The following is a 141,853-nucleotide window of genomic DNA, read 5'->3' on the forward strand; positions in this document are numbered from 1 at the left end:
AGATCTTCAGTGCTGCCAAGTGAGCTGGGGTAAAAATCACCCAGCCCAATGCAGACAAGGAAACAGTTACCCAAGAAGAAAGAAAACACAGGGACAACTCACACACCGACCACTGCACTCTACCCACAGTGTGAAGCTCCACCACCTTCAATACACGGCTTTAAAATGTTTCATCAGAATTTCTGGTAATTTCAAGTGAGAGGCATAAGTTTTTAGCTACATGATCAGACATCTCATATGATTAGCAATTAATGGATCTCCAGGAGAATGATTTATCATAAAGAAAGTCACCAAAAATTGTAAGCAGTCTGGATTCATGTTTATTGAAGCCAGTAATTAGACACATCTTTTTTCCCCAAGCACTAGAAAGCAAGGTTCCACATGACTGCATACTGCACCCAGAGTCACACCCCTCGGCTGAAGCTGGCGGGGGAAAACCTGCAGTCCTAATTTTAAGTTAAAAACACCAATAAACTTAGTACATAGATGACAGTGAACGCTCACTTACAGCATCAACATTGTTAAGATGTACAGAGCAGTCACTTTCAACTGTTAAATTAATAAAACACAACATCTTTAGTTTAAATACTGGTTTTAAAAGGCCAATCAAAAAAAAGTGCAAACAAAATAAAACAATCTAGCAGCATACCTGTTGCATTTTTAGAAAAGACCAATTCATAGGTCTTTATCTTGGCCACGTCTTCAAGGTTGGGCTTATTTTTCTTTGATTTTTTTTTCCATATTAAAGACAAATAGCAGATGTAATCACTATAATGTGTATAAATAGTCATAAAATTTTCTTTAACAGTCTACCATACAAGTATATTCTGCAAATAAAATGAATTTTACTTTAAAAAGTAAAGGCTGTCTATTATTTGGCCTTTGGTTCCAATGCTTGAAAACCCCAAAGTAACAAAATCATCTCCCCTCCTCCCACCCCCTAAAAAGAACCCTGCAGCTCCCCAAAGTTGGTAGACTTTGGCAACCACTGCGCATGTGACACTATGTGTCAGTTTCTTCTGAACCAAGGAGCACCCATTTGTGAGAAACGTTTAAGTGGTCTCCAAGAAGCCTTCCTGCCCAAGCCTGGTGTTGCAACCTTTTCATCAGTTGTAGTACATTTTACACTGACACACAAAGTGCTTATCATTTCAAAGGATAAAAAATAAACAGAAATTAAAATTCTGTATTAAAATTTAAAACCATACTGTATTTCTCTTAGGCATGTGCCTTTCCCAGAATGCCTTCCTGTTTCTGAGGTCACTCATTTTTGCCCCAGCTGCTATGGAAGGATTAAGTGACCCCCACCTTTAGCGTGGCCATGAGCTGTTTGGCATCTATTGGTCACTTCACCACTACCATCATTCGACATCATCACCTAGACAACATGGTAATTGGAAGCCACAATATTTTTTAAAAAAGCAATTAAAAAGAAAAAATAGTATATTTCAACAATAAAACTGGCACAAGAAACATGTTTTTGTTTGTCAGAAAGGCAAGTAAATACTCAGCTCTCTCCTTAACAGTGTTCAGACCTTTACAAAAGCAAATCAAGACAGTTTTAAGTCTTGTTATGTAACACAGGCTATTCAGTTATGCCCAGCACTACATCAGTGGTCAGTCAAACTGGGTGTGTAAAAGTAATGACGTTAGGGAAGTTATGCTCAGACACAGTACAACATTCATATAAAAAAAGTAAACTCCACATAAGTGAATTGTGGTTTTCTCCCTTGGTTTGACAACAAAATATTTCATACATTAAATTCATGGTAGTGTTTGCATTCAAATGTTGTATCATACATAAAATTAAAAGTGCCATTTCTAATCCACAGAAAATCCATCACAGAATGGTGGCGTGACATGACAATGTGCATGAATTTGCCCTAAACAGGGAGACACCTAAAAGTATCACTTCCATAAGAAAAAAATGCTACGTTATGAAAAACACAAAAGAAATCAGTAACTTTCATTTTCAGTATAAAACACTCACACTTATTTATCCACCTGATAGCATTGATCAGACCAGGGAGCTAGAACAAGACCGTTTTCCATCCGCGGAACTCCCTGAAGGTTCCTATGGACTGTAAGGCAGGGACTGGTGCAAGCCGATTACCTGGAGTGCGGTCACAAGCGAAACCTCCCCTGACTTTCTGCAGCACACTGTGTTGTGACAAAAGGAGAGGGTGACACCCATTTTCTATCATAGGCCAGCCTGTGGCAGCTTAAAAAAAACAACAGCAACAAAAAACAAAAACGCAAGAGCTATTTAGAAAACTCAAGTTAAAATTAATTCTTAAACTGCTGACTTTGCACACACCCCGCAGTGACTGTCTGCCCCACGAAGCACATGCGTGGAGCCCAGCATCTCCCACGAGGACATGGCCTGGGCCAAGCACGTGGGTCCTGGGCAGCTGCCATCTCCCCCAGCCGTGTCAGCTCCACCTGACTCAGGTGCCCCCATGCTTATCACATCCTTCTTAAGTTAAAGATGCTTCCAGAGCAAGCCTAATTGCCATTTGCTTAGTGTTTAGTTTGGAAATGCTTCTAATTTTTAAGTCTTAAACAATGATTATTTGACTTCTACTGAACACACAGTATCTGCTAACACTGCTCACCTCCTGCTTCCCCCACCTGCCTCACGTTCGGCTTCCCCGTCATCACTTCTCTCCTTCCTCCTTCAGTCATTCTCTCTCTTGCACTTTCTGCTACTTAATCTGCCTCCCAAGAACAAGTGACTTTGCTAACACACAACTGGTCAGACTCCCCACCCTCGGATCAGTGATTGCCTGGGCTCATCTGCCCCACCATGACAGGAAATGGGCCCTCCCTCTCTCGCTCCACGTTCCCTCCATAAGAAACCCAGCTGCGCTCGCTGACCACAAGAGAGCCACGCACCCAAGAGTCCAAGGGTTCTCCCTAACAAAGGGTCTGACATACAACTTTCCTCAATGTGCATTTCACATCTGGACAAGCCAACCAAGTTTTTGTTTGTTTGTTTAGAGTCCATCTCCCCTGCCCCAAAAAACTGATAGCATGTGCCGTATCAGAAAAATCCTGGTCTTAGCAGATCAATATACAGAGTTATTTGGTCATTTGACAGATGCACTTTTTAAGGAGGATCAGGCTTCATTTTCTGTTGAAGAGTTTGTTACCATGGAGTCTGGTTTTCGAGTCATTCTATCCAGTTCTTCCTGAACATTTGACAACACAGTCTTTTGTCCTAAAGAAGAAAAGAAAGAAAAAAAAAAAGCAATGATGTCAGAAAATAATCTTTCAAAAGGGACATTTAAGGACCAGCACAGTGGCATGGTGAGTTAAGCCATGCCCTGCAGTGCCAGCACCCCATATAGGCGCTGATTTGAGTCCCAGCTGCTCTACTTCTAACCCGGCTTCCTACCGATGTGCTTGGGAAAGCAGCGGAAAATGACCCAACTCCTTGGGCCCCTGCACCCACATGGGAGACACGGAAGAAGCTCTGGACTCCTGGCTTCAGCCTAGCCCAGCTGCAGTTGTTGCGGCCATTTGGGAAGTAAACCAGCAGATGGAAGCTCTCTGTCTCTCCCTCTCTCTCTGCAACTCTTTCAAATAAATCAATCTTCTAAAAAAAATAAAAACAAAGGGACATTTAAAACAATGCAGAGTAAAATAAAAAAAACAAAACAAAACAAAAACTCTTTCAAATAAATAAAATAAAACTCTGTCTTTCAAATAAAAAAAAATGCAGAGGGCCGGCGCTGCAGCATGGCAGGTAGAGCTGCCACCTGCAGTGAAGGCCTCCCATATGGGTGCCGGTTCCAGTCCCAGCTGCTCCATTTCCAATCCAGCTCTCTGCTATGGCCTGGGAAAGCGGTGGAAGATGGTCCATGTCCTTAGGACCCTGCACTCATGTGGGAGATCTAGAAGAACCTCCTGGATCTTGGCTTCAGATTAGCCCAGCTCCGACCGTTGCAGCCATTTAGGGAATGAACCAATCTCTGCCTCTCCGTAACTCTGCCTTTCAAATGAATAAATCTTTAAAAATAAATAAATAAAATGATGCAGACTTCAGTAATTATGTGTAGTGACAATGTTGAGGTTCTGATGTGGTTTATCTCCCAAAGGTCCACATGCTGGAGGCTCCTCAGAGCAAGCTGGGAGGAGGCCTAGTGGGAAGTCCGTAGGTCCAATGATGAGTCCCCAGGGAAGGAACTGTGCAAGCTGAATCCCTGGCTTCCAGGCCTGAGACATGATCCTTCCTCCCGCCACACATACCATGTGACCTAAGCTACACCCTGCACCACACTGTCTGGACTTTCAGCCCTCAAAACTATGAGCTACATAAGCCTCTGCCTCATATTTAATAAGCAGTAGCAGAAAATGGACAAATACAGAGAGTAACCTTAGTAAGAATAAGGACAGCTTGTTCACTGGAAAGACTTTGAGACAGAATCTCATTCAGACTTCCTTAATTCTAAATGTCACAGGTCTGTGCTCCCCCAGCTAAATGGGTGGCCCCTGGCAGAGGGCGCTTTGTGCCACACACATAGACCTTTCGAGAAACCCTTTCGCCCTCCAACCCTAAGCCCTGTACACTCTCACCACCTACAGTGGGGTATCTGAGTTTCAGGCTTGCCACCAACTACTTTTTTTGCCCTACAAAAGAACAGGTGTTTAGGTTCTATTTCTAATTCCAATAGTTTAGGCTGATTCCCATGTGTTAGCCTAGAAATATTTGCTTTCTATCAGAAAGAAAGATCAAGGCCAAAGAGTTACACAAAGTTGGTGCTCTCAATTGTCTGCTGTCAAACACTAACTGAGGCCAAGAATAGCAGTCCACGGCCAGGGCCACCAGACCAGACTCTGACTCTCTAAGACCTTGGGAGCTGCTGGAGGCCCAGGCTGCCCTGAGGATGGACTGGGGTCTCCTGAGGACCTCTCTGTCCTAGACAAACCAGTCATGGAAAACACTACAGCAATACCCTTACAGTTAATGGAGAATTAAAAGCGAAGAACCTTTGAAAATATCCTCCAGTTCCTCAGGAAAATGTGCTGTTTCCCAAGGGACTCGGTTTTTTCATTTCAGAGTCCTCCATGGCATCAAACTGTCCTACCAGCTCGCAGGGAGAGACAGGTGGGGGGCCGCCAGAGGGGCATCCGTGTGACAAGGAGGGGGCTTCACGGAGAAGACGAGGACCCTCCAGCAAGACGGTGAGGATTCACAGGCTCCAGCAGACATGAACAGAAAGCTTCATAAAGCATCACAGAAAATGAAACAATAAAATGCTCAAGGTCCACCCCAGATCATGTTAAATAAGACTTTGGGAGACCATGGATTTGGATTGAGCACCAGTTCTGAACTCAACAGACCAAACCATTATAGTTTAATCACACCAACCAAGCGCTAGTTAGTGGCAGGAAGCCCTATAGCCAACAGGGACCAACCAATTGACTGGCTGATAGACCGAACAGGATTCAGCTAGGTTGTTTTCTGTATCTCAGCTGCCCTTTCTATAAATGCTGCAATGATCACATGGTTAGCTGGATTCTCAGAATAAGCTCTGGTTCTGGGAGCTTCCTGAATTGCAAATTGTGTTTGCTTTACTCTGCTGAAATCAATTCTACTAATTTTAATTGCACAAGTTACTTACCCTTTCTATAACCATGACCTCCAATAGGAAGGTTATATATGTAGCAGGGCTACACATATAATTTGCTCACTCACCCAGAAGCTAGTTCCCAAAAATATGAATGTATGTAAACCCCACTCAAAACGCGCCAAGAAAACCCACATGCCTCAAGTGCTCCCACTGCTCAGTGCCAAGTGAGGATCTGTTTCCTTGCTTGCCACTCAGGAGGCCGGGGGTCTGCAGGTCAGGAGAAGGCAGACACTCCACGCTGCTCCCCATCCTTCCAGCCCTGCTCAACTACCAGGCTCCCAGTCTCAGGGGCCCCTGCTGTACCTGACTTCTTGGCTGTGCTCTGTGCCCCACCAGCACCAGGACTTCCAGGGGAACCGGTTTTTTTACTCAAAAGACTGTTGAAGAAGCTGGCCAGCACTCCTTCACTTGCTGCATTATCTAGGGAAATCACAGAAAAAACAACAACACAGCATTACACAAACTGGATGACTTAATTGAACAAAAGCCTAGTTCTCACTGGAATGAGCTGTGGTGCCTATCATCTTCCCAGAACACCGATTTCTCCACTGTGAGTCCTTACCTAGCACTGCTGCTGAGGCTAACGAGGTCAACAGAAGCGTGTTACACCTCCCACCTGTCTGGGGGCCGAACAGATAACCTGTGCTCTGCCTCTTCTGCCTGTCTGCAAGGCAGTGTTTTTTTAAAGGTTTCTGGGCCCTAATGCTCCAAACCTGCTGAAAACAGTACATCTCCTGAATGAATGCCATCAAATATATAAGAATTTAGTAGTAACAGTACAAACATAATGAGAAACACAAGGAAAGAATTCAGGGAGAGCATTGTGGTGCACAGAATTAGGCCTCCATCTGGGATGCTCACAGCCCATATTGGTCCATTCAAGTCCTGCTACTCCATTTCAGATCCAGTTTCTTGCTAATGCATATACTGGGAGGAGCAGATGATGGCTCAGACACTTGTGAACCTGCCCCCCACATGGGGAACCTGGAGGAAGCTGCAAGCTCCTGACTTCGGCCTGGCCCAGCCCTAGCTGTTGCAGACATTTAGGAAGTGAACCTGTGGACAAAGGTCTCTCCCTCTCTCCTCTCTCCGCCTTCTGGAGTAGATGGGGTTAAAAAAAAAAAGCTAAGAATTCAAAATATATATTTTAATGTGATTTCATATTCTGGAATCCTCTATGAGGCAATCTGGGAGCCCTAACTGCAGTTTATTCTTCCCTTTTTTTTCTTTCTTTCTTTTTTTTTTTTTTTTTTTTTTTTTTTTTATGCAAAGCTAAGTACATGGGCCTCCAATACCAACAAAGTGAATAGGCCCTGGTCTCCACCAAGCACGACCCCTCCCCCGGGCAAGGAGAAATGGAAAGCAGCCCTTCCTGGGGAAGCGAATGCCCAGCTTTCGGGGGCTCCTCAGAGCCAGCCTCGAGCCACTGCAGGGCACAGGCCTAGGGCTACAACACTCTCCATGGACACACAGCATACATACTTTTGATGTTTGGGTCTGGCTTCTTCACTGACGTGCCAGGGGAAGCACTTGGCACACTGGCTGGCCCTCCCCGGCCTTGAGTCCTTGGAGAGCCAGAGGGTCCTCTTGCAGGGGATTCCTAAGTCCAAAACCAGCCCAGGTCACATAGAGGCATAAAATGACAGCAGACACCTACTCCAAAAGTGAAAGCCTGATTCCACAGATCCTTCCCAGTCCCAGGTGAGACAAGAGTGACCCAGACAACAACGTCAGTTCCCTCCACTTCCCAACTGAAGTCCCTCATCAGGCTCCTCATGAGACATCATATGATGCTCCTAGCTGTGGGGCTGCAGGGAAACAAAATTCCCTTTAGAAATATGAAAGCCCACACAAATAATGGTACAAAGTCTGAAGCACCCATGACACTGGGCCATGACCCTCTGTGTAGTGTAAGGTACTCACGGAGGCTCTCGTGGGCGTGACTGGCTGCTTGGCAAGGAGTGACTGCAAAGAGAGGGACAAACTGGCCGTTAACCAAGGCCTGCAGAGTGCAATGAAGGTCTGGAGAAAAATATACTCCAATATTCCACTAGAGGGCACCAGTAACAACAACAAAGTCCTAAGTTTTACAATACAAATGCAAAAACACTTAAAAAAATTATTCCAAGTAATCAGTTGTGAAGCTAGGAAAGCAAGCTCTGGCTGCTGCCTCCATCCTCCTGCTAATGGCATCCTGGGAGGCAGCAATGATGGCTCAAGTAGTCGGGTCCACCCCTACACCCAGGTAGGAGACCTGGATTGAATTCTGGCTCCGGCCTAGACCAGCCCTGGGGAGTGAACCAGCAGATAGGAACACACTGTCTCTCAGGTAAATAAATAAATAAAAATTTTTAAAGACCAACTGATCTACCTGTACCACCAGACACACCCTAGACACGTCTAACAACTGTCCAGGTAAAAGGGAAACGTGAGATTGGGTTTATGCTCTAACCTGTCAGCTTGGGGAAACTACTATCATCACTACAGCAATGGGCATCACCGGCCTTTCTGCATGGGGCTGTGCAAGGCTCCATGAAATAACAGAAGTGAGGCGGGTGATTTGGTAGACTGTCCTCACAGGAAGTAAGCCAGAAAACCTTCCCTGTTTCTAGAGAAAGAGCACTTAAAAACAATCTGCAAGGCAAGCAGGTAGGCAGTCCCACCCCTACTAATCCCAGACAGACAGGAGACAGATGGGAAGGAGGAGACCTGGTCTCCTGTAAGCTCTGTGACTCCCGCTGTGTGGACACCCCAAGCCCTGCCCTGGAGATCTGACACCTCATGCACGCGGCAGCCTCTGTTCCACACCTCACTGGTCTTCTTACCTGTTGCTTCATCAGGAACACCTGCTCATCCTCTGCTGCCAACTCTTTGTCATGGACCAGCTGTAAAGTGATACATAGGTTTATGGCCACAGACCAAGAATATTCGTAACTACCATCATGATTCATGCTGCAAGAAGCTTGGGCCTCCACATGGGGCTGAGGGATTCCTGCTCAGACTGCAGAATTAACATTTTTCTGGCCTGGCACAGACCCACTCCCCAAACCACCCACAGTAGGTGGCTCATTACCATCTCTGAGTCTGGCAGGTTCTAAACAACACATCCCAGAAGAGGATCTACAGGATACCCCAGGAGCAGGGAGTTCGGAGCAGCAATCCAGAGGTGGCCACAGCAGTGCCTGGACTTCATGAGCCACCACCCAGCTCCAGTGGGCATACCATCACTCCTGGCCTGCTATCCAGGCCATTTACCCAACACTACACCTCATTAAAGACTAACAAAAAGGACTTTGCATTTTTCCCCCCAAAGTGGCACAGTGTGCGAGATCTCTTTCTTTTCCCATTTGAAACACCTCATCTCTGCAAGTGACTGACTTGAGTACCTTTCTCACAGGGGGTTTCACGATAAAGTCTTCATATGCATCTTCTGGCTTCACAGTCGTGAAGTTTTCATGTAAAATAGCTATTTTCTTTTCATTATCCCAGCCTGCAGGTCTAAAGGCAAAGAGACAGGGATTGACTTGCTTTTCCCCGGACTGCCTGATGGCATCTGTAAAGCACACTTGGCTCAGACTGTTTCCCACAAGATCTGGTGACTGCAGGGGGTGGCTTGCAGCTTCTGAGACAGAAGCCAGAATCCACTGCAGGAATAACAAAGCAGGTAACACTGCACATCCTGCTCCACCCATACCAGCTCAGGGGTGCCAGGCCTAAGAGAGCCAGTGTGGAATGACTAGGCTCACTGTCCCACTGAAGTGTGCAGAGTCACCAACTCCACCTCAAGGAGCCAGGACACATGGGGCCTGTTCTGGCAGAGGACCACGCAGAGAGCAGAGCTCAGGAGGTGACTGCTTCTCATGGACCGTGGCATGGAGGCTACCCTCCTACGCAGTCACTGTGAACTCTTAGCAACATCATCTTCTGAACTCATTCATTCATTTTCTGGCATGGGAAGATATGTCCTGAAGCCACAAAGTGACCAGAGTCTATGTCTAACCTTGGCCCCAAGATGTCCCTGACCCTCCCCCACGGAGGCTGCCCTGCTGCATACCACAGGACAACATGTCACCTAGGTTCCTGCCTGATTCTCTTATAGGTAGCAATTATAAAATGGCTCACACAATACCCATTTGAACTCAGGAAGCTCTGAAAGATGGCAAACGATCCTTCTTCACCCAACTCCTGTTCCACAGCTCCATAACCGAGAGGGTGCTTACCCAGGGCACTCCACCAAGATGGCCTTGCTGACTACACCCATCTCCAGATAAGAAACAGAGCTAAAAGCGCAAAGGAACAAAGCATGCTCCAGACATGCCACGACCTCTGCAGCCTTCAAAAGCTATGAGATGCTTCTCCATTCCCAGCACCCCCAAACCAGTCTCTGTTCCCCTTTCGCCTCAGGATCACATGTGATTTGGCTATGAGCAATTCCAATTCCAAAAACTCACTAAATTTGGGCCTTTGATGCTTGCCCGACTGCTCTGGATGACTAAAACCAGGTATGCCAGGTGAGCATTTGGTACAGCACTTAAGATGCTACGTGGGAAGCTTGCATCCCATATCAGAGTCCCTGGGTTTGCGTCCTGGCTCTGCTGCCAATTCTGCTTCCTGCTAATGTGCATCCCAGGAGGCAGCAAGTGATACCTCAAGTCCTTGGGTCCTTGCCACCCACAGGGGAGACCCAGACTGAGTTCCAGGCTCCTGGCTTTAGCCTGGCCCAGCCCCAGCTATTGCAGACATTTGGGGAGTGAACCAACAGCTGGAAGATTCTCTCTCTGGGCTTTTAAATAAATTAATAAATAAGACAAAATCAGGTATGCTGTCTGTGAGCGGCCTGAGTGAGTGCAGGACGGAACCTACGTAGTTCTCTGAGAGCCCCTTTCACACCTCCAACCTCTCACCGACCGCCCATCCCTCCCTCCGCACTGCCTGTCCTCCAGCAGCCCCTCTGCTTTCCCTGCCACTCTTCTCCACTACTCCAGCACTATTCTTTCCTCTTCAGCTATGCGTGTGACCCCTGCAGTGCCATGTGCAGGGACCAGAGCGCATGCATTTCTGGGTCCCCAGTGGAGAATCCAGGTATCTGGGAGGGGCTGAGTAAGCTTTGCAGAGCAAGCAAATGTAACTGCTAAGTCATGAGAATATCTAAGCCTAAACATCAATCTGATGATGCAAGTCCTCTCGGCACAGGATCACCATTTATTTATGCTTTCAGTAACATCTAGGGTTCTCCAGTAAGCACATAGGCCTCCACGCATCTTCAAGACCAGTTGGGGCCGGTGCTGTGGCACAATGGGTTAATGCCCTGGTCTGAAGTGCTGGCATCCCATATGGGTGCCGGTTCGAGACCTGGTTGCTACACTTCCAATCTGGCTGTCTGCTGTGGCCTGGAAAAGTAGCAAAGATGGCCCAAGACCTTGGGCCCCTGCACCTGCGTGGGAGACCGGGAAGAAGCTCCTGGCTTCAGATCAGTGCAGCTCCAGCTGTTGAGGACAACTGGGGAGCGAACCAGCAAATGGAAGACCTTTCTCTCTCTCTGCCTCTCCTCTGTTTAACTCTGGCTTTCAAATAAATAAAATAAATCTAAAAACAAACAAACAAACAAAAACCTCCAGTCGACTCCAGCGGCTCCCAAACCCGTCTGACTGGGACGCATGCAGAATGCAAGCAGCCATCCCTGCCAATGAGCACGGGACTACTGCTTACTTAGGATCCCCAACGAGAAACTCCCGAGACCTCAACTCGCTCTTCCCACCACAACTGTACCAGACGACAGTAAGTGCCCCACACAGCTGGTGACGTTCTGGCGACTTGCTCTCCCTGAAGAAAGGCTGTACCCTTCAGCGCACCCCACTTCCCCCAGGCAGAGTGCCTTGTAATCTGGAAGGGAGCAGAGAAAGGTGGGTCTCCACCTCCAGGCAGCAGACGGAGGCACCTTACTTGAAACATGTAAAAAGCAAGTGAATGACAGAGACTTTGCAAGCGTTACAGCTAAAGAACTCACATAAACACTGCATCCTTTTCCACAACTAAGGCAGGTGTGGTAAAGTGGAACCCGTATGTTTTATGCACAATGTACTTATACAATAAGTCGAGATTTTTCTCTTCCTTCACTGATGTGTAAATCAAGGCAGCGCCATCTAATCAATCTTCTTAAGGAAAACAGATTCACCAGAGGAGACAAAATCAAACACACTCAAGCATAATCCTCAAAGCAGTACTCACAGCTTCATCAATTTTTGATCAACACAGGAGCAACAGAAAGTTACAACTTAAAAATGAAAAAAGGTAGAGGCCGGTGCTGTCACAGCAGGTTAAGCCTGCAACCCTGGTATTCCATGAGCACCAGTTTCAGTCCTAACTGTTCCACCTCCCATCTGACTCCCTACTAATGAGGCTGGGAAAGCAACCCAAGTGGTTGGGCCCCTGCACTCATGGGAGATCCAGATAACACTCCTGGCTATGGCCTGGTTCAGCACCAGTCCCAGCCACTGTAGCCATTCGAGGAGTGAACCAGCAGATGGAAAATCTCTCTCTCTCTCTAACTCTTTCAAATGAATAAATACATCTTTAAAAAAAAAGAAAAAAAGATGGGCTGGTGTTGTGGTGCAGTGGGTAATCACTGCTTGTTGACACCAGCATCCTATATGGGCACCACTTCCTATATGGGCTGCTCCACTTCCTATCCAGCGCCCTGTTAATGCACCTGGGAAAGCAGCAGAGGATGGCTCAAGTACTTGGGCCCCTGCCCCACATGTGAGATCCAGATGAAACTTCTGGCTCCTGGCTTCAGTCTGGCACAGCCCTGATCATTGTGGCCTTTTAGGGAGTGAACCAGCAGATGGAAGACAACTCTCTCTAATTCTGCCTTTTAAACAAATAAAATAAACCTTTTTATTTTATTTTTTATTATATATTTACTTCTATTTTAATAAATCTTTTCATAGAGAGAGAAAGGTTTTTCAAATGGCCATAACAGCTGAGGCTAGGCCAGGCCAAAGCCCGGAACCAGGAACTTCTTCCAGGTCTTCCATGTGGGTGCAGGGGCCCGAGCACTTAAGCAGGGAGCTGGATTAGAAGTAGAGCAGCCAGGACTTGAACCAGCGCCCATATGGGATGCTGGCATTGCAGACAGCAGCTTAATCCATTACACCACAACACCAGCCTCTAAATATATCTTCTAAAAAAAATGAAAAAAGTAAACAGTAGCATATGAAACAAATCAAAAGCATGAAGCCTATTACCATCAGCAGTCCATGTAGTTCACTGTCTTGACCCCCTCAACATCAAGGTTGCTTCCCAAGAGGTTAAGTTAATGGCTCTATGATGTCCACACTCTCAGAATATCAAGGTACACAGGTCCCGTCCCAAGCAGGAACTCACACATGGTAAAACTTTCTTTAGGTTTGAGTGCCAATGAGCTCAAAGGCAAAGGTAGGAACCCACCCCGAGGTCTGGGACTATGAAAACTACTGACATTACAGAAGTAAGGTTCCAGAGACAGACTGCCAACACAGCACCCCTCATGGATAGCACAAAACCAATTCAAGGGAAGCACCTGTTGCATCTGAAGCACTATGTAGTTCAGTAATCTCTTTTGAATAAAAGCAAACTTTTAAAAGATTTCTAAGACAGAATGATGAAAAATAATGTGGTCAATGATTACACAATCAGCTTCCTTGTAATGAAATCCTATCAAATACACAGCATTAAAAAGTAATCAAAGGGGCTGGTGCTGTGGCATAGTGGGTAAAGCTTACGCCTGCAGTGCCAGCATCCCATATGGGCACCGGTTCAAGTCCCGGCTGCTCCACTTCTGACCCAGCTCTCTGCTATGGCCTGGGAAAGCAGCAGAAGATGGCCCAAGTCCTTGGGCCTCTGCACCCACGTGGGAGACCTGGGAGAAGCTCCTGGCTTTGGATCAGCACAGCTCCAGCCATTGTGGCCATCTGGGGAATGAACTATAGGATGGAAGACCTCTCTCTCTCTCTGCCTCCGCCTCCCTATAACTCTGCCTTTCAAATAAATAAATAAATAAGTCTTTAAAAAAAAAGTGATCAAAGATAGGCCAAAATAAGTAAGCCTCAAATTCCAATGAGGTAAAAGATACAATTTCCCCCAACAGCAGACTATTCTGGGTTCCTAAGGAGCTTCACCCCTCTGGAGGGAAGTCCATGCCCTGGGCCCGACACAGCACCCCAAGGATACACTGGAGGCAGAACCTCCGCAGGTGCGACTGGATGAAGTCCAAGTGCTCGTCCCTGTAATCGTGCTCCTTCTCCAGGACGCTCACTGCATCACACTGCAGGGGAGACAGCAAGACAAACAGTCACCTCCTGCCTCTCTGCCTGCTGAGGCGGGAACAGCGCCTCTGCAAACCAACTACAGGACACCAAGGATAAAGACCACCAAGGATCCAAGCATTAATCAGAGAAGAGCAAGGAATCACCGGGGAGCTGTCCCGCTCATTCTGGGCCTGTTTCTCCATGTACAAATTGGCTATAACAGGCCTGATCAGTTTACAGTTGTTCTAACTTGGAACCAGCTCTCATGAGCCACACTGGGCAAATCTGTGGCCGCTGTCCACAGAGCTCCATGCTCCATAACAGGATAAAACTGGCACACCCCATACTTGGGTAACATGGTGAATAACTGGGAGTAAAGTATTCTGGAATCCAAAAGTTTTTAAGGCAACATTTTTTTCTTATGTAAGAAACATAAGTTTACTTCTGCATAACTGAACTTAATTCCTATCCCCAGCTAATCATTCTCACCATCAGTTTGGGTGAGATGAACCAGTTCACACAGCTTTAGGAAAACTGCTTTTTGGGGCAGGTATTTGGCATAGAGGATAAAAAGCTGCTTGGGACTTTGACATCACGTACAGGAACACCCGGCTCCACTCGATTCCAGCTTCCTGCTCAGGTGCACCCTGGGAAGCAGGAGATGATGGCTCAAGCAGCAGGGTCCCTGGCTTTAGCGTGGACCAGCCACGGCTGCTGCAGGCATTTAAGGAGTGAACCAGCAGACAGATCTCTCTCTGCCTTTCAAATAAATTAAATAAATAAGGCAAACAAGCTAATCTCTTAAAAAAGAAAACTGCTTTTAGTTCTGAGTTTGCCTAAAAAGTCAACAGGGCTTCACAGATTAACCCAGGCCAGAAGCAAACTGAGTGATGCCATGTGTCCAGCAGCAACATTCAATGACAGGGTTTTTTTCCTAGCCTGACATATTCAGTACCTAATGAATCCTGAGCAAGCCGAATGCTCCCTTGTGAACTAACTTTATCCAAAGTTTGCTCTTCTCAAACTCTCCGTCCAGTGGTGATGGTTGCATGCCTACACTCCCCTAGCACACACCTTTGTGCACACCACCAACACAGGGATCCCCAGGTTGTGAGTCAGCACGTTGTCACCCAGGGGCAAGGCAACACTCTCTTCATCCGAGCCTGCAGTCAGAGGGCCTCTTCTCTGCGGGGAACCTTGACAACCTTCCTCAGGCTCGATATAGTCTTGGAAATCTTTCACAACTACAGTGGATGAAAGAAAAAAAATATATACAAAAATAAAAAACACATTAGCTTTAGCAAACTGAAAAAGGCAGCAACCAGCACAGAAAATAAGCAGTCACATGCGACAGAACTTCCTAGCTGCATCTGACTGCAATCCTAGGGATCGGCGATGGTGATGCAAAGCGCCAATCCAGACACATCTGAGTGAGCCTTGTCACTCCAGAGCAGCCAGGACATTCCCCTAAAACTTTGAATTCTGTCTAACTCCTAAACAGACTTTTAAGAAATTCTAAGGCTTCCATACCTTTTACAATGAAAAAAGCCACTTCTGTACATATATTCTATTGTAAATACTAGAAAAGTTGAACTGTGCTATTTTAAGACAGGCAACTATTAGAAACAGCTATATCATACAAAACCCATCAGGGACCTCGCTAGAGATACCCGGTAAAACATCTGAACTCCACAAAGATATGCCATGCTGGCTACAAAGCACTGAGGTCCTTCAGCACTAGGTGACAAGGCCAGACCTGCCCAGCACCATAGCATCCCCACATTACCCTCACCTGGTAGATTTGGTATCATCCTCATCAGAGCCTAAGTCACATGTGCAGGGTTCGTCACTGTTCCTACCTAAAGGGCCAGCAGTACAGCATCACTTCTTACTACACACGTCCACTACTCCGGCTAACGAGGGCCTCCAAGTTGACAGTAGTACACTGGCTCACTTAAGCCAAGAACCACACGGCCCACACACCTGACCCTTGTGTGGACACAGCAAAGCTGTCTTGTTGAGCCATGGCACAAACACGGTGGTTAAAGCTACCATGAGTCAGAGGAGCAAACAGGTGGCTCTACTGTTCTACGCCCAATCAGATTGAGGGACTGATAGGCCTTTTATCTCATCAACAACACACACAGCAAGTAAATGCAAATAGCAGAAATAAAAAGAACCTGAGGGAGAGTGTCTGGCACAGCCTTTAAGACATCACTTGAGGGGCTGGCACTGTGGTGCAGCAGGTTAAAGCCCTGGCCTGAAGCGCCGGCATCCCACATGGGCACTGGTTCTAGTCCCGGCTGCTCCTCTTCCAATCAGGCTCTCTGCTGTGGCCTGGGAAGGCAGTATAAGATGGCCCAAGTCCTTGGGCCCCTGCACCCACGTGGGAGACCCGGAAAAAGCTCCTGGCTCCTGGCTCCTAGCTCCGGATCGGCTCAGCTCCAGCTGTTGCAGCCATCTGGGGAGTGAACAAGCAATGGAAGACCTCTCTCTCTGTCGCTACCTCTTTCAAATAAATAAAAATAAATTTTTATATAAAAAAAAGATGATTCCCACCATAAAGGAATGACTTAATTGCAGCTGTCTAACAGCAGGGGGAAATTCACAGGTTTTTAAATAACTTGCCATTTTACCAAACAGGTTGGAAAGCAGAGCTAATGTGCATAACATACACGTAAGTGAGAAGGGAGGATCATAAAAAGAGCGAGGACTGTGCAATTTGGATGTGGGATGTGCATTTTCCTCAGGTCTACACAATCCACCGTGCTAACAATCTCTCTCTAGCTGGGGATGGCTGGTGTTTCACAGCAGGGAGCCTGAGGCTCCCCTTTCGCATCAGAGGGGAGCAGGTGCACGAACGAGAACACAGGGACAGCGTCCTTCCCGGCTGCTGCTTCCTGTCTTATCCCTCCTACCTCACTGACCACTCGTGGGTTCCACAGTCCTCAAGACCCCACAGCCTTTCGTACTCAAGAGAAGCCCCAGACAGAAAGCAGGAAAGGTAACAATCACAGAGGAACAAGCACCACTTTCTGGTGGCTCTGGGGAACACCTTCCCTCTCAGATGGTTCTCAGTCAGCTGCTACAGACCCAGGGCCACTGTGGAACGTAACCCTGAAACACAGTGGTCCAACCACAGAGCAGCTGCGAAAATCAGCAGACTGGAGATGGGTGCTGGATCAGAAACTATTTGGATAACAGCCTTCACACACTCAGTGTGAAACTTCCTATTAATCTGGGAAGTGGGGTCCTCTGAACACAAGGATGGCCGACTGCTTCATTAATACATAACCTAAAATCAGCCCTATCAAAGGCACTCCTATATGCGGTAAACAGAGCTCCCTACCAGGCCAAACATCTCGGAGGGGCAGGGACAGCAGGGAGGCCCTTGGCAGGTTACCCAGACCCGCGACCCAACAGGAGTCCAGATCACTAGTTCCTCTCCAGTGTCCTCTCCTCCTTCCCTTCAAAACCAGACCCAACCCTGACACTTGGGACACAGAACGGAGACTGAATTTCCAGCCTCCATAACAAGACACCATGTGCCCTTCGGCCCTTCCTTCAACTCCTCCTTCCTGCTGCCGGGACGTGGATGTGAAGGCTGGAGCTCCAGGTGTCAGGAGGGAGAGAACCTCATTTTTATAACAGAGCAACAAGGACAAAGGAATCAACGGTCTTGACCTGTCTTCCCAGGCTGCTTCCAATCCTGAACTGCCTCACTGAACTCACAACTCACTGATAGAAATCCCAGTCTTGCATAAACCACATTATCTCAGGTTTTCCACCACATGTAGCTGAACCAAATCCTCGGTGACACAGCCATCAATAAGTGAGATCACAAAATGAATGCAGGGGCTCATGGAAACCTCAGATCCCCAGGAACAGGCATCTTGCCAGCTGCATCCCAGTAACTGGTACAGGGCAGATACTTTCCCTGCCTGGGAAGGAACAACATCCTTGGCTCAATCCTTCTCCTTTTTTCTGCTCTAACAAATCCTTACAAGGTTATCAACGCAAGAAAACAGGTTCAAAGAACCACAGTCTCCAGGACACTAGCCCCCTCATCTGGGAGGAAAGCTCCAACTGCAGGGACACAGACAGCTCGTCAGCCCCACAGTTATTCTGAGAAGCTGTCTTTATTTCAGGGGAAAAGAGGCTTTATCTAGAAAGGTCAGTGGCTGGAGACAGACAAGCTGAGCTGCATAATAATCACTGCAGCGCACATGTGGGTGCCCCAGAAAACACACATGCATACAAACACACTGAGAGGAAGACGCTGAACTCCCCCGCTTTAGCTAACGTGGGACAGGAACAATATAAGGTGAGGGACAGGAAGACACTCGGCAGGAAATCTGAGTTGAAAAACGCATCAAAATTCCTGACCCTTCTGCTGTTAAGAATGAAGAAAGCATGTGCCATGCCCTAGGAGCCCGCCCTCAGTAATTCACTAGAGGGAGTGATGTCATCCTATGGAAATAGGCCAGGCGAGGCCAAGCCTACCCTGGCTAAGACAGCACTGCCACAGCTCCAGCACCTGCCCCTCCCATCTCCCTGGCAAGTGGACAGAAGCTGATGTAACTGCACAGAAGCAAGGAAAAAGAAAAACAAGCTCCTGAACCACATTAAGGGGGAAAAAACAACTTCCTTTTATTTGCAAGTTCTTTGTTCTCATAAGGACTTGGACATCCTTCGTCTTAAAATAGCCTTTCATCTCAAGGATCCAAAAAATGACCTTTCTGTCTTAACTAAAATCTTATGTACTGGGTTGTAAAATCAATTGGTAGGAGCTGACGGGTTTGTCTTGTTAGGGCTTCCTCCAAACCTGCCCACGATAGGGGCCTTAATGGAATTCTAGGGCAGGAGATTCAAGCTGCAGAGACCACCACAAATCCCTACACCTCTACTGCTAACTTAGCAGGTACTGAGACTCACTGCACTGATCTCATTTCAGTGAGCGAGGGAAGAATTCTCAATTTAAAACAGAACCAATAAAGATAACAAGAAACAGTGACTCATTCTTCAACTGTAACACTTGAGATAAGGATTGAATCCTTCTGACCACTGAGCAACTGAAACGCATGGTGAAAACAAACCAAACACTATGCAAAGGAAGCCTCTTGGCTTTGAAAAGGACGGTGGGTAGAACTTTGCACAGGGGCAGTGCTGTGGTGTAGTGGGTGAAGCCGCCACCTGCAGTGCTGGCATTCCATATGGGCGCCAGTTCGAGTCCTGGCTGCTCTTCTTCTGATCTAGCTCTCTGCTATGGCCTGGGAAAGCAGAAGACAGCCCAGGTCCTTGGGCCCCTGCACCCGTGTGGGAGACCCAGAAGAAACTCCTGGCTCCTGGCTTCACATCGGCATAGCTCTGGCTATTGCAGCCAACTGAGGAGTGAACCAGCAGGTGGAAGACCTTTCTCTCTCTCTCTCTGCCTCTGCCTCTCTGTAACTCAAATAAAATAATCTTAAAAAAAAAAAAAAAAAAAAAAGAACCTTTCAAAGAGACTGTAAATTCTATTATACTTACACTTCCGTTCCAGCTCCCTCATTTCTTCTGGCGGAATTTTCATCTTATCAATGTGCTCACGTAAAACACTAGCCCATTTCTGTAAAGATTCCATCACAGTCCAAGGCCTAGACATGTCTGCAACGAGAATGACCAAGGTCTCCGGCAAGGATTCTGCAGACACTGCAAACTTCAGCAGGCCTTTGTGGTACAGGTCTCCATCGAGGATCCACACGTTGCAGCGTGTGTGATCTGAGAGAAAAACGAACCCGAGTTATTTCCTGACAACCAGCCACATCAAGATCTCGAAGGCGACCATCAAGAATGTCACCCTAACCCACAAGGGCCCCAATACTTAGCAATCCTTAGGTCCTGGTGCCTGATGAGCTGAGTGGACCTTAAACTTAAAAAACTAGCACAACGTTATGAAGAGTCCACACATAAAAAGACTTAATGCTTAAGGAATAGAATAAGGTATTTTACTTTCTTTTTTAAAGATTTATTTATTTTATCTGAAAGGCAGAGAGAGAGAGAGAGAGACAGAGAGAGAAGCATCTATCCACTGGTTCACTCCCCAAATGGCTGCAAGAGCCTGGGCTGGGCCAGGCCAAAGCCAGGAACTCCTCCTCATCTCCCACACAGGTGGCAGAGGCTCGAGTTGTGAGCCATCTTCCACTGCTTTCCCAGGCACAGCAGCAGGGAACTGGATTGGAAGCAAAGCAGCAGGAAACTAAACCAGTGCTCAGATATAGGATGTTGGTGTCAGACGCAGCAGCCTAATCTGCTTTGCCCCAGTGCCAACCCAAAGACATTTAACTTTCAGTAAGAACCAAAAGATACTGACGTTCACTCTGCCACAGTTTAAATAACCCATTGTTGTAAGCAATTTGTGAGGCGGTCACTGTGCCCAAGCGCCTGTGGTTAAACACACCCTTCTTGTGTCGGTCCCAACATGCAATGTATTCATTGACAGCATCTTTGTATTTTAATGCTAAGATAAAATCAATACTGACATAAATTTAGATATGAAACACTGGATGCCTGATAAGAGGACTAGTTACTTCTGTTATGAAAATAATGTGGTTATGCTTTTTTAAAACCCTCATCTTTTAAACCTAGAGGTATTCACAGATGAAATGATATAACGCCTAAAATCTGCTTCAAAATAATCCAGTGTGGACTGAAGGGAGAAAGGGAGATTATAGCTGAAATAAAATTGACCAGAAATTCAAGTCAAGTGATAGGTACACTGTGGTTCATGATACTAGACTCTCTACTTTTATGTGTGTGTGCCTGTACATGTGTATATTTGTAATAAACTGTTGAAAAATACACATACACATTTGCAAATACTGAAATTTAATGAAGCGGTTCCAAAATAATACCTGGATGACCAAACTGTACACCACAATTCTCCAAAACTATAATATATTTTAAAAAATTTTTAGATGTTTTTCACCATTATTTTTTTAAAGATTTATTTATTTATTTGAAAGTCAGAGTTACATAGAAAGAGGAGAGGGAGGGAGGGAGAGAGAGAGAGAGAGAGAGAGAGAGAGAGAGAGAGAGGTCTTCCATCTGATGGTTCACTCCCCAGATGGCCGCAAAGGCCAGAGCTGTGCTGATCTGAAGCCAGGAGCCAGGAGCCAGGAGCTTCTTCCGGGTCTCCCACGTGGGTGCAGGGGTCCAAGCACTGCTTTCCCAGGCCATAGCAGAGAGCCGGAAAGGAAGTGGAACAGCAGGGTCTCAAACTGGCGCCCATGTGGGATGCTGGCACTTCAGGCCAGGGCGTTAATCCGCTGTGCCACAGCGTGAGCCCCTCACCATTATTCTTTATAAAAGAACCTGAGGGGGCTGGCCCCATGGAGTAGCATGTAAAGCCAAAACCTGCAGTACCAGCATCCCATATGGGTGCTGGTTTGAGTTCCAGCCACTCTATTTCTGATCCAGCTTTCTGCTAATGGCCTGGAAAAGCAGTAGAAGATGGCCCAGTTGCTTGGGCCCCTGCACTCACATAGAAACCCAGAAGAAACTCCTGGCTCCTGGCTTAGGATAAGCCCAGCTCTGGCCATTGTAGCCTTTGGGAAGTTAACCAATGGATGGAGACCTTTCTCTCTGTCTCTCTCTCTCTCTGTAACTCTACTTTCAAATAAATAAATACATCTTTAGAAAAAAGAAAGAAGCTGAAAGCAAATTCCTGCCATTAAAACTATCACTTTGAGCCGGCGCCGCGGCTCACTAGGCTAATCCTCTGCCTTGCGGCGCCGGCACACCGGGTTCTAGTCCCGGTCGGGGCACCGGATTCTATCCCGGTTGCCCCTCTTCCAGGCCAGCTCTCTGCTGTGGCCAGGGAGTGCAGTGGAGGATGGCCCAAGTGCTTGCGCCCTGCACCCCATGGGAGACCAGGAGAAGCACCTGGCTCCTGCCATCAGATCAGCGCGGTGCACCGGCCGCGGCGGCCATTGGAGGGTGAACCAACAGCAAAAGGAAGACCTTTCTCTCTGTCTCTCTCTCTCACTGTCCACTCTGTCAAAAAAAACACAAAAAACAAAAAACAAACAAACAAAAAAAACTATCACTTTGGGGCCAGTGCTGTGGCATAGCAGGTAAAACCACTGGCTGCTCCACTTCCAATCCAGCTCTCTGCTGTGGCCTGGGAAAGCAGTGGAAGATGGCCCAAGTGCTTGGTCCCCTGCGCCCACCTGGGAGACCGGGAAGAAGCTCCTGGCTCCTGGCTTTGGATCAGCAAAGCTCTGGCTGTTGCAGCCATTTGGGGAGTGAACCAGCGGATGGAAGACCCCCTCCCCCCCGCCTCTCCTTCTCTCTCTGAGTAATCTTTCAAATAAATAAATAAACCTTAAAAAAAACTATCACTTCATTAACTTTTTTCCAGTAAATTCCAACATACACGTTAAAAACCTATTTTTTGTATAATCATCAAAATGCTATAAAAACTTTATACTCATGAATTTAGTTTAAAAGTATAAAGTATCTAAATCTAGGTATACTTTCAAATCTAACAACTGAGTATTTTACAGAGGTTTTAGTTTGGGCTCTGTGAATGCAGTCTAAAAAGTACTACTCCCGCCGGCGCCACGGCTCACTAGGCTAATCCTCCACCTTGCGGTGCCGGCACACCGGGTTCTAGTCCCGGTTGGGGTGCCGGATTCTGTCCTGGTTGCCCCTCTTCCAGGCCAGCTCTCTGCTGTGGCCAGGGAGTGCAGTGGAGGATGGCCCAAGTGCTTGGGCCCTGCACCCCATGGGAGACCAGGAGAAGCACCTGGCTCCTGCCATCGAATCAGCGTGGTGCGCCGGCCACAGCGCGCAGGCTGCAGCGGCCATTGGAGGGTGAACCAACGGCAAAGGAAGACCTTTCTCTCTGTCTCTCTCTCTCACTGTCCACTCTGCCTGTCAAAAAAAAAAAAAAAAAAATAGTACTACTCCCCATTACCCACTCCTCATAACTTGCACATGCACTTGGATGCACACACATGATGTCCCTAACCCAGCAGGCTACATCTTGTGCCATGTCATATCCCACCACTAAAAAGGTACAAGCCAGAAACCATGTTTCCCTACCTTTGTGACTTCCTGCAAAGTGTGTTATTTATAACTGAGTCACACCACACAATAAAAAGGCTAGGCTGAAAAACGTATAATTAACAACAAATAAGGACAGCTCTACCATCAAGCAGAAACTCACAAGTAGGTGGCCTTAAAAAAAACAAAAAACAAACAAACAAAAAAAACCCTATAAATGCAAAGCCCCAGAAGTTTTTGAGGTAATCTTAAAGCAATCTAAAATAGAAGTTAACATGTACTTCAACTCAAAGGCACGCCATACATATGGTTAACATGAAGCTTTGGCATGCAATATGTTTTCACCATCTGGAAACAGAAGAGGCTAGAACCTCACAGAATATCCACACCATACTTTGTATTTTCCGGAGAAACAGAACAGGGCACCAGAGCTGTCATCAGATTCCAAAGCTCTCCTTTACCCAGGACACACAGCATCTCATTCTACCCACCTGCAAAACAGGCACCACCACAGCATTCTACAAATGAGGAGACCGCAGTGCAAAGTGGTGAAGTCAGCGACCCAAGGATGCACAACTATTAACCACAGGAGTGGCACTCGAACCTGTCCTGCCTGACTCCAAAGCCCAAGCTCTTGTCACAATAACCATGCAGCCCAACAAAAACAGGAAGCCAAAGAGACAAATGTATGAGGTCCTCCAGGCCTGGCTCAGAGGCCCAAGTCTCAGCCCTGTTTGGAGATTTAAATGGGCCTAGATGGACACCCGAATGCCTCTGTCATTTTTATAGAAGACAGAGCCCTTGGCACCTGGTCTACTTCCTGCCTCATGCCTTCCTTGCATGGCCTTCAGGGAACGTTTGGCATGACAAAAGAAGCCCGGGCAGGGGAGTAAATATAAAGTCCCTGGAGTTCTCAGATGACCACTGAATTAACATTAGTACAGTGTAGTTTTCCAAGGTTTAACAAGGGACCCTGACCCATGCCCTCTACTAAAAAGCTCTTGGAGAGGGCAGAATCATAGTGCTGGAAGCAAACCAGGTTCTTCCTTTTAGCAGTAATAAACTGGGGGACCAGAGGATTAGCTCTGACTCACATAACCCCTCTTCAGTCATGGTCCCTGCTGCTTACATCTGTAAAGGAAAATTAAGAGAAATCAATTTTTGGGGCCAGCGCTGTGGCGTAGCGGGTAAGGCCACCGCCTACAATGCCGGCATCCCACATGGACGCCAGTTCAGGTCCTGGCTGCTCCACTTCCGATCCAGCTCCCTGCTATGGCTTGGGAAAGCAGTGGAAGATGGCCCAAGTGCATGGGCCCCTGCACCCGTGTGGGAGACCTGGAAGAAGCTCCTGGCTCCTGGCTTCAGGTCGGCACAACTCTCGCCATTGTGGCCAATTGGGGAGTGAACCAGAGGATGGAAGACCTCTCTCTCTCTCTCTCTCTCTCTCTGCCTCTCCTTCTCTCTGTGTAACTCTGACTTCCAAATAAGTAAAAAAAAAAAAAAAAATCTTTAAAAAAAAAAGCAATTTTTTTTGAAAGTCAGGGTAAAATAGAGAAGAGACAGAGAAAGATCAATCTGCTGGTTCACTCTCCAAATGACTGCGACAGCCAGAGCTGGGCAAGGCCGAAGCCAAGAGCCAGGAGCTTTTTCTGGGTCTCCCACATGGGTGCAGGGGCCCAAGGACTTGGGTCATCTTCCACTGCTTTTCCCAGGCCATTGTCAGGGAGCTGGATTGGAAGTGGAGCAGCTGGGACTCAAACCGGTACCTATGTGGGATGCTGGCATCGCAAGTGGCAGATTAACCTGCTACACCAGAAAAGAAAATTTCTTTCCCAAAAGAAAGCAATTTAACGAATATACTTCCTCTTCAGGTTGTACCAATAACTTTCCTACCAAAAAAACCCACCTAGGTACCAACAATTACTTATTCTAGAATAATTAATAAACTAATATAAAACCTAAAACGTGGGACGGGTGTTGTGGCATAGTGGGTAACACTGCCTCCTGCACCACACCAGCATCACGTTTTAGTGCCAGTTCATGTCCCAGTTGCTCCATTTCCAATCCAGCTCCCTGCTGATGGCCTGGGAACAGCTTGGAGGATGGTCCAAGTGTTTGGTCCCTGCCACCCATGTGACAGATCCAGATGAAGCTCCCAGCTCCTGGCTTCAGCCTGGCCCAGCCCTGGCTGTTATGGCCATTTGGGGAGTGAACCAGCAGATGGATGCTCTCTCTCTGCCTCTGGAACTCTTTCAAATAAATAAATAAATCTCTTAAAAATAATGATTTTTTACTACCTTTCTGCATATGTAAAATTCTATCTTCAGTCTCTCCTCTAAAGCAGGGGCTGGCAAGAGCAGCAGGCACCAGTCCCACTCCCTGTGATTGCTAATACACTCTAGAAAGGAGAGGGAGTGAAGTCCTGTAAAAGACACATACTTCATTCATTATTGCCTTTGATGAATTCTCTCAGACTCAAAGAGAAAATCCAGAGTACCATGGTCTAGGCACCGCAGCCGAGAAGTCGACCTGCCCGCAGCCCGTCCCAGGGAGCACGCTCCACTCACCATCTCGGTCCTCATCATGGACACTGAGGTAGAGATACTCCAGGCCTCTTCCTTTTTTGCCATGTTCAGCTCCTTGTAGTTTAGTCATGAGGGTTGTTTTACCAGAACCATCTTCACCTACAGTTGATGTTTGAAGAAGACAAAGCTGTACTGTTAACTCCAGGCAAGGACAGGGAGTCATGGCGTGCACATGCACATGTGCACACACACGCACACACACATGTGCACACACACGCACACACATGAAACAACTAAGAAGCCTCCTGCAAAGGATGCACCTGCTTCCGGAAACAGGGCCGACTTTGCTATTAAGACTGCTTGGGGATGGGGTGGCAAAGGGGGCCAAGCCCAAATCTAACACGACTTTCCACCAGAGCTACCCTCAGTTCGCCAGGGAGGAAAGAAGCAGGTCCCCAGGGCCTACCCACGGCTGACAGGATGTGCGTTTGGAGAAGCCAAGCTAAAGGTGGGGGCCAGCTTCTCACAAAGCAAACTCTGATCACAAGAAAAACAAGAAATCTTAGAAAAACGTAACCTCAACACCCAAGAACTCTGAACTAAACGAGGTCTGATCCTGCCCCACCATCCTGAAGAAGAGAAGTTGTTATTCACGTCTGATCTCAGCACATCTCCTTCATAACCACTCTGAAGGCTGGGAAACTGGAACTAATTACACACCTAAGCAAACCTCTCCGGTATAATCTTCATAATTACCAATGACTACCTCGTCTCCCTCTGCCCACCTACAGACCCCGGCCCCCACCCTCCCCTAAAAACTCCAAACCAACAATCACCACGAGGCACTCCTGGGAGTTGACACCCCGCACTTTAGAGCTAGGGAACTGAAAGGCAGGCCACAGACCCGAGCCCCTCTTCCCCGCGGCCCCATGCCGCGTGACACCCTCCACCTGCCAGGCGGAGCTCGGTGAGCACTTGGCAGCCTCACTTTGGTACCTGCTCCTTCTGAGCTCCCCGTCTCTCCACACCCAGCCCCTGAGGATCTCCAGGGGTCCTCCCACTGCCCACCACAGTGGTCAGCACCTAGGGAAGACCATATGCCCCTCTCAGAAACAGAAGGAAAACCAACCAGGCTGTGGCTGCCATGCGGCCTGGGGTGGAGATGAGATACGAGGCCTCAGCAGACAGTCTGCGCCTGGCTTACCTTAGCAAGCACCTGCCACAGAAGCTCTAACAGTTTCCACGCTGCGTACCCTCTTGTCACCTCCGGGCCGCTGCAGGCTGACTCTGGTACCTGCTTCCTTAGTCCCCATATCACCCTCTTTCGACAGCTCAAAGTAATGTGATGCTAACACTCTCAGCTGCCCAAGCCCGGCAGGGTGCAGCAGCCACCAAAACGCAGTCGTCACCTGCCGGTCTGAGGTTCTCGCGGGGCGTCCAAGGGCTGTCTGCGCTGTCCCAGGCCCACGAATGGCTCCTTCCATGAATGCCCCCAAACTCCCTCACTTGTACGAGGAAACTGGGGCCAGAGAGGGTAAGGGGCAGGCACCAGGCAGCCCCGCAGTGTGGGCTGCAATAATACAGGGAAGCCCTGAAGCCTCTGACCGCGCACTGCCCAGGATGGAGAAAGGCTGGTGTGGCATCTTCCCACGGCTCCGAGCCAGGGCACCGCCTTTCCCGCCGTCTCCAGCTAGCCACCGCATCGCCTCGCTCCCCTCTCCATGCCCTCACTTTGGTGAACAGGAGGCTGCGGGAGCAGGGTCAGGGACAACCAAGGCGAAGTCGAAGGCCGAGGTTGTGACCAAGTGACTTTAGCAATGTGCCGACAACCCCACGCAGCCACACCGGGCTCTCCCCGCAGAGCGCTGGCTCAGCCAGGGTCCACAGAGCCCTCCCGTGCAGGACACGCCGCGGGCAGGCGGCAGGTGACGCGGGGCTGCTGGCACCTGCGGGAGAGACGCCCGCCTCGCCCACCCAAGCGCCCTGGGCAACGCCCCGCCGCCGGCGCTCACCGAAAACCAGGATGTTCTTGCCAGACGGCAGTTTGGACCTGGCGCGGGTAGACACTTCGCTCAAGATCGAAGACCTGCGGCGACAATGGCGACAGCGGTCAGCCCCGGGGCCAACCTGGCCCTCCCGGCCCGCGCTGGGCCGTCAGGACCGCTCCGACGGGCGGGCCCGGCCCAGGCGGCTCCCGACCGGCCACGCCCTCCCCGGCCCGGCCCGGCCCGGCCCGGCCGCCCGCGGCCTCACCACAGACTCTGGCCCTCTTCCTCCTCGCTAGTCAGGTCGCCGGCGGCCGCCACCGCGGGCCCGTTAGGACCCAACAGCAGCTTCTTTTCCACCCCCACCGGCGCCATCTTGCCAACAGCAGCCACAAAGAGGGCCCTCCCCCGGGCCCGCCGAGGACCCGCGAGGACCCCGGCCCAGCCGCCCGGCGCCCGCCGCTCCGCGAGCAGCGCCCCCGCCGCTCGTCGCCTGCCCCGCAGGGGCCGCGCCGCTCAACGCGCCCTGGAGTGCCGGCGGCGGCGGCAGCCTCCCACGGTTCGCGCGGCTGCGGCAGTGGCGAGTGGCGGTCAGGCGGCCGCCAGGGCAGCCAAGCGCGGGAGGCGGCGGCGGGCACCGCCCGGACCGGGGTTGCGCGGGCGGCCTCTGCCGGCCGAGGGGCGCAGCGCAGCGCCCCGCCCTGAGCCTGGCGCAGCTCGGCGGGGCGGGCCCCCACGCGCACAGCCCGGCCTTTAGGAGGAGGCTCTTGCGTGGCAGCACCGGCTACCCAGCGCGGACTGTGTCAGAGCGCACTTCCCGCTGAATCTTAGCTAACTCCTCGATGCGTGAAGAAGCTGCAGCTCAGGGAGTTTAGGAAACTCGTCCGAGGTCCCAGTATTAGAAGTCAGCATCTCTGGACTTGGATCTTATTCCGCGGTCTTCAGACTGTTCTGTAATGATCTTACCCGGGTTATAAAACCAGCCTTAGACGTGACCCCCTGGTCCTCACAAACCTTTTCACCTCCTCCTCGACAGACGTGAAGGCTGAATTAGCGTTCAACCAGTCCATGAGTTTTAATACACTTACAGAAGACCCACTACAGTGATACAACTTTAGAACATTGCTATCACCCCAAAACGGCTCCGTAGGCCGAGTGAACCCCTTTCCCCACCACCACAGGCAACCAGCCGTCCGCCTCTCCTGGACATCGCCTAGAAAGGAGTTACACACAAGCGACCCGCTGTCCTTCTGCATGCTTTGGAGCTTCGTCCGCGTCATTCCTGGTGCCTTTTGTTCCTTTTTTGATGAATAATACCTCCACGCATGGATTTACCGCGTGTCGGCTGCTTGCTCCCCAGTCCAACATTCCCGTTGTTTCTCCCTTTTTGGCTCTTAGAACACTGCTCCGGACATCTGCACACCAAGTCTTTGTGTGGAAACATGTCTTCTTTCTTAACTTTTTAATGGCAGATAATAAGGCAAAGGCAGGTGTATTGTTAATAGATTTTGACATTGGACACTAAAATCAGCAGCTTTAGTTCCCTTACAGAGGGGTAAAAAGACGGGTGGAGAAAAAGAAAAGGGGAAGTGAAAAGGGAAGGTGAGGCCGGCGCCGCGGCTCACTAGGCTAATCCTTCGCCTGCGGCGCCGGCACCTCGGGTTCTAGTCCCGGTTGGGGCGCTGGATTCTGTCCCAGTTGCTCCTGCGCCGGCCATAGCAGCCATTTGGGGGGTGAACCAACGGAAGTAAGACCTTTCTCTCTGTCTCTCTCACTGTTTAACTCTGCCTGTCAAAAAAAAGGGGGGGGGGTGGAAACAGAAGGAAAAAATACATTCCACTTTAGGTACGGCCTCCATCTGAGGGCTACTGTTACTCTCTGAGGATGGAAGCGCGCTAGCTACAATATTTCTTAAGGATCACAGGAAGTGGAAGAACATCCATCTGAGAGCAGGGTTGTTCGGTATCCCATATGGTCGCCGATTCTAGTCCCGGCTGCTCCTCTTCCAATCCAGCTCTCTGCTGTGGCCTGGGAAAGCAGTAGAAGAAGGCCCAAGTCCTTGGGCCCCTGCGCACATGTAGGAGACCCAGAAGCTCCTGGCTCCGGTTCGGATTGGCACAGCTCCAGCCGTTGCAGCCATTTAGAGAGTAAACCATCAGATGGAAGACCTCTCTCTCTCTCTCTGTGTGTGTGTGTGTGTGTGTGTGTAACTGTGACTTTCAAATAAATAAATAAATAAATTTTTTTAAAAAAAGGAAGAAACTACAGGCCAGTGAGCTTCATCCGCATTTGGTGAAATTCTCTACTGTAATCAGTTGAAAAACATAATACTAGATTTACAATTGCTTCTCGATCAAGTGCACATTTACACAGTATCTTTCTTTTCTGAATGAATACCAGGTATGATACTGCAGACCTAGCAAACACAGATTTTAACAGAGCAGTTGACAATTCAGACATTAACAAAAAGTGAGAGGTACCTTTCACATAGCGGTTAAGACACTGCTTGGAATGCCCATATCCCACAGTGGTTCTAGTCCCGGCTGCACCTCTTCCGATCCAGCTCTCTGCTATGGCCTGGGAAAGCAGTAGAAGATGGCCCAAGTCCTTGGGCCCCTGCACCCACGTGGGAGACCTGGAAGAAGCTCCTGGCTCCTGGCTTCGGATTGGCACAGCTCTGGCCGTTGTGGCCGTCTGGGGAGTGAGCCAGCAGATGGAAGATCTCTCTCTCTCTCTCTCTCTCTCTCTCTGTAACTATGTCTTTCAAATAAAATTAAATAAATCTTAAAAAAAGATTAATTTATTTCTTTGAAAGAGTTACACAGAGAGAGAAGGAGAGGCAGAGAGAGAGAGGTCTTCCATCCACTGGTTCACTCCTCAATTGGCTGCAACGGCCAGAGCTGTGCCAATCCGAAGTGAGGAGCCAGGAGCTTCCTCCGGGTCTCCCACGCGGGTGCAGGGGCCCAAGGACTTGAACCATCTTCCACTGCTTTTCCAGGACAGAGCAGAGAGCTGGATCAGAAGTGGAGCAGCTGGGTCTCGAACTGGTGCCCATATGGGATGCCGGCACTGCAGGCAGCGGCTTAACCCGCTACGCCACAGCGCCAGCCCCCTAACACAAAGTAATTTAACAGAAACTAAAACCCTTCAGTTAAGTAAGAAAAAAAGCATAACAGTACAGGAATTATTTTGAAATAATTAAAATTATAATCTAAGACTCATAATTGTATTAACTATACTCTCAGAGTAGGTCACGTAGAATGCCAAAAAGCATCTTAGGATCCACAAAACCTCACTCAATCCAGCAACGAAGCTGTTTTCCTACTTAGCCAACCAGGCCGCGTTTCTGTTTGGACACGTTTTACAAAGAAATGTCCAGTGGCCATTCTCAGGGGATATGACACTGTTTGGCTGCAGCAAGAAATAGCCAGTGCTCATCACCATGAAGGATAAAAAATGGAGAGAGAAGAGGGGAAAGTAGTAATCACTTTTGTTGACCTAAAGTACATAAACACATGACAAAATAGAGTGAACCAAACCACAGAATGTGGACATATTCAAAGCAACTGCAAAATCAGCCTTTAAAAGAGAAGCATGTTAATTAACAAAATGTCAAACACTGATTTGCTGTGTGGTAACCTCCACTGAACAGCCTGGGAAAATATTCTGTTTTTCTGAATTAGGAGGAGGGTCTTGGGCAGTGGGTAAAATACTAACATCCCAGTGTCTCACACAGTATTCATTGCAAAATTACATCAAATAATGTTTAAAGGCTGATTGTCTTCTTCTCTGAACTATATTCTTTGAGCTTAAGGAAAAACAAAAGCATATTTCCAAACAAATGTTTGACCTTATGAAGGAATTTTATCTTACTGATCTTCACATTGAAAATGTATCTGCCATATATATATATATATATATATATATATTTTTTTTTTTTTTTGACAGGTAGAGTGGACAGTGAGAGAGAGAGACACAGAGGGAAAGGTTTTCCTTGCCGTTGGTTCACCCTCCAATGACCGCCATGGCCGGCGCACTGTGGCCGGCGCACCACGCGGATCCGAAGGCAGGAGCCAGGTGCTTATCCTGGTCTCCCATGGGGTGCAGGGCCCAAGTACTTGGGCCATCCTCCACTGCACTCCCTGGCCACAGCAGAGAGCTGGCCTGGAAGAGGGGCAACTGGGACAGAATCTGGAGCCCTGACCGGAACTAGAACCCGGTGTGCCAGTGCTGCAAGGAGGAGGATTAGCCTAGTGAGCCGTGGCGCCAGCCCTCTGCCTTATACATTGTTATAATAATTTGAAGCATTCCAGCATTACAGACTTTTTAATAACATCAATCTCTGTACATTTTCTGTCTTGTGAAAGTTCTGAAGAATACTTAAATTTTTGTATCTTTCAAGGCATTATATTTTTTTACATTCTATGTTCAGCTTTTATTTTATTTTTAACTTTTATTTAATGAATATAAATTTCCAAAGTACAGCTTATGGATTACAATGGCTTCCCCCCCATAACTTCCCTCCCACCCGCAACCCTCCCCTTTCTCGCTCCTTCTCCCCTTCCATTAACATTGAGATTCATTTTCATTTCTCTTATATACAGAAGATCAGTTCATTATATTTTAAGAGACCAAACTAAATTATGACAATGTCTTCTGCCAATCAAGGAGTTGCACACTTGGGGCCTTTGGTCAGCTTATGATATTTGTGAGCAAGGTCCACAGCTGTTCGACCTTTCTGAAAGGGGAAAGACCACAAAATTAAATTCCAGTGATTTCCCATTTTCTTAACTCCATTGAAAAGGTAATTTATTTCTTCTTCAGTAAAATTTTTACGAATTCTTCTTTTTTCTGCAATTAATGATAATTGTAAAATATATTAGTACTTGTTAAAAAAGAGGTCTTCTTGAGACCAAACTAAGTGCTTAACTTATTTCAAGGATATGAACTATAGAGTGAGAAAATTTTATGTCCACGCTACTCCTCATTTGGAAATCCAATTTTAATAACTTTAGTACTTACTATTAAATTATACCACTGTAACTTCAATAATTTTAACTTAATCTTTTGTAATAATATTCACACCTCTCAAAAAATTTATAAACATTTATTAATTTCACATTCTTGTGAGGACACTTAGCAAACTGGTTACCTATCTTACAGATTAGGATTTTCCCAAAGGGATCTATAACTTTTTTTAAAAGGATTTATTTATTTATTTGAAAGTCACAGTTACACAGAGAGAGGAGAGGCAGAGAGAGAGAGAGAGAGAGAGAGAGAGGTCTTCCATCCGCTGGTTCATTCCCCAGATGGCCATAACTGCTGGAGCTTCGCCGATCGGAAACCAGGAGCCAGAAGCTTCTTCTGGGTCTCCCATGAGGGTGCAAGGGCCCAAGGACTTGGGCCATCTTCTACTGCTTTCTCAAGCCATAACGGAGAGCTGGATCGGAAGAGGAGCAGGGGCCGGCACTGTGGTACAGTGGGTTAACACCCTGGCCTGAAGCGCCGGCATCCCATATGGGTGCTGGTTCAAGACCCGGCTGCTCCACTTCCCATCCAGCTCTCTGCTATGGCCTGGGAAAGCAGTAGAAGATGGCCCAAGTCCTTGGGCCCTTGCACCCACGTGGGAGACCCGGAAGAAGCTCCTGGCTCCCTGTTTTGGACTGGCGCAGCTCCAGCCATTGCAGCCAACTGGGGAGTGAACCAGCAGATGGAAGACCTCTCTCTCTCTCTGCCTCTCCTCTCTCTGTGTAACTCTGACTTTCAACTAACTAAATAAATCTCTAAAAAAAAAAAAAAAAAAGGAAGAGGAGCAGACCGAGGAGCAGACGGGTCTTGAACTGGCACCCCTATGGGATGCCGTCACTTCAGGCCAGGGTGTTAACCCACTGCACCACAGCACCGGCCCCTATAACTTTTTTTTTTTTAATAACTTCTTAAAACAGAAAAGAATATCCACACTTGTTAATTTAAACATTTAATTAATATTTTTAAGAATAAAGATATAGGCCGGCGCCGCGGCTCACTAGGCTAATCCTCCACCTTGTGGTGTCGGCACACCAGGTTCTAGTCCCGGTCGGTGCACTGGATTCTGTCCCGGTTGCCCCTCTTCCAGGCCAGCTCTCTGCTGTGGCCAGGGAGTGCAGTGGAGGATCTTTGGGCCCTGCACCCCATGGGAGACCAGGATAAGTACCTGGCTCCTGCCATCGGATCAGCGCGTTGCGCCGGCCGCAGTGCGCTGGCCGTGGCGGCCATTGGAGGGTGAACCAACGGCAAAGGAAGACCTTTCTCTCTGTCTCTCTCTCTCACTGTCCACTCTGTCAAAAAAAAAAAAAAAAAAAAAAAAAAGGAATAAAGTTATAAAGGTCTTTCGAAGTTTGCTTTTTATTTTTTTTTATTTTTTATTTTTTTTTTTTGACAGGCAGAGTGGACAGTGAGAGAGAGAGACAGAGAGAAAGGTCTTCCTTTGCCGTTGGTTCACCCTCCAATGGCTGCCGCGGCCGGCGCACCGCGCTGATCCGATGGCAGGAGCCAGGAGCCAGGTGCTTTTCCTGGTCTCCCATGGGGTGCAGGGTCCAAGCACCTGGGCCATCCTCCACTGCACTCCCGGGCCACAGCGGAGAGCTGGCCTGGAAGAGGGGCAACCGGGACAGAATCCGGTGCCCCAACCGGGACTAGAACCCAGTGTGCTGGTGCCGCTAGGTGGAGGATTAGCCTAGTGAGCCGCGGCACCGGCCCGAAGTTTGCTTTTAAAAACATGTTCATGGGGCCCATGTTGTGGCATAGCAGGCAACACCTCCACCTGCAATGCTGGCATCCCATATAGGTGCTGGTTCATGTCCTAGCTGTTCCCCTTCTGATCCAGCTCCCTGCTAATGGCCTGGGAAAAGCCTCAGAAGATGGCCCAAGTGCTTGGGCACCTGCTACCCATGTGAAGCTCCGGATGAAGCTCCTGGCTCCTGCCTTTGGCCTGCCTAGGCCTGGCCATTGTAGCCATTTAGGGGGTGAACCAGCAAATGAAGATCCCTTTCTCTGTCTATCCTTCTGTAACTCTGACTTTCAAACATCTTAAAAACAGAAACATATTCATCTTAAAAAAAAAAAAAAACAAAAAAAAATCTTAAAAAACAACATAATCACTACTTATATGAATGCTCAGCTTGAGCAAAACTCAAATAAACTGCCCTATGGGGAAGGAAGATTTTAACTAGTTTTTTTTTTTTTTTTTAGGGCTACCTCTACACAGAAAGAATACATAGTTTGTATCTGTAAGCATATTTTCTGGTGATGTTTAATAGTTTAAGCTTTTCAATGACTGTTAATTCATGTCACTGTTTGTAGATGGTGGTGAGAACTATTCTGTATTGCCACTTGAGGTTGCTAGTGAGATTCGAAGGACCGGATACAGTTGTGCTGAGTCATCCTTAGAAAATCATGCCCTCACAGGCCAAAACCATTAGCTATTTGTCCACTTTTATTTTTTTTAAAGATGTATTTTATTTATTTGAAAGACAGAGTTACAGAGAGAGGTAGAGACAGAGAGAGAGGTCTTCCATCCGCTGGTTCACGCCCCAGATGGATGCAACGGCTGGAGCTGAGCCAATCTGGAGCCAGGAGCCAGGAGCTTTTTCCGTGTCTCCCCCGTGGGTGCAGGGGCCCAAGGACTTGGGCCATTTTCCACTGCTTCCCAGACCATAGCAGAGAGCTGGATCGGAAGAGGAGCAGCTGGGACTAGAACCAGCACCCACATGGGGTGCCAGCACTTCAGGCCAGGGTTTTAACCCGCTGTGCCACAGCGCCAGCCCCTGTCTACTTTTCTGAAGAGCCACAGTGCAGACCTTTTAAAGCAGAAGAGAAACGTTTGAGAAATCAAAGTGATGTTTCTTAATAATATTATTTAGAATACAAGCTCCATGAAGGCAGGGATTTTTGTCTATTTTGTTCACCACTATATCCCCAGTACCTAGAATATCTGACAAATAATAGATAGTTATTGTGGGGAGCAACTCGGACTATACTGTTACTGGAATTAAGACTTATTCTATGCATCTGCTCTCCCACAATATGGCGCTGGGAGAGAAGAAAACAGCTTCTGCACAGCTGCCTCCAGTTCAGCCAATAAACTGTAGGACTTGCTCCTGATTGGAGGAGAGCAGCGTGCTCGGCGTGTGGGCAGCCGAGTTGGGATTGGCAGAGGAGGACTATAAAGGAGGAGAGAGACGGCATGCACCGGGAACATCTAAGGGGAACATCTAAGGGGAACACCTGTGCAGCCCCCGAGAGAGCCGGCCGGCGGAGTGCCGCTCCCCTGCGGAAGTGGGGAAAGCGGCCAGGGGGAACCGCCCTTCCACGGAGGTGGAAGGGACAGTAGCCAACCCGGGAAGAACCAGCAGCAAACCCGGGGAGGGCCGAGCAGACGAAAGAACAGCGCAGGGTCTTGTGTCGTTCCTCCACGAAGAGGGGGAGCGACAGTTATCAATAAATACTGAGAGAAAAAAGGTATTATTGATAAAACTGTCTCAAAATTCATCAATAAAAGTATCCTTATTTTTAAGTCTACTGGAAAACTGTGGTTATCCAGAAACAGGTTTCAGTTTCATTTGCTCAATTAATTGAACTCACTTTAATCAGGAATAGATAGGTTATTGTAATTTTGGGAACACTGAGGCACTGGAGTTTAGGTAAAGCCCAGCTTTCCACTGTGCCTACCATTTCCCTGACTCCTACACTTAACATCTGTGTCCAAATCCACAAATATTCCTGCAAAGTCTGGGCAGCCTGGAAAGAGGAAGCAGCTCCCTAATCCAACCATCTCCTCTGCTGCTTCTTAACGTCAGCCAAGCATTAGGCAACAGCAGGGGAAACTGGACAAAAGGGCTTAATTCTAGAAACTCTTATTTTCAAACATTCTCTAGATACCTGTGGATCCTGAAGGAGAGCCTTGGGGAAATCCTTAAATGCTTAGTGCGGTAGTCCCTTCCCAAAACAATGGATGCAAATTTAAATGTAAGCAAATCTTTGTGGCTAACAGGTTAAGCCAATGCCTGCAATGCCAGCATCCCAGGAGTGCCCACTGGAGACCTGGCTGCTCCACTTCTGATCCAGCTTCCTGCTGATGCACCTGGGACAGCAGTGGAAGATGGCCAAAGTGCTTGGGTCCTTGCCATCCACATGGGAGACCACTACAAAAATCTGGGCTCCTAGCTTCAGCTTGGTACAGCCCCAGCTATTGTGGCCATTTTGGGGAACAAACCAGCGGCTGGAGAATTCTCTGTCTCTCCCTTTCTCTCTGTAACTCTGCTTTTTAAATAAATTTTTAAAAACTTTTAAAAAATTAGTGATAAATGCCCCAATATGAAAGGGAAATTTATCGAGGGACAGAAAAAAATGGCAACATACTAAATATTACTAGTCTGCTTGTGAAAAAGACTTAAGACAAATGGAATCATTAACTTTTTTTTTTTTTTTTTTTTTGACAGGCAGAGTTAGACAGAAAGAGAGAGAGAGAAAGAGTAAGGTCTTCCTTCTGTTGGTTCACCCCCCAAATGGCCGCTACAGCTGGCATGCTGCACCGATCTGAAGCTAGGAGCCAGGTGCTTCCTCCTGGTCTCCCATGCAGGTGCAGGCCCCAAGCACTTGGGCTATCCTCCACTGCCTTCCCGGGCCACAGCAGAGAGCTGGACTGGAAGAGGAGCAACCAGGACAGAACCGGCGCCCCAACCGGGACTAGAACCCGGGGTGCCCCCGCCGCAGGCGGAGGATTAGCCTAGTGAGCACAGCGCTGGCCCGGAATCATTAACTTTCTGACAATTCCTTTCTATATTCTAAAAAAGCAAGCCAAGTTATTAGCTATTTGGTCAAAAATATGTGTGGTATTTATGAGCTAAATACCACTTACCAGTTCTTAGGGTCCTTCCGTATAACCAATGAGTGACCATCATTATGGCCATTTCATGAAGCTAGCAGGTGATTTTATGTAAACAGATTACAGAATATATTTAATTGCTAAATATCTGTTTTTATGACACGTTGTCATAAAGTATATTTACTACTAATTCAATGCCAAGTCTTTGACAAAAACAAGATTTCCATGTGCAACATGTTTCTATGGAAAAAATACCCATTTTCTACTGAAAATATTACTTCAAAAAGTGGGTTTTTCCATAGTGGTACTTAGTATTGATTTGTAAGCAGACCATTTGACCTAGAAAAAGACCTAGATATAAAGAGTAAATTTGAAATCTCTTTCAAAGTTTTGCAAGTGAAAAAATAGCCAGGGGCCAGCGCTCTGGCGCAGCAGGTTAAAGCCCTGGCCTGAAGTGACAGCATCCCATATGGGTGCCGGTTCTAGTCCTAGATGCTCCTCTTCTGATCCAGCTCTCCGCTATGGCCTGGGATAGCAGTAGATGGCCCACATGGGAGACCCAGAAGAAGCTCCTGGCTCCTTGCTTCGGATCGGCGCAGCTCCGGCTGTTGCAGCCATCTGGGGAGTGAACCAGTGGATGGAAAACCTCTCTCTCTCTCTGTCTCTACCTCTCATTGTAACTGTCTTTCAAATAAATAAAATAAATCTTTAAAAAATAGCCAAATAAATATATGTAGGAAAATGCTTCCTGGATATACCAAGTCCAAATGTCTCTGTAATAAATAATGGTGGATCTATACATGTTATTAATTTCTAGATTATTTTGACATTAAGGAACTAAATGACTTATTCTTACTACGCAGGTTAACTTCAAAGGAATAGAAGAAAATTATCTTTAAGTATCTGTGATAAATTTGGAACGGTGATAAAACTGAAATGTTAACCCTGTAGTCAAATAAAATTGCCCATAAGTCAAGGAAGACGCATTTTGATTTTTAAGCAGGCTTTAAGATTTATATACTATTTGCCTCTTCAATTTTGATTGTCTGAAGCATGATAATTATGAATAAAACCTTCTGCAAAGTCTCTGAAGCACTTGTGCAAGGAAAATATTTGTGTTCTTAAAATAGAAATGTGGTCTGGAGGATAGAACAAGGGCTTCTGGATAGAGGGTTGCATTTAATTCTTAATTCTGCTGTTTATCATCTCATTATGCCTTAAAATGGTAATAAAAGAATACTTACCTTACAGTATTATAAAAATTAAAGGAAGTAATGTCTATAAAATACCTAACACATAGCAGGTACTTAATGAATATTAATTTCCTTCTGTTCCTTCCCCAGCTGGCAGGCAGTGGGTGAGCAAGCAACAAGAAGAGGAAAGTCTCTTTGTCCCTCATCAGATTCAAGAACTGTCAATTAAGAGCCATTAATGATGCAACTTAAAGCAACCATTCAGCTGTCCTCTTCATTCTTAGGAACATATAAAATGTAAGTTTATTTAAAAATTAAATATATTCACTTATTCCTCCAGGAGTAGTAGATTCAATACTGAGCTGTCGTCTTCTACGTGGGGTCAGCAGAATTTCTGCAAAATATGGAAAACATTTATCATGCTTAGTGTATGAATCAGAGTAATAGCATATCAATTCCAATAGTATATTTCTTTTCTCCCCTTCCTAATGGGAATCCTTACAAGATTAGGAAGAATTTTTAAAATAGCAGAGACTAAGGCTATTCCCTGGGTACATCTTCAGATCACTGGTTACTTAGAGACAGCTTTTCTTTTCCACGTGTTTTACCCTCTAGTTTTTAATATACTTGATGCTTTACATGATAGTTCAGAAAGTATAGTCATAATTATAGCTTTAAAGGTGCTAATTAATTACTTTTGTTACAGATAAGTGATTTCCTTAGTTCACTTTTATATCTGTCTTCAACTTCCACAATGACTTTGTGACGATCACATTGGTATGGGCAAGAGTGCAAGAGGTTGCTAAAATTTCGGCTATTCAGAGATTGTCCTACTGCTATGCAACCTAAAAGAAAACAAATTAAATTGATGTATAGATTTTATAAAATATAACAAACTTATGAAAGCAAATATCTATATGATGATGACTGAAGTAAAACAAGGAACTCAAATATCTCAAGAAATTCAAAGTCCTGGGGCTGGTGCTGTGGCGCAGCAGGTTAAAGCCTTGGCCTGAAGCACCGGCATTCCATATGGGCGCCGGTTCTAGTCCTGGCTGCTCCACTTCCCATACAGCTCTCTGCTATGGCCTAGGAAAGCAGTAGAAGATGGCCCAAGTCCTTGGGTCCCTGCACCCACGTGGGAGACCTGGAAGAAGCTCCTGGCTCCCGACTTTGGATCAGCGCAGTTCCAGCCGTTGCGGCCAATTGGGGAGTGAACCAGCAGATGGAAGACCTCTCTCTCTCTCTGCCTCTCCTCTTTCTGTGTAACTGTGACTTTCAAATAAATAAAAAAATCTTAAAAAAGAAATTCAAAGTCCTACAAACACAATACAATGAAATTAATGTTGGAACAGAAGGATGAACCCAGTTATGGTGACACAGAAAAGCAGCATCTGGCTTGGTCTTTTTCTGAGCAGGAGTCACTATTGACAGCAGATATTCAAAAGAGGTGAGAGGTGATTCTTAGACCTGGTCAATGTGAGGTGTTTTTGTTTGTTTGCTTAACACTTTATTATGGAATTTTCAAATACAACATTCAAGGAAAGAATATGATGAACCCACATATATCTACCACCCACCAGCAATAATAATAATTACTTTTTAAAAAAGATTTATTTGAAAGTCAGAGTTACACAGAGAGGAGAGGTGGGGGCGGTCTTCCATCCGCTGGTTCACTCACCAACTGGTTGTAATGGCTGGAGCTGCACTGATCTGAAGCCAGGAGCCAGGAGCACCCCCTAGTCTCCCATGCAGGTGCAGGGGCCCAAGGACTTGGGCCATCTTCTACTGCTTTCCCAGGCCATAGCAGAGAGCTGGATCATCAGTGGAGCAGCCGGGACTAGAATTGGCGCCCATATGGGATGCCAGCACTGCAGTGTTTTATATATATACTATATGATATAGTGCTTTACAGACTATATCACAGCGCCAGCCCCAGTAATAACTAGTTGTATCTTATCTACACTCCCACCTACTCTGTTTTGTCCCCATCAATATGGGATTAAATTATCATGCCTAAAATTTAAAGTATCATTTCATCTGTAAATACTTCATATATTAGGACTGAAAAAGAAATATCACTCAAAACCATTATACAGCTAAAAAAGCCATACTTAATATATCTAATGTCTAGCTTTCAAATTTCCCTTTAATTTCAAAAACTTATTCTTGGTTGCTTGAATCACACTTCAAACAAGGTCCATTGTTAAATTTGGCGCATATGTCTCCTGAGTTGCTTTTAATTTATCACCTTTCTTCTATTACCTCCTTGCTATTTATTTTTTGAAGACATTAGGCCATTTTAATTACAATTTCCCAAATGCTGGGTTTTGCTGACTGTATCATTTAAAATGTTCTTGGGTACCCTAGTAATTAGATCTACTTGTGGATTACTGATCAGATTCGGGTTGAAGCGTATTTGCTAGAACTCCTCATATGTATTATTATGTGCTTCAAACTGCAGTATATTCAAAGAAACAAAATCTCTCTATACATGTTAAGACAGACAATAGGCTCGGATAATGTCAACAGTACCATTCATTATAAAGTTCCCCTTCAGGGAAAGACATGTGGCACAGCAGGGTAAGGTGCCTCTCCCGATCTCCACATCTCATGTGGAAGTGCTAATTTGAGTCCTGGCTACCCTGCTTCCCATCCAGCTTCTTGCTAATTAATCCTGGGAGGTAGCAGATGATGATTCATGTTCTTGGACCCCTGCCATCACATGGGAGTTTTAGGGTCTTAGCTTCTGTCTGGCCCAGCCTTGGCTGTTTTAGGCATTTGAAGAACAAGTGAACCAGATGAATCACTCTCAATCCTTCACACTCTCTCCCTAACCCCCACCTTTTAAGTATATGGGGAAAAGTGCTCTGTCAGCATCTTACCCAATTATATTAGTGGCTCATTCCTAAAGGACCAGGAGAATTTAGTCAGGCAAATAGTTGATGAGGGTGAAAATATTTGGGGTATAATAAACATGTGCAAAAGCATAAAATGTGAAAAAACATAGTGTGATCATCAAATCAAAAGTACTCTGGTATCGGCCACAGTACAAGGCATAAAGAGGAGTGTGGGAGAAAAGTTAAGGCTGGGAAGGGTTGCAGTGAGACATACCAAGAAGCCATGTTAAGGAATTTTTAACTCCTTTCAAGGCAATGGAGAACTACTAACATGATTTCATTTGTCTTTGTAGAAAGGCCAGTGGAAGGCAAGAGATCAGTTCATAGGTTGGCTTCAATAATCCAAAAAACAAATGAGATTCTAAAATAAAGTATTTTAAGGGAGAATGGAGAGATTTCTGAGGTAAAATTGGCAGGATTTAATAATAATGAGCTAGTGAGCTAATAGAAAACTTTAGGCTGATTCTCAAGTAATTTGGTAACCGAATGGCAAAGTTTAGAATGAGCATACCACATTTTTGACAAACTTAAAGAGAGCAGATGTGCAGTATATCCAATTAGTAAAAGCAAAACAAAATTTCATAAGGTTTTGAAAGTTTGGCAGAAAGTTTGTTTCAGTGACTTAGAGGGAGACATTTAGCATTCCTTAGCATGGTAACAGGATAAAAAGCACACATTAAGAAAAGAAGTCAGTACAGGCATCTAGCCTAGTGGCTCTGGCTCCTGGCTCCAGCTTCCTGCTAATGCACGTCCTGGAAGGCAACGATGATGGTTCAGATAACTGGGTTCCTATCACCCACGTGGAACACTTCGATTGAGTTCCCAGCAACTGACTTTGGCCTAGACCCTCCCTGGGCACTGTGGACATTTGGGTTGTGAATCAGCAGATGGGGGGGTGTCTTTGTCTTTCTCCTTATCTCTCATATAAATAAATTTTTTAGAAATTTTAAGGGCTGGTGCTGTTGCATAGTAGGCTAAGCCTCTACCTGGAGTGCCGGCATCCCATATGGGCACTGGTTCCTGTCTCCACTGCTCCTCTTCTCTTCTGATCCATCTCTCCGCTTGTGGCCTGGAAAACAGTGGAAGATGGCCCAAGTGCTAGGGCTCCTCCACCCACATTGGAGATCTGGAAAAAGCTCCTGGCTTCAGACTGGCTCAGCCCTGGCTGCTGAGGCCATTTGGGGAGTGAACCAGTGGATAGAAGACCTTTATCTCCTTTTTTTTTTTTTTTTAAGAAATTTTTAAAAAGTTAATAGCAATATGCATACTATAGTTGGGGGTAGGAGAGACTTGAACCTGAAAGGCTGCTAGAAAGCGGGTGCACTAATTTAGGTATGAAGCAAAAAGGGACTATCTGGGAAAGAAAGAAAAATCATATTTGATAGGAAATGTAATGAGACAGTATAGTCATGGATGACTTAAAGTCTAAAACCTGAGAGATCAGAAGCATAATGGCAACACTGATAGAAGACAGCAATTTAAGAGGAAGAAGGATGTTGTGTTTAGCTTAAAGTAACATGAAGACATTTTCAGTGAGCATGTTCTGCAAGTAGAACAATAAAGCTACATAGCCAAAGTAGAAGCCAAATGTTTGAGACACAGATTCTAAAATCATCAGTAAAATGGCAAATAACAATATAAAAGTTAATGAAGTGACAGAATTGAATAAATGCTGGAGACTATGTCTCAGGGAAAATACCTGCGGAAATGTGGTAGGAAGAGAAAAACAAAGCAAAGAAAGTGAGGGCTGAGTTCTATTCATCTTTGACCACAATGCCTGCCACAGAATAAATACTCCATAATGTTTGTGAAATGAATGGGTGATCTCTAGGAAAGAAAGAAACTAGGAAAGAACCATCTCAAACAAACTAAGAAGTGACCAGGGGTTAACAATTACAGAACATTCACTCTGCCAACTGGAATACTTTTGACTAAAGGCTCCTAGAGTTTCTTGGTTCACAGCATACCAGGTCAAAACAAATGCCTAATCATTCTGTTAGGTTGAAAGCAACTTAGTAAGTATTTATTTATTTATTTATTAAAGTTTTTTTTTTTTTAAAGATTTTTGTTTATTTATTTGAAAGAGTTACAGAGAGAGGTAGAGACAGAGAAAGAGTGATCTTCTATCCATTGGTTCACTCCCCAAATTGCCACAATGAATGGAGCTGAGCCAATCTGAAGCCAAGATCCAGGAGCTTCTTCCAGGTTTCCCACGTGGGTGCAGGGGCCCAAGGACTTGGGCCATCTTCCACTACTTTCCCAGGCACATTAGTAGGGAGCTGGATTGGAAGTGGAGTAGCTGGGATTCAAACTGGAGCCCATATGGGATGCAGGTGCTGCAGACTGGGCTTTAACCTGCTGTGCCATGGTGTCAGCCCCTAGTAAGCATTTATGTTCTAACAACTCATTAGTCATTTGAAAAAGATATATAATTAAATTGGAAGAAAGTAATGAATTACAAATATATTTATATTTACTTCCTAATGGAATGTGTGTACTATAGACAGAACAACTTCTCAAACTTCAGAATCAAACTGGACACTGTCACCTTCATTTTCTGTTCCACATTAATTTTCACATAGGCCTGGCATTTTATCACAACCACTGAAAACCTAGCCTTACAAAGATATGACATCAAGATCAAAAGGAATACAGTACAATCTAATGCCAAAACATGAGGTAGTAGTTCATTTAGTATGCAACAGATATTATTATTATTGTATTTCCTATATAAATTTTAAAATACTATGTAGTACCCTTGTGAGTTGATTGCAAAACCCCCAGGGAACATGGGTGGACAGTTTGGGAACTATGGATTTACACTTTTTTTTTGTTTAAAGATTTATTTTATTTATTTGAAAGAGTTACAGAGAGAGGTAGAGACAGAGAGAGAGGGAGAGAGGTCTTCCATACATTGGTTCACTCCCCAAATGGCCGCAACAGCTGAAGCTGAGCTAATCCAGAGCCAGGAGCCAGGAGCCAGGAGCCAGGATTCTTCTGGATCTCCAACATGGGTGCAGGGGCCAAAGAACTTGGGCCACTTTTTTCTGCTTTCCAGGCACATTAGCTGGGAGCTGGATCAGAAGTGGAGCAGCCGGGACTTGAACTGGCGCCCATATGGGATGCCAGTGCTGCAGGCTGGGGCTTTAACGTGCTGCTCCTGGATTTACACTCTTCTGAGGAAAGAATCTCAAGGAATGACAGTCAACATTCATTGCAGAGATGTGAAAGTGGGTAAGACAGGTGGGTCTTTGGTACAGTGGTTAACACACCATTTGGGGGGCCGGCGCTGTGGTGTAGTGGGTAGGGCCACTGCCTTCAGTGCCGGCATCACATATAGGCACCAGTTCAACTCCTGGCTGCTCCACTTCCCATCCAGCTATCTGCTATGGCCTGGGAAAGCAGAGGAAGATGCCCCAAAGCACCTATATGGGAGACCCAGAAGAAGCTCCTGGCTCCTGGCTTCGGATTGGTGCAGCTCTGGCCGTTGCGGCCATCTGGGGACTGAACCAGCAGATGAAAGACCTCTCTCTCTCTCTCTCTGCCTCTCCTTTCTCTGTGTAACTCTAACTTTCAAATAAATAAATAAATAAATAAATAAATAAATAAATCTTTTTTAAAAAAAAAAAGGAAAGAAAGAAAATGAAGAGAGCAAGAGAGGTATCTGGCAATACAAGAATGGACGAATACTTAAAGGGTTAGTAAATCATACAATGTATTGGGATTTTTTTAAGATGAGGAATAATAAGCATAGTTTAAGGTGAGATAAAAGAATAGCTAGAAAGGGACTGAAAAGATTTTGCAATTATCAAAATTGAGGGGGAAAAGATGGTATTCATATTATATATAGCCAGACATCAGCTTTAGAATAACAAAATAATATCTTCATCCAAAAGAGAAGAACAGTAACATTTTGAGCTAAACACAGAGTAACTTCAGTTTTCTCCATGGAGCAAGACTGAACAAGGAGGAAATACCAGGGTGTGAAGGAGGAGGAAAAGAGATGGAATAATTACTGTGGAATGTTTAGAAGAGCCTTGGAGAAAAAATAATGAGGCATAGAACACTAAAAACACTTACATATTATAAATATTAAAAATAGTAGGTATGAATACTTAATGCCTATGTTTAGAGAGTAATGCAGAACACATGCCTATTGAGTTCCCCTTTGAAAACATAAAGTTAAATTTATAGATGGTATTGTGACAATAAGGGAATAAAATGACAAAAAGAATAAAGTAATAAAGGTATTAGCTGCTGATTCCGATAAATATTGGGAGCTCAGCCTGATGCAAAAGGTATTCATTTAATATTTGAAGTCCCAGATTGTTGCCTCTCCAAAGGAAATTAAGTTTAAATCACACAGGCATAACTATTATAAATTCAAGTTAACTAAGATAAAGTTTTAATTATAAAATAATAGCAGTTAAAAAATGTTTACCTGAGCACCTATATTTCAACGTTTTAGAAGAACTGTCAGTTTCTAGAAAACTGATGACTTCTTTATTTATTATATCTGAACATAATGTAAATGGATCTGTAAAAAATCACAAAATTCAAGATTTCTTGGATTAATGAAAAAGATCTGACATTTATAAGATTTATTAAGTATCAAGATTTTCATAAATTTTATCTCATTACTTCACATCCAGTCATCCTGGAAATTAAGAAAGATTCTGAATACCAATAAAAACTGACTGAGACATTTACACCAGAAAAAGGGTCAAGATGTGACTTATACCTTGGAGGAAAGATATACCAATGTATACATTTTTTGTGTGTCAATCACCTAAATCTGTTTTTTTGAAAAATCAAAAATAAACATTTTAAATCATACCTGTAACTGTTAACGGCTGCTTCCTATTTTTGATAATGTGAGCTGGATGCTTAAAAACTTGGTCACTAAAAGAAAATAGACACTAGGTTACTAAAAGTAAATATAATGATTTGTATGTGGACAAATGTTTCCGAAAGAGTAGAATGGCAGGGCGAGCGTTAGGTGCAGCCTGGGATACTCGCAAGACATTTGAGTACCAATTGAGTCCCGGCTGTTCCACTTGTGCTCCAGCTTCCTGCTAATGCTCCTGGGAAAGCAACAGAAGATGACCCAAGTGTGTGGCCCCTGTATAAACATGGGAGACCTGGAAGAAGCTCCTGGCTCCTGGCTTAGGCCTGGCCCAACCCTGGTCATTGTGGCCATCTGGGGAACCAGTGTAGGGAGGACTCTCTCCCTGTCTCAACCTCTCTCTGTAACTCTGCCTTTCAAATAAATAAAGTAAATCTTTTTAAAAAATCCTTCTGGAAACTAAACACTTACATGTGCCAGAACCCTATGATTCTTTTTTTTTTAACCTAAGATTTATTTCATTTATCTGAAAGGCAGAGTTATAAAAAAGAGAAGAAACAGGGAGATCTTCCATTCTCTGGTTCACTCCCCAAATGCTGCAATGGCTGGGGCTGGGCCAGGCTGAAGTCAGGAGCCTGAAACTCCAACCAGGTCTCCTACTCAGGTGGCAGGGGCCCAAGTGTTTTGACCATCTTCTGCTGCTTTCCCAGGCACAGTAGCAGGGAGCTGGATTTGAAGCAGAGCAGCTGGGACTCAAACCACTGACCACATGGATGCTGCATCATAGGCAGCAGCTTAATCTGCTGTGCCACAATGCTGGCCCCCACCCTGTGGTCCTTGATGAATTAATGTGTGTGTGTGTGTGTGTGTGTGTGTTTTTGACAGGCAGAGTGGACAGTGAGAGACAGAGACAGAGAGAAAGGTCTTCCTTTTGCTGTTGGTTCACCCTCCAATGGCCGCCATGGCTAGCGTGCTGCGGCTGGTGCACCACGCTGATCCAATGGCAGGAGCCAGGTGCTTCTCCTGGTCTCCCATGGGGTGCAGGGCCCAAGTACTTGGGCCATCCTCCACTGCACTCCCGGGCCACAGCAGAGAGCTGGCCTGGAAGAGGGGCAACCAGGACAGAATCCGGCGCCCCAACTGGGACTAGAACCCGGTGTGCCGGCGCCGCAAGGGAGAGGATTAGCCTATTGAGCCACGGCGCCGGCCCAATGTGTTTTTATTATACTGTCAAAATGGTAATATATAGTGCAGAAAAAGGCAAAAGCTATAGACCAGAAAACAGACAGCAGTAACAATAGCCATAGACATCTGTCCATGTACATATATTTGGGAGGTACTGTATAGGAGAAAAAAGGCATTTAAAAGAAATTCAGGGGCTGCTGCTATGGCATGGCTGGTAAAGCCATAGCAGTGCTGGCATTCCATATGGGTGCTGGTTGGAGTCCTGGCTGCTCTCTTCCAATTCAGCCCTCTGCTATGGCCTGGGAAAGCAGTAGAAGATGGCACAAGTCCTTGGGCCCCTGTACCCTTGTAGGAGACCTGGAAGAAGCTCCTGGCTCATGGCTTCGGACTGGCGCAGCTCTGGCTGTTGCGGCCATTTGGGGAGTGAACCAACAGATGGAAGACCTCTCTCTCTGTCTCTTCCCCTCTCTAACTCTGTCTTTCAAATAAATAAAATAAATCTTTTTAAAAATAAAAAAAAAAAAAACACAATACAGAAAAGAGTTCAAGAAAAGCTACAGCAAGCCAGCGCCATGGCTCACTAGGCTAATCCTCCGCCTTGCGGCGTCAGCACACCGGGTTCTAGTCCCGGGCCGGGCGCCGGATTCTGTCCTGGTTACCCCTCTTCCAGGCCAGCTCTCTGCTGTGGCCAGGGAGTGCAGTGGAGGATGGCCCAAGTGCTTTGGCCCTGCACCCCATGGGAGACCAGGATAAGTACCTGGCTCCTGCCATCGGATCAGCAATCAGCACGGTGCACGGAGGGTGCACGGCCATTGGAGGGTGAACCAATGGCAAAGGAAGACCTTTCTGTCTCTTTCTCTCACTGTCCACTCTGCCTGTCAAAAAAAAAATAATAATAATAAAAAAAGAAAAGTTACAGCAGCGGGGCCAGTCCCACAGGCTACAGGAGAGAGAAGGGATATGTACCAGACTAAGAACAGAGAACAAACAAAAAGGCAAGTCCAAACCAGACTGACATCATACCCTATTCCCTTTATCATGGTAAACTTACACCTCAGTCTTTGCTAAACTGCTGATGGATTATCAGCGCATGTATTGTCACATCAGGTAGAGGGTTTCAGTTTAGGTTTTCTTTCCTGAGTATCCTTTCTAAAATTCAAATTTGATTATGTCAATCAACTTAAAAATCCTCATTGGCTGCCTGTATTCTGTGAATCCAAAGCAATAATCCTGAGTATGACATGCAGGCCCTATATGAACTGGTCCTTACCTCCATACCCAAACTCCTTTTCCAATATTTCCTATTTTAGGCTCCTCCTAAGACCTTGTTTTAACATATCTGTATCTCCTGTACCTAACAGTGTGGCACACAGTACTGCACAAGAAATGCTTGCTAAAATAAATAAAAGTTAGAATTATTAAACTATACCTTGATTGAGAGACAAAACTCTTTTTTTTGAAAGCTGTTTCTTCAGGTAAGGTTTGATTGCAGCATGAATTGGCTTTATGTAAAGTCTGATTTTGCCCACTCTCCCTGTAACAAGCATTAACTGGATTTGTACTCGTTACCAGGGTCTTCATTTGATCATCATTTCCATGTGCTTTAGAGATGACTCCATGGGGCATGCAACTCTGAAGTTCTCTGGACTGACTTTTATTCTTATCTTCTGCTTTGGTTCTTCCACCAACACTATCCACATGGAGATGTTTCAATGTATTCTGAACACTTATGTTCATATTATCCTTATATTTTTCTCTTTGTATTTTTTCCTGTGATGTAAAAATGAAAATCAATAAATAATTTCAATATAATCCATTTGTTTATAATTCACTTTACACTTTCTTTAAATCATGCAGGAGTTTATGATTGTCAGTAGAAGATATAAAAAGGACAGTTCATATTAAGAAATAAAAGTGAGTTTATTCAATAAATGATATTAGAACAATTGGGTAGCCATCTAAGGAAAAAATGGTTGAATATCTCACAATTTACACAAAGGTGAAGTCAAAATGAACCAAATATTTAAGTATAAAAATTGAATTATATACATCCTAAAAGAAACCATGGTATTTTAATATTCTCAAGGAGTGGAAGACCTTTCCAAGTATTATGTAAAAACAATAAATCATAAAATTAGAAAACAAATATTCTTAACCACATACAAATTTTTTTCAAACTTCTGCTAGAGACCAAGATTGCTGAAGTAAAGGGAACTCAGAAAAAAAGGGTCTAGAAGTAAAACTAAATGACAAACAAAACATCTGAAAGTTATATATATATAATGCATATCTAGAGAACAGGATAATTTTTAAAGTGACATTTATAAAAAGTTACTACAATCAAATATAAGAAAGACAAGTAGTATTGTAGAAAGTAGACAAAGGAGATAAACAGATAATTCATTGGAAAGGAAATACATATAGCTCCTAAACATAAAAAAAAGGTTTCACCCCTCTCATAATAAGAGAAATTTATATTAAAGCTACATTGAAATACTTTTCTCAACACACTGGCAAAGATCAGAAGGGAACAAACTATCAAACATTACTGGTAGGAGTGTAAATGGAAAATAATCTGACAATATCTTTCATAATAAAAACTGCATATCTGTATAAAAATCTATAATTACTTTTACATGTGTACAATGTTAATGTTACCTGAAACATTATTTGTAACACTAAAAGTTAGTAATAACCTTTCATTTATCAGAAAAGGAGCTAGGATATACAATCAGTGGAAGACTTTGCAACTATAAAAACGAACAGGGGGCAGAGGTTCAGTCCAGCAATTAAGATGCCTGGGTCCTACATGGGCTTAACACCACACTTCAGCTCCTGAATTCAGCTTCCTGCTAGTGCAAACTCTGGGAGGCACCAGTGATGGTTTAGATGACTGGGTACCTGTCACCCATGTGGGAAACCTGGATTGAGTTCCTGGTTCCCAGCTTTAGCCCCGGGGTCATTGCAGGCACACAGGTGCACATACAGACACACACACATACATACACACAACTCACTCTCTCCCCTCACCCCCATCTCTCAAATAAAGTAAAAGGAAAGAAAAGGATAAGGATAATTTCCAGGTAAATATAATGAATTAGGGGCCCAGCGCCATGGCTCACTTGGCTAATCCTCCACCTGCGGCACCAGCATCCCATATAGGCACTGGGTTCTAGTCCCAGTTGCTCCTCTTCCAGTCCAGCTCTCTGCTGTGGCCCAGGAGGGCAGTGGAGGATGGCCCAAGTGCTTGGGCCCCTGCACCCACATGGGAGACCAGGAGGAGGCACCTAGTTCCTGGCTTCGGATTGGCGCAGCACCAGCCGTGGCAGCCATTTAGGGGGTGAACCAATGAAAGGAAGACCTCTCTCTCTCTCTCTCTCTCCCTGTCGAATAAATAAATAAATCTTTAAAAAATATAATGAATTAAACACCCATACTTAATTTTGGTACTTCCAAAAACTGACTAAAACAACAGTTTTTAGAAAGGTATAAACCCACAAGAACAAGGGGAAATGGAAGAAGAAACAAAGGCAACAAAATTTTCAAGACTAAAAAGAAGATAGGTGAATGATGACAACCTACTTAACAGACTTGGGAAAGCACAATCCAAAGCTGACACTGGGAAAATCCAAGCACTTAAGAGGTACTGCCAAATCTCTCTTTTTCTCTGCCTTTCAAATAAATAAATCTTCATCAAAAAAAGACTTATTGCCAAATCTTCAAAAGGCTTAGGAATGGGAGTTACCAAGAAACTCTAGGGGTGGGTGTTTGGCCTTGCAGATAAAATGCTAGTTAAGATGCCCATGTTTAGGGGCCAGTGCTGTGGCAAAGTGGGTTAATCGTCTGCCTCAGGTGCTGGCATCCCATATGGGCACCAGTTCTAGTCCTGGCTGCTCCTCTTCCAATCCAGCTCTCTACTATGGCCTGGGAAATCAGCAGAAGATGGGAAAGCAGCAGAATATGGGAAAGCAGTAGAAGATGGCCCAAGCACTTGGGCCCGTACACCTGCATGGGAGACCTGGTAGAAGCTCCTGGCTTCAGATTGGAGCAGCTCTGGCCGTTGCAGCTATTTGGGGAGTGAACCAGTGGAAGGAAGACCTTTCTCTCTGTCTTCCATCTCACTGTCTGTAACTCTACCTCTCAAATAAATAAAATAAAATCTTTAAAAAAAAATAAAGATGCCCATGTTCCATATCAGAGTACCTGGGTTCAATACCTGCCTTTGTCTCCTTATTCGGGCTAATGCTCACCCGTGCAGGGAGCATTGTTGACCCATGTAATTGTGTTCCTGCCACCTGGGAAACTTGGATTGAGCTCCAAGCTCCCATCTTCAGCCTGGCCCACCCCTAGGCATTTTGGGAATCTGGGAAGTGAAAGCAGTCGGGAGAGCCCACGTGCATGCTGTTTCTCTGTTTCCAGGCTTCTCAAATAATAAATAAATAAAATAAAGAAACTTAAAAAAAAAAAAAAACACTTGGGGCAGACCTTTGGTACAGCAAAGACACTGCCTAAGATAGCCATACCCCTCATTAGACTGTGTGGTTCAATCCCCGCTTCTCTGCTTCTGATCCAGCTTCCTACTCATGCACACCCTGAGAGGTAGGAGATGGCTCAAGTACCTGGAAACCTGCCATCCACCTGGATACTGGATGGAGAAATGGGTTGGATGCTGGACACCTGGATGAAGAAATGGACTCCTGGCTTCCGCCTGGCCCAGCCCCAATCATTGCAGCCATTTGGAGAGTGAACCAGAAGATGGAAGACCCCTGTCTGTATGTCTGTATGTCTGTATGTGTGTGCGTGTGTGTGTGTGTGTGTGTGTCTTTGCTTTTCAAATAAATATTTTTTAATTTAAAAAATAAGTGAATAAATTAAAAAAGAAAAGAGAAACTCTAGAATGTGAGGTAAAAGTAGAGTTAAAAACAGGAAGGGGGTGGTCAGCCTTGTGACACAGCAGTTTAAGCTGCCGCTTATGATGCCAGCATTCCATATGGGAGTGCCAGTTGGAATCTTAGACGCTCTTCTTCTAATCCAGCTCCCTGCTCACCAGCCTGAGAAAGCAGCAGAAGATGGCCCAAGTACTTGGGCCCCTATCACCATGTGGGAGACCCAGATGGAATTCTCAGCTCCTGACTTCCACCTAGCCCAGGTCTCACCCCAGCCATTGCAGCAATTTGGGGAGTGAATCAGCAGACAGAAGTGTCTCTTCCTCCTTCCCTGTCAAGACTGCCTTTCAAATAAATAATTAAATATTTTTTAAAAAGAAAGATCAGCTTCTACTTAAAAGACAATTAAATTAGAAAGAAGTTTTTGTTTGTTTGTTTGTTTTTAGAGATGTATTCATTTACTGAAAGAGAGAGAGGAAGAGACAGAGAGAGATGAGCAAGATCTTGCATCTGTTGGCTCATTCCCCAGACGGTCGCAACAACCAGTGCTGTGCCAGGCCGAATCCAGGAACCAGGGGCTTCACCCCAGTCTCCCATGTGGGTATAGAGGCTCAAGCACTTGAGCCATCGTTTGCTGCTTTCCCAGGCACATTAGGAGGGAGCTAGATTGGAAATGGAGCAGCCAGGACACAAACTGGCACCCTGGCACTGCAGATAGCAGCTTAACCTGTTACACCACAGTACCAGCCCCTAGTACAAACTGTTAGTATGAAGAACAAAGTGAAATGTGAGCATATTATTTTAGGAGTCTTATACATGAAATCAAATAGTATTATCTGAATATATGAGATAACTTTTTAAAAAGTCATAGAAAATGCATATCTTGAAAAAATTATGCATGAATTTTAAATAAATTTTGTACCAAAACTAATTTATCCATTTTTCCATAAATGTTTCGAAATACTCTCCATAGACCATGATAAATTTATGTAGCATATTGTAAACCCTAAACAACCACTAAAAATGTAAAAATTCTAGCTAATAAGCCAAGATGTGATATAATGGAATATTTAAAAACAAAAAAGGTGGCCGGCGCTGCGGCTCACTAGGCTAATCCTCCGCCTTGCGGCGCTGGCACACCGGGTTCTAGTCCCGGTTGGGGCGCCGGATTCTGTCCTGGTTGCCCCTCTTCCAGGCCAGCTCTCTGCTGTGTCCCGGGAGTGCAGTGGAGGATGGCCCAAGTGCTTGGGCCCTGCACCCGCATGGGAGACCAGGAGGAAGCACCTGGCTCCTGGCTTCGGATCGGTGCAGCGTGCCGGCCGCAACATGCTGGCCGTAGCGGCCACTTGGGGGGTGAACCAAGGGCAAAGGAAGACCTTTCTCTCTGTGTCTCTCTCACATTGTCTAACTCTGCCTGTCAAAAAAAAAAAAAAAAAAAAAAAAAAAAAAGAACAAAAAAAAAAAGAACAAAAAACAAAAAGGGTGACATACGTAGGCAAATAAAGAAGGAATACAAAACAAATGAGACAGTAGAAAACAAATTGCAATGTGATAGACTTGAACTCAAACACACTAGTAATTATATTAAATTGAGTGACCATATAAATTAAATTCTCAGGATAAAAGCCTCAAACTAGGGGTAGATATTTTGGCATAGCAGTTAAAATGCCACCTGGGACAACTGCATCCCATGTCAGAGTGCCTGGGTTTAAGACCTGGCTCTGCTCCCAATTCCAATGTGAACCCTGGGTGGCTCGAATAGTCAGTTCCCTGCTACACATATGAGAGACTCGGATTGAGTGCCTAGATCTGAACTTTGGCCTGATCCAGCTCTAGCTGTTAAGGGCATTTGGAGAGGGTACTAGCAGATGGGAGATTTCTGTCTAAATAAATAAAAATTAAAATACAATTGTAAATATTTAAACTATTAATTTTTTTTAAAATAGCATAAGAAAAATGCTTTTTAAATGTATTTTATTTATCTGAAAGGCAGAAAGACAGAGGGAGGGAGGGAGAATGAGAACGAGAGATTGAGATTGAGATTGATCTTCCATCTACTGGTTCACTCCCTAAACGCCCACAACAGCCAGGACTGGGCCAGGGTAAAGCTAGGAGCCTGGAACTCAGTCTGGGTCTCCCATATGGGTAGCAGGGACCTAATTACTTGAGCCACCATCTGATGACTCCCAGGGTGCATATTAATAGGAAGCTCGAATCAAAAGGTGAGCCAGTACTCAAACCTGGCACTCTGATGTGGGTGCAGGCATCTGTCCCAAGCAGTATATTAATTGCTGCAGTAGGCACCCTTCCCAGAAAAATTCTTTTATACTCCAACCTTTACTGTTAAAAAGTAACTATAAGGCAGCACTGGGAATAACAGGTAAAGCCACTGCCTTCAATGTCGGCATCCCACATGGATACCCATTTGTGTCCCAGCTGTTCCAGTTCCAATCCAGCTCCCTGCTAGTGGCCTGGGGAAAGCAGTGCAAGATGGCCAAAGTGCTTGAACCCATGCACCCACATGGGAGACCCAGATGAAGCTCTTAGCTCCTGACTTCAGCCCTCCCAGCCCCAGAAGTTGTAGCCATTTGGGGAGTAAATCAGCGGATGGGAGTGATCTCTCCATCTGTATCTCTAATGCTGACTTTCAAAATAAATAAATAAATAAACAAATCTTAACCAAAAAAAGTAGTAGAAAAAAAGCTCTATTTTTTTAAACAAAAAGCCAACCTCATTGTTTCTTTTTTCAAGGTGTTCTAGTTTCTGAAGAATTTCCTTTGCTCTCTTCCAGTAGGGTTCAATATTCTTCTCTTTCACATCTGTATTCTTTAATTGTTCTGCTTCACTTTCATCAAAAGAATAGTCTCCTAAACTTAGAGATAATTTCTCAGCTTTGTAATATGGGAAAAAAAGGTGAGTTTATCCATTACCATAAATGTTATTTTAACACTTTAAATACCCTACCCTAACTAACCCTTCTCTAAATTTTATCCTTCTAAACTACCTTACCTGCTTAACTAGTACTGAAAATACATGGGAAGAGTGTTTGGCAGAGCCCCAGGACCCAATCATTCCTAACTTAGGCCTTACTCTTCAGAACAATAGAATAAAATGAAGGTGTTATGCCAGGTACCTAAACACCTTCAGTTACATGGACACTACTTTTAGAGGAGTTATTTTTTTAAACAGTGTTCATAAAATAGTTCCTTCTTATAATCTTTTATACCTTTTTTCCATATTATGCTGCAATTTTTCTTTTACAAAAATCAAAACCTTTACCACAGCCACCATTCTCTGTGCTCCAGCCACACTGGCCATCAGTTCTTCAATGTACCAAGTTCCGTCTTACCACAGGGCCTTTGTGCCTCACTGTTGCTTATACCGGAGATGCTGGCCCACAACAAATCCCTTCTCTCATCTAGTTAACTTTAGGCATTCATATCTCTGCTCAAAAATCACTTTCTCAGGGCTGGCACTGTGGCGTAGCGGGTTAAAGCCGCCACCTGCAGTGCTGGCATCCAACATGGGTGCCCGTTTGAGTCCCAGCTGTGCCACTTCCAATCTAGCTCTCTGCTATGGCCTGGGAAAGCAGTAGAAGATGGCCCAAGTGTTTGGGATCCTGCACCCACGTGGGACACTAGGAGGGGGCTCCTGGCTCCTGGCTTCGGATCAGTGCAGCTCTGGCCATTGCGGCCATCTGGGGAGTGAACCAGCAGATGGAAGCCCCCCCCCCCATTCTCTCTCTCTCTCTCTCTCTCTGTAGCTCTGCCTTTCAAGTAAATAATAAAATATTTTTAAAAATTACAACAACACATGATCTTAAAGAGCATTCCATGACTATCTCTAGTTAAACTAAGCTTTATGAATACACAGACTGTTTTTTTCTCATCACTGTATTCCCAATGTCTAGGACAGTGCCTGGCACACAAAAGAAACTAAAATCTTTTTAAAATAAACAAATAAATTTATATTATAGTTTAATAATAAATTACCTCTAGTCCTCAAATTTAAGTTCTGAAATGTAAGTACAAACTAAATTTTCAAACATGGCACAAAACATGTGACTTATCTCAACTGCTGTTCTTTATATGTGCTCTTCCACAGGTTTGTATTACTGAAAATACCCTGGCTGTCTTGTTCAAACTACACAAGGGCACTTCAAAAAGTTCACGAAGAGATGGAATTAAAAGATAAGTTTATCTTGGAGCAAAATATTTTTAAATTCATGCAAGGTTTTTAATAATATGCATTTTCCATGAGCTTTTTGAAGACCCTCATATGTTCTGCCTTTCAAATGTGGGAAGAACGTAGGAACTTAAAGGGCTTGGCTCTTTAAGATGATATAAGTTCCCCTGTACAAACTTGGGTTGGTACTTTCTTAAAGTAACAGTAAACTTACTAAGTTTTTTGCAGTTATAAAGCACAAAAGTAGCAGCTCTGTTTAGTTCCTCATTTTGAGATTCATTTAAGGCTCGCATTATGAGTGGAAGCCCATTGTTTTTTAAAAGGTCATACTGATTTTCCTCTGGAAAACATAAAAAATTAAAGTGGATGATATCTATTTTATCATAAATTATATTAATTAGGTCATAGTTCTTCCTTGTGATAATTATAAACATAGGTAAATTTTTTAAATAAAGAAAAACATAATTTTTAAAATCTTTTCGATATAGAAAACCACTTATACAAAATACTTAAGTCTCAAAAATGATGATCTCTGAAATGCTGCCAAATAGTGTCATAACAGCAGACAGACTGCCCTTACTTGGTTTAAAAAACAAGAAAGTCAATCCTAAATTGCACAGAGAGCAACAATAGAGAAACTGATATAGAGAATAGAAAATGAAGGAAGGAAAAGTGCCTGGAAGAAGCAAGAAAACAAAGGGAGAGGAATAGAAAAGCAGAGGAAGTAAGGAGAGGAGGAGACTGGAAAGAGAGGAGAAAGTGGAGGTGGCAAGAATGAGCAGACTGGACAGAGGAAGAGTGGGAGGAAAGTAAACAAGGAACATGGAGCAGGGAGGAGAAAGACAATAGAGAGGAGGGAGTACCAGGTAGAGGGAGAGCCTCTGAAAGTTTTTAGCAAGGGAGAAAAGAATCAGATGTGTACAGCAATGTGAAGTAAGAACTGGAAAATAGAGATAGAAGGAAGGACCCTAGGGAGGAAGCTCCTGCAATAGTTGGTGAAAAATATTGAAGAGTAGAGGGCCAAAACTGAGAACTGGGGAGAAAGGAATAAGGAGGGATAAACAGAAGCATAGCCACAAATCTTAGTGACTGAATAAAATGTGTGAAAGAGGATAAGGAGCTAAGATGATTGGTTTTGGGCCTAAATGATTGGGGTGGGGGGGGGCAAATGTATATTTATACTCCACTGTCTTAATAAGCGCACCAAATAAATCCAATGCTTATTTACCACAATCCTCTGTGCAATAACCAAGAGTAAGTATGATGCTACATTTTTCTTCTGAATCCAGACTTTCATGAAGCAGTAATGCGAGAAGTTTCGAAACAATGTGGTACTTGGATAATACTATCCCAAAAGTAGCTATTAATATAGAGGGAAAAAGAGAATAAGTACAAATTTAAAGCATAAATATACATATACTCTATTTTTAAGTTTATCCAAAGAGATTATATACCCAAAGAGATTATTATATTATATATAACATCCAATAAACATGTATCACATAACATATAATATACATGTGTGAATACAAAAACAATTGTAATAAGTTGATGACTTATTACAGTAACCTCATTAATCCCTCTGAATTATTTTGCATAATTTTGTGACTATGAAATACTACCACCTTTCTACCTTTCTAAAGTTGAATATGGTTATACCACCCTCCTTGTATTCCTTTTCTTACCTGGACTTTACAGTAAATGCTTTCCTCTATGATCAATAGCTGCCTAACACTAAAATACATTAACTGACCAAGGATTTACTAATGTTAATTATTCAATGAAACATATCTGAATCTATGCTATGTGACGAAATTCAAGAAGTCCATCATTTTAAGCTAAACTTCTCCAAAGTTCACCCAGAGCCCAAGATTGAAGTCAACAATAAAGTTGTAAATTCCTCAAGGGACAATATCTTAATCATTTTTGTATTTCTAGAGCTTAGCACATAGCAAGTCTTCTTTAACTGTTTTTCAAAAATCATCTACTTTTGTCCCAATTATTTTTATGAATACCAATAGAGTTTCTTATTCCAGAGATTTATAGATTATCATTCTTCAGCGTTTGTACATGTGAGAAGCAGTCATGGGTTCAAGTATGGTTCTGCTGCTCATTTATTATAGTGCACTGGGTAATTCACACCCTTACTTACCAGAAAGAGGCATACTTTAATTCTTTAAATAATTCTTTAAAATCTGCAAACTGGATTTTCCATCTTATGCTTCTAAAATATCTCTTGATTTCAAATCCAAAATTTTTCATTTAATGCTGCTCTTTAAGTAACATAAAGGTTTGGAAATGATGATAAAAATCTTATTTTGATTCTATCATCTGACTTGTAAAGTCAGAAGAGTTAGATTTGAGTTCTTAAGGAAGTCATGATCTCCATGGAAATAAAGAGTCAAGCTTTGTAACTTCTAAAATTCCTTCCCATTTATGAGAAACTAGAAGTCTAATTCATGTTAGTGTTCAATCTACCATTTCAAGGCCAGTGCTGTGGCACAAAAGGTTAACCTTCACTTGTAGTGCTGGCATTCCATATGGACTCTGGTTCAAGTCCGGGCTGCTTGATTTCTGATCTAGTTCCCTACTAATGCTGGGAGAGCAGAGGAAGATGGCCCAAGTACTTGGGCCTCTGAACCCACGTGGGAGACGTGGAAGAAGTTCCTAGCTTCGGCTTGGCCCAACCGTGGCCACTGTAGCCATTTGGGAAGTGAAACAGAGGATGCAAGATCAATAAGTCCATCTTCTCTTTCTCTTTTTCCTTCCTTCTGTTTCTTTCAAATAAATAAATAAATCTTTTTTAAAAATCTATTATTTCTTCATTCACCATAATTTTAAACAAAATTCAATTGTAGAAAAATTACTAAGCTTTTTCACTTACGATTGTCAGCAATACATGCATCCAATGTTTTTGTCACCACCACTGCAAGGTTAGCACAGGAAGCAGTCTCATGTGAATCAGATTCCAGTCGCACAAGAACTTGAGACAATACATCCAGTCCACCCACAGATACAAAGTATTTCTGAACATATGCTTAAGGAATAAAGTAGAACTATTAATATCTCAAACAAGTATGTAATTTCATTGAACTAATTGGCGCTAAATATAATATTGACTTTTTTGAAATACTAAGAATCTCAAAATTAAAGAATTAAAAATCTAATCCCTATCTGTGTTCATATATATACATATACATATACATATATATATATATATCAGTAAGGTAACTTATTTTTTAAAGCACCTCTTTTCAACATACAACTATTTTTCATACCAATTTGTTCAGAGTATTGAGGACATATAATATCATTCATTCAAGTTGGTTTTCAGAGAAAGTAAAGATATCATGGAAATAGATCCCAGCTTTTGGAATTCTAGACATATTCCTTTGCATGTGAAACATGAGCATTTGCTTTAAACATCTGAACACATAGACATACATCAGCAATGTGTAAAATTTCTGGTTGCTCCATATCCTCACCAATATTTAACATTACCAGTTTTTTATTTTTAGTCACACTAGTGGTTATGTAATGGTATTTCTGTGTGATTTTAGTTGGGATTTTTTTTTTTTTAATTTTATTTATTTGAAAGACAGAGTTACAGAGAGAGGTAGAGACAGAGAGAGAGGTCTTCCATCCACTAGTTCACTCCCTAGATGACTGCAATGGCCAGAGCTGTGCCAATCCAAAGCCAGGAGCCAGGAGCTTCTTCTGTGTCTCCCACATGGGTGTAGGGGCCAAAGGACTTAGGCCATCACCTACTACTATCCCAGGCCATAACAGAGAGCTGGATCGGAAGAGGAGCAGCCAGGACTAGAACCTGCACCCATGTGGGATGCTGGCACTTCAGGCTGGGGCTTTTACCCGCAGCACCACAGTGCCAGCCCCTTAATTGGGATTTCTATAACTGATGATCTTGACCATCTTTTCAAGTACTTATTTAACAGTGATATCTTCTTTGGAAACATCTCTTTTCCACTTCTTAAAATCATTCAATTGTTTTTGTTTTATTATTGACTTTTATAAGAGTTCTTAACATATTCTGAGTACAAGTTCTTTATCAGATGTATATTCCTCAAATATTTTCTCCTGGGGCTGACGTTGTGGCACGGCAGGTAAAGCCGCCACCTGCAATACCAGCATCCCATATGGTGCTGGTTTGTGTCCCAGCTCCATTTCTGACCCAGCTCCCTGCTAATGGCCTGGGAAAAGCAGCAGAAGCTGGAACAAGTGCTTGGTCCCCTGCTAGCCATGTGGGAGACCTGGAAGAAGCTGTTGGCTCCTGGCTTTGGCCTGGCCTAGCCCCAGCAGCTGTGGCCATCTGAGGACTGAATCAGCCAACGGAAAATCTCTATCTCTCCATCTCTAACTCTTTGAAATGAACAAATAAGTCTTTAAAAAAATTTTTTCCCAGTCTGTGGCTTACTTTGTGTGTGTGTTTAATTATAAAAAGACAGAGACAAACAAACAGAAAGTAAGAAGGCAAGGAGAGCAGAACTATCCACAGTTCACTCCCCAAATGCCAGAAAAGTGGGTAGGAGAAGGGGCAGTACTTAAACCATCTCCCCTGGTCTACATTAGCAGGAGCTGGATTAGGAAGCCAGAGGCGGGTATCAAACCCAGGCACTGCAACACAGGATGTGGTCATCCTAAGCAGCAAATTAACTGCTGCAACAAACATCTACTATAGTTTTTTTTTTTTTTTTTTTTTTGGACAGGCAGAGTGGACAGTGAGAGAGAGAGACACAAAGAGAAAGGTCTTCCTTCTGCCGTTGGTTCACCCTCCAATGGCCGCCGCGGCTGGTGCGCTGCGGCTGGCGCACCACGCTGATCCGATGGCAGGAGCCAGGTACTCATCCTGGTCTCCCATGGGGTGCAGGGCCCAAGCACTTGGGCCATCCTCCACTGAACTCCCTGGCCACAGCAGAGAGCTGGCCTGGAAGAGGGGCAACCGGGACAGAATCCGGCGCCCCAACCGGGACTAGAACCTGGTGTGCCGGCGCTGCAAGGTGGAGGATTAGCCTAGTGAGCCGCGGCGCCGGCCTACTATACCTTTTTTTAAGAGTGATTTCCTAGTTATGTTTTTTTCTTTTTTTAAAATTTATTTGAAAGGCAAATTTATTTGAAAGAGACAGGACAGAGAGTTCCCATCCACTGGTTCATTCCCAAGATAATCACAACAGCCAAGTTTGGGCCAGGCCCAAATCAGAAACCAGAAACTCAATTGAGGTCTTCCATGTGTGTGGCAGGGACGCAAGTACTTGAGCCACCACCTGCTGCTCCTGGGGTGTGCGTTAGCAGGAAGCTGGAATCAGGAGCAGGGCAGGGACTCCAGCCTAGGCACTCCACTACGGGACTTGGGCATTCTATGTGTTGTCTTGATCACCAGACCAAATGCCCGCACCGTTCATCTTCTTAACAAAGATTTTAATTCCAATGAAATACAGTTTATCATTTTAGTAGCTCATGCTTCTTATATCCTAAAAATTCTTTATCTAGACCTAAGTTATGAGGATTTTCTCCTGTTTTTATCTAAAAGTTTTCTATTTTTTCACTCTTATGTCTGACAATCATTCAAGTTGATTTGTAAATACTGTGTGAAATAAGGGTTGAGATTCACATTTTGCATACAGATATCCACTTTTTGAAAAGACTATCTTTGGGGCTGCTGTTGAGATGCAGTAAGTTAAGGTGCTGCCTATAATATCAGCATCCTACACTGGAGAGCCGGCTGGGAGTTCCAGCTACTCTGCTTCTGATTCAGCTTCCTAATGATGCACCTGGCAGGGCCACTCCTGTGAGATCTGGCTCTTAGCTTCAGCCTGGCCCAGACCTGACTGCTGTGCCCATTTGGGGAGTGAACCAGCAGATGGAAGACATTCTCTTTCTCTTTCTCTTTCCCTCTCTCCCTCTCTGTGTTGCTCTGCCTTTCAAATAAATACACAAAACCTTAAAAACAAATGATCTCCTTGGGACTGGTATTACGGCATAGCAGGTTGAGTTACCACCCGCGATGCTGACATCCCATGCTAGAGTACTAATTGGAGTCCTGATGGCTCTGCTTTCCATCCAGCTTCCTGTTAATGTGCCTGGGGAGGCAATGGAGGACGTCAAGTCTTGGGCCCCTGATATCCAGATGAAGTTCCTGGCTCTGGCCTGCCCCAGGCCTGGATGTTCTAACTATTTGAGGAGTAGATTTGCTGATAGAAGATTTCTCTCTCTTTCTGCCCCTCTCTGCTGCTCTGCCTTCCAAATGAATAAATATTTAATAATAATTTCCATAATGATTTATACTTTGACTCTTTAAAAAATACTGTTATTTAATTACCTGAAATTTTAGGCTTTTCTAGATATTTTATTTTTATTCACTTCTAATTTAATATAACTGTGATCAAGAATATACTCCATGGATTTTTAGTTTTGCTATCCAGTTGCTCTATTATTTATGGATATTAAAAACTTATTCTGGGGGCTGGCGCTGTGGTGTAGCAGGTTAAGCCACTGGTTGCAGCACCAGCATCCCATATGGGTACCAGTTCAAGTCCCGGCTGCTCGACTTCTTCTTTTTTTTTTTTTTTTTTTTTTTTTTTTGACAGGCAGAGTGGACAGTGAGAGAGAGAGACAGAGAGAAAGGTCTTCCTTTGCCTGCTCAACGTCTGATCTAGCTCCCTGCTAATGCACCTGGGAAAGCAGCAGATGATGCCCCCAAGTGCTTGGGCCCCTGCACCCATGTGAGAGACCCAGAAGAAGTTCCTTTGGCCTGGTCCATTGCAGCCATTTGAGAAGTAAACCAGCAGATGGAAGACCTCTCTGTCTCTTCCTCTTTGTAACTGTAACTTTCAAATAAATATGTCTTTAAAAAAAAACCTTATTCTGCCATCACCATCTTCCTAAAATCCTCTTCATATCTATTTTTAACATTTTCTCATTTTAAATAATCTAAATGCATCCAATATGACTCAAATTACTATAATACACTAATTCAATTAAATAGTGAATTAAATCACTTGAAGTATGTTTCTTCAAATATGACCTAGAGAATAATGAATACTTAACTGTTATTTGCAAGAGTGAGGCCAATGAATGCGCAAATAGGGCGAATTATCTCAGGTTTCATGCAGTTTATTAGCCAATCATTAGCATGTGAAAACAGTGAACAACAAAACCTTTGATTCTCATCTGAAAAGAGACCAAGACAATCATGTATGACATATGGAATATATCAGTTTAAGTATCTGTTTTTAATCTTTATTTTTATAATGAAATATTTGAAATGATTACCATTTTGAGGATTGTTAACACAGACACACAGAGTACTACATACTGAAGCCCACAACTGGTAATTCTGGAAAATATTTTCATCTGACAAATCCAACTCATATTTTGAAAGAATTTTCCTATTAGGGTAAAAAGAAGAAAATTAACACAAATATGTTGAGGTCTTAAGTAGTGAATAATTAGCAAGAAATTTGTATTTACTTACTTGAACAATTGTGACAGAACAGTAATACAATCTGTTTCTCTCACGAGAGTTTGTCCAGGTCCTCAAAAAGAAAAGCCATATATTACATGAATATGACTTTAGAAATAATTTCACAGAAATGAAATTTTATATATTTTAAGTTAAATTTTATTACAATAGAAAAAAATTGTGATCAAGATTATTATGAAAAATATACTACTTATGCTCAGAGTCTGACAGCACTCAAATTTCCTCCAAAACTTATAAAACCTTTACTTTGCATCTATGTTTCTATGTTATAATACCAAGATAGTTTCCAAAATAGAAAAAAAAATAAATTTGATCCTTTCTAGTTTTTCAAAATAGAAAAAATTCTGGACACATATTAAATGAATATAAAAGTTCTCACAATTTGAAGAAATAAGGCAAGGTAAAAAAAAAAAAAACTTACCTGCACAATAGTTATACAGAAAGACTCTATACTATCTTTGCAGCTTTTCTATAAACCTAAAATTATTCCAAAATAAAGACCACTGCTGCCTAATACATTAAACACTGAAAGTAAATGGTCAATTCACCAGAAAATCTACCAAATGATTTGCCTGCCTCTCTTTTTCCTTTAAAGTTGTTACTTTTCATTCATTCATTCAAAAGGCAAAGAGAAAGAGAGATGGATCTTCCATCTGTTGGGTGCAAATTCCTGCAATAGCTGGGGCTGGGCCAGGCCAAAGCCAGGAGCTGGGAACTCAATCCGATCTCCCACATAGGTGGCAGGGACCACCTACGCACTCGGGCCATCAATTCCTGCTTTGCAGGGTGTGCATTAGCAAGAAGCTGGAATCAGAAGTGGAGTTGGGTCTCAAACTTGGGCATTCTGACATGGGATGCAGGTGTCCCAAGCAGTGTCTTCACCATTGCACCAAATGCCCATTCAGAAAGGTGTTACTTTTTTTTTTTTTTTAAGAAAGCTCATCTTGGGGAATTTTTTAAAAAGACTTTATTTATTTGAGAGCAGAGTTACAGGCAAAGAGAGGGAATGACAGAGAAAGGTCTTCCATCCACTGGTTCACTCCTCAAATGGTCGTAACATTCAGAGCTAGGCTGATCTGAAGCCAGGAGCTTCATCCAGGTCTCCCAGATAAGTGCAGGGGCCGTCTTCTACTGCTTCCCCAGGCCATTAACAGGGAGCTAGATCAAGAGAGGAGCAGCTGGGACACAAACCAGCACCCATAAGGGATGCCGGCACTGCAGGTGGAGGCTTAGCCTGCTATGCCACAGCACTGGCCATTACTTTTCAACATTTGTTAATGACTGTAGTACAAATCACTTTTAAAATTAACAAATATCAAATGATTAAAATGCTATTAATTTCATTTTCATTAAAGATAGTATTTCTTGGATGAGCTTAAAAAGAAGACACTATGGCCTGGCAACTGGCATAGCAGTTAAGTTCACATCCCATATCAAAGTGCCTGGGTTCAAGTCCCACCACTGCTCCCGATTCCAGTTTCTTGCTAATGTACACTCTAGGAGGCAACAGGTAATGGCTCAAGTAATTGAGTTCCTATCACCCAGGTTGCAGACCTGGATTGAGTCCCATGCTCCCAGCTTTGGCCTGACCCAGCCCTGGTTGTTGTGGATATTTTGGGAGTGAACCAATAGATGGAAACTCTCTGTGTTTCTCTCTGCCTCTTAAATATTTTTAAAACAAGACATTTATATAAGAATTAGAATTTTGGGGCCAGCGCTGTGGTGTAACGGGTAATGCTTCTGCCTGTAGTGCCAGCATCCCATATGGGCATTGGTTCGTATCCTGGCTGCTACATTTCCGATCCAGCTCTCTGCTATAGCTTGGGAAAGTAGTACAAAATGGTCCAAGTCCTTTAGTCTCTGCACCCGCATGGGAGACCCGGAGGAGACTCCTGGCTCCTGGCTCCTGGCTTCAGATCGGCGCAGCTCTGGCCATTGCAGCCAACTGAGGAGTGAATCAGTGGATGGAAGACCTCTCTCTCTCTCTCTGCCTCTCCTTCTCTCTCTGTGTAACTGTGCCTTTCAAATAAATAAATATTTAATCAAAAAAGGACTAGAATTTTAAAACTCCTAACTACTTCAGTTTATTTATTAGTTTATTTAATGTAGGCCACTCAGATTATATCCTCTCCCTGTTATTATCCCAAAGGAAGAGAAGAACCACAGTCTATGGCAAATGGCAGTCAGAGCAAAGCAACGCCAACTGGCTTCAGGCTCAGGAGAGAACACTGTGCCTCCTGGTGCTTTTTGGTGTTCTATACCCTCAGGTAAATCTCTTTTAAGGAATTATGAAAAATGATCTCAGGGGCCGGCATCGTGGTTTAATAGGTTAAGCCGACACCTGTGACACCAACATCCCATATGTGTGCTGGTTCAAGTCCCGCTGCTCTACTTCTGATCCAGTTCCCTGCTAATGTGCTTGGGAAAGCAGCAGAGGATGGCCCAAGTACTTGGGCTCTGTACACACATGGGAGGCCCAGAAGAAGATTTTGGCTCCTAGCTTTCAGTCTGACTCAGCCATGGCCATTAACGCTATTTGGGGAGTGAACCAGCAGATGGAAGATCGATCGATCGATCGATCAATCTCTCTCTCTCTCTCTCTCTCTCTCCCTCCCTCCCTCCCTCTCTCTCCATAACTCTGCTTTTCAAATAAATAAAATAAATCTTTTTTAAAAATCCCAGAAAGCATAGCCTTAGAATTTATTATTTAAAATATTTTGTTGGGGGCCAATGTTATGGCATAGCAGGTAAAGCTCCTGCCTGCAGTGCCAGCCTCCCATATGGGCACCGGTTCGAAACCCGGCTGCTTCACTTCTGATCAGGCTCTCTGCTATGGTCTGGGAAAGCAATAGAGGATGCCCAAGTCACTGGGCCTTTGTGCCCACGTAGGAGACTTGGAAGAAGCTCCTGGTTCCTGGCTTGGATCGGCGCAGCTCCGGCCGCTGCGGCTAATTGGGGAATGAACCAGCAGATGGAAGAACTCTCTCTTTCTCTTTCTCTCTGCCTCTCCTTCCCTCTCTGTGTAACTCTTTCAAATAAATAAATAAATATTTAAAAATAAATAAATATTTTTAAAAATTTCATGAGAATATACTTACTATTGTTTGAAACCAGAACCAAAATAACATAAACAGACATTCTTTTCAAATTTGTGCTTGAATCATTATTAGATAAGAACCAAGTTAAGTCTTCAAACAATTCTGAAGTACACAAAGTCTGCTGACAGTAAACTGAAATACAAAATATAATTTTAGTTTCACTATATTAACACAAACAAGTTCTAAAATATGCAAAGTTGTTAATATGGTATGTTTCTTAACCAGATCTTTTTAAATTAACATTTATTAGTTATATAATAAAATCTCTGACAAACTAATATATGCTTAACTCAATCAGTAGACAAAAGAAAAAGTATCTTAATGAAAAGTACTTCATCTAGGCACCAAAATACATTGAAATCTCCCAGAATTTCCAATAAAAACTAAATAAATAAAAAATAAATATGACAAAAAGTTTCAAGAGGATAAGTAACCAAACATAGCAAATAGGGGCCAGTGTTATGGCATAGCAGCTAAGCCATCATGTGCAGCACCGGCACCCCATATGGGCACCGGTTTGAGTCCCAGCCACCCTAATCCTGATCCAGCTTCCTATTAATGCACCTGGGAAAGCAGAGGAGGATGACCCAAGTGCTTGAGCCCCTGAACACTTGTGGGAGACCCAAAAGAAGCTCCTGGCTTCAGCCTGGCCCAGCCTTGGCTATTGTGGCTACTTGGGGAGTAAACAGTGGATGGAAGATCTCTCTCTTTCTCTGTCTCTCCCTATCTCTCTGTAACTTTGTCTTTCAAATTAATAAATAAATCTTAAAAAAAATAGCAAATAAAAGTTGGAGAAAACTCATAATCTGCCATAAAAAACAAAGGGACGAATATGAAATTGGTGATTTTTTAGACTTTTCCAGAAATAAAAATATTTTCAAATGATATTCACCTGACTGCAGTTATTTTTTGTAATAATCTGAGAAAAGCAGAATTTTACAACAATCATTTGAAGACAGTGATATAATCAGCACATATCCCTGCCTAGGACTTGTATCAGCCCCTGTCTCATGGCAAAGACCATTTTATTTATCCCAGCATCCCAAAGACTAGCACAGAGCTTGGTTCTGAATAGGTGATGAAGAAATACTTAGTGAACAAAAGTTTAGGAATATAAAGTTGGTTTGACAAACCAGTGGTTTAGATTCAATCTCATTTCAGGTACTCTACAGAAAAATATTCTTGCCAACATGAATTTCTGTACTGAAAGCATATTAACCCACATACAAGAAGGTTTGAAGCAATCTTCATTGTTTGAATAAAGTACCTGGATAAAACTATTCAAACAGACAAAACAAATGAATTTAATTATAAAATTATTTATTATTAGTTTAATTAAATATAACACAGGGGGCCTGAGTTGTGGTATAGTAGGTAAAGCTATCGCCTGTGATGTTGGCATCCCTTATTGGTGCTAGTTCAAGTCCCAACTGTTCCACTTCTGATCCAGCTCACTGTTAATGGCCTGGGAAAAGCAGTGGGAGATGGCCCAAGTGCCTGTGCCCCTGTCACCCATGTGGGAAACCCGGAAGAAGCTCCTGGATCCTGGCTCCATTGCAGCCATCTGGGGCGTGAAGCAACAGATGGAAGATCTCTCTGTCTCTCCCTCTCTCTCTCTCTCTCTCTCTCTAGCTCTTTCAAATAAATAAATAAATATTTTTGTAAAATTTAAGTATGACACAATGCTTGAAGTATAATGAAATAAAGTTTAATATATCTTACCATTTTTTTCAGCAATAGCTCCTAATGTATATAAGGCTGCTGCTTTTACTGTACTATGTTCACTTGACTTTGCAAGATTTTTCACAAATACCAAACCACCAATTTCCCGAAAATAAACACCTGCGTTACCTGTAGGGGGTGCAAACAAAACAAAATGGAAACCATGTTTATTTTCATTATTCTTTAAAGGATAAAACAAAATGCATGAACAAAGCAACATAATATGTATAGTAACTGAGTGGAAGTTTAAAAAGTATGTATATATATCACAGTACAAAAGAATTAGAATCACAGATAAAAATTCACGATTGTATCTTACTGTTTTGTTGACAAATTGAATGAATAGAGACCAAGGCTTCCTTTTGTGAAACAGGGTTGTCCATTTGATGCTTTATACACTCCAATAATAAATTCAGGTCAGTCTTCATTTCTAAAGGACAAAAACTGTTACTTTAAGCAAAAGTTTTCTTTCAAAAATTAACCAATTTTATTTTCTGATTATAAATTTTTAGAATGTTCAACAATGAGCATTATTATTTTATAATCTAACAAATTATAAAGATGTATAAAAATATGTTGTTTAAATAATATAAAACTTCTTTTTTTTTTTTTTTTTTTTTTTTTTTTTTTTGACAGGCAGAGTGGACAGTGAGAGAGAGAGAGACAGAGAGAAAGGTCTTCCTTTGCCGTTGGTTCACCCTCCAATGGCCGCCGCTGCAGCCGGCGCACCGTGCTGATCCGATGGCAGGAGCCAGGATCCAGGTGCTTTTCCTGATCTCCCATGGGGTGCAGGGCCCAAGCACCTGGGCCATCCTCCACTGCACTCCCTGGCCATAGCAGAGAGCTGGCCTGGAAGAGGGGCAACCGGGACAGAATCCGGCGCCCCGACCGGGACTAGAACCCGGTGTGCCGGCGCCGCAAGGTGGAGGATTAGCCTATTGAGCCACGGCGCCGGCTCATAAATAATATAAAACTTCTTAGAATTTTTTGGTTTAGCAGGTAAAGCTGCAGCCTGTAATGCCAGCATCACATATGCATACCAGTTCAAAAACCAGCTGCTCCACTTCCAATCCAGCTCCCTGTTAATGCACCTGGAAAAGTAGTGGAAGATGTCTCAAGTGCTTGGACTCCTGAACCCATGTGGGAGACAGGAAGAAGCTCCTGGCTTCAATCTGGTCTAGCCCTGGCTGTTGACGCTATTTGCAGAATGCATCAGAAGATGGAAGAAAGAGGGAGAGACAGATCTTTCATCTGCAGGTCACTCATCAATGGCGTCAACAGCCACAGCTGGGCCAGACTGAAGCCAAGAGCCAAGAATCTCTTCTGGGTCTTCCATGTGTGTAGGGGTCCAAGTACCTGGGCCATCTTCCTCTGCTTTCCCAGGCCCATTAGCAGGGAGCAGCTGGGACTCAAACCAGTGGTTCTATGGGACGCCAGCATCATAGGTGGCAGCTTTACCTGCTATGCCACAAAACTGGCCCCTAAAATCTACCTTTTAAAAATATGTGTAAAAATAGGAATAGAAGATCCAAATATTCTCTTTAAGTGAAGCTACAGTGGCTTAAATAGCTGCCATTTAGAAATGAATGAAATGAAAATGAAAATAGTAATACATAGCAGAATTTGTGGGAAGCTACTAAAGTAGTATTTAGGAGGAAATTTATAGCACTAAATATTTATATTAGAAAAGAAAACAGTCTTAAATCAATGACCTCAGCTTCCACCTTAAGAAACTAGAAAGTAGGGGCCGGCACTGAGGCACAATGGGCAAAGCTGCTGTCTGCAGCACCTGTGTCCCATATGAGTACCAGTTTGAGTCCCAGCTGCTCCACTTCCAATCCAGCTCCCTGCTACTGTGCCTGAGAAAGAAGTAGAAGATGGCCCAAGTGTTAGGCCCCTGTACCCACATGAGAGACCTGGAAGAACCTCCTTGCTCCTGGTTTTGGCCTGGCCCAGCCCTGGCTATTGCAGCTTCTTGGGGAGTGAGTGAACTACTGGATGGAAGATCTCTCTTTCTCTAACTCTGCCTTTCAAATTAATTAATTAACATTTTTTCGAAAAACTAGAGAGCAAATTAAACTCTAAGTAGAGGAAAGGAAATTACAAACATCAAAGCTGAAATTAGTGAAATAGGAAACAGAAAAATAGAGCAGGTGCTTTGAGAAGATCACTAAAATTGATAAATCTCTATTCAGACAGATTAGGAAAAAAGGAGGAAAGATTCAGTTTACCAACATTAGGATCGAGAAAGATAACATTGCCCCAGAATCTACATATATTAAAAAAAATAATGAATATTATATACAACAACATACCTATAGATTCAATGACTTAGGTAAATTGGACAAATTGTTTAAAAGATACAAACCTTCAAAACTCATCCAGAAAAAACAGATAATCTGAATAGTACTATATCAACAAAAGTTATCGGCCGGCGCCGCGGCTCACTAGGTTAATCCTCCGCCTGTGGCGTCGGCAGCCCGGGTTCTAGTCCCGGTTGAGGTACCAGTTCTGTCCCGGTTGCTCCTCTTCCATTCCAGCTCTCTGCTGTGGCCCGGGAAGGCAGTGAAGGATGGCCCAAGTGCTTGGGCCCTGCACCCACATAGGAGACCAGAAGGAAGCACCTGGCTCCTGGCTTGGATCGGCGCAGCACCGGCCGTAGCAGCCATTTGGAGGGTGAACCAAAGGAAGAAAGACCTTTTTCTCCTCTCTCCCTCCCCCCTCCCCCCCACTGTCTAACTCTGCCTGTCCAAAAAAAAAAAAAAGATTAAAAAAAAAAATTATTATACTTCAGAACTTTTCCACAGAGAAAACTTCAGGTTCAGACAGTTTCATTTGTAAATTCTAACAAACATATAAGGGGAAAAAAAACACCAATTCTACACAAACTTTTCCAAAAGTTTAACAGAAGGGCTACTTCTCAACTTATCCTATCACGTTGGCATTACCTGATACTAAACCAAAGCCACTAGAAAGAAAACTATAGACCTATCCCTCATAGATAAATGCAAAAAGTCTAAACAATTTTGAGGAGTTAAATATACATTACATTAAAGTAATAGTACATTACAACCAAGTGGGTTTACCCCATCAGTGCAGGGTTGATTTAAAAAAAAAATAAATGTAACAAAATCAAATTAAAAAGTAAACCCTTTGGGTCACTTCAACAAATATAGAAGCAGCATTTGATAAAAGCTGACATCCATCTTTAATTCAGAAAAATAACCAAACAAGCTTGGAATAGAAAGGAATGTCCTCAACCTGACAAAGTGTATCTACAAAAACAAAAAGTTCTACAGCAAACATCATACCTAAAGGTAAAGACTAAAAATTTTCATGAAAGAAGACAGATACCTGCTCTCACCACTCCTATTTAACATCATACTGGAGTCTCTCACCAGTGTCATCAGAACAGAAAAAGATAAAAGGCATCCAAATTGAAAAGGAAGAATTAAAATCGCCTGAGTTCACATACTACAAGAAATTGTATGTAGGTAATTTGATTGGTTTAACAAAAAACCTACTAAAACTAATAAGTGGAGTATCAATTTTTAGGATATCCATTTAATATGCAAAAAATCTATTGTATTTCTATATACCAGCAACAAACAAATGGAAATTGATATTTAAAAACTGGTATCATTACAATAGTTTGAAAATATGAAATACTTAGGGATACATCTAACAAAAAATATTGAAGACATATACACTGAAAACTAAAAATACTAAGAAAAATTAAAGACCAAAATAAATGGTGCATTACACTTTGTTCATGAGTTAGAAGACTAAATATTGTTGTCAGTTCTCCCCAAATTGGTCTGCATATTAAACACAATTCCAACAAGCTTTTGTTCTTATTTTTCCCTTTTAAAATTTTTATTTATTTTCATTTTATTTGAAAGGCAGAGAGACAGAAACAGACGCAGAGATCTTCCATCCATAGGTTCACTCTCCAAATGCCTGCAATGGCCAGTGATGGGCCAGGCCCAAGCCAGGAACTCAATCCGGGTCTCCCATGTGGATGGCATTTGGTGTGGCAGTTAAGATGCCATTTAGGATGTTCACATCCGTTATCAGAGTACCTGGGTTTGAGTCCCACCTCCACTCTCAACGCCAGCTTCCTGCTAATGCACACCATGAGAAGCAGCAGATGATGGCTCAAGGAGTTGGGTCCCTGCCAGCCATGTGGGAGACCCAGACGGAGTTCCCTGGTTCCTGGCTTTGGCCCGGCCCAGGCCTAAGAATCAGGGGATGGAATATTTCTCTGTCTCTCTGCCTTTCAAAGAAATGAATAAATTTTAACAAATTTTTAAACATTTGAGCTTCAAAAAGAAACCACCAAGAATATGGTAAGACACAGGGCCAACATTGTGGTGAAGAGGGTTATGCTGCCACTTACAACACTGGCATTCCAGGTTCACGTCTCTGTTGCTCTGCTTTTGATCCAGTTCCCTGCTAAAGCATTTAGGAAAGCAGCAGAAGATGGCCCAAGTACTTGGGCCCCTGCTGCCATCCACATTGGGCGTTCCAGTGTTTTAGCTTCCATCTGACCCAGCCCCTGGCTCTTGAAGCCATTTGAGGAGTGAACCAGCAGGTGGAAGATATCTCTGTCTCTCCCCTCCTCTGTCACTCTGCCTTTCAAATAAATAGATTTTTTAGGTATATAAAACAGCCCCGTCTGGAAGAAAATATGTGAAAATCAGATATCCAATAATGGGCTTGTGTTCAGAACAAATAAATCTAAAACGCATGTAAAGAATCTGTACAGACATTTCTCAAAAGAAAACAAACTATCAATAAGTATATGAAAAAGCATACAAGATGTATCACATTTATGTCTGTTTCTGCCTTTCTGAAATGTTTTTTCTCAGCCTTTTTTTAAGCATTTATTTGAAGGACTGAGTTACAGTGAGATAGACACAGAGAGAGAGATATTGCATCTGCTGGTTCACTCCCCAAATGGCTGCAATAGCAGGCGATGGGCCAGACCAAAGCCAGGAGCCAGGAGCTTCTTCTGGGTCTCCCACATGTGTACAGGGGCCCAAGAACTTGGACCATCTTCTGTTGCTTTCCCAAGCACATTAGCAAGGAGCTGAATTGGAAGTGGAATAGCCAGGACGTGTGGGCTTATATGGGATGCTGGCACTGCAGGTGGCAGATTAACCCACTGTGTCACAGCGCCAGCCTGTATTTTCACAGGAGAATGTCTGTTTCCTGAAGCCAGGAATTATGCAACAGGTGCAGAGCAGATATTAAATATTTATGTAAATTGCTCAATGACTCTTCCTGGAGCCTGAAAGATAATATGTAGTACTTTTATCTCCCACAAATAGAAAACTAATTGTAGGGACTGGCACTGTGGCGTAGTGGGTAGAGCTGCCGCCTGTAGTGCTGGCATCCCATATGGGTGCCAGTTCGAGTCAGCTGCTCCACTTCTGATCCAGCTCTCTGCTATGGCCTGGGAAAGCAGAAGATGGCCTAAGTCCTTGGGCCCCTGCACCCACGTGGTAGACCCGGAAGAAGCTCCTAGCTCCTGGCTTTGAATTGGCTCAGCTCCAGCCATTGTGGCCATCTGGGGAATGAACCAGCGAATGGAAGACCAACCTCTCTCTCTGCCTCTCTTTGAATCTGCCTTTCAAATAAATTAATAAATAAATATAAAAAAAAACTAACTGCAGATATAGGATCCATGAATCTCTCACCTTGTGTTTTCTTCGTGTCCTCACTTTCCATATTTGCTTATATTCTTTTTCTTTATATTTCATCTAAAAAAAAAAAGGTATTTTGTCAATTAAAATCCATGTCCCAGAATGCCAGAAAATAACTGCAAAGGACTGGTAAAAGAATGGTTTTCCTGAAGCCAGAAGACTAGGGACTGATTCTGCAATTTATTAGACATATGATATTGTTTAGTTGGCTTAAGTTCTCTGAGTTTCCTCTTCTACAAACAGAAATGATATAAGGGGCCAGCGCTGTTGCAAGGTGGTGAAGCCACCACCTGCAGTGCCGGCATCCAAATGGGCACCAGTTTGTATCCCGGCTGCTCTACTTCTGATCTGGCTCTCTGCTGTAGCCTAGGAAGGCAGTGGAGAATGGCCGAGTCCTCGGGCCCCTGCACCAGCGTGGGAGACCCGGAGGAAGCACCTGGGTTTGAATCGGCTCAGCTCCAGCTGCTGTGGCCAACTGGGGAGTGAACCAGTGGATGGAAGACATCTCTCTGCCTCTCCTCTTTCTGTGTAACTCTGACTTTCAAATAAACAAATGAATAAATCTAAAAAAAAAAAAAAAAAGAAATGATATAGGGTCGGCGCTGTGGCATAGCAGATAAAAACTGACACCTGAGACACTGGCATCCCATATGGGTGCCGGTTTGAGTCCTGGCTGCTCCACTTCAAATCCAACTCCCTGCTAATGGCTTGAGAAAGCAATGGAAGATGTTCCAAGTGCTTGGGTCTCTGCACCCACACAGGAGACCAAGAAGCTCCTTGCTCCTAGCTTTGGCCTGGCCCAGCCCCAGCCATTGTGGTCATTTGGGAGTGAACCAGTGGATGAAGATTTCTCTCTCTCTCCATCTCTCTCTCTCTCTCTCTTTCTGTCTCTGTGTCTTCCTCTGTGTAATTCTGACTTTCAAGTAAATAAATCTTTTTAAAAAAACATTAATTATATTCCTACTTCATAGCATTGTTAAAAGAATTACACATCTCACATTTTAAAAACTATATATATTCAACAAATTGTATTAAACAAACGGTTGGGGGCCAGCACCGTGGTTCAGTGGGTTAAAGCCCGGCCTGCAGCACTGGCATTCCATATGGGCACTAGTTCAAGTCCTGGCTGCTACAGTTCCAATCCAGCTCTCTGCTCTGGCCTGGGAAAGCAGCAGAAGATGGTCCAGGTCCTTGGGCCCCCACACCCGCATAGGAGATACAAAAGAAACTCCTGGCTCCTGGCTCCAGATTGGCTCAACTCTGGCCATTGCAGCCATTTGAGGAGTGAACCAGTGGATGGAAGACCTCTCTCTCTAACTCTATCAAATAAAATAAATCTTAAACACACACACACACACACACACAGAAATGGTTGGTTGACTGAATCTAGCTAGTTCTCCTCCAGTCCCAGTTTTGTCTTTCCTGTAAATCTTCATCCTATAGTTTGGTTGGCCACCTCTCCATGAGTCAGAGGTTTTAAAAAAAACTCTTTCTCTCTCTCCACAAGTTTAATACACAATTTTTTTCTAAAAATCCTTAGTTATTTTTGGCATGATATTCTACTTGGCTTAAATCTTTGCTTACTTTTTTTCTAACTTTTTGTTAGAACTTTAAAAAAAACCTGGCAGCTCTAATACGGTCTCTTACATGACCTACTTTAAGAGCCTAAACAAATTACTTAGAAAAATATATCAGGGGTCAGCATCGGGGCACACTAGGTTAATCCTATGCTTGCAGCGCCAGCATCCCTATGGGTGCCGGTTCTAGTCCTGGCTGTTCCTCTTCCAATCCAGCTCTCTGCTATGGCCTGGGAAAGCAGCAGAAGATGGCCCAAGTCCTTGGGCCCCTGCACCCGCGTTGGAGACCAGGAAGAAGCTCCTAGCTCCTGGCTTCGGATCGGCGCAGCTCCAGCCATTGCGGCCATTTGGGGAGTGAACCAACGGAAGGAAGACCTTTCTCTCTCTCTCTCTCTCTCACTGTCTGTAACTCTACCTGTCAAATAAATAAATAAAAATCTTAAAAAAAAAAAAAAGAAAAGAAAAATGTATCAGCGTTCAATTACTTCTTCAAGCAACAAATTAGGATTCACAGAACTCAAAAATTCCCATTAGCCCCTACAGTATGCTGTTAAAAGAAGATGGCCAATTATCTTTCGTATTTTTCATTCTCATACTCAAAGTGAATATTTCTAAGCAAAAATAAAGCTTAAATAACAAATATGAGATTCTTTTATGAATATATGCTAGTTTTGACATTTTTAACCTAAGCATTACATTAAAAAATAAATTGTTAGGTACACTGTGGTATAGCCACAAGATAATAAACTATTATAAGACAATCACATTTACTAGAAATGCTAAATAGCAAGAAAAATTCTTATATTACAAAGTAAACCAAAAACAGCAACACTGAAAATTTTATCTACAATATGATCCCAATTAGAGAGACAAATTTAAAAGACTGAATGGAAAGACAGTAGCATATTATAGTTATCTTTTGAGGGTGATTCTGTGGGTGTTTTACTCCACAATTTTCATAAAAATAACAGCTTCTAAAATTATATAAATACATACTATAGGCCAGACTCAGTTTTCCACACCTTATAAATATTATTTTTTCCGTCTTCACAGTAACCTTACGGGAGCTACATGTATGAAGACAGATCAGATAGGAGAGAGAAGATGACCTGTGTAAGTTCAAAAAGCCAGCAAGTACAAGAGTCAGGGCCTATACTGCTATCCTCTCTCTTTTTTTTTTTTAAGATTTTATTTATTTACTTGAAAGTCAGAGTTACACACAGAGAGGAGAGGTAGAGAGAGAAAGAGAGGCCTTCCATCCGCTGGTTCACTCCCCAGATGGCCGCAAGGGCCAGAGCTGCGCCGATCGAAGCTAGGAGCCAGGAGTTTCTTCCAGGTCTCCCATGGGAGTTCAGGGGCCCAAGGACTTGGGCCATCTTCTACTGCTTTCCCAGGCCTTAGCAGAGAGCTGGATCGGAAATGGAGCAGCTGGGACTTGAACCGGCACCCATATGGAATGCCGGCACTGCTATACCCACTATGCCACAGCGTCGGCTGTTATCATCTCTTATGCTGTCTATTGTATATAAATGTAAATCACCTTTAAACAAATGGTTTAAGGTTTAGAAAGACAGACTAGATTTAAAAAACTCTTACAAAATGGATAGTTGTGTATTTGTGAATGTTTTTTACCTTATGGGGGAGCTTAAGAACTATTTCCTTAATTTTAATTATTCAATCTTTTCTGCCTTTTAACATAATTTTATTTCTAAAGAGGGATGATGTAAAATTTTAAACTAAATGGCCTGAAATTGAAAATGACAACATATTACTTCCTTTTTTTCTTTTCTTTGCTAATAAATGTTTACTCTGAACAACAGAATAGATTTTCAAAGGGCGGGCACTGTGGCATAACGGGTTAAGCAGCCACTTGGGGTGCTGGCATCCCATATGGGCACTGGTTCGAGTCCCAGCTGTTCCACTTCCAATCCAGCTCTCTGCTATGGCCTGGGAAAGCAGTGGAAGATGGCCCAAGTCCTTGGGCCCCTGTACCCATGTGGGAGACCTGGAAGAAGCTCCTGGCTCCTAGCTTCAGATTGGCCCAGCTCCAGCCCTTGTGGCCATTTGGGGAGTGAAGCAGTGGATGGAAGATCTTTTTCTCTCTGACTCTCCCTTTCTCTAACTTTTTCAAATAAATAAATAAATATTTTTTTAAAAAATAGATTGTCAAGTACCTAGTGACAGCAACACAAATCACCTATTTTCTAGATAGGTGTTAAAAACATCCACAGTAAAAACTTTAAAGAGGTTGATCATTTTAAAATTATAAAATAGCTTATTACCAAGAACAGCATTATCTGCCAAATAAAGATAATGAAGTGCTTTCAGTAACTTGGTAAATAGGTAAAAATTGTTCCAAACAATGAAAGTTTTAAAATTTTCACAGTATTCTCATAGGAAAGAAGAAACGGACTTTTTCAGATAACAGAAAGGGCCTATACCACTTAGAGAGATCTCACTCAATTTATTTCCCCAAACAGAACTGCAAGAGCAGACATTTAGTTGCAGTTAAAACATCCCTGTCGGGGTCAGAATGCTGTGGTGTAGAAGGTTAAGCCTCTGCCTGCAGTGACGCATCCCATGTGGCCACTGGTTCAAGTCCCAGGTGCTGTACTTCTAACGCACCTGGGAAAGCAGATGACGATGACCCAAGTGTTTGGATCCCTGCACCCTTGTAGGAGATTTGGATGAAGCTCCTGGCTTCAGCCTGGCCCAGCCCCAGCCATTGTGGCCATTTGGGGAGTAAACCAGAGATGGAAGATATCTCTCCTTCTCCCCTTCTTTGTATCTCCGCCTTTCAAATAAAATAAATAAATCTTAAAAAAAAAAAAAAAAAAAGACATCCATGTCCCAGATGTACCTGACTTGGACACCCAACTCCAGCTCCTGGCTCCAGTTTCCTTCTAATGCAGACCCTGGGGGCAGCAGTGATGGCCTAAGTAATTGGGTTCCTGCCACTCTCGTGGGACACCTGTTTTGAGTCACAGATTCTGGCTCCCTGCATCTGGGGCGTGAACCAGCAGATGGAATCATTACACATACCTCTTTCTCTTTCACAAATAAAATTTTTTAAAAAATTTAAATTTCTCTAAGAAAACAAACTGAACATTACGTGACATAGAAAATGTTACTATCAAAAGCTTTTTAAAACCAAAGTATTACCCCAAAATATCAGAAAAGCCAGTGATATGTTTCTGTGGAAGGCTGGCAGGGTTTAAAATCCCATCGCCAGACCACCACTACTTAGCTGACAGTGGCCATCCATCTTAAAGATGTCCTTTAAGAGGAGAAAGGAGAGAGAGGCAACGTGTAATAGAAACTGTTGTTAGAATCGTTGAGAGGGGAGGAGAAACAGCAGTCGTTCAGGCCCCGGGAAACGCGTTCAGGGACCCGGAATCGGTTTGGGCCGCGACGCTGAGCTGAGCAGACTGCGGAGAAATCCTCCTCTCTCAGCCCCGCTTGCACAGATCCCACATCCCCAGGCCACCCCTGGGCTCCGAGAGGCCTTGCAGAGACCCTGGGCCCGACCGACGAGGCACGGGCGAGAGGCCTTGCAGAGACCCTGGGCCAGACCGACGAGGCTCTGGTTAGTTCTACTTTGCGGAGTGACGCACGGCCCGGCCCGAGAGCGCAGCGTTCAACGCAGACAGCAGCTGCTTCGTGTGACCGACCGGCCCGGAGCGACCCCGGAGTCCCCAACTCAAGGGCGCAGGCCTCCGCGGGCGGCGGTTTCCAGCCGCCCGGTGACGGCGCTCGGGCTCACCCACGGAGCTGGGAGAAGCCCTCGTAAGAGCACAGGTGCTTCACCAGGCCCTTCTGGGCGCGGGGCCCTCGCGTCCCTGGGGTCCCGAGCGCAGGTCAGAGGCGCGGGACAAACGCCAGCCCCCCACCCACCCCACATCACCCCAGCCATCCGGCCGGTTCCCGCGATGAGGGGACCCCTGGTCCCACCCTGGCTCCGAGAAATGCTCTCTCCAAAGACTCCCATCCCTCCCGGGCATCAGAGTCACCGGCAGCCTTCTGGGGACTGCACGGTGCCATTAGAATGAAAACTGCCAGGGCTCCTGACGAAAAGGCACGCGGCAACCATCTTCTCCCACCTGCGGCTGGGGGCACTGTTCTGGAAGGCCCTCCGCCGACCTCTCACGTGGCGGGCATACGAAAGGACCCGTGGGGGTGGACCCGGCCAGGGAGGGCGCAAGCAGGATCTGAGGAAAAGCAGAAGGCAGGGCCCAAAAGCTCCTGACCCGAGGAGTAGGCCTTTACCCTCTAGGCGAGGCCCGCTGCCACTTAGCCCGTCGCCTAACTGGTTTCCCGCCCGTGGGCGAGGCTCACTTCCGTGGGGCGGGACTTCCGGCGGGACGGGGGCAGGGGCCATTCACGCTCCCTGACACCCTTCTGCCCGCGTTCCCACCTGTCCCTTATGCCATGCGTTCTTCCTTGGTAGCGGGCATTCCATCCACTGACATCCCTGCCCCACAGGCGCAGCCTGACCCCAATTTTATCAGTGGACCTCAGGAGGGAGCCTCCTCTTTATGAATCTGCCCCTGCCTCCTCCACAATAAAAGTCACCCTTAGGAATATTGAAAGGTGTTAAGATACAGGGGCCAGCCGGCGCCGCGGGTCACTAGGCTAATCCTCCGCCTAGCGGCGCCGGCACACCGGGTTCTAGTCCCGGTCGGGGCGCCGGATTCTGTCCCGGTGGCCCCTCTTCCAGGCCAGCCCTCTGCTGTGGCCAGGGAGTGCAGTGGAGGATGGCCCAGGTGCTTGGGCCCTGCACCCCATGGGAGACCAGGAAAAGCACCTGGCTCCTGGCTCCTGCCATCGGATCAGTGCGGTGCGCCGGCCGCAGCGCGCCGGCCGCGGTGGCCATTGGAGGGTGAACCAACGGCAAAGGAAGACCTTTCTCTCTGTCTCTCTCACTGTCCACTCTGCCTGTCAAAAAAAAAAAAAAAAAAAAAAAAAAAGATACAGGGCAGGGGCCAATACCTTCTGTGAGAAAGGATCCACAGCGTGACAATGACCAAGGAAGGTCTCGACCTGTGAAGTACTCTCTTGGGAAATCTGAGATTTCACTTAAGCACAGGCCTCAAAGACTGACCACAGTGAGTTTAGGGTCCTTGAGTACTGACAGCCCTGTAACACGTTCCTCATAAAGTCAAACTTTCCTCATAAAGTCAAACTGGCCACTGCCTCTGCCTTCTAAATTCCCTTTGTCTACTTTTATCTTAGGTTTTAGTGGGTTTTTTAAATTATTATTATTTTGCTCACTGATATGCTAGTGAATTCTATCAGTTCAGTGTGATTTCTATCTTTTTGTTTTAAAGATTTATTTATTTGAAAGTCAGAGTTACATAGGAGAGGCAGAGAGAGAGTGGTCTTCCATCCGCTGGTTCCCTCCCGATGGCTTCAACAGCCGGAGCTGTGCCAATCGGAAACCAGGAACCAGGAGCTTCCTCCCGGTCTCCCACATGGGAGCACGGGCCCAAGGAGTTGGCCCATCTTCTACTGCTTTCTCGGGCCACAGCAGAGAGCTGGACAGGAAGTGGAGTAGCTGGGTCTCGAACCGGCACTCACATGGGATGCCGGCGCTTCAGGCCAGGGCGTTAATCCACTGCGCCACAGAGCTGGCCCCGTGATTTCTATTTTTAAAATTTATTTGAAAAGTGAAGAGGCAGAGACAGAAATCTTCCATCTGTTACGGGCATCAGCACCTTCATTTTTTTTCCCAAGTTCTTGCCACCACAGAGATAAGAATTCAAAACAAAGGCATAAATAAAGTGCACAAGTGAGAGCAGGATTTATTTAAGAGAGTGAATACACATTCATGCTGGTGTGGGCTACTCCACACGGGGACTTAGCTGTCAAGGGTGGGCCAGACTTGCCTAGGAAGAGAAAGTGGGAGGAGACCACAGAAGGACCCATGTGCACGGTCCAGAAACCAAACAAAGGCTGCTTCTACATTATCAGTCTCTTTTATGAGGTAGGTGGTGGGTGCCTGATGGAACATACAAAGTGAAGTGTGGGTAGGGTTTTGTGTGCATGAGGCTTTCTGGGAGTTTCATGGCACCTCCACTTGGAGCTTAACTCCCACATGTACATCATGGCATCTTCTCCTTCCTGGTCCTAGACGAGACACATGCATCATGGGAAAGTGGGTGTACAGGCCTGACTGGTAAAGGGGTGGAGTTACAATGCAGTGCTACACAGGAATTTGAAAAAAAATTCCTCCAGTTTTATGTATCCCAACCTAACTCCTTGCTTCATTCCCCCGTATCACATCCACTGGTTCACTCCCCAAATGCCGTTAACAATCATGGCTGGGCCTGGCAGAAGCCAAAAGTCTAGAATTCAAGATAGTTCTTGGCTGGCGCTGTGGCTCACTAGGCTAATTCTCCGCCTTGCAGCACCGGCACACCGGGTTCTAGTCCTGGTTGGGGTGCCGGATTCTGTCCCGGTTGCCCCTCTTCCAGGCCAGCTCTCTGCTGTGGCCAGGGAGTGCAGTGGAGGATTGGCCCAAGTGCTTGGGCCCTGCACCCCATGGGAGACCAGAATAAGCACCTGGCTCCTGCCTTTGGATCAGCACGGTGCACTGGCTGCAGTGCGCCGGCCGCAGTGCGCCAGCCGCGGTGGCCATTGGAGGGTGAACCAACGGCAAAGGAAGACCTTTCTCTCTGTCTCTCTCTCTCACTGTCCACTCTGCCTGTCAAAAAAAAAAAAAAAAAAGGGCCGGGGCTCACTAGGCTACTCCTCCGCCTTGCGGCGCCGGCACACCGGGTTCTAGTCCCGGTTGGGGCACCGGATTCTGTCCCGGTTGCCCCTCTTCCAGGCCAGCTCTCTGCTGTGGCCAGGGAGTGCAGTGGAGGATGGCCCGAGTACTTGGGCCCTGCACCCCATGGGAGACCAGGATGAGTACCTGGCTCCTGCCATCGGATCAGTGTGGTGCGCCAGCCGCGGTGGCCATTGGAGGGTGAACCAACGGCAAAAGGAAGCCCTTTCTCTCTGTCTCTCTCACTGTCCACTCTGCCTGTCAAAAAAAAAAAAAAAAAAAAAAGCAAAACAAAAAAAAAAACAAAAAAAGAAAAAAAGATAGGTCTCTCATGTGGGTGGCAAGGACCCAAAATACTTGAGCCATCACCTGCTCACCCCCAGGGCATGCATTAGCAAAAACTTTGAGCTAAGGCACAATTTGAACCAAGGCACTCTGATATGGGATGCTGGCATTCCAAGTGGTATCTTAACTGCTGTGCCAAATGCCTGCCCCCAGTTAAGTGAAATTTGAGCTTTTATGTACTATGGATGGAATGACCACATAAATTTTAAGGTGTAATCAGCAAAACCCAAGTTTAGATAACACCACATACAGGGATGGCGATATTTTCTGATAAACTCCACAAATGGAAATATTTTCTAAAATTATAGTCACAGGGCCAGTGGGTAAAGCCACTGCCTGCAACACCAGCATCCCATATGGGTGCAGGTTCGAGTCCCTGCTGCTCCACTTCCCATCTAGCTCCCTGCTAATGTGTCTGGGAAAGCAGCAGCAGATGGCCCAAGTCACTGGGCCCCTGCACACATGTGGGAGACCCGGATAAAGCTCCTGGCTTTGGCCTGGCCCAATTCCAGCTGTTGCAGCCATCTGAGAAATAAACCAATGGATGGAAGATCTTGCTCTATCTAATTCTGCCTTTCAAGTAAATAAATAAATCTTTAAAAAAAAATTCTAGTCGCTTTAACAAATGTCCTTAAATGTCCATCCATAGCTGCAATCTGCATATGGCTTAAATTCGTTAAGATGGTAAGAAAAAAATATTTAACCTATTTCTGATGAAACACAAAAGATATCTATGGTAAGTAGCCTTGACAGAGCAAGCCCATCAGTGTTAATGAACTTCACTGGAAAGGGATAGCTTTTACTCTTTGGGAAAATGATTGCTTCCTTGCCGCTCCCAACAAAGAACAAGACCACATTATTACAAATGACAAAATGTTTATTAAGGAAACAATTTGACGGCTTTCCTTTAGCACAATTTTACAGATAAGAGCACAACCTGAAGGCAATTACAGCTTCAATCATTAACACACTACACAAAGTGCTTATTCTACAACTGGAAAGTTGCTGAGGTTTGTGACATGCCACTATAAATATAAGTATTATTAAAAATTACAAATTGTTTGGTGATTATTTTGATAACCTCTTGAGCAGCAGCTCCTGCAAGGAAAAGAGGGAAAAGCAAATCTTTAAAAGAATAATCTTCAAGAATGCTATAAACATATTCAATTCTATATAAAACCTCCCCAAAGCAAAGTTATTTAAAAGTAATCCAAAACAGGCATAACTTACTGAGTCATAAAAAAATTTAAAAGTATAATTTTTATAACTATGTTGTAAAAGTTTTATTTTGGCTATTTCATACAATGGATATTGCTATTATTTAAAACAATGAAGCATTTTTAGTTACAGTAGCTTAAAAAGATTGGCAAGATACAGAAAGTGAACAAAGCAAAGTTTAAACTGTAGTATTACTGACAGAATTTTTTTTAAAGATTTATTTATTTATTTATTTGAAAGTCAGAGTTACACAGAGAGAAGAAGCAGAGAGAGAGAGAGAGAGAGAGAGAGAGAGAGGTCTTCCTTCCACTGGTTCACTCCCCAACTGGCCACAACAGCCAGAGCTGCGCCGATCTGAAGCCAGGAGCCAGGAGTTTCTTCTGGGTCTCCCACATGGGAGCAGGGGCTCAAGGACTTGGGCCATCTTCTACTGCTTTCCCAGGCCATAGCAGATCGGAAGTGGAGCAGCCGAGACTCAAACTGGCGCTCATATGGGATGCCAGCACCGCAGGTGACAGCTTTACTTGCTATGCCACAGTGCCGGCCCTGACAGGACTTTTTAAATGGATTCAGAGGCAAAAAGATTCTCAAAGAGCACCCTTCTGGCTTAAGCATTTGAATTTTACCTTTTGCCTGATTTAGAATAAAAAAGGATAAAAGTACATTATGTTCTAAAACATTGGTAATACCTAAAAGAATCTACATGAGATACTGCCAGGCTGTAATAACTACTCAAAACCAACAAAAGAGGGCCAGCATCGTGGTGCAGTGGGTTAAACCACCACCTCCAATGCCAGCATCCCATATGAGCACCAGTTCAAGTCCCAGTTGCTCCACTTCTGATCCAGTTCCCTGCTAATGCACCTGAGAAAGCAGCAGAAGATGCCCCAAGTACTTGGGCCCCTGCCACCCATGTGGGAGACCTGGATGAAGCTCCTGACTCCTGGCTGTCGTTTAGGGAGTGAGTCAGCAAATGGAAGATCTGTCTGTAATTCCATCTTTAATAAATAAATAAATCTTTAAAAAATATTCTGGATCTTTTTTTATAATCTGAAGCTTCCTCTTTCACAGATATTCATCGACTTGATAAAATTTAAGGATTAGGGCCAGTGCTGTGGCATATAGGGTAAAGCCTGTGTCCCATATAGACAGCGGTTTGAGTCCTGGGTGCTCCACTTCAGATCCAGCTCACTGCTAATATTCCTGGGAAATCAGCGGAGGAGACAGTCCAAGTACTTGGGCCTCTGCACTCATAGAAGTTCCTGGCTCCTGGCTTCGAACTAGCTGTTGCAGCCATTTGGGGAGTGAACCAGTGGATGGGAACACCTCACTCTTTGTCTCTCCCTCTCTCTCTGTAACTCTGCGTTTCAAGTCAATCTTTAAAAAAAAAGATTTTTTAATTGGGGGCCAGTTTTGTGGTGTAACAGATAAAGCTGCCACCTGCAATGCTGGCATCCCATAAGGGCACCAGTTTGAGACCCACCTGCTCCACTTACAAACAAGCTCCCTGCTAATGCCCTGAGAAAGCAGCAGAGGACAGCCCAAGTCCTTGTGCCCCTGCACCCACATGGTAGACCTGGAAGAAGCTCCAGGCTCCTGGCTTTGACACAGCACACCCCAAGTTGAGTTGTTGCAGCCATTTGGGGAGTGAAACAGCAGATGAAAGAGCTCTCACTCTCTCTTTCTCTGTCCCTCCCTCTCTCTGTAACTCTGCCTTTCAAATAAATAATAAATAAACCTTTAAAAAACTTCAGGATCTGTTCCACAATGTTCTAGGCACTAAGAATACAGTAGGCAGGAAAAAGATAAAAGATTCATTTGCCCATGGTGCCTACATTTTGGCAGACAGACAGATGATTTCCAAATAAACAGAAAGTATACTATATCACAGGACCATGAGTGCTAAGGGGAAAAGCAAGAAAGAGGGGATAGGAGTGCAAGAGGCAGCAGCCAGTTGTAAAGAAGGGAATTGCGGATGGCCTGGAAGAGAGGATCACACTTAAACAAAACCACAAAACCTGACGGAAGTGAGGTAATAATAGCATATGCAAAACGTTACAGAACATAAAGAAGCAGAAAACAAAACAAACCTTCAGTTTTTAATATAGGCAAATTCTAGTCATATAAATATGATCTCAACTTGGAACTCACCCCCCAAGAACGCAGCGATGGTGTGTGGCTCAGTAGCTCCATATCGGCAACTACAGGAAAGGATGGACACATGACCTTAGATCAGCCTTAGGACAGGTGGGAGATTCTGTCTCATATGCCCTGAAGAATACTCACAATTCATGGATATAATCATCTTTCACCATTACAGATAACCCATATTCCTGAAGGAAGCCAGTGAGACAAGACTTCAACTTTCCTACATCTTCTTCAACTTGATAGTTAGACACTCCTAAAAATACATATAAATTAATTATATAAATTCATTTTCATTAAAATAATCATAACTAAAAATTAATGGCTACCTTTTTACTTAATTCAGTTTTGGGTATTCTAGTCAAAACAGTAAGGTACGGAAGTGAAGATAAAACAAAAATAATGGAAAGTATGAGACCAATACTTGCATATATCTATAATTAAAATCTATTAAAATTTTGAGTTCAATAAACCTTTGTCCCCTGTTTGACACCCAATGCCTAGAAAAGTATTTGGCACATAATATCTAGTAATTAATTGATAAAAGAACTGAATGAATAAAAAACTGCTGTCCTATTTATACCATTTAGGCAAATTATGATCTGTATTATGTATATGTAAGAAATTAGATGACCTTGAGGAAATAAAGCTATAACAGGTAACACTTATCAAACATTCATAAATGTTACATACTATCCATATACAGTATGTGTTTATAAATTTAAATTTGTACTCCTTAAACAATAAATTAAAAAAATTTATTTAATCCTTACAACAACTCTATAAAATAGGTACTACTGTCCTCATTTTACAGTTGAGAGAACTGAGGCACAGATTAATTTACTTAGCTCATAAACAGTAAAACTAGGAAGTAAGTCCAGGCAGTTTTTAATGTTGAAACTATAATGTCTCCCAAGGTAAGCTGCTGATATTACTACTGGAAGGAAAAATACAATCATCATACTATTCAAGTATTACAAAAATAATCAATATCTTTGGTTATTATATTAAACCAGCATCAATGGTTTAAAAATTATTATCACTATTCTTCTCATAACAGAGTCTTCACTGAGTACATACAGGGTGCTAGGCCATGTGTTAACAGTGAATGGAGTTAACCCTTTACAATCCAATAGAGTAGATATTATTTCTGCCTTTCTGTAAATAAGAAAACTGATACTTGGAAAGAAACAGTGACATCAGTAAGTGATAGAGCTTGGATGGGGTCCAATTTAACTCCAAAGCCAGTTCTGCCACAGCTAGTCTCTCATGCTATAAACCCCTTTCATGCCCTCACGTAACTCCCTCCCACTCTTAATCTAAGCTGGCCTTGTGAAGCCAACAGAACACAATCTAAGTAAAGCATTATGACTTCTAAGCCAAGACCAGAAAGTCTAGTACCTTCCATTTGGTGCTTCTGGAGAGTTAACTCTAGGGAAGCCAGTCACCATGTAAGAAGTCTACCCTAGGGGCTGGCACCGCGGCTCACTAGGTATAATCCTCCGCCTTGTGGCGCCGGCACACCGGGTTCTAGTCCCGGTCCGGGCGCCAGATTCTGTCCCAGTTGCTCCTCTTCCAGGCCAGCTCTCTGCTGTGGCCAGGGAGTGCAGTGGAGGATGGCCCAAGTACTTGGGCCCTGCACCCCATGGGAGACCAGGATAAGTACCTGGCTCCTGCCATTGGATCAGCATGGTGTGCTGGCCGCAGCGCGCCAGCCGCGGCAGCCATTGAAGGGTGAACCAACGGCAAAGGAAGACCTTTCTCTCTGTCTCTCTCTCTCACTGTCCACTCTGCCTGTCAAAAAAAAAAAAAAAAAAAAAAGAAAGAAAAAACAAAACAAAACGAAAAAGAAGTCTACCCTAGGGGCCAGCACTGTGGCATAGCGGGTGAGGCCACCGCCTGCAGTGCCAGCATCCCATATGGATGCCGGTTCGGGTCCCGGCTGCTCTACTTCCCATCCAGATCTCTGCTATGGCCTAGGAAACCTTGGGCCCCTGCACCCACATGTGAGACCTGGAGGAGGCTCCTGGTTCCTGGCTTCAGATCAGCGCAGCTCCAGCACTTGCGGCCATCTGGGGACTGAACCATCGGATGAAGACCTCTCCCTCCCCCTCTCCCTCTCTCTAACTCTGCCTTTCAAATTAAAAAAAAAACCAAACAAACAAACAAACAAAAAAAAACCCAACATCTACCCTAGCACTGCCATGCTAAAAGGAAGCCCAGCCCAGCCCAGTGGAGAGATGCCTGACCAACGTTTAGATGCTTCCACTGTTCTAAGGTGACAGATACGGGAGTGAAAATGTCTTCCTGCAATCTAACTCAATCAAGCTTCCAGATGACTCCACTGTGTAACTCTATGAGATGACCCCCTCCCCAAAGAGAACTGTCTGAGCTCAACCCACAAATGATTAGACTGCATATTATTTTAGACCACTAAGTTCTGGAGTGGTCTGCTGTATACAAGGTAACTCAAAACCATGCTAATCAAATAATACAAAAAAGGCAACACACATGGATATTTATCCCCTTTATTTCTTCTGGCAAGCTTGCCCAATATCCTTGGTGGCACATGGCACCAGGTGGGGCACTGAGTTTTATGATGAGCTTAGGTTGCTATGCAATAATCCTGTACAATTAAAATTATCAAAAGATAAATATATTCTGAGCAACAGTCCATCTTTGAAATTATCCCAATTCTCCAATTACTACATTTGTAGATAACAAAAAATGTAGACTGAACAAAGACATCTCTACATTGTCCAGAGTTCTGAGTTCAGAAGTCACTGGCTTTCCTACTCCACTAAATTAAACTCAGGGTCCTTCTTAGAAGTAAACCTTGGAAACTGACAGAAAAAAAGTTTTCTTTTATACCCATGCTACCAACATTCCTCCTGTAATGGTTTAGAATCAAACACTAAAAAAACAAATGGTAGCTCCTCACTAGGATTCACTGGGATAAACTATAGATGCAATCTGTTTACAACGTGATATTCAAGCAACACTTTGTAAACACCATGAAAACACTTAGGGTTCAATTTACATGTCTATTCAAGATTTTGTTGTATTTGGTAATTCACTTGTTATTCTTACCTGGATATCTACCATGTTGTTTATGAAATCTGTCAACAGCCCGTAACATTAAATATAATACTATCTCATTATCTGGACTGTCCATGCTGGAAACTGGGGAAAGGAAAAATTCAGTGTTATTTCAGTAATTCACAACTTACAAACAATGAGGGGGTAAATTCACTATATAATCAAATTTCAAGATAGAAGACAACTGACTACAATTTTTAACAATAAAATAGAAAATGATGAGTAGCAACAAAATAAGAGGAGATACATTAAGATGTGATCCCATGTTATGAACATTAGCTGGAGTCACAATCTCTACTGCAGCAGTAACATCCTGATTTAGCTCTTATGCATATCTTACAACAGATTCTGATGCCAATATGATTTCATGTATAAATTAAGTTTATATAATAGGTATATAAAATCTGTTATCTTTAAAATTAATTAAATCAAGCTAGCATTAAAAGGCTATTGATACTTACTAATTTCATCCTTGTTAACTGTATCCAAACCATATTCTTCAGCTAAGGACCGACATCTTACTACTCGAAGAAACGCAGAATTGCTGCCTGAGCACAGGAAAGACACCATGGAAACAATGGTTAAGATGGAAGAATATTCCAAATCAAAGGTCATTTTACAAACAGAAAATGCTGCAAATATCCTCCACAGATAGGAGAATGTGAAGAAACATCTTCCATTAGGCCCTAGAGGTTAGCAGAGAAGACACCAGAACACAAATTCTCTTAAATGTGTATCCCTGGCACTACAAGAGTTCAGTACTGGTTAAGAAGGTGACAGAACCTCTCTGAGCCTCAGTTTTCATTTGTAAAATGGGAATAATATTGTTTAGCTTTGAGAGTTTTCTGCAGATCAAACATGACAAGTGTATCAAGTACAGAGCACAGTGCCTGAGATGGCTCAATAATGGTTTCCCGTATTATGGACAAGTAGTCCTAAAACAGAATGTGTGCTCTTGGTACCTGAAAATTTTTTAAAAGATTTAATTATCTATTTTAAAGGCAGAGTTAGAGAGAGACAGAGAGAAGAGAGAATCTTCCATCCACTGGTTCACTCCCCAAATGGCTCCAACAGCCAGAGCTGTCAGTCCAAAGCCAGGAGTCAGGAGCTTCTTTGGGGTCTCCCATGAGGAACAGGGACCCAAGCACTTGGGCCATATTCTGCTGCTTTCCCAGGCACATTAACAGAGAGCTGGATCAGAAGTGGAGCAGCCAAGCCTCAAACCAGCGCCCACATGGGATGCCAGTGCTGCAAGCAGCAGCTTTACCTGCTATGCCACAGCACCAGTCCCAACTTTTTTTATTCATAAAGATTTTATATTACGGAAACTTTAAACATACCCTGAAGTAGACAGAACAGAATAATAAACTCCCAAATAACCAACATCCAGCTTTTAATCTGCTATTGTCTAATAGAACAAACACTAATTCAGAAACAAGGTACATAACATGTAATAGTACAAAACAATAAAACTGAGCCTAAGTAGGCATTGTGGAAAAGTCATGAAATGGGAAGCTTGAATAAGGCTACATTAAGATGGGAAACACAGGGGCAGGCATTTGGCATAACAGTGAACATATCACTTGGGATGCTGGCATTCCCACATTAGAGTGTCTGGGTTCAAATCTCAGCTCTGCTTCCAATTCCAGTATTCTGCTAATGGTACCCTGGGAGGTAGCCGGCAATGGCTCCAGTTCATGGGTCCCTACCATCCATTGTGGGAGACTCCTACATTGAGTTCCAGGCTCCTGGCTTCAGCCTGTTTCATCTCCTACACTGCTGTGGCACTGGGGGACTGAACCCAGTAGCTGGAACCTCTCTTTCTCTCTCTCTGCCTTCCAAATAAAATGAAAATAAAAAAAGTTTTTTAAAAAACAGATAACATGCAGAATAGAAACTTCTATAGGGACTAGGTATAGTAGCTATAGGGAAAAATCATCACATGACATGAAAATAGATGTTTTATTATTATTTTGAAAGTTATTTTTAAAAAAGATTTGTTTATTTACTTGAAAGTCAGAGTTACACAGAGAGAGAAGGAGAGACAGAGAGAGAGAGAGAGAGAGGTCTTCCATCCGCTGGTTCACTCCCCAGATGGCCACAACTGCTGGAGCTGCACTGATCCGAAGCCAGGAGCTTCTTCTGGGTCTCCTACATGGGTACAGGGGCCCAAGTCCTTGGGCCATCTTCTACTGCTTTCCCAGGTCATAGCAGAGAGCTAGATAGGAAGTGGAACAACCAGGACTAGAACCAGCACCCATATGGGATGCTGGCACTGCAGGTGGCGGCTTTACCCACTACACCACAGTGCTGGCCCCCTGAAAGTTATTTTTGAATAAAAGAAAATGAGTCAGACAGAAGAGACCCCAGGAGTCTAGCCACTCTGAAACTAGACAGCAAAATTTTTAATTCCATCAGTCACTCAACACAGGTCAAGGTGAGTTTTTAAATCAATACTGTCAGGGCCAGCGCTGTGGTATAGCGGGTAAAGCCACCGCCTGCAGCACCAGCATCCCATACAGGTGCCAGTTTGAATCCTGGCTGCTCCACTTCCATTCCAGCTCTCTGCTATGGCCTAGGAAAGCAGTGGAAGATGGCATAAACCCTTGGGCTCCTGCACTCACGTGGGAAACCCAGAAGAAGCTCCTGGCTCCAGACTTCAGATCAGCGCAGCTCCAGCCACTGCGGCCATCTGGGGAATGAACCAGTAGATGGAAGACCTTTCTGTCTCTCTCTCTGCCTCTGCCTCTCTGTAACTCTGCCTTCAAATAAACAAATCTTTAAAAAATCAGTACTGTCAATGTATATGTGACTCACGACTTCAAAACCAGTCTTCAAATAAAATTTCCCAAATTACTTACAATTAACAAGCTGAAAATAATTCTACATTAATGACAATTTTCAATTAATTGACCTTCATGTCCTTTTAGCATTGTCATAGATATGTTCTACCTCTGACCAAGTTTTAAAATATCTTCTGTATTATGAAAGATTAAAAAAAAAAAACTTTACCTGATAATTATATATCTATGCCATTAAGACCACAAAAAATTCAAAATTCCAACCGTTTAAAACTCCTAGGAATGTTCCCTGTGGCAATTTTTATACGGTAAAATAAGCTAATTCAAGCGGACTTACAGAGCAACTTTAATTCTCTCTCTGAAATGGATTCTGGTGCCTGTAAAGAGATAAATGCAGGTTTTTGCTCGGTACAGAAAAGATTAACAGAGGGTGCAGCACAAAGCCAATAGCTGTAGGACGGGGAGGCTTTCTCAGAGCTGGGAGAGCACCTTAAAAACGCCGTCTCCCTGTAACTGGCTTTTCCCCTAGGCGGGCAAGGAGGAGACAGAGCCAGGGCCAAGCCCTCGGTCTCTGAACTCCTTCCCGCTGGAATTACGTGATCAGGCCTCTACAGAGATGCACATCAAAGGCGAGTGTGCCCAGCAGCTTGCCTGGCCAATGGACTGCAGCAGCTTGGCCACGTGATTCCCCACAGCGGCAGCATCTTTCTTTGCTTTTTCGCGGTAACTGGGGAAGGACAACAAAAGCAACTATTAGCAAAACTTTTAATTAGCAAAATTTAATTATCACCCTGAAGCAGACAAAAACATTGGTCTGGCAACATACAAAATGTGAAAATGCCGGGAAATACCACCAGCAGCACCTGTCAGTGTTGGGGATTTCCCAGGGTTGGCAATAAGCTCCCTAAAATCCAGGCTCCCTCTTTAGTTTTAATTAACAGTACCCAACTTAGAAACTGCTGCTTGGGCGATCCATGAATGCATGACCCAGGCCTCTGACAGAGGAATGAGAAAACATGCTACTGAAGAACATGACTCGCTTCCTTCAAGTTAAGTCCAAGGAGTTAAATCAAGTATTTATAAATTCATGGAAAAATTTTCTTTAGGTCTATTAAGAAATAATCAGAGTATAAGCTGACTACCTCTTCACACTTTTTTCTGCTCTCTGTGGGCCCTGCCCAAGTTGCACTCATGGGCCAGGCCAACAAAGGAAGATCTGCTAGACAGTAACTGAAATGAAAAGCACAGTCTGTCTGTGGAACCAGCATGTGTGTGTGACACTATCTGGCTCCTGAGGAAACCAAACCTGCAGCCTTGGGTTCATCCATTCAAAGGAAACACCTAGGGAGGCCTATCCCTACAACAGCCTACCTGGGTTCAGGCTAGTGATGCCTGTGTAGCAGGTGTCACTCTGGTTACGGACACTTCAAACTATAGAATATTAATGATAGAGAGTCCATCAAATCTAAAGTCTTAGTTTTAAGTTAGAGGAAATATGCAAGAGACGGCTCTGGAGTTATGTTTCATGGAGTTCAAATCCTGGTCTGTCATTTAGCAGAATAAGTTACCTTTTCTGTGCCTCAGTTTCCTGTTCTGCAAAATGGAGACATTCAGTCTCTCTCATGAGGCTGTTGTAAACCCAATGTACGTATTAGATTAGTTAATACACAGAACAGTTCATAACCCAGAGTAAGTGATAAAAACTATGTTCTGGTGGATATATGAGAATTCTTTGTACTTTCCACTCAATTTTGTTTTCAACCTAAAACTTTTTCAAGCAGAAAAACATAATGTCTTGGGACCAGCGCTGTGGCACAGCGGGTTAAAGCCCCAGCCTGTAGCAATGGCATTCCATATGGCGCTGGTTCAAGTCCCAGCTGCTCCACTTCCGATTCAGCTCTCTGCTATGGCCTGGGAAAGCAGCAGAAGGTGGCCCAAGTCCTTGGGCCCCTGAACCTGCATGGGAGACCCAGAAGAAGCTCCTGGTTCCTGGCTTCGGATCAACAGCTCCGGCCGTTGTGCCCATTTAGGGAGTGAACCAGCAGATGGAGGACCTCTCTCTCTCTTTCTCCCTCTCCCCTCTTCTCCCTTTTCTTCTCTTTGTAACTCTTTCAAATAAAAAAAAATAAATCTTAAAAAAAAAAAAAACAGTCTTTTAAGAAAAAAAGTGCCCCCTAAATTCTTCAGCATATTTCTAAAGCAATGAGATTATAAGAGACTGATTTCTGAGTGATAAAATGTTCAACTCTAATATGAACAAATTTGTCAGTTACATAGTTTGAAAATAGCAACTTACACATTTTGCAGTTTTATATATTTGCCCGAATCTGCAATCATGTCAGGAATTGTGCCTCGAACAGGTAAATTTCCTTGACCTTCTTTGGCCACGAATTCCTTTAAGGCACGAGCTAGAATCCAAAATGAAGGAGTCTAAAAGAATTAAGAAGAAATTAACATTCAGGGGCCAGCACTGTGGTGTGGCAGGTTAAAGCCCTGGCCTGAAGCGCTGGCATCCCATATGGGTGCCGATTCTAGTCCTGGCTGCTCCTCTTCTGATCCAGCTCTCTGCTATGGCCTGGCAAAGCAGAAAATGGCCCAAATCCTTGTGGGAGACCCAGAAGTTCCTAGCTCCTGGCTTCGGATCGGCTCAGCTCCGGCCATTGCGGCCATCTGGGGAGTGAACCAGCAGATGGAAGACCTCTCTCTGTCTCTACCTCTCTCTGTAACTCTGTCTTTCAATTAAATAAAATAAATCTTTTTAAAAAAATTAACATTCAGAGGCACCTTATTTTGATCCAAACTTTTAGACAAAATCATTTTTACTTTTTGTTATCATTACCTGTTTGGTGATATTTATGCAGCGATCATCATTAAATATATCTTCAATACTGCTTGGGATCTATCAAAGGAAACGAAACATTTACTTATACTAAGAATTTTCCCACCTGTAATGTCAATGCTACTTCTTCAAATACGTTCTTTGAATTCTCAAACTGTCTCAAATACAAACTTATGATTTATTTAGTTTTATTTAGAATTAGTACCACATGGAGGTTTATTGCATCATACATTAATAATACAAACTACACACCTTATAAGCTTTCATTCTTGTGTTGTGTGAGAAGAAATCTGACTGAGTGGCAACCTCCTCATTGGTCTTTTTGCTTCCACTCCTGATCCCTGACGTTCTCATCTCCCCTTGTCAGTCAGAATGACCTCTTAGAAATGTAAAGTATATTGGTCTCCTTCCTGCTCAACATGCAATGGCCTGCAAGGCCCTGATGATCTGGCCCTTTCGGTCTCAAATTTTTCCCAACACCGGCTGCCTGCTCTACTTCACTCCAATCACATCAGTTTTCTTACTGGGCCGTGAACAAATGCTAGACCTCAGCTCACTTCAGGGCCTGGGCACAGGTGCTCCTCCACCTGAATAGCTACCAGATTCCCGCACGTCACTTCACCCAGGCTTCAGCATAAAAGAGACTCTGAGAGTCACCCTGTCCCCCCATTTAAAATTGCCTTCTAATCCTAGACTCCTCCAACCCTATCGGACTTTCCCTCTGTTCTGCTCTAATTTTGTTCACAGCAACTAGAACATTTGTATGTGTTTACTTAGTTACTGTTCCTTAATCACTAGAACATTGTATTTTTTTATTTGGGTAAATTATATATTCAGTGTAAAATGCACAGATCCTCAATACACAGTTTGATGCATTTTAAGCACACCTATGCATTCTCATCCATCATCCCAATTAAGACATAAAATTTTCATCCCCCCAGAAAATTGACACACAAAACACACACTTTTATTACTCAGTAACAATGCCTCTTTGCCTACAAAAGTTTGTAGTGTTAGCATTTTTACTCTTAATTATAAGAAATTTTTAGCTTAAACTACCAGGTGTTATTCCAAAGCTCTCCAAAAACTTCACTGGTCAGACTTCAACAACAAAACCACCATTAAACAAAAGACATCTGAATTATTCTCCAAATAACTTTCAAACCATATACAATGTCATAAAGAATATCTTCCATGATATTCAAATCACTGTTGTCAGAAGCAAATCCAGGGAAACAAGATTTAACTTTTTAGGCAACACTTTTTTGGGCCAGCAAAACAGCACCTTCATTTTATAACCTCACCTCCAAGTAATTACAATTTGAAATTATGAATTTCAAATAATTCATATAAATTATTCTATCACTCCTATATGCTGAACCACTAACATCCATTTTAACAAGGACAACACAAAATCTTAGTAAAAACAGTGTTCAAACTGTACTAGAAATGCTTATTTCTAAATATATATTTAGATGTATTGACTTAAATCATTGTAATCAACTGTTTCACATCAGAAAACACCTTATATGGACCCCTCGGCAGCTCTTTACTACCTGTGTTGTATTCAGTGCAGTGTTCACATTTTTAATGGCTTCTTCAAAATTCTCTTCATCTTCAGGAGTCCCGCTTTCATTCTTCAGGATTCCTGTTAGAATAGGAACCAGTCAGCAAACCACAGCCCTTTCCTTCTCACGCCCATTCCCTCAACATTACAAAACCCTGTCAGATTCTGAAGGGGTCAAAATCTTGGAACTTAAGAAATATGGCTTAGCATTAGTTTTTCATATTATACAAGGAGTGGCTCCTTTATCTCCCCCAGAAAAAAGAGCAAAATGAAAAGTTCATAATGGCATAATTTGATAAAGTTATCAATAGAAATCCCATAAATATTTGCTTCAAACAATTTGATTTTCAAACTTTATACAATACTTAATCACACCCCACAGTATTACCTTGTCTAATCAAATCTCTGAAGTCCTCTTTTTCTTTATAGGTTTTAGGTATTCGTCCATTAGTCTAAATTGGTTAAAAATTTTAAGAATCTAGTTATAAAACTCAAAATACGAAAATTTCCCCCATCTCCACATGAGATTTCATCAACTATGTACCTCAGTGAAATCAGAGGCTCGCCTGATAGGAAAAGGAACCTGGGCCATTTCTCTACATTCAGTCCCCACAGTCAGTTTCAGAATGACATTTATTCAATTTTCACTTTGTTAATAAAAGTATCATTACTCAAAGAGGAACTGCTAGAGTTAAATTTTAAAATGTTCATCTGCCCTGCAACCTACAAAAAAATTAATCTCCCATTCACTTAAGGAAATATTTTATAATAAAGTAAAAATGCAATCACATGGAATTTCTATTTTTAAAAAAGGACATACTTCACTATACCACTGAGCTAAATATTTAGCTACGATCACAATCCACGGCGTATGGCTATGGTCCTAAAAATGAGAAACAGATCAAAGAAAACATCAGTATAAATTAGCATAATTCTTTACTACAATACTCATTTTTAACAAAAACAGTACTTATGATCATCTCCTAATTTATGCAGAGTAATAGAAGAGAATGAGTTGGCTAAGTAAAAATTACTTCACACATTGTTTTGAGAGGCAGTGTCCAACTAAATCCCGGTATGCAAGGTGTGCACTACTACTGTCCCCATTTTACCACCCCGAAAACAGTCTCAGGGATTACATCGTTCAGATCTCTCAATTTGCCACACCAACCCTAGACTAAGACAAGAGGACCTGCTGTGTTTCCTGGGAGCCAAATAAATATGTGCAATTTAATATGTAAGTGGGGAAAAATACACTATTTGTATAGTCTGTTATAAATCACATTATTTTTCTAATGAAGAATACAGTTGCTTTTGTAATTTTCAAACACTAAAAATAAGTTGCCAGAGGAATCAGTTTCAACAAACACCCAACCCGAATTCAAACTTTTCTAAAGTACGTTCAATTGTTGAGAAAAGGGCTATGAAGAGGATTCCTGGGATACACTCATGCCCTATTTTTGACCCAGGTGGCACATGTTCAGTTTATATACTTTTCATCAATAAATATATTTCTTTAATTTTGGGAGAAAATAAAGTTACTGAAGATAAATAGAGTAAAATGTTACTGGGTAATCTGATGACAGGAAAATGGAGACTTGCAGTAAATTCTCACTTCGGTATCAATTCAAAAACCTTAAGTTAAAGAAACTTTAGGGGCCGGCCCTAGGGCTCACTGGGTTAAAGCTCCAGTCTGCAGTGCTGGCATCCCATACGGGCGCTGGTTCAAGTCCCAGCTGCTCCACTTCCGATCCAGCTCTCTGCTGTGGCCTGGGAAGCAGCAGAAGATGATTCAAGTCCTTGGGTCCCTGCACCCTCATGGGAGATTAGGAAGAAGCTCCACGCTCCTGGCTTCGATCAGCCCAGCTCCGACTGTTGCAGCCATTTGGGGAGTGAACTAGCAGGTAGAAGACCTCTCTCCCTCTCTCTCTGCCTCTCTGTAACTCAGCCTTTCAAATAAATAAATCTTAAAAAAAAACAAACCTTCAAGTCTATCTATGAAAGTAAGGTCACACACACTACCAACCTTCTTATCCATATGATCCAGATCGTAAGACTGAAAATGTTCTCTCAGTTCAGGAAATGGCTTATCCAGGCGTAGATCCTCTAGTGCGTTATCTGGATGAGACTCTATTACTGTGAGTCAATCCAAAAAAAAAAAAAAAAAAAAAAAAAAAAAAAAGAAATGTAATTCTCTAGATACTGTTGGCGTGACACCACCTTACAGGAACTTGGAAATCTAGAATTTTGCCCTCCACCCAGTGAGACATCCCAGACAGTGAGGAAGGAGGAGAAAACAGAGGGCCCGTCTCCCAATACATAAAAACTCCTGTACGAATGCAGGCTACACTCTCAGTTCTTTTCTGAGATGCCCACCTGCTCTATCAAGTGCATTTCTTGCCATTAAACTTTAATATTAAAAAAAAAAAAAAAAGAAATCTCTAATTTTTAAATCGGTATGAGGCCTAAAAGATATTTTTGTTATTGAAGTACAATTTACACATAGTAAAATACATTAACCTTAAGGGTTAAATCTTAAGTTTTAATAAAAGTTAAAAACAAAGTTCCTTAGAACAGAGTTTATCTACCTGGCAAGTTACAGCTAACAACCTACCCTCCTTCTTCTGGCCTTCAAGAGACAGCCTGACTGCCTGCCTAGACCTCTTCCCTGGTAACCCAGTGGTCGTCCTTGACTTCCTGCTTCCTGAGCTCCTACGTCAGTCAGTCCCCACCTCCTGACCTCACTCTGCACACTGCTGTCCACATGGGAAAGTATAGGAATGAAATTTCAGTGAGTGTTTAGAGCCAGGCCTACTTCTGTCACTTGCTAACCATGCGACCTAGGTAATAACCTAATCTCTCTGTGCCTCAGCATCAGCAGTAAAAAACAGATATAATACTCTACCTTACAAAGGTTTCTGAAAGAGTGAATGAAATAATCCACATACAGGTGGTACGGAGCCAGCAATGCTGACTTTCATCATTATCTACCCCTCCTCCCCCATCCTGTAACACTGTCCCTAAGTCAGGGGCTTTCACTCTCTCTTACTTGCCTCCCGTCTTTACCACTTTAAATCCATTCATTCTCTCAACTTCAGAGTGATCCATGTAAAAAAAAATTTTTTTAATTTTTTGTCTCTCTCTCACTTATAACTCTTAAATGGCCGCCACCTTGTGCCAGAAGTTCCTCCCTATCTTCAGATACCACTCCTCAGTGATGCTACCAAAGTCAACAGCTGTCACTGACCTAGCAGAGTGCCTCGCTCATGGTGGCACAGAAAGAAAACATTTTCTTGAGCAGATAAAGGCACTGTATGTATACTGACTAAAAATTTTATGATAACCTAAGATTATAATTTCATAATTAAGAGGCTAACATCATCTCTGAGTTGATACAAGCCTGCTAATGAATGACTTTGGTCTCTTACAACACTGTCTTGAGGAACAACATTTAGGTAAATGCCTTGCTTCTTGTGTAGAATTGCACCTGAAATGGGAAACCTAAGACCCACATGAGACTGGCATAAACGACTGGAGGGGAAAGCTAGTGTCACTTCTGTGTGTCAGGGCAACCCTGCCACCTCGGCTCTCTCCTGTGGCAGCCTTACAAACCCGACGTTGGTTCAGAGGTAAAAAGATGGGTACTTGTGTAGCCAACTAGAGATGAAGGAGTTACACCTGTTGTATTTCCTGCTTTAAATCTTTCTATAATACTATCTAAAGGAAGCAGTAAATTAAAAGTGTATTGAGTCTGATAATGGGAGATATGCTGCTAAAAATTGACTTTGTGATTAAAATTTGACTTTCTAAATTGTCAAGTTTCTAAAACTGTAGCTAAAGCAACCAATAACAAGTTCCATATGCTCAACAATTGTACCTGGATGTTCTTTTATAACGATCCTCATGTAACCAACTAGTCCATATGTCCTACAGATCAAAAGAGGGATCTGGGAATTCCAGAGAACATCTGCTAGACGTAGCAATGTGCTGAAAAGGAAAGCAAAGTAAATATGAAACACAAGCAAATGGATGTATGTGAAACATGCCAACGTGAAAATGCCTTAAACAAAGCAGTTTTCCTACTAATAATAAATGCAGAGATATATTCAATTCATTTACATAAGCAAGTAAAGAAGACACCAAAAAGCAGGCAATTCCACAAGGGGGTGCAGTCTCAAAGTGTATCTTTTGGACTAAAGAGACATGAAACCCTAGGCTGTTGTATTAGAGTGAGTGTTATTGAAATATACTTTCTGAACAAGTCAACAATAGACAAAAATACTTACAAAGCCCATGCATACACACCCCCAAAATGTCTATAACTAATTCTAACTAGTTTTTTGCTTTTGTTTTACTTATTTATTTGAGAGGCAGAGACAGAGAATTCCAATCTGTTCACTCCTCAAATGCTGGTAATGGCTAAGGCTAAAGCCAAGAACCAGGAACCCAAACCAGGTTTTCTACATGGATTACAGGAACCCTACCACCTGAGCCATCACCACCATGTTGCAGGGTCCACATTAACAGGAAGTTGCAATGAGGAGCTGCAACTGGGGACTAAACCCAAGTACTCTGATACTGGACACAGACATCCAAGCTGGAGTCTCAACCACAGACCAAACAAAGGACCCTAACTAGTTCCAATCACTAAAAATTATCACAGGGGTTGGCACCGTGGCTTAGCAAGCAAAGCTGCTGCCTGCAGTGCAGGCATCCCACATAGGATGCTGCTCCACTTCCGATCCAGCTCCCTGATAATGCGCCTGGGAAAGCAGCAGATGGCCCAAATCCTTGGGCCCCTGCACTCACATGGGAAACCCGAATGAAGCCCCTGGCTCCTGGCTCCTGGCTTCAGATCAACCCAGCTCTGGCCATTGCAGCCATTTAGGGAGTTAACCAGCGGATGGAAGATCTCTCTCTGCCTCTCTGCCTCTGCCTCTCTGTAACTCTGCCTTTCAAATAAAGAAATAAATCTTTAAAAATAAGATAAAAATAAAATTTGAAAAATAAAACAATCACTATCCCATTTAACTGCTGTAAATATATTTCAAATAAGTAAAATAAGTCTTAAAAAATAAAAATAAAAACATATTAACATAAAAATTTACCTTTCAGGAAGCTGAGTTGCAACCACAACAGTAAACCTACAGAAAAATGAAGGATCATTGTCTAGAAGGTGTTCTGGACTCTAAATAAGACAAGGGAAAAAAATCCAATAATTTCACAATCATATTAAAAATGGCAGAAATAATTAAGCTATTTCTTTTTTTATTTTTAGAATAAATGAGGCAAAGATTCTAAACATAATGACATAAAGATTCAAAATTCTAAATTTATAAGGCTTTATATTATTAAAAATTTTCAGAAAAATAATAATGCATTTATGTATTGTACCTCTTCCACAAAATTTCCAGAGACATCGTTATTTAGTTCTTGTAAGAATGCCATGGCAGCTTGAGCTCGATTCTTTTTAAAAACAAAATGTTTGGCTTGAATTAGAAAACACTTAGTTACAACATAACCCCCAAAACTTTCATATCAGGCAAACACGCTGTAAACTTGTCCAAATTTCACGCACAGGTATGACAACTCTGCTTGCTATCGTGTTTAAACTGAGTATCAGAATATTATTTAAAACAGAGCTAACACATCATTATTCAAAACTCTTAAGTGATCACATTATTTGCATGCTACTTTTCTGATTAGACAAATGACCAAAAATTTCTGAGCAGCAAACAGGGATATCCTAGATCAAGTTTAGAGTCACTCTAACCTCCCATGCCTACAATTCAGTCCAAGAACGTTCAATCATTAACAGTCATTTCCATTCAGGACATTATTCATTTGACTGATACAGTTTTGTAAGATTTCCTATTTGCAGGGCCAGCACTGTGGTGCAGGTTAAGCCTCCACCTGCAGTGCCAGCATCCTACATGGGTGCCAGTTCAAATCCCGGCTGTTCCACTTTCAATCCAGCTCTCTGCTAGCGTGAGGGGAAAAGCAGCAGAAGATGGCCCAACTGCTTGGACCCCTGCACCCACGTGGGAGACCCAGAAGATGCTCCTAGCTTTGGGTCAGCCCAGCTGCAGGCACTGCAGACATTTGGGGAGTGAACCAATAGATGGAAGATCTCTTTCTCTCTCTCTCCTTCTCTCTCTGTATCTCTGGTTTTCAAATAAATAAATAAATCTTTTTTTTTTTAAAAAAGATTTCTTATTTTAAATATATATTATGAAAGGATCTTATGGCTAACTTTAATAAAACTTTTAACAATACCCATCCTCTGAAGGAGTATTACTGAAGATTTAGCTTTAGTACAGGACGGTGTAAAAACAGACAGTCCTTATAAACCCCTTTTGCCAAAATCTGCTGCCTCCAAAGCACATTAGCAGGAAACCATACAAAAGAGGAACAGCTGGAATACAAACCAACACGTGATAGGAGATTCTGGTGTCACAAACAATGGCAGCTTACCCTGCCGCACCGCAAAACCTGGCCCTTACTTCTAAATTCTTACACTACCAAACATATAAAGATTTACAAGATTATAAAAATAAGCTAACTTTTTTCTCAGAGAAATAATATGCTCCTTTTAAAGTCAAAGCTTTGCAAAGGATTAAACCACAGCGGCACCATCAGATGCTCACACATCTACATTCTATAATATATTTGTTGTTTACCTTGCCAATACTGCTTCTTTGAAGGAAAAAACTAAAGTGAAAGAACAAAAAAAATTAAAGGTATATTTTACTATATAAGAAAAGTTACTTGTAATAGCATATGTAGTCCATTCATAGTAAAAACAAACCATATCTTGATTACAGATCTTAATAGTCTTTTTGGAGGAAGAAAATCAGGTGAAACTTATAAACAAAGATAGACTATTAAATCACATTTTCCAAAAATATGTACCACAGAATACAAACTTTACAAGATGCTCTGAGAGAAAAGAACTCCCTGGCTAAAAAAGTTTGAGAAACATCACTTGTAGTTCCCTCTTCGAAATTCGTAACATACATATTAAGGTCGTATAGAAGAGGAATCTTAACCTCCTGTGACCCATGTCTCAAACTTGTTTCACCGTGGAACCCGCTGGCCCATTTAACAGCTGTTCACATTCCCTAGAACGAGTGGTCCACTCCTGAGCAATGGCGTAGAAGCATGTGCCTTTGCAGGGAGCTATGAGATGTATTTAGGTTTCCTCCCACACGTGTCCTCCTGATGGCCTGAGGAAGCGGCACCTTTTTGTGGCACAAGTTCACCAGCTCCATAACAAAAAGACACTAATCTTATCCCACCCTGCCTCAACCAACCGAGTAAGCAAAGGTACTAGATTTTTTTTCTCTCCAAATCCCAGTGAATAAACTGTGTTATGGACAGAAAAAAATTGCACTACTACCCAAGGAAAAAAACGTCAAAATAAAATACTAATTAAGTCCTAATTTTCCTTGTGTTTTCTTATTGCTGCTTTTGGCAAATACTAAGGGAGATCAAGAAAGTAAACGAAGTCCAATTGTGGGAACGCTCTGAAAGTCTAAATATGATCACTCAAGAATGACATGCAAGCCATTGCTAAAACAGCATTTTTACGGAAAGCACAGTTTAGAGAGAGACCTGACCTAGGCTTAGAAGGCACTAAAAATAAAAGGTATTGTCTTTATTAATCTTATAACCCAGAAATGTGATTATTGCGCATTACATCCTAACGTCTAGGAATTAATGCGAGGGCTTAGGAAGTATCCAGATTTCACAAACATATTCCTATTAATAATAAAGACCATATGCTGGGTGCCTGTTCTTAACGGCCCATTTGTCAGATGCTAGGCTAGCACTTTACTCGTTCTAACTCACTTCCCCCTCGTCATAATCCCAAACGTGAGGAATTCCACCAGAAAGTCAAGTCACCCCGACTGACATGCTGCCTTCCCTAAAAGAACGGAACCTACTTGTTTCCAGCATCTTCTCCGCTGACCTGGTTGCCATCAATAATTGTAAATGAGCCAATACCTGGAGACAGAACCAACACCTGAGCGTCAAGCAAGAGTATGCATTTCTAGGTCAGTATGTTAAAGAAACAAATTCAGAACGGAATTGCTGAACTGCATCACCTGGCAGTACCAAGTTTTTAAGAATTTCAGTTCCAGTGGCTGTTGCATTTATCAGGCAAACATGAGCAGATTCTAAAGCCTCTTGGCCGTGATCACCCCACAACCTACAAAACAAGACACAATTCAACATTTTAAAAACGTTTCATAAAAATACAAATTTCTTATTCAAACAGTGATCTTGATCTTTAAGAGTCTCGCACAGTGTAAGTGATGTGAAAACCACACCAAACACGTGAGACAGGAATGCAGGTTTCTACGAGATTACACGGCTGAGTAACCCAAGACTGTTTGATGACGCCTTTCATAGTTAGTTATGGGGCAGAGTCAACTCAGAACTAGAAACTTGGTCTTCCAGCTGGCTCCTTATCCATTACTCTTTTTATGCCACATAATTTACAGAACAGAAAGCCTTTAGATATACTCACTAACATCAACAAAGTGTCTTGGGCTTAAAACCTAGTCTGTCTCCAATTCGTTTCTCCTGAAATTACTAGGATCCAGTGCACTTAAGATCCTGACACTAGGAGAGTAAGCAAAAACTTTACCAAGAAAACTGAGTTATCACCTGAAAAGCCTCACATCAGCTTCTGCAGTAATGCTTTAAAACACAGTGCATGGCGTCAGAGTGTGGCACAGCAGGTCGGATCCCCCCTCGTGTCATCAGCATCCCACATCAGAGGGCCTGTTTTAGTCCTCGCTACTCTGCTTATGATCCAGCTTCCTGCTAATGTGCCTGGGAAAACAACAGAGCATGGCCCATGACACCCATATGGGAGTCCAGGATGGAGTTCTTGGCTCTTGGCTTTGGCCTGGCCCAGATCTGGTTATTACAGCTGTTTGCAGCGTGAATCAATAGATGGAAAGATCTCTCTGTCTCTCCCTCTTTCTTGCTCTGCCTTTCAAATAAATATTAAAAAAAAAAAATAGTATTCAATGAACATTCTAAAAGGACTAATAGAAGACACATGCATTCAGAGAGATGTAGTAAGAGTCAGAAATGTATGGTAAGACCTGATTCACACAGGCATATCATTAACAGGACAAGGTACATGATCACCAAGTATCGTGGCTTCTAGGACAACCTGATTACCTTCACCTAGGAAACCTATTAACTAACTTATCTTTCTTGTGCATATAGAAAGTTCTGTCACTAGCCAGTGTAAGCAGCCCAAAGAACCGGCAGAAAGACTGATAACGTGCCTTCTATCAGCTCATCTAAAGTAGGTCCCCCTTACTAAGTCGGTGCACTGTCCACAGCCTTTCTCAACCAACTGCTTCATGTGGCGTACATCTGCAGATCAGCCACCTCTCCACTCTTCCCAAGCTCTGTAAGGGCCCAGACCACCCCCAATGTTCACCACTGGAACACAGTGCCTTACCCAAGATAGCTGAAGGCTGAATGGCTGTCAAATGAATGGAAGAATAACCTGGAAGAACCAGATGGACTGGGAACATCTATTTTTTTTCCCATAAAAGTAGGGCACAGAGAAGACAACTGACATGTGGTTGACAGATGCTCAACTGGTTGGAGTATAATCCTAAGAACACTGGGGCGCCTCTAGGTAAAACATTCCAAACAAGGGCCCAAACAAGAAAGCAATCCTCTCCACTCTTCCTGCCAGCCTGAGGAAGGAGAACCAGGGCCTTGTTGATTGCTGTCTGGCTGCACTGTTCTTTTAAGATTTATTTTATTTTTTATTTGTTTGAAAGGCAAAGTTGCAGAGAGAGAGAGAACTTCCATCCAGTGGTTCACTCCCTAAATGGCTACCACTGCCAGGGCTGGGCCAGGCAGAAGCCAGGAGCATCATCAAGGTCTCCCACATGGGTTCGGAGGCCCAAGAACTTGGGCCCTCCTCTGTCTCTTTCACAGGCGCCTTGGCAGGAAGCTGGGTCAGAAGTGGAGCAGCAGGACTCGAACCAGCACCCATGTGGGATGCCAGCAGTGTGGCAGGCGATGGCTTAACCAGTATGCTACAGCACCGCCCCCAGGCAGCTCTGCCGCTAACTACTTCCCTCTGACACTTCAGAACCAGGAACCCATTCTCGCTGTGAAAGCTGAAGGTGGGCCCTTAAATGGTAGGGACTCAGTTAAAAAAATCCTCTTCTGTTACAGTTGTTTAAGAACCTCGAAGGCCTGCTCAGCTCTGTCACCTACTGCTGCAGCTGCAGAACGCCAAGGATTTACAAGACAACTCAGTCTGTGACAGGAACCGCTGACAGACACCTTGTTTCTTTCCACAGAAGCCTGGGAGCTTGAGGATGAGGTGGCTGAGGAGCAGTTCCGAAAAAGCCAGAGGGCCTTGGTTTACATCCTGGTTTAAAACCTGGGGGACGCTGGCAAGCCATTTACTTCTCCAAGACTCAGTTTTCCTATTTGGAAAGCCACCGCCTGTGATGCTGGCATCCCCTAAGGGGACCAGCTTGAATCCCTGGTGCTCCACTTCCGGTCCTGCTCCCTGCTAATGGCCTGGGAAAAACCATGGAAGATGGCCCAAGTGTTTGGGCCGCTGCCACCCACGTGGGAACCTCAGAAGAAGCTCCTGGCTCCTGGCTTTGGCCTGGCTATTGTGGCCATCTGGGGAGCAAGCCAATGGATGGAAGGAACCTATCTATCTCTCCAACTCTTTCAAATAAATAAATCCTTAAAAAAAAAAAAAAGGCAGAGTGCCGTGACCCCCATACAACCCTTGGCCACAAATGCAAATAAAGTTCCAGTCCTTAGGGACCTATTATTCCCATAACTTTGCCTCACTGTGGGGGGGGGGGGGGCTAGCAGAAGGAGGGGGCCTAAAACTGTTGTTACCTCCACTGCATCAACACATAGAAGATGCCCAGTGAATACCCAAGGGGGAGTGCCAGAAGAAGTGAGGGTGGGGAGCAGCCAGGGACCGCCCCGCGGCTGCCACCTGCACTATCCCTCAAGGTAGCCACTAGCTACGGTGGCCACTGAGCACCAGGAACGAGAGAGTCTGCACGGAGACGTGCTGTAAGTGGACAAGACCTGATGTGCAAACAACAGTGGAGACAAAAGTAGACTGTGCATATCGACTCCACATTGACTGGATTCCAATAAATGATTATTAAAAAAAAAAAAGTTCACCTGTTTCTTTTTACGTTTTAATGTGCATGTTAGAGATTTTACAATATGCACATACGTGGCTCACATGCCAGCATTTTATGTCTGGTATTTCTACTGGACAGCGCTGACCTACAACAATACCTAACGCCGGTGCCGCTCTGGAAGGCCGAGATGGGGTACTCCGGGTCCCCCCACTCTGCAAAACCAAGGGGTGGAGAGCAGCGAGGCGGGGTCGGCGTAGCCCTGGAGCCCCGCGGGACGCTGGGGACCGCGCACCTTGAGCCGTATCCCGCAAGGCGGGCGGGGCGCCCTTCTGGGGAAGACAGTCCTGGCCCCCACTGAGCTCCCACGACCCCCGTCCGAAGCCCAGAGCCCCGGTTCTCGGCGCCCCGCACGGCCCGGCGCGGCCTGGCGGGAGGCCCGAGGGAGGCCCAACAGCGTCGCCCGCGCGCTTAGGCCTGGCCCGGACGCAAAAGAACCAGCTGGCCCACCCGCTCGGCTAGGAGAGGCCCAGCTCACCTCAGCTGCCGATCGTACTTCTGCTCCTTAAGCAGCTTCCCGGGCTCCGCCATGGCTGCGCCTGCCGCGCAAAGAACAGCAAAGCCGCGGCCGAGCGCCACCGCCGGCTCCTCGCGCGCGCAGGCGCACTCAGCATCTCTTCGCCGCCGCCTCCTGCGCACGACCCGCAGGGGGCGCCGCCACCGAACTGCGCACGCGTGACAGGTAAGCCCGGGGTAGGAGGCCGCGGCCCGGAGCCTGGTCGGAACTGGGTGTCTGTGTCCGTGCAGTAACTGTGAAGGACTCCGGCTTTGGGCCCAGGCAGACTTGGATTTTAACCACTTCAGTCCTCAGCTGTGTGATGGGGATAAGTGGAAATTTTGGGGTACATAGGGCTAGACTCAAAAAAACTTACCTGAATAATAACTTCCGTTATTATGATCATCATTGCCCGCCCCTTTCTTCCATCCTTGCTCAATAAGAGCCCACATCGGAGGCCGTTTTCAATAGCAAAGCTGGGCCGGCACCGCGGCTCACTAGGCTAATCCTCCACCTAGCGGCGCCGGCACACCGGGTTCTAGTCCCGGTCGGGGCGCCGGATTCTGTCCCGGTTGCCCCTCTTCCAGGCCAGCTCTCTGCTGTGGCCCGGGAAGGCAGTGGAGGATGGCCCAAGTGCTTGGGCCCTGCACCTCATGGGAGACCAGGATAAGCACCTGGCTCCTGCCATCGGATCAGCGTGGTGCGCCGGCCGCAGTGAGCCAGCCGCGGTGAGCCAGCCGCGGCAGCCATTGGAGGGTGAACCAACGGCAAAGGAAGACCTTTCTCTCTCTCTCTCTCACTGTCCACTCTGCTGTCAAAAAAAAAAGCAAAGCTGGCTGCAGCCCTGCTTACCAGAAAAGGTGCCCCCCCCCCCATGGAGGGAAGCTGGGGAGCACCCCCCACCCCTTCCCAGGAACATTTCCTGGGCCGTGCGGATGGAAGGAAGGGCAGTTTAAGCAAAAGGAAGAGCAGATGTTGCCCCAGGGAGGCAGGCTGTTGGTGCTCGAGCCGGTCTGGTCAGATGTAGGAGAGCAAGTGGCCAGGGGAGGCTTGAGAGACAGCAGGGGTCAGGTTATGACGACCGTGAACATGGAAATAAGGAAGTTAAGCCCCCCACTTCCTGAAAAGAACCACTTGTTGGGAACAGACAGCTGTGGGAGATACCCCAGGAAGAGAGGAGAGAGAGGGGGCAAGCAGGAAGGGCATCCTGCCAATGTCTCCTGGACCCACACGTTAATAATTGCCCGAAATAAGGAGAAAATGAGCACCCCAACCCCACTTCCCCCTAGGAAGCAGACAAGGGAGGGGCCCCGTTTGACAGCAGTGACGTGAGGATGGATGCACTGCTGGGTGAGGGTTGGGGCACACCCTGGGACACACCGATGGGAAACAGATAAGGAGGCTTTCCCAGCTCATCCCGTTTCTGCTGTCACATTTCCTTCCCCTGTTGGACAGGTGAAATATAGGGGACCATAAAACGCACCCAGGGAACGTGGGACAGGTGAGAGTTCGCTGGGGGAAGTGGGATGGAATGCACATTCTCAGGCCCAATCCCAGAGCTGCTGAATCAGAAAGTCTGGTGTGAAGCCCAGTAAAGTCTGTTTGTTTGCTTGTTTTTAAAGATTTATTTTATTTATTTGAAAGAGTTACAGAAAGAGGTAGAGACAGAGAGAGTGGGGTCTTCCATCTGCTGGTTCACTCCCCAGATGGCCACAACAGCCGGAGCTGCACCTGCAATGGCCAGAGCTGAACCAATCTGAAGCCAGGAGCCTCTTCTGGATCTCCCACATGGGTTTAGGGGTCCAAGCACTTGGGCCATCCTCCGTTGCTTTCCCAGGTACGTTAGCAGGGAGTGCTATTGGAAGTGGAGCAGCCGGGACTCAAACCGGCACCCGTATGGGATGCTGGCGCTGCAGACTGGGGCTTTAACCCCCTGCGCCACAGTGCCAGCACCAGCACCAGCCCTAGCCCAGGAAAGTTTTAATAAGCCCTCCAGCTCCAGGTTTTTTTTTTTTTTAATCAATTTATTTATTTGAAAGAATGACAGCGAAAGGAGAGGGTGATCTGCTGACTTACTCCCCAAATACCTGCAACAGCCCGGGCTGAGCCAGGCCAAAGCCAAGAGCTGGGAGCTTGATCCGAGTCCCCATGTAGGTGGCCGGGACTCATTATCATCTGCCTCCTAGGCACATTAGCAGGAAGCCGGATCAGAAGCAGAGGCAGGACTGAAACCCAGATCCTCCAATATGGATGTGGGCATCCCAAGCAGTGGCTTAACCCATGGTACCATAACGCTCACCCTGCATCCAGAGGATTCTGATGCATGTTCAGGCTTGAAAACCATGGACCTAGGCCAGTTTCCCCCTGAGCGCGTGGCAAAACAGAGCCCTCTTAGCACAGTATCACTCCCATTTACTGAGCACTGGATGTGCATCACCTCTTATGCTCATAACCACCCGATACAGTCAGGAGTGTAACACCCTATTTTAAAGGTTTATTTTATTTATTTGAAAGACAGAGTTACAGAGAGAGGTAGAGACAGAGAGAGAGGTCTTCCATCTGCTGGTTCACTCCCCAGATGGCCACAACAGCCGGAGCTGCACCGATCTGAAGCCAGAAGCCAGGAGTTTCTTCCGGGTGCAGGGGTCCAAGGACTTGGGCCATCTTCTACTGCTTTCCCAGGCCACAGCAGAGAGCTGGATTGGAAGAGGAACAGCCGGGACTAGAACTGGCGTCCATATGGGATGCTGGCACTTCAGGCCAGACATTTAACTCGCTGCGCCACAGTGCTGGCCCCAGTCACACCCCATTTTAGACAGCTGAGTCTTGGAGAGAAGTGAAGAAGTACCAAAAATCAAAAGGTGGTTGGAGCTTAGAAACAAATACCCCAACAAGTCTGGCTGGATCCCAGCCCATTTCTGTCATTTCATCCATTCTTTAGTCTCAGCCAGAGGAGACTGGATCTTTGGGCTCTCAGGCAGTTTGAGGAAGCATCAGTTAGTGGGAAGACCAGCCAGGAAGAATAGTCACAACCCAGGTCAGCCTCCCAGGCCCTGACCTCTAACCTTCCCTGCCTGTCCTGGCCTATGCTAGCCCTTCTCACCCTGGTGCTGCTCAGTGGCCAGTCTCTCTCTCTCTCTCTCTCTCTCTCTCTCTCTCTCTCTCTCCTCTCTAAAATATTTATTTATTTGAAAGGCAAGTTGCAGAGGGAAAAGGAGAAACAGAGAGAAAGAGAGATCTTCCATCTGTGGCTTCTCTCCTTAAACAGCAGCAATGGCCAGGGCTGAGCCAGGCCAAAGGCAGGAGCCTGGAACTCCGCCCAGATCTGCCACGTGGGTGGCAGGGGTCCAAGCACTTGGGGCATCTTCTGTTGCTTTCCCAAGCACCTTAGCAGAGAGCTGGATCAGAAGTGGAGCAACTGGCACTTGAACTTGTTTTCATGTGGGATACTAGCCTTGCAGGTGGCTGCTTAACCCCCTGTACCACAATGCTGGCCCTTCATTGGCCAATCTCTTGCCTCTCTCCCAACCCCAGCCCCCACCATGCTCTCTGAGGCAGTGGGGGTCTATAATGTTCACAATTGTATCAACCATGCCTGGCCCAGCACTCAACATGTAATAAGACTTCAACAAATGCTTGTTAAACAAAAGGCTAAAGTTTTGAAAGTGCTTCCACCAGACTTTCTGCATTTTAAAATTCATTACAGGGGCCAGTACTGTGGCGTAGTGGGTAAAGCTGCCGCATGCAGTGCTGGCATCCCATATGGGTGCCGGTTCAAGTCCCAGCTGCTCTACTTCCAATCCAGCTCTCTGTTAAGGCCTGGGAAAGCAGTAGAAGATGGCCCTCAAGTCCTTGGGCCCCTGCACTTGCGTGGGAGACCTGGAAGAAGCTCCTGACTTCTGGCTTCGGATTGGCACAGCTCCAGCTGTTGTGGCCAACTGGGGAATGAACCAGTGGATGGAAGACTTCTCTCTCTCTCTCTCTTTCTCTCTCTCTCTCTGCCTCTCCTCCTTTCTCTGTGTAACTCTTTCAAATAAATAAATAAATATTTTTTAAAAAATTCATTACAGTGAGGTAGGGGTGTGTGTGTGTGTGTGTGTGTAGTGATTTGGCAATTTATCCCTAGGAAATCATTAGGCACACACAAATAAGTATAAATAATGGTTTACATAGTGAACCCTGGAAATAGCATGTTTGCCAGAGTGATGTGTGAACAGTTAAGTGTCAGGTTCTCCAAGGCTGACGAAGCTGGGACATGCCTTCCATTGAGTGTTAGGTGAAAGAGACTGGTCACAAAGCCACGCGTGTGGTCCCAGCTGTGTGTTAAGCACATAAAGGCCTGGAGGTGTGGCCACTAAAACATTCATAGTGACAATCCTTGGGTACTGGTGCGACCAGCGATTTTGATTTTATTCTATATGTTTTCCTGATTCTTCCAAATTTCCTGCAATGAATAGATGTTGCTATTATAATTGAGAAAGGAGCGTTTGAGGTTTAAAATGTGCCCGACCAGCTAAGGAAAAGGAAAAGAGCAGAGGTCTGAGGGTCTCAGGAGTGCCTCCTTGGTACCAGGAGTCAGAGACATCACTACCTGACCATCCCATTAGCCAACTGGATTCTCTATGCCCATCCTACAGTTACAAAAATAGCTCCGACTTACACAGGTCACACAGCCAATGATGCTGGGAGCCAGGCCCAGATCTATCTAAGTCCACAGCCCAGGCTCATTCCAGCCCACTCACATGCACACCTACTCACGAATACTGCATTGAAAATGTTAAAAATATAAGGAGCAGACATTTGGTGCAGCAATGAAGACGCTGCTTGGGATGCCCACATCCCATATCAAAGTGCCGGGGCTTGAGTCCTGGCTCTGTTTCCAATTCCAGCTTCCTGCTGATGCACACCTGGGAGGCAGCAGGTGATGGCTCAGACAATTGGGTCCCTGCTTCCTATGTTGAAACCCAGGTTGAGTTCCAGGCTCTTGGTTTCAGCCTAGCCCATCCCCAGTTCTTGCAGGCATTTGGAGAATGAACCAGATGGAAGATCTCTCTCCCTCTCTCTCTCTTTCTCTTTCTCTTTCTCTCTCTCTCCCTTCCTTCCAAATAAAGTGCAATTTGCAACTTTAAAAATACAAGGGACAGTGCTTTAGTCTGGCCCACCAGCCCTGCACGTAAACCACAGTAAGAAGGAGGCTGTTGGTGCAGCATTGTACATCTGTTGTTTCCACTGATGTGCGTGGGAACTCCCGTGAGATGGGCAGGACAGGATCAATCCCCTTATCACTGCGTCGTGGAGCAAATACACAGTATCTCGGAGAAGGGAAGTGAGACCTGGCCAAGGCTGACGAGTGAGGCGTGGCACCGCACACTGCCCATGCTCTCACCTTGCCCTTCAGCATGGACCCCACCTGCCCGTGCTTCCCTCTCCCACAAACAGCCAAAGCCAGGAGCCACTGACGCCAGTGAGGCCAAAGAGTAAACTCTCAAGCAGAGAAATCAATTCCACTTGGAAGACGCCACATAACTGGGACGGAAGGCGCCTGAATGGGGGCAGAGGCTCCGCCAAGTTGACCTGAGTGGGCAGCCAGGGCAATGGAGGCATCAGCAGAGAAGGGCAGACCCCGCGGGCTCCCCTCCCCTGCTTGAGTTCCCAGCACCCAGAGAAAACTACTGACACAGGGTGCAGGGAAGGGAGACCTGAGTCACTTTGTATTTGGCTGTTAAAGAGGTGACAGAGCAGCTCCTAGTTCTTTCAAAAGGAGCAAAGGCCTGGTCAGTGAGCCTGTCCTTCACACCCCCGTGCTGTGTGCTCCCCACCCTTCCAGTCTCTGCTGTCTTCCCTGGAAGGAATCAGCCTCCCTGGCTTCCCCTGAGTCCTTCCAGAGAGGACTTGCATATGCATATATGCAAATAAGAATCACATTCAAAACCCACCTCCCCCGCTTCCCATGATTTTAGACAATGTTGCACGAGGAACCCAGCGGTCCTGGATTCTTCTCATCCTTGCTCTGTCACTGTGCACCCTCAAGCCCATCTCTCAACCTCTCTGAGCCTTGCTTTTCTCATCCGTATAATGGGGTGAAAATCCACCCAGAGTTGCTGTGTGGCAGAAGCTGGATGCAAAGCCATGTGAGGAATCCCAATCTATTTTTTAAGTGCAATGAATAGACATGGAGCGGGCCTGGGTGGCTGTGAGGGGGAGTTTGGGAGTTGGTCCCTAAGTGGGGGTGGTTCCTCTTGGAGGCAAAGAGGCTGCAAGCTTCACCCAGAAGCAAGCTTTCATTTGATTTCATTTTTTAAATCTGTAGATGACGTTCTGACTTGGAGACCTGGGGCCTAGGAAGTGTTGGATGCTCTGTCACATGCTTGTCATGGAAGCCAACCCCTGTGTCTCTGTCATGGGTTCCCCGTCCCTATCCCTCCCCCCACCAAGATGAGATTTACACCCAGGACGCCTTCCTGTTCCTGTTTCAGAGAGCGGCATCCTGACGGGGCCAGACTGACAGTCACTGACGCTGGCCCAGCCAACTGGTTGTCAGTCTGCACAGCTATGCCCGGGGAACTGGGGTTCAGGGCCTGGGAGAGAGAAACGGAGACAGACCCCGAGACGTGGGGAAGGCAGGCAGACGGGATGCAGATTTCTGCACAAGGTCAGCCAAGAGCAGGGACTGAAGCCATGTCCCCTGGACAAGGCCTGACCAGCAGGCATTCTACTAAGGCTCCTGGGCTCCTGTCGGGAGGCCTGGGCCCTGACGTCTTTCCATCTACTCATCTGTCTGTCTTCCCCAAACTGCCTGCTGAGGCCTAGCCAGAGACAAACCCCATCCTTGGCACGAGGCCACATGCTACGATGAATCAGATCGGGCCGGCAGGAGCCAGTGGGTGGAAGACAGAGGACACACCAGGTGGAGGGCACAGCAAGGACCAGGGCTGGTGGGTGGGAAAATGTTTGGCCAATGCAGGCAGTGAGGTTGCATGAAGGGTAGAAGGCCTGAGCTTGCAGCAAGTGTGCTGATGGTCCCGGAGAGGAGGCCACACAGCAGGCTACACAGGGACAGAGTCCCTGAAGGGTGGAGGAAGCAGCAGAGAGGAGAGGGAGGGTGGGGGGCAGGGCCTCCGACTTGCTTCCATGGCGAGACCAGCTGGTTCTGTGGCTCTGTCTGTCAATGACGTGCCCATGGTTGATGCTGCTTCTCCCCACCCCACTCTGGGCTCTGGTTCCAACCAATCCAAGGGCTTAGATAGCCCTGTCTTGTCCCCTCTCTTATCCCAGGGCTCCCACACCCACAGCCCTCACCCTTGCTCCTGGCACCCCTGGGAAGGAGTAAAGGCCACAGGGTCTGGAGGAGACAAGATGGGGATGGAGCCCACACAGTCCCTGGCTGGATGGCCCTGGGCAAGTTACTGTACCTCTCTGGGTCTCCATCCCCTGCTCTGTCAAATGGAGCTACCAGAAACACTCAACCTCATAGGGCAGTGGAGAGCACAGACCCCCAGGCAAGACCCCCAAGCTTGGCCCAGCACCTGCCACAGCTCCAGCTCTGCACCCCTGATGGTCAGGGCAGTTCGTGGTTTAAAGGGGACTTCCAACTCCGGAGGACTCAGGACCCAGAGCTCGGTCCCCCGTGGTGGCACTGATGGCTCTGGGACTAGCCTGGGAGGGGGATGCGATGTGGGGAAACTGGGAAGCAGGGCAGCCCTCAGCCTGAGTGGGTCCTGGATCGCAGGAGCCGCACACGTGCCGAGGGAAAGGAGGGAGAGTCATCCGACCCAGGCGGGGCAGGGAGATGCCAGGAGAGGTTTAGCTTCACCGGACCCCGGGCAACTGGACTTGGGGCTCGACGGACCTGTAGATGGACGGGGGGCGGGGCAGGGCCGGCCTCTCTCGCCCTGCTGGGGGGCGGGGGGCGGGTTCCCCGGGAACCGCTCCTCCCGCCCGCCGCCGCTTTAAGAGGCTGCTCCGCTGCAGCGAGCGGGGCCTGAGCCGCAGCCCTCGCCAGCGGACCGAGCCGAGCGGACAGGTGCACGGCTGCGGGGACAGCAGCGGTATGACCGGCCACCACGGCTGGGGCTACGGCCAGGACGACGGTAGGCGCAGAACCGGGCCGGCCCCTGCCCAACTGGACCAGCGCCCAGCCGGGTTTCCCGAACCCTCAGCCCTCCACGCACCCGGCGAGACTGGAACCCCTCTCCCGTCCGGCGCCCGGAACCTGGCCCCCCTGCCTGGCTGCAGTCCTGGTTCCCCTGCGCCCAGTGCAAACTCTGCGCTGCGCCCAGGCGGGCCCCACGGCCAGCGGGGATCCGGCGACGGAACGCGTCCTGCCGCTTCCTCCGCGCAGCCCTTAACTGCCGAGGTCGCTTGGTCCCGGGTCCCGACACTCACTCACCCGAGGCGTGCGCAGCGCGTGGAGGGGGCCCAGGGCAGCGGCGGCCGGTGTTGGCGTGTGTGTGTGTGTGGGGGGGGGGTCGGTGGAGTCGGGTGCGCGAATGTCTGTGCGGGGAGCGCGCACGGCGTGTGTGCGGGATCTCCGGGGAGCTGGGCTCCGCGTGGGCAAGGGCGCGGGGTCCCCGGGAGTTCCCTCGCAGAAGTGTCCGAGCTGCTGTGTGCGCTGGGAAGAGAAGAAAGGGAGTGTCTGAGGGCGCACGCACGGGGCTGAGTATCTTCAAGGAGCCGGGGGTTGCGCTCACTCGGGTGTGAGGTGGGGGAGCTGTGACCCTCACCAGCTTCCTGGACCCACCGAGAAGAGAGCGCCTCCATTCTGCCTCAGTTTCCCGAGGATTCAGGGGAAGCGAGAAAAGGCAGAAGGTGAGAGCCTGATGGCTTGAGTGTGGGTCTGGCGCAGGTCAGACCCCTTGGGGGCTGTTTCTTATCCAGCAGGGTGGGGTGATGGGTAAGGGCTTCCCCATCTCCCTGAGATGAACACTGGGGACCCAAGATCCAGGCTGTTGGGAGGACTCAGGGCAGGGCAGGTGGGGGTGGGGAGAAGAGGAAGTGCTGGTGGGAGGAACAGCCCCCCAGCCCCACTTCTCCAGTGAGAGACTGCAACTTTGTGCTGGGGCAGGGGTCCTGGAGGGCGGTCTAGGGGCCCAGGAAGTTGCAATGGAGCAGAAGAAGTCAGGGAGGTGCTGTGGAGTCTCTGGCCTTTCCCAGGACCCCAAGGACAAAGGAGTTGGGGTGAGGGGGTCCTGGAGCTGGACTTGCAAAAGCCGGAAAGAGGCACTCAGGAAAAGGCACCAGGGAAGAACAGAGGCAGAGGCAGAGGAGAGAAGGGGCGGGCTGACAGCACCCATATTTCCATCTTCCCCCCTGCTCCAGCACCCAACCCACTTTTGGGAGCTTACCCCGGGCCCAGAGTCCCCCTTGTCCCGCCCACCAGCTCCGAGCATCCAGTGCGCTGCCTGCTACCCTCCAGCAGCTGCCCCTGCCCCCGCCAGACCTGGGTCACCTAGGCTAGGGGCAATGAGGAAGGGACAGACAGAGGACAGAGGTGGCGGCATGCAGCAGCACTCACAGGACTTCAAAAATAACCCAGTGGGGCCGGGCCGCGATTCTGAGTCATCCACTGGGGACACAGCTCTGTCGGCACCTGCTGCTGTTTTCTCGGGAAAACTTAAGAAGCCAAAAAGGGGTAGAAGCACCAGCCGGCAGTGGCTCTAAAAATAGGCAGCATCTCAGGATGTTCCCCGGGGAGATGCTGAGCCTCTCGGCTGCAGATGGAGCCTCTGGGAGGCAGGTGGTGGGTGCCCGTGGGTGTACATGCAGGTGTGTGTGTGTGTGTGTGTGTGTGTGAGAGAGAGAGAGAGAGAGAGAGAGAGAGAGAGAGAGAGAACATGGGTATGTGTTCTACTGTGGCCCCTTCATGCAAACTTGGGATTCCAAAGGGGGGCCTTTGGGTGTGAGAGGGCATACATGTGTGTCAGGTGTAGTCAGCAGGGCTGCGTATGCTCGGACACATGCATGTTCTGCGCCTGGCCGCTGGGGGCCTGGTGAGCCCAGGTCACCATGCACATGTTTGTGCCCATGGAAGATCTCTGTGCACTTGTACGCACATGCCTGAGGATGGCAGCGGGGGGGGGGGGGGGGGAACACAAGCAAATACCATGTGTTTAAACCAGTGCAAAGTGTGTGTGTGTGTGTGTTCATTTGCACATGTGCATGGTGTGCCCACAGGTCCTTCGTCTGTGAAATGGGCATGGTGCTGGTTTCTAATTCCCAAGGTGCAGGAAGAGGCTACACACACCCTAGGGTCAGGGCAGAGATTTTCGATACCTGGGGGCCTCCCTGAGTGTGTGTTGGGAGGTTGGCACTGAGGAGACCCTCCCTCCCTAAGCCTGGTTGCTGTGTTACGTTCCCTGCCATGCATTGCCTCTCTGGGTCTCCTGCCAGCACTGGGAGGTGAGTTTTAGCAAGGCCATTTCACAGACAAAGAAACAGAGGCCGAGAGGGGAAGCGGCAGAGCTTGGATTGGAACTCCAGGAGGTGCAGCTCCGAAGCGAGGCTGCCCTCTGAGCGGACACCAGGGAGACAACGTCCCAGGGGTCCTCCGCCTGCAGGCCTGCGACTCCGGCTGGCCTGAGTCCTTGCCTCTCCCTACTGCAGGCCCCTCGCATTGGCACAAGCTGTATCCCATTGCCCAGGGAGACCGCCAGTCCCCCATCAACATCGTCTCCAGCCAGGCTGTATACTCACCCGGCCTGCAGCCGCTGGAGCTCTCCTATGAGGCCTGCACGTCCCTCAGTATTGCCAATAACGGCCACTCTGTCCAAGTGGACTTCAATGACAGCGACGACCGAACCGGTGAGTGGCCCCCGCCAAAGCCTGGTGCCTGTCCCTGCTAGGGCCCTAGTTGGGGAGTTTCAGAAGGGGCTGCATGCCGTGATGGGGAAGAAAAGCTCCATCTCTCATTGGCCTTGGTCCCCTTACCCATCAAACGGAGCAAAGGTCTAAGGGGCGCTCATTTACCCCTCTTAAGGACCCACCTCTCAGATGGACAGACTGAGGCCTGATGAGCAGGCAGGGCAGAGATTTCTCTTTCCAACTCACCCGCGCCCTCAAGGTCCCAGGCATCTTGTGCCAGAGATAGGCTGTTGGGAACTCGTGGAAGTGCCCTGGGGCTAGAGTCCAGGTTCTTTCATCATAAATTTCTAGACAGTGGCCTCAGGGGTGCTCTGTAGTAAGGGATTTTTTTTTAACTTTTATTTAATGAATATAGATTTCCAAAGTATAGCTTACGGACTACACTGGCATCCCCCACCCCACCGATGACTTCCCCCCGACCCGCAACCCTCCTCCTTCCCACTCTCTTTCCCCTTCCATTCTTATCAAGATTCATTTTCAATTTTCTATATATACAGAAGATCAGTTTAGTATACATTAAGTAAACATTCAACAGTTTACACCCACATAGAAACACAAAGTGAAATATACTGTTTGAGTACTCGTTATAGCATTAAATCTCAATGTACAGCACATTAAGGACAGAGATCCTACATGAGGAGTAAGTGCACAGTGACTCCTGTTGTTGACTTTACAAATTGACACTCCTGTTTATGGCATCAGTAATCTCCCTGTGCTCCAGTCATGAGTTTCCAAGGCTATGGAAGCCTTTTGAGTTCACCGACTCTTATCCTATTTAGACAAGGTCATAGTCAAAGTGGAGGTTCTCTCCTCCTTTCAGAGAAAGGTACCTCCTTCTTTGAAGACCTGTTTGTAGTAAGGGATTTTACAGCTGGGCCTTTGCAGGGAACAGGGTAGAGTGGGACAAGGAGGCAACCTGCTACTTTCTCAGGTGGGGAAGTGATTGCTTCTTTGCCCCTCCCAGAAAACGCTCAAGAGACTGAGAGTTTCAAAAAGAAAATCAAAAGGCAGAGGAGAGGAAGGAAGATGTACCTTTCAAATAAAGAGTTCTGAGCTCCCTGGCAGGCTAGGAAAAAAGGGGGAAAGGATCAGTTACAGTTCCGGCTGCAGGAGGAAGTCTAGCACATTGTCAGGGTAGAGAGAGCATTTCCTGGCACCGAATTCTAGGAAAAGCCTCTCGTGCAGAGCTTTGAGGAGGGACACGGGGCTCTGGATGACCCTCAGCGGCAGATTAATAAGTTTTGTGTGCCCGTTCCTTGTAACTGCTTCCACGGGGGCTCTGCGGGTTCAGTGAAGGCTGCCGAGCTGGGGGGGGGGGGGGATGCGGTGCAGGGAGAACTCAGGATGGTGCCTGTGGATCACCGATCCAGGTCTCACAGTCAGGCCTGGGCTGGGGCTCCATCCCTGCTAACGCCCAGCTGCAGGGGTCAGGGCGCTGGAGGAAGGAGGGGTGAGACAGCCGGGCTCTGCCACTCACCCACTGTGCGTTGCTCTGGAGGTCAAACAGATTGATGCCCTCTGAGACCCAGACACACAATGACTGGCAGAGCCCTCCCTGGTCAGGACAGGACAGAGGCGAAGGGACCAAGCTCAAGGGGTTGGAGAAGGGGTTCCCTCTCTGGGAGACCACAGTGTGAGGTCCCAAATGGTGCATGCTCAGGGGAGTGGGCCCGCCCAGAGGCCTGCCAGAGAGCTCAGCCTTCAGGCCAGGCTGTCCCTGCCCCCTGGGAATGAGGTAGCCTGGTTGGTGCCCCGCCCACAGCCACCACCCTCAGACTCCCTTGTCCGCCTCACCAATGCCCTGGGGAGGCCTGCTCTCAGATACAGCAGGACAGCGAGGAGGGCCTCTGGACTGTCCTGTCCTCCCCCTCCCAAGTGGCCTGCAGAGGGCCAAGGCCCTGCCCTGGGCACCCTCGCCAGGGCCTTGTGGAACTGTAAGCCTGGGCGGCCACCTGATCCGGGGGCTCACTTTCCGTCCCGGCCAGGGCTGCCGCCACTGCCAGATCCCTTTCAGCTGGAAATTCTATCAGTGCTAGGAGGCCTTTGTGTGGCTGCGGCTCGCTGGGTATCAAGGTGAGAAAGTCACAAAACCAGTACAAGAGGCACCGCCCCCCAAGAGGCCATTTGTAGGGGGCACATGGCCCTGGAGGCACCTGAGCCTGGCCTGTAGGGTGGGGATCCTCAGGAGCTGACCTTCTCTGGGGTGACCCAGGAGGCAGCATGGCCAGCTGATGGGGAGCCTGGGCTCTGGATATAGGAGATGCTGGCCCATACCCTAGCTCAGGGCCTTGCTATGTGACGTTGGGCAAATGCCTTGCCCTCTCTGTGCCTCAGTTTCCTCCTTTAAAAAATAGAGAGGGGAGCAGGCTCTGTCGCTCATGAGCTACTGTGATAACTAAGCAAAATAATCCTCCCATGCAGCCCTGAGACATTGCTCCGGATGCCGAGGCCCCAGGTTAGAAGGGACAAGGGCTGCAGAGGCAGGAGGGCCCAGCTTCCCTGGGGAGGCTGGCAACCATGGGGGGAGTGGCCAGAGGGAGACCTCGACTCCGTCAGACCCAGACCCCTCGGTCACCCGCAGGTTGTCCCATTGTCTGCCCTGGCCCAGCTTAAGGACCTAGGGGGCTCATGGGGGCTGACCCCAGCCCAGGCAGCCCACCCAACTTTCCAAATGGAAAATACATCCCCACCCTGGGCTGCCACACTGAGCCGTGAGAGTCCTTTCAGCCAACTGCTATGCACCCACTTCTGCCCGCAGTGGTGACGGGGGGCCCCCTGGAAGGGCCCTACCGCCTCAAGCAGTTCCACTTCCACTGGGGCAAGAGGCGCGATGCAGGCTCGGAGCACACCGTGGACGGCAAGTCGTTCCCCAGCGAGGTGAGGGCCCAGGGGCTAGGGGTGCCTGGTGCAGGGCCCCGGAAAGGAGGGGAGCACCCAGGGGCCTTTGGGAGACCCCCCAGTCTGCACAGGGTCTTCCTCTTGAGCCCCCCACGCCCTGCAGCCGCTTTCAAGAGCTGAGCCTGGCCGCTTCTCCCGAGCTGTTCTCTCCACCAGGAAGGCCTCTCCTCCAGGCTCCCATTTGCGAACCCTCTCCTTACTCTTTGAACCCAACTGCAGGTGCTACTTCCTTGCTTCCTGGGGGGAGGGGGGAAGAAGGTATCACCCTAGACTGCTGTCATCTATAATTCAAAGCCGGTTCATGTGAGGGCAGGGCCTCAGCCAGAGTGCCCTCTGGGTCTCCTGGGACTCCCGGAAGGGTGGGCACAGAGCTGGGTGGGTGCCTCTGGGCCTCCAGTGTCCCAAGCCTTGGACGTTAGAGGTCCTTCCTCCAGGAGAGGGAGTGAAGAAGGCCTGGCTCAGAGCTCCCACTGCCTCTCGGAGGCGCTGAGCACGGGCTCAGCCTGGCCCCTGTGCCCCTGCAGCTGCACCTGGTGCACTGGAACGCCAGGAAGTACAGCACTTTTGGGGAGGCAGCCTCAGCCCCGGATGGCCTCGCTGTGGTTGGTGTTTTCTTGGAGGTGAGCGATGGGTCCCCTGGAGCCCCATCCCCCCAGGTTCTGGGACAAGTGGATGCAGGGCTCACACCACCCTCTCCCTTACAGACGGGGAATGAGCACCCCAGCATGAACCGCCTGACAGATGCGCTCTACATGGTTCGGTTCAAGGTGAGACTTAGCGGGGGTCCCTGCCCTGGATCCACTGAAGTCTGATGGGATGGGGGGAAGAGGCGGAGTCCCAGAATGGGTCCATCCACTCCTTGGTTCTGGCAGCAAGCCCATGCTTAGGCCATGGGTGAGGGTCAGCTCCTGCGTGAACCTGCACCCGCCTCCTCTTCGTCAGTGTCAGCAGCCCCTTTGGGTGCCCAGCGTGCACCCAGTTGGGTCAAGGCTGGATAAGGTGCTTGACATTGATGTGGTGGGACAGGTGGCACCACTGCAAGCAGCTGATGGCCCGAGAGACATCATGGTGGCCAAAGAGCTCCAGGAAGCCACAGCTTTTACACACAAGCAGGTGTGCACAGAGAGCTGAGCCCAGGTGGGGAGATGGCGCCTGGGATCACGGACATTTGCCCGCAATTTGCATCAGTGGGTCAAGGAGACACCAGAATCCTGCTGACAGAAGCAGGTGGGGAAGCTGCTGCTGAGAGGTCCCTGCTGATTGCTGGTTCCCCCGCCCCAGGGCACCAAGGCCCAGTTCAGTTGCTTCAACCCCAAGTGCCTCCTGCCCTCCAGCCGGCACTACTGGACCTACCCAGGCTCCCTGACCACACCCCCGCTCAGCGAGAGTGTCACCTGGATTGTGCTCCGGGAGCCCATCAGCATCTCTGAGAGGCAGGTGAGTCCCCCTGGGACCCCCGGACAGGGGTACAGTACTCAGGGCCCTTCCCAGCCGGGCAACTCTCCCTGCTCCCAGCAACCCACCAGCCTGGGGTCCCAGCCACGAGGCCTCCGTCTCCTGCCGATAAACAGATGGACTTGGCTGGGAGTTAGCTTGATTTCTGGTCGTAAGGACCTAGACACAGGCTGGGAGGAAGATGCCGGAAACTGGGGCAGGTGTCTGTGTGAGAGGCCTCAGCTGCACAGGGTTGGAGCCAGAAGAGGATGGAGCGGGAGGATGGAGGGGTAGAACTAGTTGGACAGAACGTGCCAGAGCGTGAGCCTGGGGTCACGGGGTACCACAGCGCCCCCTTCTTCCCTGAGCACCCCTTCTGCCTTCTCAAGATGGAGAAGTTCCGGAGCCTCCTTTTTACCTCGGAGGACGATGAGAGGGTCCACATGGTGAACAACTTCCGGCCGCCACAGCCACTCAGGGGCCGTGTGGTCAAGGCCTCCTTCCGGGCCTGAGCTGCCCACCTGCCCAGCCGGCCACGAGGGCACCATCTTCCCAAGGGCTTCCACATCAGCAGACACCAAACCACGCGAGTCTCCCTGCTTGGGGAGTGCCGTGGACTCCGTCCGCCAGCCCGGGAGCCTTCCGGGTGGGCCCCTCCAGACGGGGGTGGGGGGCCCTTCAGCTGCCCCGGGGACCGGAAGGACAGGAGCTGAACAGGGCCCAAGTCCGGGGCTACCTCTGCTCTCCAAGACCCCAAGGCCCCTGGAAGCTCCTCTTGTCCTCCGCGCTGGCGGTGGCAACAGCCCCAGCCCGAGCCCACACTGTGACACACGAGACCGAGCGCCCTGAGGCAGGCAGTGGGCACTGCCAGACTCAAGCAATAACCAGAGGCGGGCAGAGCTGCCCTCTCGCCATTACCTCTTCTGCAGGCTCCGCCATTACACGCACCTCACTGCCGGGCCATTGCAGTCAGTACCCCGCCTGCCGGAGGCGAGGTGGCCTTCTCTCTCCAGGCACCTGCTGCCACAGGCAGCCCTGGCTACAGCTTATGTACTATCACCCTTCGTCCCCACCCAGCCACCAAAGCCACCGACCTGACCATCCATCCATGAGTTCATCAATAAATTCCTAGACCCATGCACCAGTGCTAATGTGCGTCTGTGCTTTATCAAGGAGCCGCAAGTGGTGGGTCAAGCGTACCGTGTCCTGGGCAAGTGAGGGTTACGCAAGGGGCAGGGCAGGGGCTATATGAGCAGCAGAAAGGGGGAGCCTACCGTGTGGTGAGAAATGAAATTCTGGGGCCTGCAGTGTGGTGCAGTGGGTTAAGCTTGCAATGCAGGACATCCCATTTCAAAATGGAGTCTTGGCTGCTCTGCTTCTGATCCAGCTCCCTGCTAATGGGCCTCGGCAAGCAGCGGAAGATGGCCCAAGTGCTTGGGGCCCTGACACCCATATGGGAGACCCGGATAGAGTTCTGGGCTTCTGGCTTTGGTCTGGCCCAGCTCCTGCTCTTATAGATGTTTGGGGAGTGAACAAGTGGATGAAAGATACCCACCTCTCTCTCTCTCTCTCTCTGCCAATCTGCCTTTGAAACAAATTTTAAAATGTTTTTAAAAAGAAGAAGAAGAAAGCAATGAAATTCTGAGACAGAGAGAACAGATGTTTGAGGCGGGGGAAAGCAGGTGTGCAGGCTCAGAGGTGAGGAAGAGCCCAGTGTGGTCACAGAGCTGCAGAGGATGGTGGGGCTGCTGGATCCCAGAGGTGGGGTCTGGGGCTCTCTCCCAGGCTAGTGGGGAGCCATCGAGGGTTTATAGAGAGAGGGGGCAGGGCCAGGTGTGTGAATGGGGAAGATCCTTGTGCAGTGTGGGTGGGCAGACGGGAGTGCAAAGAAGAGGAAGTGATGGCCAGTGTCTAGGAGGGAGGGGACAAGGAGGTGGAGGTGGGGGCAGGGGGCTGGGTGAGAGAGATTTAGCAGGTGGGACCCAGGCGATGGCATTTGGCTGTCCATGTGACAGGAGTCCAGGGCGTGTACCTGGGCAGAGAGTGGGGCCTCCACAAGGACCGAGGACCCTGGGGAATGGCTGACCACTTGGACACAAAGCGGTTGTAGGGCTCTGGAAGAAAAATTTAAGGAGGCACATACTTTTAGGCCCTGACCCTCGGCCTCCTTAAGTGTGTGCCCTATGCATTTTTCTTGCTTCCCTGTAATCACAGCCCAAGTTCAGAGGACTCCCAGAGGCAAGGCCACCTGGTGGCCAGGATGCCCAGGGGGCTGAGGAAGGGGGGGGGGGAACTGGGGTGAGAATGTTTGAGCCCCGCTGTGAAAGAGGAAGGGGCCCCGAGGTGGGGGTGGGGAGATGGGCAAGGGCTAGGAGGGGCTGTGGCACCTGTCATCTGCTCCCCAGAGCACAGTTCCCGCTGTTGTCTCTGTACCTGGGCACTCCCTGGCCGTAGAACTCTAGGGAATCTGTGGGCCTTGGACCCCTGGCTTTGAGCTCAGGGAGGCAGTGAAGGGGGGAATGTTGATTCCCCTCTGTTGAATCCCCTCTGGCCTCCGTGCTCAGGGCGAACCTTCCGCAGAGTGGGCATAGAGGGAGGCTGGGAGGGACAGGGCCCCTTAGCAAGGGCTGTGCCAACAACCTAGGGCCCAGCACAGCTGTGCTCCTGCAGGCCCCCAGGGCCTGGCCTAGGGGCCATCTGATCCCTCGAGTTTCAGGAGCCATGTCTGAAGGACAGTGTTTGCTCAGCTTGGGGGCAGGCAGCAGTGGCAGCAGTGACCCCACGTGGGAAAGGTGCCCATTGAGGCAAAGGGCCTGGGGCAGATGGCCAGCTCTCCAGAGCTGTCATTGCTCCCATTTTACAGATTAGGATGATGAGGCTCAGGGAGGGTGAGCAGGCAAGTGGGGCAGAACTGGATTCAAACTTGGATCTGTCTGCAAACTCCGACTTTACACCAGAGCAACCGGGCCCAAGGGAGGGAGGGATGGCTACGGTGGTGGCCACCCGGAGTTGGTAAAATGGCTTCAGTGCCAATGGCCACACTGAAGACCTTGTCCGGCCTCTCCCAGGGATGGTGGCCACAGGCCTGGCACTGCAGAGGACTTGGACAATAGGAGCTGGTTTTGTAGTAATGATCCCAAGGCTGCCAAGAAACCTCACCCTTTAAACTTGTTCCCTTAATTCATTTGTTAAATTTAAAACCCAGTGCCTGCTTATGCTACAGTCACAGCCCAGCATTCGACTCCATTACATCCAAATGGGATTTCCCAGCTGGATCCCAAATGCCTCCGGCAAAGTTGGCCTCAAGGGACCCACAACTGGGTCCTGGGTCCTCATCCAGGGCAAAGTCTCCTCCTGGGAAAGATCCCGGCTCCTAGGCTCCCAGAGAGGCCCTCCCTAGGGCAGCATGGGGGCACCTCGAGGGGACACGTGCAGGGCTGGGACCCAGGCCAGGAGCCACAGTGCGGGGTCTGTGCCCGGGTGAGGGGCACAGGCTCCTCTCCAAAGCACCTCCAGGAGGCGGCAGACCCTGTGCCCCAGCGAGGGTCTTTTGTGCGGTGGGAGCCCAGGAGGTGGGCTGGCTATAAAGAACCAACCCCCTGGGGCCTCTCTGACCCCGTGGGTGCTGCTCCAGGTGCAGCTGCTACAGAGGTCTGAAGGTTTCCTTGGACGCCCACAAGCTAGGCTGCTCCTCTCCCTGGGAGAGGCCACAGCCCCCATGTCGCTGGCTCCCAGCACCAATCCCAAGGCCACCGTCAAAGGCAGGACATAGTAGTGCTAGTTGCTCAAGACTCAGAGTAAGGGTAAGGGTGACTCCGCACATGCGCACATGCGTTTCCTCCTCATCCAGCAGCAGGGCCAGGGAAAGGTCTCTTTTGGAGTCTTATCTGTCACAAACCCGGGGGCAGAGCCGCAGGTCACACACGGCTTTGCATTGCATCACCTCCCACCCCCCCACCTCCGTAAAATGGAGATGACATACCGGGAATTCCTCTATAATTCAGTATTTCCTAGCAACTATCAAAAACGGACAGGGAAACAAGTCATTTTAATAATGTATTTTACTTAACCCAATACTATCCAAAACACAAGCATACCTGTTTTTAAAGTTTATTTATTTATTTGCATGTATTTGAATGGCAAAGCAGCAGAGAGAGAAAGAAAGGGAGAGAGAGAGAGAAAGAGAGAGTGCTTCCATTCACTGATTCGCTCCTCAAATGCCTGCAACAGCCAGGGCTAGGCCAGGATGAAAGCAGGAGCCAGAACTTAATGCAGGCCTCCTGCGTGGGCGGCATCACCTGCTGCCTCCCACGTGCACGTCTGCAGGAAGCCGGCTGAAAGCAGAGGCGGGACTCCATCCCTGGCACTCTAACAGGAAATGCAGACATCCCAAGTGGCAACTTCATCCACTTTGCCAAAGGACGCCCGTTTTAACATGTCATCAACACAGACATGTTCTTGAGATGCTCTATATTCTCTTTCTGGATTGAGACTTGGAAATCCAGTGAGAATGTTTATACTGCATGATTCATACTAGCCGCATTTCAAACGCTCAAAAGCCATGTGCAGCCAGTGGCTGCCGTATCAGACAATGGATGTCATCTTTGCGGGGCCGTCTGCTAGCAAGGTGCCTGAGAAGCCCTCTGGCTGGGCCTGCAGCCAGGCAAAGAGGTGGCAGGCAGGAGTGAGATGTCTCTGAGCCTCCAGCCTCCACAAGAGCAGTCTCAGAATATTTGATGCCAAGTTGGCTCCCTCAGCCAGGGTCTTCCTCATCCAGGGCACACCACTGATCCCTTTCACTCTGATACAGGCAAGCAGGCAGCTGGCAAGGAGCAGCCAGCGTCATCAGCCCCTCCCTTCCCTCTCGCCTAGCCGCCCGACCCACCCCTCTCTCTGTTCTGGGGCAAACGGCAGTCTCTGTGGAACCACACAGCCAGAGACAATCCACGTGGCTGCTGACTGTGTCCTCGGAATGGCCTACCGTGAATTATAATATCATTATCATAAAATGACCATGACTGTCACCCCTGCTCCGATCATGCACCAGGTGCTCTAGCACTTCCGAGGTTTCCAAGAATGGCCAGTACTCAAAGCCCACCCCGGCCGGCGCCGCGGCTCACTAGGCTAATCCTCCACCTAGCGGCGCCGGTGTGCCATTGGAGGGTGCACCAATAGCAAAAGGAAGACCTTTCTCTCTGTCTCTGTCTCTCACTATCCACTCTGCCTGTCAAAAAAAAAAAAAAAAAAAAAAAAGCCCACCCCAAACACTGTCCTCTGTGAGTATTCCATGAAATCCCACCCAGACTCTACCCACGATGCCCCCGGATCACATAAAGGGATGACCCCTGAACTCACTGCATGCGGCCCACTCTCCAACACGCCCGCACTCCCTCCCGAGTGTGTACTGTCCCCTAGCTAACAACAATGTTCCTCTACTAGTACTTACCCACGTCTTATCCTTGAATTCTTTCCTGCATCGAAGACAAGAGCGTGGACCCAGCCATCCCACGACAACGCCAGTCTTTGATGGCACTGCCCTCGGCCAGCCTGCAGGACCTCTGCTGTTCAAGGGAGGGGCGGGGTTCCTGAGAAGGGTCCTGGCTAGGGTGAGGGGAGGGGACTTGCTCAATCTGGGAGGGCTCCCTGGAGGCAGGGCCCACAACCAAGTAGTAGGCAACCCAGGAGAACATCCGATGTTCAGGAGGAAGGTTTGGGGATTCAATTCCTTCATCCAGAGGTCACCATGGCCGGGTCAACAACGCCACGCAGGCAATCCCAGGGCACCCAGGGAGGAGGAAGGCTGGCTCTCGCCCAGCATGCATTGGCTGAGAAAGAGAGAGAGAGAGAGAGTGTGTGTTTGTGTATGTGTGTGTGTCAGGGGCACAGCGGTTCCCAGGCTCCAGAAGCTTCCAGTGCTAGGCAGGAGTTTGCATCCGGGCTGTGAGGGCTACTGGGGGTCTAAAGCAGGAGCTGAGGGCCTCCTGGCTTGGAGGAAGAGGTCCCTTCCTGAGACTCAGAAAGCACTGGGCCCAATCCACTTTCTCACTCGGGGCTCAAGCACGAGTTCTGGCAGGTGCAATTCGTCCCCTCCCCCTGCTTCCCGCCTCGGCCCTGCAGGGTGCACTCAGGCCGCGGCCCCCCCGTGGTTCCCAGCTGGGCAGTCTGTGCGTCTCTGTTTAATCCTTCCCAGTGTTTGTGTCTTTAAGGGTTTGAGACGGTGAGTGGGTGGCACACTGATTCCCTATGGGCCGTCTGTCCCCTCCAGGCGGACATCAAGGAAGAGGCCTGGGGGCATCCGGGCTCCTGGGGAAGCTCAAGTTTTCAGGAAGGAGAATGGAGCACTTCCTCCCCCTCCTCCCCCTCCTCCCCCTCCTCCCCCTCCTCCTCCCCCTCCTCCTCTCCCAGCTCCTGCTCTGAGTGACACGTGCTTGGTACTCCAGGCGTAGATGTCTCGTACCTCCGGTCACTGAGCCCCATCCTCTGGGGACTTTACTAGGCTGCTCCTGGGTGTTCATGGCCGAGGTTTGAGGGAGGGTTCAACTCCTCCAGGCGAAGAGTCAACAAGCCACCCAGGGAGTCCCAGGGCACCCAAGCGGAGCCCACCGTACAGACAGAACAGCTGAGGCCCCAACAGGGACCCGAGCCCGCCCAGGGGGTGTTGGTGGAAAAGCTAGGATCGAGGGCGCTTCCCTCCATCGGGAGCGTCTCATGGCTCAGAAACACACCGGCCCCGAGAACTCCTGCTCGCCTGTCTCGGAGCCTGCGATCCTGCCGATCCTGCCGTGGGGGCTGCATTTTCCCAGCAGCCCTGGGAGTGCCGCTGCCCCTGGGAGGGACACACAGTGACACCTCGGGAAAAGATTTCCTCACTGCCTCTTCAGCCTTCCGTGTGACCGGTGCTCTGTGCCTCAGTTTCCCCATGTGGAAGATGTCAATGGGAGGCTTGAGGGGCCTCAGGCAGGATTTGAGGGAGGAGAGAGCGAGAGCAGGTTTCCCGGAGGCAGAGGCAGAGCTGGGGCGGAGGCTCAGGTTCTAGGTCACCCCCGCCAGGAACTGCACGAGGCGGAGCTCCTGACTGGAGGAGCTGCCTGGGCATCCAGACCTGTGCACATCGCTGGAGTGGGTGAACGCCTGGCTGAATTTCCCATCAGGCCTGGCTGTGCAGCAGGGGCTCTGAGCCCGGCGGAAGTGACTCACAGGAAGTGCAGGCGAGCTGCAGCTGTGGTGTATCCAAGTCCATGACCCGTGGTCCCTGTGCCGACGAAGTGTGCGTGCTTTTGGCGATGATGTGTGCGCATTTCAGGCAGGGGCACGGGGACTGCAAGGGTGCTTGGAGGGGCAGTTTAGCCTTTGAAGTCTGGCCCCAGCATTAACCCCAGAAGCCTGTGGTTGTTGAGAGCAGCAGAAAGGCCCCGCCGGAGGGGAGCTCTGATCTACAGGGTGCACAGCCACTGGCGTGTGCCCTTTGACCCCAGATTGGGGGCAGAAGGCTCAGTGCCAACCCACTGCTTTAGCTGGCGCCAGCGGCGGCTCTGGCAACTCCTGGGGGTCAGGGTCAGGGTATCGGCATCCAGCTTTATGGAGCCCGGCACCCAGTGAGGTCGGAGGTCTTGCTGTAGGGGTGTGGAGAGGTGCCAGCGAGCAAGACTGAAGTGGAGGGGGCTGGGGCAAGGAGGAAAACGGGGTAGGTGGCTGGAGCTGGACCTGCCTGGGCCAGCCCGCTCAGCCCTTACTGTAAGCGCGGACTGCGCGAGCCAGAGGGCCTCAGCCCCCGGGGTGCACAGACCCTCCCAGGTCAGGAAATGGGTTCCTGGCTCTGGCTTCACCCTTGCCCGGCCCCAGCTATCACGGGCATTTGGGAAGTGAACCAGAGGATGGGAGCTCTCTGTCTATGTCTCCATCTCTTTCCATCGCTCTGCCTTGCAAATAAATTTTTTTAAAAAATTTTTTGACAGGCAGAGTGGACAGTGAGAGAGAGAGAGAGAAAGGTCTTCCTTTGCCATTGGTTCACCCTCCAGTAGCCACCGCGGCAGGCGCGCTGCGGCCGGCGCACCGTGCTGATCCGATGGCAGGAGCCAGGTGCTTCTCCTGGTCTCCCATGGGGTGCAGGGCCCAAGCACCTGGGCCATCCTCCACTGCACTCTCCGGCCATAGCAGAGAGCTGACCTGGAAGAGGGGCAACCAGGACAGAATCCGGTGCCCCGACCGGGACTAGAACCCGGTGTGCTGGCGCCACTAGGTGGAGGATTAGCCTAGTGAGCCACGGCACCAGCCACAAATAAATTTTAAAAGCTTTTTTTTTTAACCTAAGTACATCTGTATGACCTATACCCAGATCAACAGAAGTTCATAAATCTACCCTAATCCAATCAAGTTACCACCTTCGCAACATCCTGATTTCTAATAGCACGCGTTGCATTTGTCTGGTTCGGAACTTCTACAAAATGAAATCATTCATTTCAGAAACCCCCTTAGTTTCTGGCTTTTTTGCTCACACGATGGTTGTGAGAATGTCAGAGCCCACCTTTTATGTTAATAATTGCAATGCTGGGGCTGACACTGTGGCTTGGTGGGTTAAGCTGCCGTCTGCAGTGCCTGCATCTCTTATGGGCACCAGTTTGAGTTCTGGCTGCTCCAATTCTGATCCAGCTCCTTGCTGATGTGCCTGGGAAAGCAGCAGAAGATGGCACAAGTGTTTAGGCCCCTGTACCCACATGGGAGAGTGGAAGAAGCTCCTGACTCCTGGCTTCGGCCTGGTGCAGCCCTGGCCATTACAGCCATTTGGGAAGTGAACCAGTGGATAAAAGATCTCTCTATATCTCTGTAACTCTGACTTTCAAATAAAGAAATAAATCTTAAAAAAATTATTGCAATGCCTTTCATTATGAGCCTAAAATGAAATTCAAAGAAAATACAACTTATTCATTGTGAAAAATCAGTTTGATGCCTTAATTGTAAAATAAAATTCATTAATTTATAATATACAATAAAATACACTGACATATACACAATCAAAATGAAAGTTGTGCTTATATACAACTAATGCCATTTTTAACAAAAGTGATACGCATGTTGGGATGTAAATGGTGGGGTGCAAGGGCACCAATAGGACGAGGCCTTCTGATGTTGGGTCCATGTTGAGAAGCCTTGTAACACGGCAGATACACAGCCATCCCACACAGGGGAACACGAGTATCCTCGCTCTTATGGTGTGATTTTCCTAGACGGTAATAACTCCTGGTAAAATTACATCCGACACTGCCTTTAGTCCATTTTCCACTGCTGTAACAAAATACCTGGGGCTGGTAGCTCATAAAAAAGTGGGGGGGGGGGGCTGGCGCTGTGGCACAGTGGGTTAATCCTCCGCCTACAGCACCAGCATCCCATATGGGCACCTGTTCTTGTCCCAGCTGCTCCTCTTACAATCCAGCTCTGTGCTATGGCCTGGGAGAGCAGTCGAGGATGGCCCGGGTCCTTGGGATCTTGCACCCACATGGGAGACCTGGAGGAGGCTCCTGGCTCCTGGCTTCGGATGGGCGCTCTGGTTGTTGCGGCCATTTGGGGAGTGGACCAGCAGACGGAAGATCTTTCTGTCTCTCTCTCCCTCATTGTTTGTGGCTCTGCCTCTCAACTGAATAGATAAAAATCTTAAAATAAACAAATAAATAAAAGTGGGCAGCACTGTGGCGTAGTAAAGATGCCACTTGGGATGCCTACATGCATGGGTGCCCCACGTTGGAGTGCCTGGATCCGAGCCCCTAATCCATTTTGGATCCATTATCCTGATGACATACGCCCCGTGTGGCAACAGGTGATGGCTCAACTACACAGGTTCCTCCTCTCATGTGGGAGGCCTGCATGAAGTTCCAGGGTCCTGACACTGGCCTCTTCCTGACCCAGCCCTGCTCTTCACCCTCTGCTACTTCACCCTCTGAAGTAAGTGCCACTCAGGTTCCTGTTTTGCAGATGAGAGTGTCTCGTTGGTTAGGACACTGCTCCAGGGCACTCAGCCAAGACTGGCTCACCTCAGAGCCAAGTCTCAGCCTGGAGCACACTCTGGGTCCTTAAAGAGGAGTTGATCGGCCTCTTCAGCACTTGTCACCTCACGCCACTGCAGTTCTGGGGCTAAACCAGGCTGTGTGGGCCCCACCCACCACCACACCTCCACCACCTGCTCTGGGAAGTGAGATGTTCAGGTGCCTCCTGCAGGCTTTTTACGCCCCCTGGTGGTCAGTTTGGTCTCTGTTCCAGCCTGCCAGCCATTCCCCCAAACCCTGGCTAAGCCGGCAAATAACCTTGCCTGGGGGGTCACTACCGGTCAAACTATTTAGAACAGAATACTTTTGCTGTTATTTGCTCTCCCACTTCTCAGGACCCCTAAGCTCTGGCTTCAATTCCTGGCCAAGCTCCACAGTCAACTGGACTAGCTGGCGAAGGGCACGCATGGGAGCGCTGAGTCGGGGCTCCTGTGTCTCCCGAAGGTACGGGGACAGAGGACGTTCCGGTCAGAGGAACAGCAGGCAACAGCCTCGAGGTGGTTACGTGAAAGCGGAGGCGTGAGCCGCCTAGATTAAATGTGACCCAGTCTCCCACATAGCCTGGGAAGGGGGGTGCCCTGATTCCAGAGACAGGCCCTAGTTCTACAGACACAAATAGCTCAGGAGCCAAAGAAAAGAGGGCAGCTCCACCCTCACACCCCGCACGCTTCTCCCCAACTCATTCCACCGTCAATGTGTTGCTGGGCCCCGGCAAGCGACATGGGAATGGCTGTCCAAACGGAGACACCAAGTACAGGTCCCTCACCCAAGTCACGCGTGCAGTCAGCAACAGTGGTGGGGCTCTCGAGCCTGCTTGTGCCAAAACCCAGCTGCCCCCACGTCACACGGAGACCCTGTGCCCGCAGAGGCTCTTGTCTTCTGGAAAAGCAGATGGAAAGAATGGTCAGGGAGGGCGCTGTGGAGCAGCAGGATAAAGCCCCCGTCTGCAGTGCCGGCATCCCATTTGGGCACTGGTTCAAGTCCTGGCTGCTCCACTTCTGATCCAGCTCTCTGCTATGGCCTGGGAAAGCAGTAGAAGATGGCCCAAGCCCTTGGGCCCCTGCACCCATGTGGGAGACCTGGAAGAAGCTCCTGGCTTCGGGTCAGCTCAGCTCTGGTCACTGCGGTCATTTAGGGAGTGAACCAGCGTAAGGAAGACCTCTCTCTCTCTCTGGCTCTACCTCTCTCTGTAACTCTGTCTTTTAAATAAATAAAATAAATCTCTTTAAAAAAAAATGATCAGGGGCCTAGCACTGGGTCCAGGAGCCTCAAGGCCTCAGTGTCATCCTGGTCTTCAGCAGGGAAAAAGAGGAAAAAAAAAAACCAAAAAAAACTCAGTCTGGGTTCTCAGCCTTCTACAGATGGTTCAAGGGCAAGTTTGCAGGCTTTAAAAAAGATGTTTTACTGGCTGGCGCTGTGGCTCACTAGGCTAATCCTCCGCCTGCGGCGCCGGATTCTGTCCCGGTTGCTCCTCTTCCAGTCCAGCTCTCTGCTGTGGCCTGGGAAGGCAGTGGAGCATGACCTAAGTGCTTGGGCCCTGCACCCGCATAGGAGACCAGGAGCAAGCACCTAGCTCCTGGCTTCAGATCGGCACAGCGCACCAGCAGTAGCGGCCATCTGGGGGATGAACCAATGGAGGGAAGACCTTTCTCTCTGTCTTTCTCTCTCTGTCTACCTCTGCCAGTCAAAAAAAAAAATATTTTACTTCTTTATTTGTATTTGAAAGACAGAGACAGATGGAGAGAGTGTTAGGCTGCCACAAAACACACTAAACACCGGAGTAAGGGAGTTTGTTGGGGGGAAACCCGACAGACTGGAGGGAAGGGGCAAGGAAGGAAAAGAGGGAGGAGGAGAGCGTGAGAGAGAATGAGCGAGGGAGATCAAGAGATGGGGGAAGAGAGAGAGAGAGAGATATCAGGAGACAGAGAGAAAGAGAGCCTTTTAAAACTTTGCAGGGGGGGCGGGCAGGGAAGTAGGAGCATTGAGTACCATTAGGATGGGGGTGGGGCTGACACCAGTGGTTGGGCCTTGTGGCCACCTGGCTTCCAGCAATGGTGGCAGGGGCACCAACAGAGAGATCTTCCATCTGCTGGTTCACTCCCCGGATGCCCATCTGCAGCTTGGGCTAGGCCGGGCGGAAGCCAGGAGCCTGGAACTCACTTGGGTGGCAGGAACCCAAGTGAGTTAACTTAACTCAGGTGTGCATTAGCAGGAAGCTCCGCCCAAGATGTGGGCATTCCAAGTGGCATCTTAACTGCTGCACTGAGGCACCCACAAGTGGGTAGGCTTTGACTGTGGCTATTGGCTGGGTTTTCCAGGAGCCTGTTGGACCCACACTCACCTGGCATCCACACACACACACACATACACCCAGGCAGCTGAGGAAGGAAGGACGGAGCTTAGACCACACCCATACTCCTGGTCAGCACCCGTGGAGGCAGAGGCCCCATATCAATTAGGGTCTTTATCTGACAATGAATATGCAAAAAAGCAACACTGCAGGGGACAGCGGTTTCCCATCCGGCCTCGGAGACCCTCCGTCTGGCCCCTTGGAGACTAGGGGGCAGCCCTGATTCTAGCGGAAGTGGGTTCAGGCCTCAGGATTTTATTTTACATCTCAAAGGACGGACGTCAGAGTGCAGGGTTTCCCCAGCAAAGAGGAGTTTCCTGCAGAGATGACTGGATTGGCTGTCATGAAGTTCCTTCTCCAGGATAACTTGTCAGAGCCCGAGCTTTGTAGGCGGGGCAGGCAGCCAGGCCAGAAAATCCCATCTCTCCCTCGGAACTCACCAACTCCGCCCTTAGCCCACCGCACTTCTCTTTCCCAGCAATGTTCTTTCCCAGATTCCTCCAGCTGGCTCCAGACTTCCTTATCTCTCTCCAAAGCCTATCTTATCAGAGAAGTCATCCTGATTGCCTGATCCAAGCTCCAGTCGCACCCCTGGGGCCAGGGTGAACTCTGCCCTCCTCCCAGCTGCTTCCCCAGCCCCAGGACAATGGGCTGTGCGGTGTCCTCTTCCCTCCCACTCCTGCACTAGCCTGCGAGGCATGAGGCACGCTGGGTGTTAAAAGACTGGGGCTCGGTCTGTTCTGCTGGCAATTCCATGCACACCCTGGGAGGCAGCAGGTGATGATGGCTCACTTACTTGGGTCCCTGCTGCCTTCGTGGGGGTCTCTTGGCTTGGGCTGAACAGCTGCGACTGTTGCAGGTGTTTATAGGAGTGAACCAGAGGGTGGGGGATCTGTCTGCCTGTGTCCCTCTCTGTCTCTCTGCCTTTCATATGAAGTGAAAATAAATAAAACAGAAAGTAAGGGGATACATGGAAAGGAAAAAAAAAATATGGTAAGAGTGGCCAAGGCCCACAGACAAGCACTGTTAATTGCTGGCTTGAGTCCTGCTAACCTTTTTGCTGCAAGCTATGGCTGCTCAACCTGCAGAGGCGATGGTCAGGGGCAGCCGGTGTAACTGTCAAGGTGGGGCGGTGGTCGAGGACACGCAAGACTTCAGGACAGGCAGGTGAGCTTCAGAAGCGCCACGGCCCTGGCTGTCCTGGCCAGTCAGTATTGGAGGTTGGAGACCACACGAGGGGCTTGGATTAGGGTGGGGAGCTGAAGGCAAATGGGCGACTGGAGAGGTCTTTAGGAGCCAGGATCGCATGATTCCACACTTGAAAGGAAGGTGGGGAGGCCAGGGGGGCACCAAGATGACCCCCCAGGCTTCTGGCTTGGACCTCAACACAAACAGCCAGGGACGTCACCGACAAAGAGGAGGAAAGGAAGAGAGGGTTGGCGGCAAGAGGCGCTCAGGGCAAGTTAACCACTGAACGCCCACGGGGCCTCCGGACGGGAGTTGTCCCAGGGGTTGCAAGTACGGGTGCGGTGGCTAGGAGGAAGCCGTGGGACGTTACCAACAGGAAGTGACTGGAGTGGCAGCTCGCCTCGGGGGCGTTCAGAGTGACGACGGTCAGGTAGCTGGGGTGTGCAGACACGTGACTGCCCGGCCCCCGCAGTCCCGCGCTCTAAGATCCTCAGAATCTGGGTGCGGAGAGGCCGAGGGGGGCGGTGCCGGCCACTCCCGGTTTAGCCTTTCGGCCAGCCTCCTGCCCTCTGCAGCCATTGGGCAATCTCACCGTCCATCAAGGGCCCGCCTCCGCAGATGAACCAATAGGAAATGGTAGGAGGGCGCTTTCTTCCGGAGCTGGGTCCCTCCTTGAGGGGCCGCGCTGGGGAGGAGAGACTCGGGTGGCGGCGGCTGCAGCGGCGCTGTGCGAGGACTCGGAGCTGACGGGACCGACCCGACGGCAGCGGCAGCGGCTGGCGCGAAGAGGACGAGGGTCCGAGGTAGGTAGTGGACCAAGGAGGGGCGTGGGCGCCGCGGCCTGCTCGCCCGGCCTCTCCCCGGTCCGGCGACACTGGCTCAGGCGATGGGGCGGAGAACCGAGGTGAGGTGAAGTGAGGCGAGGGGGCGGGCTCGGGGCCCGGACGGACTAGCCGGGCCGGCGATCACCGTCACCCTGCTTGCGCGCTGGCGCCACGTGGGTGCGCGGACTCACCGGGGCCCGCACCCGTGGCGTTGGCCCTGCGAGCACCCCAGTGCGCTCGACGACCTTCCGAACGCCCACCGTTCCCAAGCTGGGACGCGGAGGCTCGGAGACGCCCGGGACCGGGCCGCGCCAGGGTCTGCGGCTGGGTGACCCCCGAGCCGGGGCACCAGCCGCAGAGGCTGCGACCAGAGACTTGAGCGGGGTGGGGGGATCTGTGCGTTTTGTTTAGGGGCGCGAAACTGGTCCGGGCAGTTTACCCGGAGGGTGGGGCGCCCTCTGCACCCCGCGACCCACAGCTGCTGCCCCAGGGTGGGCGGGGTGGGCTCCGCGGGGTCTTTGGAATTCCTAAATGAAATCTAAACGCTCGTGGGGAATGCGCCTCGTTTCGCTCACGCGAGAAAAGCTAGTGAAAATAGGGTAGTTGTGTGGGTTTTTTGTTTGTTTGCTGTCCAAGGAAAAATACCACCCGAGGCTGGTGAAGGTCCTAGGAAACCTTTGTGTCCCACGGAGGCAAATTCGAAGCAGTTGGAAATGACCTTGGCAGCGAGCTTCGCCCTTTGGCCTCCTAATTCCTCGCTTGGAAATAAGCAGGATGAGACCTAAGTTGGGAGAGTCTGCAGGAGGCAGTACACAGCAAGTTCGTGGGGTTGACCTCTACATCCCCGGAGACTGAGAATAGCTTAGTAAATTGGGATTGTTCCTGTTGAAATGGTGTAGCTCTTTCAAACAAATTTCAAAAAGTAAAATCAATAAAAAGATAAGTCTATGTTGGTGCAAAATGTCTTCATACTGCACTTTTAAAAATTAAAGATTTAATTTGGGGCCGGCACTGTGGCAAGGCAGGTCAAGCCACTGCCTGCAGGGCTGGCATCCCATATGGGCACCGGTTCAAGTCCCAGCTGCTCCATTTCAGAAGAGAGACTTCTCTCTCTCTGCCTCTGCCTCTCTGTAACTCTCTGCCTTTCAAGTAAACTCTCTGCCTTTTTAAAATAATTTTTAAAATTTATTTAAAAGGCACTGTTAGAGAGGGAGAGACAAAAGGAGGGAAAGCTTCCATCTTTCTGGTTCACTCCTGACGTGGCTGCAATGGCCGGGGCTGGGCCAAGCAGAAGCCAGGAGCCTGGAACTCCACCCTGGTCTCCCAATGTGGATCCGGGGAGCCCAAGTACTTGTGCCATCCTCTGCTGCTCTCGCAGGTGCATTAGCAGGGAGCTAGGTTGGAAGTGGAGCAGCCTCAGCTCCAACCAGCGCCCATACGGGATGCGGGCATCACTAGCGGCGGCTTTACCCACTACAACACAACACCGGCCCCCTGTATTCTGAGTGTAGCCAGCTCTACATGTGACATTTATTAAGGTTTCTTTTTCTTTTTTTTTTTTTTTTGACAGGCAGAGTGGACAGTGAGAGAGAGACAAAGAGAAAGGTCTTCCTTTGCCATTGGTTCACTCTCCAATGGCTTCTGCAGCTGGCACGTTGCGGCCGGCGCACTGCGCTGATCCAATGGCAGGAGCCAGGTACTTATCCTGGTCTCCCATGGGGTGCAGGGCCCAAGCACTTGGGCCATCCTCCACTGCACTCCCGGGCCACAGCAGAGAGCTGGCCTGGAAGAGGGGCAATCAGGACAGAATCCGGCGCCCCGACCGGGACTAGAACCCGGGTGCTGGAGCCGCAAGGCGGAGAATTAGCCTAGTGAGCCGCGGCGCCAGCCATTTATTAAGGTTTCTGTCAACAACAGATCCTGTGTACAGTGGAGGTCCCCTGAGGCAGTTCCTCAGGGTGCGGCAGCTGGCTCTGTGTGTGACGTTCCGACCACGTGTCAGAGTGCCACGGGACTCTAGCTTGCTTTGGATCAGCTCTGTTTCAGGATATTGGCCAATTAAACGTTTCAGAAGTCAGTCTTTGTAAGAAATCAGATTCGAATTTTTCTTGAACTCTTTGATTTTCAGGTGTAAACACGGTCTTGACATAGTTGCTGACGGAGTTTCAGAATGTCGGGTACGGTGTCCTCCCGGATCTTAAGTTCCGCCAGGAAGAGCGTTGCCACGTGGCAAGGGGGCAGACGTTTGTATTCAAGATATGTCCTGCAGAGGAGTCTGAGAGGGAGGTTCTTTTCCCAGGCGCCACCCACCTTACAAAGCAAATTCCCGGCTGGTGGCTTTGCCCTGCAGAAAGCCTGCAGACACACGTCGACGGAGGAAGAGGATTTCCACTTGCAGCTCGGCCCCGAGCAGGTAAATGAAGTGCTTCGGGCCAGCGAGTTGACCCACAAGATTCTCAACCTCAACAGCGGAGCCCCGAATTCAGTGTTGCGATTTGAAAGCAACCAGCTGGCTGCCAATTCCCCCGTGGAGGACCGGCGAGGCGTGGCCTCCTGCCTGCAGACCGACGGACTGATGTTCGGGGTCTTCGATGGACATGGTGGTCCCGCATGCGCACAAGCCGTGAGCGAGAGACTCTTCTACTATGTGGCGGTGTCCCTGATGTCCTATCAGACCCTGGAGCAGATGGAGGGAGCCATGGAAAACATGAAGCCCGTGCTACCCATCCTGCAGTGGCTGAAGCACCCAGGGGACAGCATCTACAAGAATGTCACCTCGGTGCACCTCGACCACCTCCGCGTCTACTGGCAGGAACTGCTTGACCTGCACATGGAAATGGGACCGAGTATCGAAGAGGCATTGATACACTCCTTCCAAAGACTGGATTCTGACATCTCGCTGGAAATCCAGGCCCCCCTGGAGGACGAGATGGCCAAGAACTTGTCGCTCCAGGTCGCCTTCTCTGGGGCAACAGCCTGCATGGCCCACATCAACGGCCTGCACTTGCATGTGGCAAACGCCGGTGACTGCCGGGCCATCCTGGGTGTGCAGGAGGACAACGGCAGGTGGTCTTGTCTGCCCCTTACCCGTGACCACAATGCCTGGAACGAGGCCGAGCTGTCCCGGCTGAAGAGGGAGCACCCCGAGTCAGAGGGCAGGACGATCGTCGTAGATGACAGGCTGCTAGGCATCCTGCTGCCCTGCAGGGCCTTCGGGGACGTTCAGCTCAAGTGGAGCCCGGAGCTGCAGCGCAGCGTCCTGGGGAGGGGCTTCGACACAGAGGCCCTCAACATTTACCAGTTCACGCCCCCCCACTACCACACGCCGCCCTACCTGACTGCCAAGCCCGAGGTCACGTACCACAAGCTGAGGCCCCAGGACAAGTTCCTCGTGCTGGCCTCCGATGGCCTGTGGGACGTGCTGAGCAACGAGGACGTGGTGAGGCTGGTGGTGGGGCACCTGGCCGACGTGGGTCGGCACAAGCCAGACCTGGCCCAGGGACGCACCAACCTGGGGCTCATGCAGAGTCTGCTGCTGCAGAGGAAAGCCAGCGGGCTCCCTGCGGCCGACCGAAATGCTGCCACGCATCTGATCAGACACGCCCTGGGCAGT

The 141,853-nt window shown here is 46.9% G+C and overlaps 5 protein-coding genes and 1 pseudogene across 11 annotated transcripts in view; 2 read left to right on the forward strand and 4 right to left on the reverse strand.

The window, feature by feature from the left end:
* Positions 1-297: 297 nt before the first annotated feature.
* On the reverse strand, positions 298-27,972 carry DYNC1LI2 (dynein cytoplasmic 1 light intermediate chain 2). The gene is made up of 13 exons (XM_002711556.6): positions 27,748-27,972; positions 27,507-27,580; positions 25,537-25,653; positions 19,451-19,681; positions 14,999-15,168; positions 13,848-13,941; positions 11,644-11,779; positions 9,023-9,134; positions 8,462-8,521; positions 7,560-7,601; positions 7,119-7,236; positions 5,940-6,056; positions 298-3,220 (listed from the first exon to the last, which is right to left on the reverse strand). Exons 1-13 carry the CDS (start codon positions 27,852-27,854, stop codon positions 3,120-3,122), a joined length of 1,479 nt encoding a protein of 492 aa, XP_002711602.1. The 5' UTR covers positions 27,855-27,972; the 3' UTR covers positions 298-3,119.
* Positions 27,973-32,027: 4,055 nt separating this feature from the next.
* On the reverse strand, positions 32,028-80,505 carry TERB1 (telomere repeat binding bouquet formation protein 1). Of its 7 annotated transcripts, none has more exons than XM_051846873.3 (18): positions 80,243-80,505; positions 74,560-74,622; positions 69,177-69,287; positions 68,858-68,986; positions 67,136-67,267; positions 64,029-64,089; positions 63,827-63,942; positions 63,602-63,724; positions 59,424-59,576; positions 57,768-57,899; positions 56,754-56,879; positions 55,085-55,245; positions 48,898-49,238; positions 46,275-46,339; positions 45,879-45,974; positions 39,233-39,382; positions 38,866-38,931; positions 32,029-32,217 (listed from the first exon to the last, which is right to left on the reverse strand). In XM_051846873.3, exons 2-18 carry the CDS (start codon positions 74,588-74,590, stop codon positions 32,177-32,179), a joined length of 2,034 nt encoding a protein of 677 aa, XP_051702833.3. In that variant the 5' UTR covers positions 74,591-74,622; positions 80,243-80,505; the 3' UTR covers positions 32,029-32,176. The 7 variants fall into 7 exon arrangements, with proteins under 7 accessions (XP_089176309.1, XP_089176312.1, XP_051702833.3 ...); XM_051846875.3 differs by lacking the exon at positions 32,029-32,217 and adding an exon at positions 34,997-35,317; XM_089320183.1 differs by lacking the exon at positions 74,560-74,622 and having other exon boundaries at positions 32,028-32,217.
* LOC127491410 (small nucleolar RNA U3) lies at positions 66,149-66,342 on the reverse strand (annotated as a pseudogene).
* A 3,610-nt stretch (positions 80,506-84,115) lies between the features above and the next one.
* Positions 84,116-108,744, reverse strand: NAE1 (NEDD8 activating enzyme E1 subunit 1). The gene is made up of 20 exons (XM_002711557.6): positions 108,632-108,744; positions 105,034-105,137; positions 104,872-104,932; positions 103,606-103,636; positions 102,320-102,391; positions 102,034-102,113; positions 100,803-100,912; positions 98,952-99,061; positions 97,746-97,808; positions 97,314-97,377; positions 96,915-97,006; positions 95,359-95,418; positions 94,816-94,949; positions 93,171-93,246; positions 92,857-92,896; positions 90,180-90,266; positions 89,710-89,802; positions 86,761-86,875; positions 86,626-86,675; positions 84,116-84,354 (listed from the first exon to the last, which is right to left on the reverse strand). The coding sequence occupies exons 1-20, from the start codon at positions 108,682-108,684 to the stop codon at positions 84,245-84,247; spliced, it is 1,605 nt and encodes a 534-aa protein (XP_002711603.1). The 5' UTR covers positions 108,685-108,744; the 3' UTR covers positions 84,116-84,244.
* Positions 108,745-116,580: 7,836 nt separating this feature from the next.
* Positions 116,581-124,980, forward strand: CA7 (carbonic anhydrase 7). Its single transcript, XM_008257396.5, has 7 exons — positions 116,581-116,739; positions 119,252-119,449; positions 122,268-122,386; positions 122,932-123,027; positions 123,112-123,174; positions 123,689-123,844; positions 124,231-124,980. The coding sequence occupies exons 1-7, from the start codon at positions 116,700-116,702 to the stop codon at positions 124,351-124,353; spliced, it is 795 nt and encodes a 264-aa protein (XP_008255618.1). The 5' UTR covers positions 116,581-116,699; the 3' UTR covers positions 124,354-124,980.
* A 13,065-nt stretch (positions 124,981-138,045) lies between these two features.
* PDP2 (pyruvate dehydrogenase phosphatase catalytic subunit 2) overlaps positions 138,046-141,853 on the forward strand; it is a 7,136-nt gene continuing 3,328 nt past the window's right edge. The window contains exons 1-2 of the mRNA XM_008257397.5: positions 138,046-138,219; positions 140,369-141,853. The exon at positions 140,369-141,853 is cut by the window's right edge and continues 3,328 nt beyond it. Of these exons, the coding sequence (XP_008255619.1) occupies positions 140,411-141,853 (1,443 nt within the window). The 5' untranslated portion in view covers positions 138,046-138,219; positions 140,369-140,410. The remainder of the gene's footprint in view (positions 138,220-140,368) is intronic.

This window comes from Oryctolagus cuniculus, chromosome 18 (genome assembly GCF_051225735.1).
Source record: "Oryctolagus cuniculus isolate XC-2025 breed Fujian yellow rabbit chromosome 18, ASM5122573v1, whole genome shotgun sequence".
Classification (NCBI taxonomy): Eukaryota; Metazoa; Chordata; class Mammalia; order Lagomorpha; family Leporidae; genus Oryctolagus; species Oryctolagus cuniculus.

What these genes read in the sequence shown, in the direction of transcription:
- DYNC1LI2 (XM_002711556.6), bottom strand. Translation starts at nt 27,854, where the DNA reads ATGGCGCCGGTGGGGGTGGAAAAGAAGCTGCTGTTGGGTCCTAACGGG. An exon ending in CCATGATGAGGACCGAGATG is followed by an intron (nt 19,682 to 25,536) that starts GTGAGTGGAGCG and finishes TTTTTCTCTCAG; the next exon opens with ATCACACACGCTGCAACGTG. An exon ending in GAAAAGGATGCAGTGTTTAT is followed by an intron (nt 9,135 to 11,643) that starts GTGAGTTCTTTA and finishes CTTTGCCTTTAG; the next exon opens with ACCTGCAGGCTGGGATAATG.
- TERB1 (XM_051846873.3), bottom strand. Translation starts at nt 74,590, where the DNA reads ATGGAAAGTGAGGACACGAAGAAAACACAAG. An exon ending in AGCTATTGCTGAAAAAAATG is followed by an intron (nt 67,268 to 68,857) that starts GTAAGATATATT and finishes TTTGTATTTCAG; the next exon opens with TTTACTGTCAGCAGACTTTG. An exon ending in GCAGCCGTTAACAGTTACAG is followed by an intron (nt 45,975 to 46,274) that starts GTATGATTTAAA and finishes GATTTTTTACAG; the next exon opens with ATCCATTTACATTATGTTCA.
- NAE1 (XM_002711557.6), bottom strand. Translation starts at nt 108,684, where the DNA reads ATGGCGGAGCCCGGGAAGCTGCTTAAGGAGCAGAAGTACGATCGGCAG. An exon ending in CTGGAAATTTTGTGGAAGAG is followed by an intron (nt 102,114 to 102,319) that starts GTACAATACATA and finishes TGTCTTATTTAG; the next exon opens with AGTCCAGAACACCTTCTAGA. An exon ending in ACAACATGGTAGATATCCAG is followed by an intron (nt 86,876 to 89,709) that starts GTAAGAATAACA and finishes ATGTATTTTTAG; the next exon opens with GAGTGTCTAACTATCAAGTT.
- CA7 (XM_008257396.5), top strand. Translation starts at nt 116,700, where the DNA reads ATGACCGGCCACCACGGCTGGGGCTACGGCCAGGACGACG. An exon ending in TGACAGCGACGACCGAACCG is followed by an intron (nt 119,450 to 122,267) that starts GTGAGTGGCCCC and finishes TTCTGCCCGCAG; the next exon opens with TGGTGACGGGGGGCCCCCTG. An exon ending in TCTACATGGTTCGGTTCAAG is followed by an intron (nt 123,175 to 123,688) that starts GTGAGACTTAGC and finishes CCCCCGCCCCAG; the next exon opens with GGCACCAAGGCCCAGTTCAG.